General features: G+C 36.2%; 1 protein-coding gene and 1 long non-coding RNA gene across 3 annotated transcripts; both read left to right on the top strand.

Moving 5' to 3' along the window:
- Positions 1-13,769: 13,769 nt before the first annotated feature.
- On the top strand, positions 13,770-112,387 carry VAD1 (GRAM domain family protein). Of its 2 annotated transcripts, none has more exons than XM_089786636.1 (18): positions 13,770-14,316; positions 31,536-31,589; positions 53,235-53,285; positions 53,543-53,608; positions 54,898-54,993; positions 55,089-55,190; positions 55,377-55,462; positions 55,605-55,801; positions 55,983-56,023; positions 56,123-56,210; positions 56,369-56,455; positions 56,547-56,601; positions 58,490-58,556; positions 85,507-85,606; positions 88,213-88,274; positions 88,389-88,506; positions 88,597-88,910; positions 111,660-112,387. In XM_089786636.1, the coding sequence occupies exons 1-18, from the start codon at positions 14,119-14,121 to the stop codon at positions 111,924-111,926; spliced, it is 2,049 nt and encodes a 682-aa protein (XP_089642762.1). In that variant the 5' UTR covers positions 13,770-14,118; the 3' UTR covers positions 111,927-112,387. The 2 variants fall into 2 exon arrangements, with proteins under 2 accessions (XP_089642762.1, XP_089642764.1); XM_089786638.1 differs by having other exon boundaries at positions 88,600-88,910.
- LOC149551066 (uncharacterized) lies at positions 47,640-49,917 on the top strand. The gene is made up of 2 exons (XR_016353280.1): positions 47,640-49,301; positions 49,671-49,917. It is a non-coding gene; the product is annotated as an uncharacterized LOC149551066 (long non-coding RNA).
- Positions 112,388-123,451: the final 11,064 nt, after the last annotated feature.

Raw genomic sequence — 123,451 nt, forward strand, 5'->3', positions numbered from 1 at the left:
ACACCTGAGAATAGTGACTCTCCTAAGAGTCCTTTGGATTTAGATATTGTTCCTACTATGTTGGACATAACTCCTCTTACCAATTATCCACCTTCTCTTATTACTACTAACTGAGAGAAGGGAGGAGAGCAAGATGCTTGAAGTGAGTGCTCTAGCATAGTATTTTTGTATGTGTTTTCTTGTTGTTATGTGCTTCCCCCATATTGTGTTTGCTAAATGTGTCTTTAGATTTATTTAAATGACCATTGTTTTTTGTTAGCACAAGGTGATAAAGAAATCAAAGAGTTGTAACATTCTTCTATTTGTACCTTACTTCTTCTATCCATAGTTCCATGCTATGTTGTACATGTTCTATTATCTGTACTCATATCCTTGTGTTGTTTGCTTAGATTTATGAAATTTAAGCAAATCTTTTTGGTATCTGTGGTAGTGATCCAAAAAGACTCTTCTTCATAACTCCTAAGTATCTTTCTTCCATTGTGTTGTATTTTTACTTTCTATGGGGGAGGATGCCATTTCATACTCGATATAATACTTGTATGTTATCATATGATCATACTGGCTCCATAGTTAGTAGATACCTTTGTGCTCTTGCATATTATGTTTGCATTTCCCTTGATTTGTCTTCTTCTAGGGGAATCTCATAGTGGAAACATCCTTTGATGATTACACATATATTTCATTAAAGCTATTGCTCTTGTTAAAGTGCTAGCAACAACTTTAACATGAGGGCATACACTCTGCTTATTTTTTGCATTATAATCATGGGGTAGTGAGTACGGATTCTGAGTCTAGCTCGGGGTACTTTATCCCTGGTTGCTTATTATGCTTCCTAAATTAGCATCAAATCTATGCATTACTACTTTATCCTGTTGGAAATATTCAAGACTATGCTAGGTTACTAAGAGGGGAGGGGTGAATTAGTAACCTCAAAAACTTTATCAAATTTAGATCTTAATTGCAACAATCCAATAATCATTTAATTCATTAAATCAAAGCTAATTTCATGCATGAGAAACTGAAAACATAAACATTCATTGCACATGAACACAATAATTTGGTGACCTAGAAACCTTCCAAATAGAAAGTAAAACTAGGGTGGAGATGATACCCACAAAACTTCAATATTGCAGCATAAAGTTGGCCTGTTAAGGCTTACAACAATCACTTATGGTGATCTACCTTTTTAGGAGCAATAAGGACTACTAGGTCCACCTTGTTAGAGTATTTACAAACATACAATGAAGTATGCACTCAGTAAAGAGATTTGACAAAAGACTGTTAAGTCTACCTTGTTAGAGGATTTGAACTGGTTCACCTATTAGAATGAAACAATAGATCTCTGACTTACAAGTAATTTGCTGATAGAGATTCTTTGAAGTGTTGATCACCTTTATGTGATAGATATGACTCTGCTACTCCTTTGCTGATATGGCCTTGCAATACACTTTGCTACTGATTCACATTCACATGCTTCTTACATATTCTTCACTTTCACTTTTCATACATGCATACACACATTCATTTATTCATTCCTTCTTATATATTGGATATGATACAATACATTGCATATATATATCAATCCAATTTATAAAACTAAAAAGTTGGCCAATATTCAAGTTAACACCAATATTACAAATTGGCTCAAATGAAGACACTTGGATTCTGAAGACTGACTTGGTGAAGTTCTGATACACAATGTCCAATATCATTACTTGACATCATCATGCATTCAATAGAAGTAGAAGCTTGGTCCATACTAATCATCTTAGAGTAGTCTCGAACTCGGTCTGCACTGGTGGCTCGATAGATACTATGTAACTTGGTAGAAACTGAATTACACGTTTAGCATGACTACACTTAGTAAACACTGATCATCACATAACTCAGTTAACACTGACTTCACTTCACATGAACTGCTAGCTCAATTTTAACTATGAAGTTTCGTAACCATTGAATTGCTCAGGTTGAACTGTTGGACTTCACACTGCTTGATTTCACTTGGTAACCACTGGGATGCTTGGTAGGAACTATAAAGCTTGATGGCTATTGAATTATATGGAAAACACTGTAGACTGTTCAATGAGCTTGGTAGCCATACAAAATCTGAATAAGTGTTGTCACTAATAACAAACTTGACTTAATGTCAACAATCTCCCCCTTTGGCATTAGTGACAAAAACACTTATTAGCCAAAAGTTATATACATCACAGTGTGATATTGGCTAGGCATGGTATACTATTTTTGAGATTTTTCAAAAATTGTCTTTGTAAGTATATACAATATACTTTCCTTTCTTTTTCATGATTCTCCCCCATACAATGTACATATTGTTTCTCATATATACATATTATTTCTCTCCCTTTTTGACAATAATGCCAAAGATTTATTCAAAACTTATTTACATAGAGACACCAATATAAGAAAGAAATTCAGAATGTACCTTAAGTATGAGTGCTAAAGTCTTATCCCAATTTTCTTCCAAAACTTTGCATGTATGTAGAGAAATTTGGACTTCTGTAGAGAGTTCTATCATGTGATCTGCAATTGAGAAATTGTTGTCATGGACCAATATCTTTGAGTAAACAATGTGCTTCTACATTGTGTCCATGATGGGAAGGATCATATTCTAAATATCTATTAGTGAAGACTAGATCCTTACTTCCTCTTTCAACAACTTTGCTTGCATATATGATTTTCATATGATGTGTAGAGCTTGAACTTGGGTCAAGTTGCAACTATTGTGCACTAGCCTTCGGATCTTCATCAATCTTTGTTATTTTGCTATTTAATTCCTTTGTGAACTTGATAACATTAAATAATTTTTCAAAAAGTGATGTTACTTTTGTGCAATATTTTTAAGATTGGTCAAAATTGAGGAAATCTCCACTTGTTGGATGGCAATTTGTTGAGCAATGTGCTCAAGAACTTTGTTATCAAATTTCTTCTTTGCTTTCTCAATCAATTTGTCTTGACCACTGGAGTCCTCATTAAACTTTTGGACTACTTCTTCTAATACTTCAACACCTATCACCTTAGTCAAAATATTCTTAGCACATTCTATGATTTTATATTCTCTATCTCTTTCCTCTCTCAATTTCTTCTGCTTTGCTTTCTTTTGGAGGAGTTGACTAGCTATTTGCATTTGATCTATAGTGGCATTATCAAAATCCCACTTTGGAATTTCAATCTCTTCATCTAGGTCAATATCCTCTTCTATCTCCTTTCCACTCAAAAGTCTTGTACTTGATTGAGCCTTAGGTTCAACTTCCTTTGTACATAATGCCTTAGAATCCAGAATGGAAACAATAGTAGAGATAACAGGACTAGCTATGAAAATTGATATAGTACCAATAGATGGAATATTGACTGGTATGCTTACTGAATCCAAAACTGATATACTTACAGAAGTATCCAAAGTTGTAGAAAACAAAACTATAGAATCCAAAATTGTAGAACTCAAAACTATACTCACTGTTGATGATTTTGACTCAGGAACTAAAGAAGAGGGAGGCTACAGCTTGGTAGATGAAGTGGTAGACACTTCCATTAGTGATGTGCTGAGCTGTGAGGGAGTGAAGAGTGATTGGACATTTGATGTATCTATTGTGGTCATAATCAAACTTGTGTGGTCACAATCAAACTTGTTGAAGCTGTCTCCGAACTTGATGTAGTTGTTGATTTGCTTGAAGAATGAGGAAGTGAGGCAATGACTACTGCTACTATCTTCATAGGATCAATCTCCTCATCATCTTCTTTGTCTTCCTTAGTAGCTTCTTCCTCTTTATCTTCTTTAACTTCTTTATTGTCAAATTGTATTGTCTCAAAGTATGTTCCTTCTTCCTCATCATCACTATCATCATCCTTGAATTCCACTGGGAAGTCACTTTGTTTATGTAAGTGATAAATATTCTTCCACATACTTGTAGCATTCTTGACTAGATGCTCTATATCCTTTAACAAAATTAAACAAGCATTGAATCTAAGAGTCATCTTGTCTTCATTTTTCTTCATAGACTCTTTTACCTCAGCATTGGTAATGCTCAGTAACAACTACCTTAGGGTTTGTTCATAGATATCTTTTCTTGTCTACATAGTTGAGTCCCATCTTGGCTTCAACTTCTCCAATAGCTCATTAAAGATCTTAGAGGCTATATGATCAGGGGAATACTTCCATTTTCCCATCTTGGTTAGCACCAATTCTTCAATCTGTTTCTTCTTAGCCTCTGTCCTGGTCTCATACTTCAATAATTTGAAGTTGGTTATGCCTACACCTTCTTCCAGTTGTTTTAGTTTTTCTTGTAAGGTGGGAGGAGGCTTGCTAAACACAACTCCACTACCTTTCTTCCTAGATCTCCTGGTAAACACTGCAGTGTATGGCTTGGGTGGCTTGGTGATGATCACCTTGCCTTTCTTCTTTATTGGCTCTTCTTCCTTTTCTAACTCTTCTTCATCCTCTACACCATCATCATCTTCTTCCTTACCCTTGATCAACATAAGAGGTGTGTTGGATTTGAGTTTTGCTATTCTCCTCTTGCCTTTGTTAACCGCTTGTGGAAGCTTGATTTCAAGTTCTATTGTTGCCTTGGCCTCATCATATGTTCCAAAGTGTGGTACCTTTGGATCAATAGGTTTGTTTATCAAGGCCTCAATTATGTCTTTTGCTTCATCAATGTTTACCTCATAGGGAAGAGGTTTTACCCACACAACTCTTGGATTTACTGCCTAAATGTAGACTTTGTCACTATCTACCATGAAACAAACATTGTCTTTGTAATTTTCAACCAATTTCCTAGGAATCCTAAATTTGTTATTCATTTTCTCTTTGAAGACATCAAAGTAATTATCCATTATGTTGACAAAATTCTCACCCATTTTTGCAATATACTTGTTAATTTGATACAAAATTGGCACATCCTTTCTCCATACGATTGTACCTTTTGAAGGGAAAAACTTTTGAACATAGAAAAATAGACATGTCAACAATGAAACAAATTTGCAAGGGTTGTTCTTGGATGTCTTATTACTTTCCATGTTCTTGTTAAACTATTTCAACAACAAGTCTGAAAGATCATATCACAAATTGTTCTTCATGACCTTGAATGCCAAGTCTACTACTTCACATGACATACTATTTAGATGACTAGAACTGTAGATCTTGTGCACTATCACATGTATGTCAAATTTCAGTTCTGCATCTGTTACACTAGTATACCTCTGCCATTCCACTCGGCTAGCATTTTCTTTTCTAACTCTACCTGACCTAGGGTTTTAGTAGTTTTAGCTTTGGAGTACCAAAATTTAAAAATACTCGGAAAGGCTTCCCCAGCTTGAGATGCATACAATATACAAATTATGCTACCAATGCAGTATATTTTAAGTTAATAATAGTCTCAATCATCTTCAAGCTTGGTCTTCACGTGATATATCATCTTCTTGGTGATCAAGATTGGTTGCTCAAGCCATAACTGACCATTGTGAACTTGGCTTAGGATGTATCTAATCCATTTGATTTGGAAACTTTGGGGTAGGTGGGGAACGTGGGTTAAAGCCTTATCTTCGAAGTGCTTATGTTCAGGTTTAAGAACACCATTAACAATCAATTCACCTAGGGTATCATCCATCTCTAGGGTTCCAATTTCTTGAATTGCACACTTAAAATGAGTTCGAATATCGTTAATGAGTAGTACCTTAGGAGGAATCTATGATTGCGCTCCATTTATATCTAGGGTTTCTGTAATTGCTGGCACAAGTTTGAAATCTGGTGGTTTCCATTCGACTCCTTTGACCAACATTTCTGACCCTTTCTTTGCCTTGCTACTATTGCTTGATGTTGCCATGGCTACTCAGTAGGTTATAGAAAACTTTAAAAAAATTCACTGCAAATTCGACTCGAAATTGTTTGATTGCTCTGCAATTCGCTTAATTGCAATAACACTTTAAAATTTTCAGTGAAAATAAATTTGATATCCTGCCTTTTGACAAAACTTTGCCATTAATGCTCGGTACAAAAGTAGCTATGATGACATCATTATGCGTGACAGGCTGTAATCCACTATCTATTTGGATCACTCAGTGAATGCTTCATAACTCAACAACCAAACATGTGTGACTAGTTACTCTCAACCTTGCTCGATAGAGTCCATGACCCAACCTTACTCAGTAGACAAAGTAACTCGATTATAATTGATGTTGATCTTTTGTGATCCCTTTGTATCTTGAATACTGATTTGGATCTTTGCTTCCTTTCAATTTTGGAATTGTTTAGATGTGATCATGATAATGCAGTTCCAGTTCTTACTTAAGAACTTAGTTGGAAATGGTGGTCACCCACTTCTTGAGTGACATGACCATCATTGCTTGCACTAGCTTCCTCGGTGGATTTAGGAATCCATTACTGCCTCATTTTCTTTCTGATGTTGTCTACTTTAGCTTTCTTTTCATCCTCAATTCTAATTGTATTCATACAATTCTTGGCTAGATGACCAAGTTTTGTACAAGTGAAACATCTTATGGTGGTATCTCTCTTTCTTGTGTGACGTTTACCACAATTCATGCCAATGTGTCCATATTCTCCATAGTAATGAAATCTACACCAAGTGTTATAGTCCCAACCAAATATTGATTTCACAATTTGTTATGTTGGATTGAAATACCCGATTTTGCAATTTGATGCCTTGTGACCTTGTTTCTTGAATTTGTGACATTTGCCTTCAAATTTTGGTTTCACTTTACATTCATTAGCCTTGTGACCATGCTGATTGAAATTGTAATATTTACCATTGAATTTTGCTTTACCATTACTCCAACATTTTTTTGATGTATGACCTATCTTAACACAATGATTGTAGCTACGTCTTTGATTCCTTTGAGCACCTTGTTTGGAGGATTCACCTTCTTCTTTGTATCCAATTCCTGCTTTACCCTTTTGTCTATAGAGATTTTTCTCATTCAGTTGATTCATGTCTGCTTAGGATTTCATCATTCTGTCATTGACTTGCTTTTCAATGTTTAGGTCATTTTTAAATCTTTCACTGATTTGCTTTTCAGATCTCAGCTCACTTCTTATTCTCATTGATTTGTCTTTCTGAATTTATATCATTCCTTAATCTTTCATTGATTTGTCTTTGACTCATGATTTCTTCATTTGCATTGGAGATTTGATCTATAAGATCTTCATGTTGAATGGATTGGTTCTGGATCTCATTGTTTCTTCCATCCATTTCTTCTTTCATCTTGTTCCTTTGTTCCAAGATTTCACATAGCCTTACAGACTGAATTTCTTGTTCTCTTTTGAGCATTCTTATTTCTTCTTGTAGGGAACCATTATTTTCTAAGAGTTCTTTGATTGTATCATTTTCTTTATCTGAGCTGCTTGAAGGGAAAAGGTCTTCAATCTTCTCTTCAATGTATTGATGATCATTCATTTGATTTGCAAGTTCCTTCCTTCTTTTCAGGGATTGGGAAAGTTGCTCCTTAGCTTTCTCTAGTTGTGAAATGACCATTTCTAGATCTAGCTTTTCATTGTTAATTGCCTTATCAAGTCTAAATATCTCCATTGTCCTTGATCTTTGCTCAAGTTGTCAAGCTTTATCTTGAGAACCACAAATGCTTTAATACAAATTGTTGAAAATATTCAAGACTATGCTAGGTTACTGAGAGGGGAGGGATGAATCAGTAACCTCAAAAACTTTATCAAATTTATATTTTAATTGCAACAATCCAATAATCATTTAATTCATTAAATCAGATCCAACTACATGCATGAGAAACTAAAAATGTAAATATTCATGGCACATGAACACAATAATTTGGTGACCCAGAAACCTTCCAAATAGAAAGTAAAACTGGGGTGGGGATGATACCCACAAAACTTCAATACTGCAACACAAAGTTGGCCTATTAAGGCTTACAATGATCATTACAATGATCATTTATGATGATTTTCCATATTAAGAGCAATTAGGACTACTTGGTCCACCTTGTTAGAGGATTTACAAACATACAATGAAGTATGCACTCAATAAAGAGATTTGACAAAAGACTATTAAGTATACCTTGTTAGAGGATTTGAATTGGTTCACCTATTAGAATGAAATAGTAGATCTCTGACTTAAAAATAATTTGCTGATAGAGATTCTTTGAAGTACTGATCACCTATATGCGATAGATATGACTCTGCTGCTCCTTTGCTGATATGGCCTTACAATACACTTTGCCACTGATTCACATTCGCATGCTTCTTACATATTCTTCACTTTCACTTTTCATACATGCATACATATGTTCATTTATTCATTCCTTCATATATATTGGATATGATACAATACATTACACATATATATCAATCCAATTTACAAAACTACAAAGTTGGCCAATATACAAGTTAACACCAATATTACAAAGTCGGCTCAAATGAAGACACTCAGGTTCTGAAGACTAACTTGGTGAAGTTTTGATACATGATGTCCACTATCACTATTCAACGTCGTCATGCATTTGGTAGAAGTAGAAGCTCGGTCCATACTAATAATCTCAGATTAGTTTCAAACTTGATCTGCACTGGTGACTCAGTAGATACTGTGTAACTTGGTAGAAACTGAATTACACGTTTACCATGACTACACTTGATAAACATTGATCATCACATAGCTTGGTTAACACTGACTTCACTTCACATGAACTGCTAGCTCGGTTTGAATTGCAAAGCTTGGTAACCATTGAACTGCCCGGGTTGAACTGCTGGACTTTACACTGCCTAATTTCACTTAGTAACCACTGGGATGTTTGGTAGGAACTGTAAAGCTTGGTGGCTACTGAATTACATGGCAAACAGTGTAGACTATTCAATGAGCTTAGTAGCCATATAAAATCTGAATAAGTGTTGTCACTAATAAAAAACTTAACTTAATGTCAACATATCCTCCTCTTTCAATGCACATATTTTACAAATCCTTTTATGGATTATGCACAGAGAATAGATTATCTATGCACACATTCAATCCAAGAAGTGAGTATTGTTGACATTGGGTCTCTCTTTCCTTTACATGCACATATGCTAAATCTCATCTATGGGTAACACATAATAATTTGCTAAGTGTTATACATGGGTAACACATCAGGTTACTAAACCTTACCTTTGTGATATAAAGAATGTTGATCTATGGGTAGGTCTTCTAATGGGTTGACTACTAGGTTACCACCCCATTAGACTATTTCAATACCATCTTATGTAACATCTCTTTTAGTGATTCATAGTAAGGTGGGCACTCTACTGGGCAAGATAATCACTTTCTTTTTTCAGTCAACGACCTCTCTCTCATTATGATTTGGGAGTTAGAAAAGTCTTAGTCCCTTGGTGGCTTAATTCTTTCTCTCCTATATTTTAATAAGAGTATCCTATGCCTTGTGCTCTACTTTACCCAAAGTTTGGATCGAGTCCATACTCTCGCTAGAGTGGGGGCTAAATGTACCATCTTAAATTGGAAGCACCCAAATTTAATGAAGGTTTAACACCTATTTAATGAAAGATGATTAATCTCTTTATCTCTTTCATCTCTTCTTCCCTCTTTTGTCCTTCCTCCTAAGTGGAATTGGGGTAAAACCCAATAGATCCTGTTTAAACCTCCTATTTTCATGGTCATAAGGTCAAGGTAAGATCTATTTACCCTAGGTCCTCCCTTCTCTTCATTTAATCCATTTGGAATTTACTCTTCGCACCAAAATGAGATATCCTCTTAATCTAGACCTGATTTTTGGAACTCGAGACCTATTTTGAAGCCTCAAGATAGCCTCAAGGGTTTGTGCACTTGATCATCAAGGGTGCAGTGCATCTCGATCAATCAAGGGTGTAATCTACTTGATGGGCTAATTAGGGGCGTATTATGCCCCTAATGAAGCTTTATTTTGGCTTCCCTCTTCAAGTATCGTGTTTCAGGATATTTGGTTGTTAACTTCTAGGTTAGTTAGCCTACAAGAGTTAGTTAATTCAAGCTCTGTACAAACCCTTCCATTTGCTCCATTTTTCATATCACAACATCTCATTCTCAAGTGCTCAAGCATTCAAATGCTCTAGCTTTCAAGTGTTCAAGTTTCAAGCCCTTAAGTCTTTATAGCCTTCATTCAAGAATTCCTCCATTGAAGATCAAGGATTCAAGGATTCCAATAATTGAAGGATTTATCATCAAGATCTTCTTTGATATATCCAAGATCCTTTGTTGCATCTTCTATATCCAATAATCTTCAACTTCTTGGTCCAAATCCATTGATTGCATTCGATTAAAGAGATCCAACTTTTGTAAGGTGGATTTGTACATCTAATTTACATTCATGCTATTTCAATTTAAGGTTAGTTCCTAAATTGGGGTTTGACCAAGACAAACCCCCCATCAACAACCAAAAAAACATTTTTTTTTGTAGGTTGTAGATATTGAATTGATGAACAAGTTGTAGATCAAAGTACCCTTTTCAACTTCCTTTGAAATTATGAAATTAGAATCAATGTCGCACACCTTTCATCAGGGGCACATTGCACCCTTGACGATCCATTTTGCCCTTGAAATTTCACCAAAAGATTTTTGGGTTTCATTTATTACATAGTTTCAAGCCTGAATTTGACAAACTTCCCCTCATTTTGATTAGGACAACAAGCATAAAATAGACTTCAAAGGTGTGGTCCTTTTCCTCCTTTGTATTTTCAATAGATCTACATATATCTAGCTTTCATTACACACATACTTCAATGGTTTTCAAGGAATAAAATAGCTTTCCCTTATTCTTCCTAAACCTAGTTTAGATTGGTGCTCCTGCCTATTTTATTAGCACTAATTTCTCTAGAACTAGTTATATAGAATTGGGATTAAAAGGATTCTTTTCCTTATATTTTCTCCCTTTAAATGTATATGTTTGTGTAGGCTATGTGACGAACTTAGGGTTTTATCCTTGACTCACATGTTTGCCTATACAAGTGCATCCTTGAAAAACTCATCATGTATCTTGAAGGTATTCCTCAGATGCTTCACTATTATTTGACCTTGAAAGGAAGGTGTTTGACATGTTGTGCACAGAGAGAAGTTTACCTCCATGATTGTAAAGCTGAGTCACTGCTAATCACCCTAATAGCTATGCTCTTATCGATGCAAGGAAAGAGACATAGATAGATTCAAAGCCAATCCACTGAAGCCTCGAGAAGGGTCACTTTCCAATGAGCACTTCGTCATTGCTTGGACTTTCCTAAAAGCTTCACACATGCCAAACACACAACACCACACAAATCCTTTGTCAATTTTGCCTCCACTTGAGTACGGGGTGTGTATTCACAAGCTTTAATGACATAGTAAATTGAGGTTAGATGGGATAATATCCCTGAAATCTTCAAAGACTTCAAAATTGTCCTCAAATGGGGCATTTGTACCCATCTTTGATAATTTATCTGCAACATCATTAGCCTCCCACAACACATGCGAGATTCTAAATTCATTTATGTTTTCCTAAAAGCACTGAATCTGCCTAATATGTTTGTTTAGATACCAAGTCTTCCATCTCTCCTTTAGCAATACCATTCACTACCAATTGTGAATTCCCTTCCAAATGAACCTTATGGCCCCAAGCTTTTGAACGAGCAAAGAAGCTTCAATTGCTGCTAGGCATTCAACATGTTTGTTAGTTCCATCTGCCACTCTTTTTGTAACCATCGCCAAGAAATTGCCATCCTCACTTATAACAACTGTACCAACTCCCAAAGACCCTAGATTTCCTTTTGGTGCACCATCAAAAATGATTTTAATCTACCTTGGATCTAGTGGTTTTCGCTGCATCTTTTCACTGACACTGTAAGAGGATTAACCCTCAAAGGCGATTAATAGGCTACATTAGCTAAATACTATTTAATAAACTAGTAAACTATTTAATTTATTTAGTCATTCATTATTTTAAAAATAATGCCTTAAAAATTTAAAATTTCTATTTTATTAATTTTGTCCTCTCATGTAGATAGTTAAATCATTTTAAAAATTTAAAATGATAATTCAGTCTTCGATTCCGCTTGTTAAGTCCCACTTACTTTAAGCTTAATTGACCAATCAATTATGTCTACCTTTATCGTGTAATCAATTAACTTCATAATTGGCTTAATTGATTATTCTAATGAATTCTCACCCATTCATATTTAGTTTGTCTAATTAGATGGTCACCATTGATTAATATTATCAAATCTATTAAAAACAACCTCTAATAATTGATCATTTCTAACTACAAACTTCAAGCTTTCATGTGACCATTTGGGACAATAGTGCTACGATTACGAGAGTATCATGCTACTTACATGAGAAGACGAAAAGAGTAATGGGGGTAACATTAATGCTTGTTTGAAAGGTGTCATTGTTTACTTCATTTGATTTCATTACATAGGATTTATATATTCCGTTAGTTTTTTTGAGAGTAAGAAGCATGGTGTATTTCTAAGGTTTGTGGTTTCTCGTTCATGTTCACATTGATTTCCCATTTCTTCATCTCTATAGTACACACTCAAGATCAAAGAACTTATATAATAAAAAGACAAGATAAATCAATTATGAGAGATTAATGCTATTCTATTAAAATGTGCAAATTATAGGTTATAATAGATTGAATTGAGATTACAAAGAAAACCCATTGACTATAAATCAAGTGAGGCTTAGGATAACATATATTTTTTATTAAATGTTTTTATTTTATAATTTGAGGCATGAAGTGATAATTGTTCCATATGCACCTTAAATAAACTTATGTAACATGTGTGAATAGGACACAAATATTGAACTAGCTAGGAAAAACTCTCATTTTACACAAAAAAAACATTGTACATGAATAATAAATCTGATCTGTCAACTAAAGGATGCATAATGCTTCAAGTTTCATTAATAGATGTCAAGATCTTACCTTCAAATCTATGTGAATCCATTATAAATTATCAAATCTACAAATATACCTTTCATTTTCTATTGATAAATATATATGTACGAGCACAAAAAAAGTATATAAATCTTAAATAAGACGAAGGAAGAAGTCTCAATAAATGATTACAAATAATTCATATAAATTGAAACAATATTATTCAATATGAAAGGAATTTAAATTAATATTCCAACCTTATTGTGGAATTAACATTAAATTTATTTAAGGTGACTCATGTTACTCATGCGACTGCCACCACTCTCCAACTGTTGGCTAATGCGTTAGAGGAGGAGAGCCTGGGGAATGAGGACTCAAAGCTTCTCTATGGCTTCCTTGTTGAAGACTGGGCCAAGGTGCTCCTGGCTGGGAAAGGAAAGAAAATAGATGCCAATTAGTGGCCTCTTGGTTTCTATTGTGTTTTGGTACTCTGCTAATTTTCACTCTCTATCCTTTGGTGATGGTTTCATTTTTTATGTCGAACTTAGGTATGGCTATGCTTTTTGTTAAATTGTTAAACTCTGCTGGTTTTAAGGAGGATCCCTAGTACTTTCAATTACCGTTATTTTGTTACTTATGTTTTTGATGTAAATCTTTAAGGGTGATGTGTGTGGTTGTCTGTTGGTTGCTGGTTGGATTTTCCACTATTGTAATGGGCCAACCCCTAGTTTTGGCTGCTTTTATATCAAAAACATTAAATTTATCTTCACATACATTTTAATTATAACTATTTTAAATTGTTCACTAATAAAAATTTTGTGTAGAGTTTTAGAGATTGATTATAAAGAATTGTAGATTTTTTTTTTCTATAATTAACAAAGTAACCGTTACCCATTACTACGCCTAATTGAGGATATCCGATTGATTGATGTGCCGCCTCTAATAGATTGAGAAAAAAGAGACGAAACATCTACATACAGAATGGTAGGTTAGAATCGCTTAAATTCCATTTCTAGATTTGAAAAGAAACAAGATCAGATGCTACTGTGGCTCGAACTCGAAATGGAAAGCATTATAAACTAAAGTAAGCTTCACTAATGTTGACACCCTGAGCAACGGCAAAACAATTTAAATGATCGAAAGATCACAATCATTGCCAAATTATGGCCCGAAAGATTTTCTGACAAAAAAACGGCAAACCCATATAGAATTGCTGAGGTGCCATAGCATATAAAGGGTGCAGGCAATATGGAGACCATTGATTCACTGGCCAACCCCAAATCCCCTCTCAACAACAACCCAAATTCCTCTCCAGCTGAAGAACTTCCTTCCATGGAAGTGGTGACTAGAGAGAATGAAGATCCTGTGAGCGAAATTTTGGAGGGGGGCGAGCTCTCCCTGCCATTACAATTACCGCAAACTCCTAAGGCAATCGATTATCCTCAGGTGAATTGAAATTCCTTCTTTTACCCTTAATTTTTATTTTTTTTTGAATTTTTTTCATATTTATTTACAGTTAATGCAAACTGCCAAGGCAATCGATTGTTTTCAGGGGAATTTGAATTCCTTCTTTTACCTTTTCTAATTACAAAAATGGAATTATTTTGCTTTACTTTTCGAATTTATTTTCGGTCTCATTTAAAAGCTTCGTAATTATAAAGGATTGCAGTGCAGATTTTCCCTTGTATTATACTGTACACAATTGCATAGAATTGTACTTCAGATGTAGACTGTAGAAGAACATGAAATTAGCATGCCTACTATAATGGTAAAGTGCTGTAATTTCTTTTGTGGAGAGTTCCCACACCCTCTATTCGATGTGGTAGTTTCCCAACGTAAACTACTCATCTGTTTGTACATACTGGAATGACAATTAGATCTAATAGTTATTCAAGTGCTCAACATTTAGACCCAAGACATGCATTGATTTTCGTTTGTTGGAGCTCAGCATACCCACACTTGGATATGGTACTTTACCCTATTTAAACAGTTAACCTTTTTACATACTAACATGTGACACGACTTGTATTGAACACAAATCTCCACTGTGAAAGTACAAATGCTTTACCATATCAGTTCATACCATTTGATTCACTATGATGGTAAGCTGAAATTTAAAAGATGACTTCATATTGTTTTTTGGTTAGAATAGGGAACGTTCCAAAGTATAGCTCACTAAGGAGTCGATTTCTAGTTGTACAAAATAATAGAATCTACAAAATTGATTGTAAAATCGAGCAGCTTTACTCCTTGGCCGAAGGACGCAGTTGTAAAAATAGATGATTATTATGGTCTCAACGTAGTCACCATACCAGTTTGGTCTATGGGCTTTAAATATGGAGATAAGAGAACTTTTTATTTGTTTGTTTTGCTTTACATCTTCCACAAGGAGCATAAAACCTACTATTATACATCAAATACATATTCGATGGGGTCAGTCAAAATTGATTTCTAGCAAAGTGGATGACTAGTCTAGTCATTTCTTTGTTTAAAAACAAGGACTTAACAATTCTTCAAACTTGTAAACTATCCTCATGTTTCCTCTCTTTTAAAAACTCCTCATGAAGATGGTGGAGCATTGGATTGGCAGTTAGGCCAAGGAAGAAGGAAAGGGAGCTAAGGATCAAGAAGGTTTTAGAACAAAACAGTCAACAATAAGCTACTGTCTCATGGTTGGGCACTTGTTTTTAAATTTTTGGAATAAAAAGAAGCCTATTGTTGTTTCATTTATTTCAAGAAAAAGTATTGCACAAACCAGGGAACACATTACAGTTCCAGGTTTACTTTGAGGCAACAGTTCATAGACTCTGTGAACAAGTCAAGGTCAAAGTGAGCGCCTTTAGAGTTGCACAAATGTCAAACATGGCTGCCTTTGGTAGTCCACATTATTTGAGTTATGAATTGACATGTTGGAAGACTGGATAGACAATGAGAGTGGTCGAGAATCCCTCTTGGCTAGCTGTTTGTTGAATCTCTTCTTGTATGCAAACGGTATCCTTAAATTGCAAAGGCAACAAAAAACTTGAGATTTTGCTTAAAGGCTTTGTAATGGGCACCCTGGAAATGCCCAAGAACTGAACCAACTGCTGAAAGAGATTTTAATGTCTTTGCATAGATTTAAAATCACATAACATGAACGAGAAGGAATTTGTGCAAACCGAAGATTGAACAGCTGCTGAAATAATATTAGTTCTCAAACTAATAAAATCAAATACATAGCAATGAATTCCAAAGGCCAAACCCCAACGGAATGACGTCTAGAATGTCATAAGAGAGGATAGACGTCCTCTAATGCCAAGAACAATTCTATAACTCACACCTCCAAGCTCTTATCAAATGCAATTCACCATAATCAAATGCTAAACAATGAAGCTCCCACCTCTATTTATACTTTTCCTTCACCCTTCTAGAAGGAAATAAAATATTAATTAATTGCATTTACTAGAAGCTTCCCCCTTCCAATAATTAATGCACTCTCTAGAAACCCCTCCCTTGCAACACAATAATTAATTGTGCTCTTAGAAAATTAATGCACTGTATAGAAGCTTCTCCTTGCAATACAATAATTATTTAAATTAATTAAATATAAAGTCACCTTTTAATTTAAATTTATTTAATGACTTTATAAGAAATTAATTTACTCAATTTCTTATTTCTCCACTTAGCCTTTGGAGAATGTAAAGGCTAAGAACTCCACTGAGTTGCTAAAAAGATGGAGACATTACAGTCCGCCCTCCTTGAAATTGCTTGTCCTCAAGCAATCCAGCAACACAGTGAACTCCAACCTCCACTTGGATCCCGATTGAAGTAGTATGTGACATCCCTGTGGACATTAAACCAACTGCAAACTAGCATCATCAGGACCAGCCACATGTCCTGCAACCTAGCGCTCAAAACTTGTGCTGATGATGTATGTTGGAGTTGATGAAAGCCAACTCCGAAGACGCCCAAGATCACCTGCATACGAGAACCTGTCAAAGAGAAGCCAAGGAGAGGAAGAGCATGGAGCAAGAGAAAAACCCTAAATGGATATGAGAGACAATATGTGCAAACACAAGAAGAAAATGTATTTACAATATGCACAATGCCTTATGATATGAAAATACAATGTGAGAGAGGTCGCTTATAAAGACCTCAAGGAAGCTTGTAGAACAAGCTAGAAGGTGGTAGAAGATAAGCTTGACAACTCAGCACACATCCACAAAAGGTGGAACATGCTAGAAGGGAACAAACTCTCGTGTTGTCAACAACTAACCACTACATGCATTAAATACAAAATATTAAATAAATGCATTTACCTAAGTAAGCTTAAGCAATAGAATAAGTAATTAGTAAATTAATTATTTACTCTAACACCCCCTCTTAAGTGCAACTTAGGGAAATGCCTTAAGCTCACAAAACTAAGATCAATGCAGAATGGGTCCCGGCAACGAGGCCATGTTAGGTACCCATGAACAATGCAACAAAAGATGCAACCTCTGTAAACGGGGAAAGAGAGAAAACCACATGGGAAAAACCCTCCCCCAAAAAGAGGTAACCTAGTGAAGAATTGAAGAAGCCTCCAACTAGGGAAATGTCCCCTAAAATAGGAACAAGGAATTATCATGAAGAAGCATCACTGAAGCATGAAGAAGCCGCAAATCTGTCAAACTGCTGATCTGAAGAACCTCCATGGAAGAAGAAGGCACGAACCGAGCATGTCTATATGGTAGATGATCCATCTCACCGAAATGCATAGGTAGCCAGCCACTGCAATCGCCTTGTATATAGGATCAACCACTGAATACATAGTTCACACTAACAAACCATCGAACCACGGATGCATTAGAACAACAGCATAACCCCCCCTTAATGCAGACAGGGTGTGATGACAGACAACTGAGAAGGTGGGCCAAAGTCTCTTGCAGACGAACTAGGAACGACGAGAGAGGAAAAGAGGTACAAAACACCTATAAAGACATGGTCAAACTGACTCTGCATGGGGCTAATGTCGTGGAAGGGACACTCACTTGACAAAGGGAGAATGCCTAAAACAGCAAACAACTATCCCCCCCATGGTGCTTTATGAAAATAGTGCATGTACAACTGACTCAAAACAACGTTCATGACTCCGGAATGCAAAAGTGGCACTTTATCTTAGTGCGATACAAAAAAGTGCTTCAAAATGATAGCTACAATGATCAAAACTGAAAACAAGTTGCAAAAAAAGAAAGTACAACCTAAAACAAAGGAAACCATGCCAAGAAAACGATCCTCGGGCCTAAAACACTCAAAATATCCATCATATAGCAAAAATGCCAAAACTATGATAGAAAGAGCATGGGCCAAAAATTCAAGAAAAAGAACTACATTTTTGAAAAGGTGACAAAACCAGCTTTCCAAAAATATAAAGTTTTCAAAAAACAGGCATGGGACGCAAAATATATGGTTGCCGGAGTAAAAAACATAACTACAGATTTTAACTGAAAAAACGGGCAATGAAAAAGCATCAAAACCTAAAAATACCTGCACCAATGTCTCCGTCTCGGAACCAGCTTTTCGACACTTCTTTCGAATCGGAAAAATACCTCCGTATGCTCAAGTTATGGCAAAAAAATCAACAGTAGGTCCAAAAGTGACCTTGGAGATGTGCAAGGTTGGTTGATGCAGTGACGTCATGCTGACGTCGCCACGTGGCAGCCCTGCCACGTGTCACGCAGCAATTGGCTGCTGATTGGGCAAATAAGTAGACGTGGCGGACCTGTTGACTGTGCATTGCTGTAGCCGGTGACGCAGCAAAAAACGCTGACAGAGCACGTTGATTGGAGATAGTGTAGGAGGCAGAGACTGACGGCGGAACCACCGGCCGGGCGGCGAAAAAGGGCGTTGCCGCCGGGGAGGAGGTGGCGGCAGGGTGGGCCGCTGGCGGCAGCCGGGCCGGGGTTGCCCAACGGCTGCTCAGTCGGCTACGGTGGTCGGTGAGCGGTGCGCAGGTGGTCGCCCGGCGGCGCGGTGCACATAAATTATATATATATTTTTAAAAAATCGCCGAAAATGACCGTACAGTCCATACGGCAGCCTGTAGGGTTAAAAATTTTTGCCTCCTGGAGCTCTGTCTCCAAAATCGAAAAGTTTTATATGAAACCTAACTGCAAACGGCTTTCTGGATCCAATGGTGATGTTCGTTTGGCCCCAATGTGCTCCGAAAATTCGCTGATCCCCTGATTTGAAGAAAAAATGCACAAACAAACTAGGGTTTGTGACTTCAAATCTCGGCTTCAAAATTCTTGAACCAAGCAGCAGCAGGAAGGCTCTGATACCATGTTGGAGTTGATGAAAGCCAACTCCGAAGACGCCCAAGATCACTTACATGCGAGAACCTGTCAAAGAGAAGCCAAGGAGAGGAAGAGCATGGAGCAAGGGAAAAACCCTAAACGGACATGAGAGACAATATGTGCAAACACAAGAAGAAAATGTATTTACAATATGCACAATGCTTTATGATATGAAAATACAATGAGAGAGAGGTCGCTTATAAAGACCTCAAGGAAGCTTGTAGAACAAGTTGGAAGGTGGTAGAAGATAAGCTTGACAACTCAGCACACATCCACAAAAGATGGAACATGCTAGAAGGGAACAAACTCCTGTGTTGTCAACAACTAACCACTACATGCATTAAATATAAAATATTAAATAAATGCATTTACCTAAGTAAGCTTAAGTAATAGAATAAATAATTAGTAAATTAATTATTTACTCTAACAATGTAGAAGTCAAAATGTCACTAGAAGGCAACTCCATAGAAGATCTATGAAACCTCTTCTTCCCTATATCCACCCCCATAATATATATTGGACTGGAATCCTGATCATCACCAACATGCATTGAAAAAGATGTAGCTATAGGCGAACCATATGCACTCATGCCAACTGTTTCAACAATAGGTGTAGCCACATCAAAAGATATGGACATAGGAACAACACTAATTGCCGCAACAAAAAACTGAACCCAATCTGTAGTTGATGAAAATGCATAATCATCAACATGTGCGCCATCATTAGAACACACATCAACAACTGCATGCATACTACTAAACTCCTCGTTGGATGGTTCAACTAACATAGAAGTGGTTGTTGATATGATAGTATCCTCGCATTCTCCTTATCCCACTATTGCTGCATCGCCATCCCCTGACAAAGCCTCATATGTGGACTCCTAACTCTGCACACATGACTCAACACCAGATTGCAAATCAAGAATACTAGAGCGTAAACCCACATTTATTGACTCCGTTGGGTGGCTCTATACGCGTCTCGATCCTACCTGAGGAATCAACTACCTCCTGCACTGGAGCAACATACAAATCGTCAATATTGATGCCTATCTGTCTAGCCATAAGCTGCAACATCATATCCATTCGCCTATTTTGCTCCTGTTGCAAATGCTGCCCCGCCTCCAATGTACCCAATAATTGTCTGAGCATTTTGTCAAACATTTTTCTCTTTATCCGGCTGTTCCAAATTCCCTATAAGACCTCCATGGGATGGCAAGACCTATAGCTCTGATACCACTGTAATGGGCACCCTGGAAATGCCCAAGAACTGAACCAACTGTTAAAAGAGATTTTAATGTCTTTGCATAGATTTAAAACCACATAACATGAACGAGAAGGAATTTATGCAAACTGAAGATTGAACCGCTGCTGAAATAATATTAGTCCTCAAACTAATAAAATCAAATACATAGCAATGAATTCCAAAGGCCAAATCCCAAGGGAATGACGTCTCGAATGTCACAAGAGAGGATAGATGTCCTCTAATGCCAAGAACAAATTTATAACTCACACCTCCAATCTTTTATCAAATGCAATTCACAATAATCCGATGCTAAACAATGAAGCTCCCACCTCTATTTATACTTTTCCTTCACCCTTCTAGAAGGAAATAAAATATTAATTAATTGCATTTACTAGAAGCTTCCCCCTTCCAATAATTAATGCACTCTCTAGAAACTCCTCCCTTGCAATACAATAATTAATTGTGCTCCTAGAAAATTAATGCACTGTCTAGAAGCTTCTTCTTGCAATACAATAATTAATTAAACTAATTAAATATGAAGTCACCTTTTAATTTTAATTTATTTAATAACTTTTTAATAAATTAATTTAATCAATTTCTTATTTCTCCACTTGGCCTTTGGAGAACGTAAAGGCTAAGAACTCCACTGAGTTGCTAAAAAAATGGGGACATTACAGGCTTTAGTACTATTTTGCAAAGATTCAGGCTTGTAGGTAAACATTGACAAAACCAAAGTACTCATTTTCTGCCTTGAAAGAAAAATAACTGTTCAATCTTTAGTTAAAGTGCGAGTCTTTTGAAGCACTATCGGAATATAAATATTTCAGTCTAACCTTCGCAACAAAAATTGTTGGCATACATGTAGGAAAACTATAAACGGCGAGGATAGGTGTTGAAGACTATAGCTGTGATAAAGATATTTACCTTTGATATTGCCATATGATTTCTTGAAATTGAGATAATGCCACTGTATTGTGTCAGCAGAAGAGATTTATGGTGATATTTCTGTCATGTTCGTTTGTATCTTTCTTCTACCAAGTGAGTACGACATGGCATTCAAGGTGTGCTGTCTCACCCTAAATATCTGACCTGTTATTATATGAAGAGACACGTGACATGCACTTGGGAATATGAAGAGAGTCACATTTGAAAGATGATGATACTTTCAGTTATGAAGAGTCTCTCAAATTAAGATATATATGATTACTTTGTGTGATGAGTGTGTGTTTAGTTGAAAGTATGGTACTCGGACCTTTAATATTTAATTTCAAGAGATATTTTTTTGGTGTGGCTGGGTTTTCCCCTCAAGTTGGAGGGTTTTCCTAGGACAAATTATTGCATCTTTATGTGTCTTACTGTTCTTCATTTTGTTTATTGCTGTTCATCTTTATTTCTGAGCATAACTTTAACATGGTATCAGAGCAGGTTAGATTACAACAAATAAGAGAGTTTCTCTTGTTCACTAGTTCGTGTATCTGTTGCAGATTTTATAAGTATTTTGTAGGCAATCCTTATGTGTTGAATTAAGTAGCTGCAATACAGATCTTCATCTAGTATTGTTAGTGTTGTTGGATACATTAAGGCAATTTTCAGATGCGGTCTATTGCTATTATAATCCTTTGTGTTTTGAAGTTGTAGTGTGATATTTCTGATGAGAAGCCTTTCAATTTTATCCTCTTTTGTCTCTTCTGTAATTGAGCTACATTAGTTCACTGTTCTTCATATTTACTTACTTGGTTCCTTGCTCTTTCTTCTCTCCTTTTGTCTTCATGTTCTGGCTTCATTGTGACTTTATGATTTTCACATCACCTATAGCTGCTCATTTTTTACATTTCATCGGTTTTTTATTGTTGTCGACAATGCTTATGGTATGGTCGCTTCCATCTCAACATTCACGTCTCTTTGTAATGGCTGCCGATTGAGCTAGTATCAAGACTCTTCGCCTTAAGCATTATTTTGTTGTCTGGATTAATGATGTTATGTAGTTCCTGAGCATTAATAGCAGTTTGTGTATTATCATGCATAATCTATGTTTGGTGGTGGTATCAGATTTTTGGTAGTAAAATATATCTCTGTTGATGCCATGAGCATTGTGTTGGTTGTAGAGGGAATATTTGAAAGACAAAATCTCTTTTGTGTGTTCCATATGTGTATTTGTTATGTGCACTGAAGTTTTGTGCATGTGTGAGGTATTTTTATAGCATTAGTAATATTGTGTAGAAGTTCTCATTATTGGGATTCATCTATATTCACAGTCTATATGTAGAGACAACAATAATTTTCTTCATTGGCAAATACATATGTGATTAATTGTTTCTAGATAGCAGTTTGTGTTTTTGATCATTAGATGAATGCTGATCTGCGTTTATTTTTCGATATTATTAAAAGAGATTATTGTGTATTGTTCCATATTTGTGTGCGTGCTGAGATCCTTCTCGAGGAAGATTAAACTACAAAGAGATAAGTATTCTATGATTATACTTTTGAATGTGGATCATGAATTTTTGTTATATCACTGGAAATAGTGTACATTGTTGATATTAGGTTTCCACAAGCCATTAAAATTCTTTGCTGTATTTTTTGGGCAGATTGTGTTCCAATTTTTTTGCATCAACGTTTTGGATCACACTCTGTGATCCATTATCAAGATGAGAGAGCTAAAGGAACATAGTGTACATTTTCAGTATTAATCTCAATATTTGTATTCATGATAGGTTAATTTTATGAATTATTATTAGTCTCTCTTGGTTGTTTTGTCCTCAATTTTGGCTTCACAAAATTATTGCAAACCTATGCAATTTTCTTATGCATTTGTAGGTGCATCCTCTTAGTTTTAATGCATCGATAAAGTTGTTGGACTAACTGCCAACGTTCCCCTTTGAGATTCGTGACATGGCTTAACCGCCTCTTGTGTTCTATAAGTCTAGTGGATCTGTCGAGCATTAACTGGTTGATCTTTTGGTGCAACAACAGCCTTAGCTTATAACAAGCGGTATCAGAGTTTGGTCACAGGTTTGAATCTCCTTGGGTAACGCTTAGGGGGGGATTGTTGGACTAACCGCCAATGTTCCCCTTCAAGATTCGTGACATGGCTTAACCGTCTCCTGTGTTCTATAAGTTTGGTGGTTGTATCGAGCATTTACAGGTTGATCTTTTGGTGCAACAACAACCCTAGCTTGTAACAAAATTATCATAGAGACAATTTGTTATCCTTGAATTGTACGATATAAAGCCTTTATGTATGTGTTCTTTTGAAGGTTTCCATCGAGTTGAATCCCAAATTGTTTGCTAGTAAGAGTTTTTCTTCTCTAACTAAAATTCTCAAATTTTGGTAAACTTTCACTTTCTTTCTTTGTTTTTCTTTGTGTTCTAACTAGTTTTTAGTCTTGTTTTGCCTTTGGTGAATAGCCCTTGGAATTTCGCTCGTTTCGAGCTAACTCAAGTCAAAATTGGAGTTGTCTAACTCAAGTCAAGTTATAAAGGAAGAAGTGGGGTTTTTTAGGACAATTGCAAATCTCAATTTGAAAACCTCATAAAAGTGGGCTTTTTATTGGTATTAGCATGAAATAAAATTATATTTAATATTTAAAGTGGATTTTATTTTCCATCTTTGTTTTGGTCTAATTGCATGTATTTTAAAAAACATGTTTTTTAGTCATAAAAGTGCATTTAAGGCATGGTGGCGATTTTCTAAGCCATTACATGTATTTCCAAACATGTAAGTGACTTCCAAAAGAGCATTTTTCACTAAGTTTCTACCAAAGTCTCCTCGGTGGCAATTTTATAAGTGAAAGCATGTTATGTCCATATGCTAATGCCTCTTAAAAATGTGTTATGAATTGCATTTGCTCCAACTAATGCTTGGTGGCGATTTGATGTCACATTGCACGTTTTTAATACACGCGTCTGCTTTTAAAAAATGCGTTTCCTCTATAAAAGCCTTAGTGGTGATTTATTGAAGGGAAGCATATTGATTATTGCATGCATTTTGCTAAAGAAACCACGTTTTTCATTTTCAGCATGGATTTAGAGTCATTGTGCATCATTTTCATATGCAAATGCTATCTAAATGTGTGTCCAAGTATTGGGAACCCTTTGGCACATTTTTTCACTAAAATTTGAACTCAAATTGAAGGCGTTTTTGGGCATTTTATGAGGTGGCATTTTTGGGAATGAAAGCACTTTATTAAGCACATACTTTTGGTCAAAAACAACCCGTCTAGGGCACGTTTTCTGCCAAAAACGGTTCATTTGTAAGCATTTTATGCATTTGAATCCTTCCAAGGAGGAGTTTAGGGTATGTACTTTTATTGCCAGCTTGTTCTTCATCATTTTCAAGCTAAAAATGATCCCCTAGATGCCATTTTAAAATGCATTTGCATATTGCTCTGATTTCATCAAAGGTTTTTCCATTATTTTGTGCATTTTATCTTTCAAACCATCAACACTTGTCTAAATTTGAACCTTGACCATTCATGAGGATTGAATTTTGAAATCTATATAAGTGTTACTTTCTTTAACAAATCTAAATCTGAAATCTCTTGGATTTGTTAAATGTTTTCAAAAATTTCAAAGATTTGGAAAAGACTTATTCCTTTGTTCTTGGTAAGTTTTTCTTAAGGCGAAGTGTATATATTTGTTTTTGTTGAAGTGCTGTTGCAAATCTTTTCATTTGTACTTTTAGATTGACATTGGTTTTGTATATAGTTTGCTACTCCTATTCTTCCGTCTACTTCTCTAAGTTGCATATGCAAGGTTTCATTTACTTGCATATGCGGTTGGGGTAAACTCCTGTTCCAAGGAAAGACAAGTTCTTCTTTTCTCCTCACATGAATGCAAATATAAATCCCACCATCATGCATTTCATAACCTCCATATGGCTACCCTATGGTTCAAACTATTTTCCACATGCTTCCTGGATGAAATATCTTGAACAACATTTCTAAAAATGCACTATGCCTCTCATATATTACCCAATCGCTACACATTTGTCCTTCATTTGCATAACTTAAAGCTTCTGGCTCACACATGCTTTTGACTACCAAAAACTTGATTTTGGGTTTTCCCACCATACAGGCACATATTTTGAGCTTAAACGCATTTACCCATTCATTGTCCCAAAAGATTCCAGACGTACTCCATATGTAATTCTCCCAAAACAACCCCACTTCTAAGTTTTTTCCCCATTTAAAGAGTAGGTTTTATGCATGCAAAGGACATGAAACAAGCATGATCACATGATGGAGCCGACAAGGAGGTGAAAGAATTATTACAAGCATAGTGTGTTTTCAAGAGGTCAATGAATACTCAACAGAAGAATCAAGGATGCAAATTCATATTCCAGTTCGAGATGCCTCTACAAAACCCAAACACAACAATCGTAAAAGATCGAGTGTCTTGTGGCAGCATGGAGACCAATAAAACTTGATGTAATAGAATTTGTGTCTTGTAAGACACAAATATTTTCATTATGTATTTGTAATTTGTAATTGACATATTACATGTGATAGAAAAACATGATGTAATTGCATGTGATAGTATCACGTGCAAAGTTGCAACATGTAAAAATCAAGTTGCAATCGTATTAGGCATGCAACTTTGAATATGTAAAATTAGTTGGTTAGAAGATTGTTAGAGAATAAGTCAAGGTGGTTGAGGATTTCCCCTTTTTCCTCCGCCTTTCTTTTTCCTATATAAAGGAGAGACCTCATTGTAAATAATCATCTCTTGGCAAGGCAAGAAAATTCTGTTAGTTTATATGTGCACTCTAAGACTTTGTGCTTGGATGTAAATCTAAATTGCTATCAATAAAAGAGGCAACTTGCCTTCAAACTTTGTGTTGATTCAAAGTGTTCTGTGACAACATTTTCTGGATATTGATTGTGAGTTTTGGAGCTTTGATCAAGAGGGATTTGAATTTAATCGTGCAGACTTTGAGCTGCTTATTGCATTCAGAACCAATTTGAATTTTTGAAGACTTTGTGCTGCATGAGGACGTATTGTAATAGATAGTAGTGGCTGTAATGACTTAGAGTTGAAGACTTTGGAGTTTAAGTGTTTTTATTGAATTTGAGATTATTTAGTAACAAACTTTGTGCCGTATGGTTATTCTGCTTGAGTCTTCATCCGAGACAAATGTAGGAGACTTTGGGTTCCTTTTTTTGTTTCACAAAATATAAAAAGTAAACTGCTGTCCCTGGTGCTGTGCTTATGTTAATTCCAGGGTTACTAGTACTGTTGTAGCAATAAGGCACTTTTTGTTAAGTTGGAAGTTGTATGCAAATCATTCCTGAAAAAAGAGGAATTGATCAAGAGAACCATCCTTTTTGTAATTTCAATTAAGTTCCTATTGAAGCCACCTATGGTAAGAAGGGAGCCTCCCCCATTGCTGAGAGGAGAGAGAAATCTCATGAAATATTGCCTAAAGTCACAATTTTGTAAGTTGTAGTCAGTGACGTGCAAATTGTTTAGCCAACAGGTTGTAGGATAGATCAAAAATTAATAGGATAATGTGCATGTAGGCTTTAGAAATGAACACGAGGACACTACATGCAGCCATGGGTCTGAATGGGTTACCCAACTTCATTGGTGAGTGCTGAGGGCATTGAATTGTAGCTTTTCTTTATTTGAAAATTTCATTTTTTTGGGGATGCTTATTACAGAGTAGTTTCAATTTGTGAGTACTCACAAGACAAGAAATAATTGCATGGTTTTAAAATTGAAGCACAATAAGTAAGTAAATACAACATGGTAGGACCTCCACATCTCTATTTAGAAATGCTGTATGATTCTGGCATATTTTCATACTGTTCTCCATGCTGCATGCGCTAGGGTCACAACCTTTAAAAGGTGGAAGGATCATACATTGTTTCCATAAGCCTTGTCATTCATTTTGATTATTTTTGAGAATAGGTGGAAAGAAGATTATAACCAATGTGATTACTCTATTTCTGAGTAGTCGTTTGAGGAATTTGAATGGATTGGATGAGGTCCCCATAAACCTCACCATTCCATCTAATTTCCTAAACAACTAGCCCATGAATAAATATCATGATCTAAACACAATTCATACAAAAATAGATTTTTGAACATATATACATAATACAATATAGGTTTCACACATGCATCATGATTGATTCCACAAGCTGAAATTCAGTAATGCCAGAAGGTATAGGACAAACAAAGAGATGAGTAACTTGTCAACTCTAGCTGCAGGAAAATTGTATCATGTATATTTGATATTGAGTCTTTCTAGTCTTGAAAGATTAAAGAAGGTTCTAACTAGTATCGAAACTCTGACCAACAGTCCTACAAGAAATAATTTGGTATTAATCAGCAATGTTCATATTACCATGTAGATCTAATTGACTGTTTGGGTTTTATTTTAGCTTAATCTTCAGCAGGACATCTGTATAAAGGCAGTCCACACTACCCTATATCTAAGTAAGGTTAGTCATGTATCCCCATTTCCTCCTACTACATTTGACACTAGTAACTTGATTTCTGCCCCTTAGCCCATTGGGATTTCAAACAAAGAACCAATAGAGCAAAATATAAACATGTTGATAACTGCTGCTAGGTCCAAGTCTATTGAAAATAAGGATGAGTTAGTCAATCATATGACGACAACTTATGGACCGAGCTAGCTGATAACACCTAAGCCAATCACTATTACAAATCTTACACAAGCAAAATCCATTTATTTCTGCTTAATCTTTAAAACAGACTGGTTTCGTTCAAATGATTACCTATCAGTTGAATAACATGGACCTCAAGGGTTACTTAAAAGGCAAAATTGATTGGCAACACCATTGTATAACTATAATGTCCTTGATCATGATAAACCTATTATAATACTAGCTAGAAATACCACCTTGAACATCAAGCATATCAACAGAAATCACCAAAACAACTTGTCTAACAGTAGAAAAATAAAGCACTGCAGAGACACATGCTGTCCGACATGCAGTGATCAACAAACATTAACTCGCATGGACAATCTTAGGCAAGAATGACACAAAAAATCTATTGCACTTGTTTAGTTTTTGTCCATGTTGCTGCACTGATGTGATAGTGTCTTGGAGACTAACTTGAACTCAAATCTTGTGAATGTGTATAGATGTATTTGTATACACACCCATATATGTTTATATTCAAATGTGTGTGTGTGTGTGTATGTCTGTGTGTGTGTGTGTGTGTGTGTGTGTGTGCATGCATTTTATAGATATATATAAATACACACACATTTCTGTATTTATGTATGTTGCTGTGCCCCTGGCATCTCCGAATAATGACAACTGAATTGCCATCCCCAAAATGTGTTCCCTGCCATCCCTCCAATGCCTTTCTTGAAATGCCACGGAACATAGGTAAACGTTCAATAGACTCACATGTACATACTTCATAACGAAGGTTTTCATACACAAATCAGATTTGAAACATTCTCCTACCATTATCAACACACCCAGCTAAATTGGTTTCTTGTTTTTGACAAATCTTGCAGTGTTATCTTGGAAATTCTCAGATAAAAAGGAAAAGCAAACTGGTGTCAATGGTTTCTTAGAACATATGGGACTCATTGTCTACTTTGCTCTGCTATGTAGAGGAGCACGTTATTTTCAAATGCTGTACATACAATGAGATACCAGGGAGATATCATTACTTGTATAAAGACTTTCATGGCTCACTGTCCCTTCTCTATACTACTTGGATTAGTGGTTATTGGCTCTTTTCCTTGAGGGAGGCTCTGTTAAGGCATTGGGCATTATATTGGACCTTTAGGTCAACTAAATTGATCATCTAATTCCTTCAGCCCATTGTTGATATTGGTAATTTGGAACCTAAATTGGTTAATCATTAATATTAATGTAATTTTTTTCGTTTTCTTTTTTTTGATGTATATATGTCTGTTCACTATTTCAAAATTTGTCCTCCTAGTGTTGTTTTTAATTACAGTTGGTCTAAGTCATTTTTGCATCTTGATAATTGATCTTCTTAATTGGTATAATTACAAAAAGTTGGATTTATAACTTTAAAAGTATAAGAAAGCAAATTGATTCAACTTTAATTAAACATCGTGTAAAAATCTAGAGGGTTGGATATTATCCTCTTGGAGTTTGCCCCATGTGGGAATATCGCTTTGTAGCTAAGTTGCCAGTTCAGATTCGGTTACTGATTCGGGTTCGAAATTTGTTCAAATTTTTTTGGGGTTGGGTTCGGATTTGTTTTGGGTTTGTCCATACTATATATATATATATATATATATAAATAAATTCGTTCAAATTTTTTTGGGGTTGGGTTCGGATTTGTTTTGGGTTTGTCCATACTATATATATATATATATGTGCAACAACAAATAAGTTCATACACCACTATGCTAATATTAAAGTAACATAGCAAAATACACCACTATATCAATGTTTCAGTTCAATAACAATAATGTCAACATTAATAATCCGTCATCATTGATCAAATATCATAAAAAAACCATCAAGTAAATCATCATCATTCTGCTATTTCAAATCAGAAGCACAAAGAGCAATGGTATAGGCCCATTTAAGGTCGAGGTTGTAATTTTTGCCACATTGTAAGCTTCACACATTAACTATCATATTGGATGATTCAAAGAAAGCAGCTTTGGATCAGATTGGATTAAACCAAGAAAGCAGGCTTTGGATCTAGAATTATCCATGGCAAAGATCTCTTTTGATTTTGTTCAATCCATTATTTTCTAGACATGTTAGGCTATATGCACGAGTAATGGTATTACATACATTCAAAATAATAGATACGTGACACTTATATACATCTTGATTCCTCTTCTCAAGTAGCATTGAATTCAAATTAAATATGATTAGTAATTTGAGTCTAATTTGGCAAAAAAAACTTTTTGAAAAGGTAAACAAAAGGGTGTATTTCGACCAATTCTCCTAAATTCTGTCCAGGTTCCTCTGCTAGAAACAAAGTCGCCCAAAAGTCATCTGAATTCTACTAGGGTTCCTCTCAGAGAATTCCCAGCAAAATTTGGTCTCTGCAGCAGACTTTTGAGAGAATTGAACCAGGAATTCCTAGGTCCAGGAGAGACTCTGGTAACTTAGCTTTGTAGTTACAAGGCTCACCTATAAATTTGAAGACCACATTTTCCCAGCTCTCAATTCCTTGTTAGTTTCATACTTGATCATTAAGGTTAGTGTCTTAAGTTTCTTTCTAGTTCTGAACAACTCTTACATATTCTTATGTAGGAATTTTGTATTCTGTTCTCTGAAAGTTACAATTTCTGTGTACACTGATCATGAACATTATAAATCCTTTCTGTATCAGTTACAAATGGCTGATATGAACCAGAATATTAAATAGTATTGGAAATAGATTTTTTACGAAGTTAGATATCACCAACAGCTCCTGATATTATTTATAATTGGGCAACAGAATGATTTTCTAGTTCCCAGACAGAAAATAAATACTCAAGGAAATACCCCTTGGGAGTCAAAAAGTTAATACAATCTGAATTGACGTTTGATTTTTTAAATCAGAGTTTTCTTAAAGCATATCTCTATGTTGTGAACTTTTGTAAATATCATAATCACTAGAAAGGATACATCTAATCATACTCACTGCTTATGCCTTAGCTACAATTTCTGTTGTGTGCTATCCAAACTCAAAAACTTTTTGCCGTTAGATTTTGTTTGTGTTCAAAGGGAGCTGAGTGAAGGAAGGTGCCATATTTATCATATCCTGGCCATTTCCAGCTGGTAAGAGAGCAGGCTGTTTGTTATCTTCATCCTTTTGAGCAGTGTGACATGAAATAGAGAGGGACAAACCAATTGACGATTCAGGTTTGATGCCAGCTTAAAATTTTTGAAATTCTTATCCACTTGTTCTAGTGACTTCAAGGTAATCTGTCCCGCCCCATGCTCAAATGAATTAATTTAAATTAGTATTCTATGCATTGCAAAACTGCTATTGAAGGATAGTCTGCGTCATAGATGTGTTTGAATACTTTTGGAGAACGAATTTATTCAATGTATGTTCAGCTAATTTTTATTTTGTTTCTGTTTCTGTTATATATGTGTACTTTGTAATGTAATTGAAACTTTTGCTTCTTAACAGCCTTCATCTAGAAGTGAAGAGTATCGACAATTATTCCATCTTCCACCAGAGGAGGTATGTGTTTGAAACATTTCTTTTTTGTAGATAAAGAGTTTTAGTACATTAGCTGAGCGAAGCAAGGGAATTGTGTTAGATTGATCTGTCAAACATATGAAATATGTAATATAAGCATTGTGTACAAATTGCTCAATATTAGTGAATCAGGACTCCCCAACATAATGCATTTCATGCTTGAAGGATAATTGATACAAAATTGGAAGGTGGAATAACATTCAGTTGAGCTCAGTTTTTTCTTGAAGTACTTCAGCCACTCTGTCTAGAAACCTTGATTGATTTGAAGGAACTCTATCTGTTTCTTGAGCGAACCTATCCTTTCTAAGCCTTATGTAGATGTTGAATTTTCCTGATTGTAATAACCCGGTTCAACTCCTTTACCAAAATTTTGAACCCTTTTACAATGTTAAACAAGGAAGCATTTTAACAAACATTTTGTGTGCATTCTGATTTGCAAAGATTATGCCGCTTGTTTCGCTGGAATTGTATTGCAGTGATTTTTGTCATTGACATTTATAAACTGTTTTGGCATTCTTTAACGAGAAATATTTGCACCAAATGAAATAGTTTATAATAAGGAAATTTTCATATATAAAACTTCTCTAAGAGCTTATTATAGAGATAGATAATAAATGGATTTCAGTTCTGACCACAATTCCAGCAAGGACATTTCATTTTGAGCATCTAGAATAATACTCATTGCTGCAGATGCCACAGTGGGAACATCCATCAATACAAGACTGCACCTCGATTATGAAACCTCCAATCCACACGGCCAGAGCCCAAAACTTGCCATACACCTCCAGATTTCCTCAAGCAGCAACCATTGAGACCCACACCAATTATCTTTTTTCCCACAGTTGGCAGCTTGATAATTGCCTAAGATTCAATGCTTTTCAGCAGTTGGCAGCTTGATGTATGCCATGGTGTGTACAAGGCCAAATATTGCACATGCAATGGGAGTTGTGAGTCAGTATAAAGAGCATTAGAATGCTCTAAAGTGGACTCCTAGGTATCTGAGAGGTACACCAACTCAGTCCTTATGTTTTGGATGTTCTTTTTCCACTTTACAAAGCTATGTTGATTCAGATTTAGCAGGGGATATTGATGGAGGAGCATTATAGGGTGTGTTTTTATTGTAGGCTGCACAACAGTCAGTTGCATTTCCAGATTGAAAAAGGTTGTAGCACTCTCAATAACATAAGAAAAATATGTTGCTTCTACATAGGCTAATGAGGAGATGATCTGGTTACAAAGGTTTATGGAGGAATTGAGCAAGGCACAAGAGAATAGCAAGTTGTTCTGTGACAATTAGAGTGTGATTCATCATGCAAAGAACTTAGCCCTTCATTGTAAGGCTCACACATCCAGCTTCAGTATCATTTCATACCCTCAATTTTAGAGGACAGATGGTTAAAGTTGAGCAGGTACATGCTAGCAAGATTCTATAGATACATTGAGCAAGGCAATGAGTAACTCGAGAGAAACTAATTTTTTGCTTAGTTTCTATTGGTCTTACATTTGATCATAGTGAAAATGAGAAACAATCAAGTCCAGATGTGTCAATCCAGTGGGAGCTTTTGGGGTAGCGGTGTTGTTACAATATCAATCTTGAAGTGGGAGATTGTTTGTTTGTCAAAAAATATAAAAAGAAAATTTTAGCAAAAATTTCTAGATAAGAAGAGGCTATGATTTTTTAAAAGAAAATTTGCCAAATTCTGGGAATCCCATTGAGTCATTTTGATACCATTTAATCAATGAAGCATAGGGACATGTCCATGTTCCTCCACGATCACCTTTTTGCCACCCACACATCGCTGACGCAGGGGGATGCACAAAAGTTCATGGACAGCAGGGGGACGCCCAAACATCCTCCCCCTTGTGACACTAAACGAGCAAGGTCCCCACCTTGGCCATTCCAAACTACTTTTTTTTCTCCAAGCTTCATTTATTTCTCACATTTGCATTTCTCATTGTTTTCTACAATTGATAGAAAAGAGTTTAAAGGAAAAAAGGAGTGAAAGAAGTGAGTGCAAATGAAAAAGGAGCAAGAAGAAGAGGAGGATTATACACCTTCTTTTATAGAGATTCATCAAGCATAAGGGTAGGCCTCTGTTTTATTTATTTGTTTTTTCTTTCTAAATTTCAAATTGTTTTAAAAATTCAAAATGTTGAGTGGTGATTGTTCATTGTAATTTTGTTTACCATGTTTTTTCATTTTTGTTTTACGTTCTAAAATTTCTTAGTTTTCTTTTTATGTTTTTTTCATTTTTATTGTTTCAGGCTCCAAATAAGAATTTTAATTAATGTATTATCATGAATCTTGAGGGCAAAACGAAGAATATATGATGATTCTTCATTTTACCCTCAACATGCATAAATTTTAAATTTTGTTTTAGACTCTTTTAAAAAAATTTTAATCTTCAAAGCTGGCTGAAACTAGTTACCTACAAAATTTATTTTCATTTTGTGAAATGCAGTTTCACGATGAGATCTCATAGTCATGATATGAGTGGAAATGAGATGGAAATTTAGTCTAAGTGTCGAAGTCAATCAAAATATGAGGTTGAGCCTGAGGAGAGTGAACACAGGGCTGATCCAGGTGCCTAAACTAGTTCCATGGCTAGTGGACCAGCTTATATGGATTGCTCCTCCGAAATTTTTACATAGTTTGCTAGTGATCCTTATGATCCCAAGTCTCCTCTCAAAGAATTGGCACCAAGAACAACAATCCCAAACCCATTAGATGGTGGCACAAGAAAATGGAAATGCAACATTTGTAGTATGAGATGGTTTGGGAGCATCACTAGACTCAATGTGCACTTCCTCTTTTGAAAAGTACATGGTGCGAGTCTATGTAAGTTTTTGCTTGATCCCAAAAATTTAAGTATCAAATTGGGTTCAACAAGCTTTGGGGTGTTCTCGAAGATGACACAATTGCAATGCCTACTACTTTGTTCTACTAGGCAACAAGTTTAGACAATTCAGCAGATGAAAAGGCAACAATATGTTTCTACTCATACATTGCATCAGAGAGTGGGAATGATGTCAGGGTTAGCCTTAGGACCTTCATCCATTTGAGTGCAGTAGGGAAAACGCAAGGCACGAAGTAACCCATAGCTGATTTGTTCAATGTGCAATTGCAGGATCAAATTGATGATTCTATTGGCAAGTTCTTTGCTAATGGCATCCCATTGCATGTAACAAGATCTACTTTTTATAAGGAGATGATATTGATGGTAGCAAATGGGGGACCATCATATGTGCCACCAAGTGAGCACAAATTGACCACAATCTTGGATAACATTTATGCCAACATGAATGTTTTGATGGAGTAGATGAAGGAATGTTGGATAAATTTTGGATGCTACATGGTTATGGATGGGTGGATGGACTTTCAGCATTGTACATTTACCAACATCATGGTTACAGGTTCAAAGGGTCCATACTTTCTTAGGGCAATTGATTATTAAGGGCATTGCAAAGATTTTGATTTTTGGCTTGAGGTCCTTAGGGAGACTATTCAGGCATTTGGCCCACAAAATGTGGTCCAAGTAGTGACAGATGCAACACATGTGTAGAGTTGCAGGGAAGTTTGTTGAGAGAGCCTTCAGATATTTTTGGTGGACTCCATGTTGTGTGCATGCCATGAACGTTGCACTCAAGGACATGGGGAATATTGATTGGATTAGAACTATGATCAACAATGTGAAAGATGTGTGGATGTTTATGTGCAACTACCACACTTCACATGTACTCTTCAAGATTTATGTGAAGGAGTCCTTGAAATCAATTTAGACCATATACGCATCCTATTATATTGTCATGAGAAGAATCCTATTATATTGTCCTGAGAAGAATGCTTGAGGTGCAAGAGGCACTGCAAAACATGGTTATGATGAATGAGTGGAATTGGTGGGATGAGGGAAGACAAAGTAGGGGAAGAGGGTGAAGGAGATAGTGACGTGTGATCAATTGTAGAGTAATATAAATACATTGTCTCTATCATTACTCTAGTTTTCTAGGTGATCAGATATGGTGATGGGGATGCACCTACCCTTGGAGAGGTGCATGAGTGTATCGCTTCTATGCTTGAGTGAATGACAACTGCTATGTGAGAGACTGACCTCTATTTAACATTTCACTATAAGCACATTCAACCAATCACTCAATGCAGATGAGACAAGATGAACACTCCCTTGTACATGGCTGTTGAATCTAAAGTGTTACACATTGAGGCTTGGTACAATTGCATCAATTGTGGGTGATAAGGTGAATGCAAGGTTCTTTATGTGCATTGATAAGATGTTTGATGATCATACGATTGGCTAGATTTGCATTAAGTGGATGAAATTTGCCACTCTTAAGAGTTATTCAAATGCGACAAAGATGGATATGAAAATTATGGCATAGGAGAACCCGACTTTGTGGTGGAAATGTATGGAGTACAAAGAGCAATAATTACCACACTAGTCATTTGTCTGCTATCTCAAATTTCTAGTTCTTTAGTTGCAAAGAGGAACTAGTCTACTTATAGCTTAATCCACTCTCTAAAGTGGAATATACTTACCTCTAGGAGAGTGGAGAAGCTAGTGGTTGTACATAGTTCCTTTTGTATCATTGACCCCAAGACATGTGTATGCAAGGAGAACCCAACAAATGATGAGATGTAGAGATAAAGGAGCCAGTATAGATTGACAAGGATGCAACAACTTTAGATGTAGGGTTGGTTAGTGTTCATTTGGTAGATCTTGATCTCGAGTCCAACAATTCCGACGTGAGGAGTTTTCCTTGAGGGATGACTAGAGGCCTCCCTTTATTACATTTTGACATTTTGTACTTGTTTTGATATCATACTACTCATGTAATTATCTTTACGATATTTTTGATATAATAGAAATCTTCCATTCTTCATTTTGACATTTTTATTTAGTATTCTAATTTCTAATTTGATATGCAATGATCCGTTGTTCAATGTTAAAATATTTAGTATTTTCCATTTGCAAGTCTGCTATTCTACTTCTTATTCTATTATACATCTTTTGATAACCAACATTTTAAGTACTTGTTAGTGAACAAATTGTCCTCCTAGAAAGTGCGTGCAAATACAACCCTGAATGCCCAAGTGGGAGGATTAATCGGCACCAACAGTTGGACAGGTTATCATTGGATTGATAACCTTCCTCTGAATTTTTATTGGGTACAGCTCCCCGTGCAAGATATACAATGAATTGATTGCGGATGCTTTTAACCAGAAAGCACAAAAGGATTTCAAACATCTACTTGTAAACACAAAGTAGATGGGGGAAAACCAAACAACTACAAGAAAATAAATGGTAAATGACACAAAGTTCATTCACCCCGACATGCTACAAAGGATGAAATCAAGAAATATGTTTTTCATCTTCTTGAGAAAGTGCAGAAACAAAGAATGTATACAAGAAACAATGATGGTAAAAGCAAGTTTAGAGAAAACTAAAGTGACACAAAGTTCACAATTAGTGGAAAGAGGATCGCTCAAACTCAAAGTTTTGACATACAATCAACTTTCAAGTCTCCCTTCCCTAAAGCATAAAAGATGCAAAGACCTTATTATGCATTTGCAATTACAATCACCATTAAAGAAAGCTGTAACAAATCAAAATTCTCCTATTGCTAACACATAGTCCAGAACAGGAAAATGGAAACTTGCTTTGCCCCCTATAACCTTCACAAGAAAATGGCATAACTCTGAAAACTTCTCCCTTTGCTGTAGCCCCCAGTCTGCAGCCTCCGAGAGAAAAAAAGATCGAACCCTTTTCCACATTTGCTGAGATATATTTATCTTTCCCTGTTGTCGGTGGCTGTTCAGTTTAGGTAACTGATTCTTGGAATTATCTCCACCCATCCTTTTATCTTCCCGAGGCATTAGAATAATTTGATGATATTATGTCTTTACATCTCCTTTATTGGCTGGACTCTAAATATATGTGAATTAAACTTGACTGACAGATGTCCACTACTTAGGATCTTGCAAAAATGTTTAGTCGGGCATGAAATAAGCCTAATGTTTTCTTGAGGCTTAAGTTGCATTTGGGATGCCCCTTGGCCAATGCATAACTCACAAAGATCATCAATTGTCCCATAATCTGTTACTACTGAATCCTGCCTTCAATCAATCTGATCATTGTGTGACTTTACCGCTGTAGTGTTTATTATTTAAAACCCGATGGCTCTTTTTCAAAACCATAAACCATTCTGAATAATACCACTGAGTTTGAATTAATCTTTCTTTGAAACATTGGTCATTTCTTTTACTGAAGTTGCTTCCTCGGTGTAGTGTCTATCTTTACTATTTATTATCGCTGCTTCATTCATTCAACGTTGTTCATATATGCACTCTCACTGCTGGCAGGAAACCCATCATATATTGCTTCATACTCGATGATGTCATTGTTCAATCTCTACGCTACAACATAACATGTCACATGGTGTTTTACATCATATACTGGCCACAGTTAGTTTCAGAGTCTGTCTCCCCGAACATTTGTAAAACCAGGCATGCGTCTTCAATGTTTTCTGTTGAACGAGGCACTCATTATTCTAAACAAAAGAATCTGTACTCCGTTTCAGGGAACACGCTTTATTTTTTTTAATACATTTCTTAATCATTTTCCATGGCAGTACGCTGAAGCAAACGATTAAACTTTGAATTCTACTTAGAGTTTTATGATTCAATAATGCCTCGAGTGCCCTTGTCAAATGCCTCGAGTGCCATTGTCAAATGGTTTTCTAGTCGCAAATTATTGTCCACATTAGCTGCAGAATTTTCAATTCGAAACCGCAGGTTTGAAATTTGTTGACTTATATCAATTTGGTTCTTCCTTACAAGGTAGCTTCTCCAACATGCTTGAATCAATAGAGCGCACAACTTATAATTCAAAAAGGCTTTCCTGCAGTGCAAGCCATGAAAATGAGACTGAATTACAATAGCTGAGCGTGATCTATGTGCTAGAACTCCCCTCCGCCAACTTTGCAATCTCTGTGCAGTATTCTCTAATTCAAGGATCTTGGCCACATCTGATTGATGAGAATTAGAAATATATTCAACATGGGTAATGTAATGAGTGCCATTCTGTGCACAAGTCAATTCCTGTGGAACATTGGCATTGTTAATATATATTTTCTCTTCTATTAGTGTATGCTAAAGGGGTTGCATGACCACGATAGTATCTGAATAGTTCTTGCAGCTTCAATACTCATATTTATCTTTGTGAGTTTGGGGAACAGTCGAGCATACTTAGATTCATAATCCATTTCACCAAGCCCCAGTCCTTTGTTTGAAATATCATGTGATAGCATTTTTTTGAACTTGACCTCCTCGAAAAATGACCTGGATGGTCCTTGCCACTCTAAGCTTCATCTTATATATTTGCCTTTCCCGCCAACCTCTAAAAGCTGCCTGTATTACTATAGCAAACTCATTGAATTTATGCTTCTCTCCAACAGATCAATAACCATGTTTCTGAACAGCTTTTCTTGAAAGCCAAACTCGGACAGCATGTTACAGTACACATGCAGCATTTCTATATTTTGAATAAGCTTGTAACACTAATCTTCCTCTGATAACACTCTGAATATTGATCAAGGCCTCTATACATAACATGTACTGCTTCCAACATTGATGTCCCTGAAACCAACTTTGAATCACAACAGCAGCTGCCTTCTGTTTTTTAAAATACTCTCCAGCCAGCCAACCCTGCCAATAGCTCTGAATCTTGATTTCAGCATATCTTATTTGAGAAAATTCTGACTGAGCCAAGGCCCTTTTCCATGCAGATTGGATCTTTATTTCTTATCTTCCTTTTCTGTTAGACCTCCTTCTAGTTGTATTAAGGAAGGATATACGACAGTGTAGGATTCCCGAATGCTAGTTTTCCCTTCATGAATTGATATTGTTGTTTTGCCATCTCATTTGAAGACCTGCACCATCATGTTCCCTTGGAAATGTCGATGCCTTTATTGTATGTACTGCTCAATCTTCATTTTCAGATTCCCAGTAAGCTATTTAACTTGATCAAAGTAATATAACCCCAAATGGAAAATTGAGTTCTCATTTTATCCATCAAGATTCCATGACAGGACTATAAAGTTTCATTCCACTTCAACAATCTTCTAACTGGGATCAAGAAGTCGGCCTTACTTGGGTCTTCCAGATTACTTGTAAGATGACGAACTCCAAACCTTATAAATCATCATAATCTGAAACTTTGAATCTACAAACTTTCAAAGAATAATCTGCACTCTGGGCACAATCCTCTGAATACATTTGTATCAAAACACTGATTTTATTGAACCTTCTAAACTGCTGATCTGAACATGCTTTATGAACCGGGTTTGAACCTGGGTATTTGACTGAACATAGATTCTGGACTTTGCTTCAGCATTTCCATCCCTGAACCTTTTGAACCAGGGTTTTTTTTGAAGTTTGTGAACTAGCAAACTGCAATTCTGAACTGGGAAATGAATCACTGAGACCAAGCTACTGAATCATACATGCTAACCTTTCAGAATAGATCATTAAATCCACATGAACAAATTGAACTGTTTTGAACCACTTTGAACCTATGCTCCACGGGGACGCGTCCCCTGCTTCTGTACCTTAGTACCCGTACCGGGTACGAAACGGGGACGCGGGTACGAATTTTGGCCGTACCCTGCGACGTCCCTTTTTTGAAAAATTCAGAAACGTCCCCGAAACGGCCAATTTTTTTGGGCAGAAAACTTGGGGACGGCCAGCAGTATCGGGGACAGTTTTGCCGTCCCCTATCCGTCCCCGAAACTGCTGGCCGTCCCCTTTTTTCCAGTCAATCTGGTAAAGGCAAACCATCCCCAAAAAAACATTTTTTCCTAATTTTTGTTGTTCGTGTGGCCCCTAGTCATCTTAAAGACATAATAACAATATGCAACCCATATTTGGTCCATTAAAACACTAACTCTTCTACTCATTTTTCGATTTAACATACTTGCTAAGAGGAAGGAAAAAAACATAAGAGCAGTAGCAGCAATGAGCAAAGATTGTGTTTAGTGAGGCAAGACTGCGTTCGGTATTTACTATTTACTAACTATTTTAGTTGGACTTCTCTTTATTTCATTCTGATTTCAGCATGATACTTGAAGCCTTTAGGCATTTTAATTTTTGCTATATATGTATGTGATATTGTTATAATGGAAGCACTTAGTATTTGCCATTTGATAATATTCCATGTATTTATCTTCTAAAATGTCTATGGTGAATGGTTTATCAATGTTATGATATACATATTTGAATTTTGTCTCTATATTAAAAAAAATCCCCTATGTTTTTAATCGCCGTCCCCTAATGTCCCATCCCCTAAATTTTGGCTTCGACCCGTACCCGTACCGGAAACACGTCCCCATCCCCTAAAATGTCCCCGTCCCAGAAACTCCGTGGAACATAGCTTTGAACTACTTTGAACTTCAGTTCGAGGTGGTTCAAGAACTCTGCACTTGAAGTTTTAAAATCGTGTCCATATCAGGTACTAACAGTACTATATGTATAGTATATAGTATATACATCACCCCTCTCTGCTGCCACCTTGCAGCTTTCCCCCCGCCATCCCCAAATTGGACCCCCTTGTGCCCCCGTCCTGGAAACTTGTCCAGGCATCCCCTGGTCCCCTAGGGCCTGTGTTACACTACATCGATCGGTGATTGGATATTTAATATTGAAAATTGAGTTTACAATTTAAGGGCAATAACATTGTGATGTTTCTAAAAGAAATAAACATAAACAAAGGTTGGAAATAGAAATTACCTAGATAAACTAAGATGACCATTAAAGAAACTTTGACTACACTAGCTGCTCCATGCCCCAAGACAATGAAACTCTTAACCAGGCCTTGCAACAAATGAAGAAGGAAAAAGTTAGGTGGACTCCCGCTAGTAAAGTAGCATATAGAAACAAACTAATTGAAAACTGGAACGCTCATCAGGGCAACTCTTTTGCATTTCCACAGATCCTAGATGGTGCAAAATATGTACAAATCTGAATTAGAACTGAATGCTGAGAAACAAAATTTAGATTCCATGATGTAAACATCCTCAATAGAGGAAATTTTTGTAAATAGGCTGCCATGAATTTAGCAGCAAAAGTATTAAAGTTAATTAAATAATTTGGTTTATTCGTGTGTTATATTCACTCGTAAACTCTTTTAATTTGTTGTAGGCACACTTAAAAATATGTATACTATAAATTGACACAAAATTTTGTAAATTTTCAGGTTAAACTAGTTAAAAAACAAAATGAGCAACGATGAGAACGTTGCAGGTCATGACATGGTCCATGAAAACACACAATCATCCATTGATTTATTACTTCAGATTTTGCAAGAAATGCAATAGAAGTTGGATAATATGGAAAAAAGAATGAATGAGATGGCAGCTTAGATGGGGCAGAACCAAGAGGAAATGCAATCCTCACCTCCTCTCTGAACAGAGACAAAAGTCTCTGACACAATGAGAGAACCTCACAAGCTTCACCCACTCAAACTGAAAAACAAAAGAAACAAGAAATAGTGAGTGATCTGTCCGCAGATATTAAGAAGATCAAACCACCCAAATTTGCTGGTCCTGAATTCACAGAGGATTTAGAGGTTTGTTTAACTGAAATGGAACAATACTTTGAAATTAGAAACTTTTCAGAAACCTCAAAAGCGGTTTGGGGAATATACCACTTTATTGCAGAAGCTGCTACATGGTAGGGAAACACCAAGGTTGAGCAAAACATTAAAACCATTGAAATCACCTGGGAAATTTTTTTAACCATTTTTAGGAATCGTTGGTTACCCCAAACCTTTTATGACAAAAAATTGCTGTATTTCCAACACCTGAAGCAAGGAGATATGACTGTACACAAGTACTGAGAGAAATTTACCCGATTACTAAAGTATGTACCACCATATCAACAAGACAGGAATCTAAAAGTGAGGAAATTAATTATGGGTCTAAATAATAGAATAGGAGCAATTGATGTTCTCATTCCTTGAACCATGGAAGAAGCTTTAGAGAAGGCTGCCCGACAAGAATATAAAATCAAGAGAGATGACTCCATTTGGGATAATAAAAGGAAAACAAACTGGAATACAGAAAGTACAGTAACTGGATCTCAGAAGAAACAATTTAAGGATTATAAGTTTAGCAAGCTAGAATCAAAAGGGAATTGAATCAAGGATTTTAAAAGTAATTTTAGTACAAGTAAGAATAATAAGAGCAATGAAAAGAAAGGGGCACCTTTAGAATGTTACAATTGTGGGAGAGATCATTATGCTAATAAATGCCCCGTCAAACCCAACACCAATGAGTCGCACCGACCACCTCTTCCACAACAACAACATGTTTATCAACAAAGGATCCACACAACCCTTGATAATATACAAGCAGAACAACAGATAGGCCTGATTGAAACTCCCAGTAAGATCTACGGGAACCCTTATCTCTATTTTAACTGATATTGGAGCTTCTAAATGTTTTATATTGCCTAAACTATTAAGTAGATTCCCAATGAGATCTAGTTTTATGGCAAAACCATAGACAGTCGAGTATGCAAAACAGTCAAGGGCTAAGGTAGAGCAATGTCTGTTTGAGGCTCGGGTTGATTTTCCAAATTTCTCTACTTAATTGAATCTGTATGTGGCACCTCTTGGGTCTTACGACATTATTATAGGCATTAATTGGCTCAGTGAGCATAAGGCCAAGGTGGATTGTCTTCCTAAAACTGTAGATTGTTTGGATGACCAAGGCAAACCTACAAACAATATAGGGATTAAACATGAAATTAAATGAAAACAAATATCTGCCATGCAACTTAAGAAATGTGGAAGAAAAGGTTGCGAGATTTTTGCAGTAAGAGTTGAAGATATGAGAAATCCTATAAATACCACATATGGAGATGACTACATTTTTGAAGATGGGGAAATTAGAGAAAAATTAAAGGAATCTTTTCAAGAAAAATATCCCTACCTAAAGAATTATCAGGATGTGTTTCCCAAAGAACTCCTCGATCTACCTCCATCCCGAGTCTTTGATTTTACCATAGATTTGTTACCAAGAGCAGAACCCATTTCTCAGGAACCATATTGAATGACCACCACAAAATTAATGGAGTTGCAAATACAATTAAACAAGAAACTGATTTGGTCCAGTGTATCACCATGGGAGCCCCAATATTGTTTGTTAGGAAGAAGGATGGAACTATGAGATTATGCATAGATTATAGAATGCTCAATAAGGTTACTTTCAAGAACCAACACCCACTTCCTAGAATTGACGACCTCTTTGATCAAATGAAAGGTGCTACAATATTTTTAAAGATTGATTTGAGGTCAGGATATCACCAGCTTCGTATTAAAGATGAAGATATTCACAAAACTGCATTCAGAACCAGGTATGGGCATTATAAATCCATAGTGTTACCTTTCGGGTTAACCAATGCTCCAACAACTTTTATGAACTTAATGAATAGCATATTCCAAGATTGCCTAGATAAGTTTGTACTGGTCTTTATAGATGATATTCTAATCTATTCAAAGAATGAGGAAAAACATCAAGAACATTTGGAAAAAGTCTTACAAAGGTTAAGAGAACATAAATTATATGGAAAATTGTTTAAGTGCGCTTTCTATCAAAAGGAAATTCAGTATCTAAGACACATTATATCAGCTTAGGGAATAGTTGTAGATCCGTCAAAAATCAAAGCAATTAAGGAATAGCCTATACCTAAAAATGTGACAAAAGTCAAAAGTTTTATGGTATTGGCAAGGTTTTATAGGAAATTTGTCAGAAATTTCTCCAAGATAGCCTACTTCAGAGAAAGAGAAGGAAGTTTGTATGGACGGAAAAATGTCAATCAGCTTTTCAATGCTTTTCAATGCTTTAAGGAAAAGTTAACCACAACACCCATATCAAGAGTACTTGGCCCACAAAAGAGATTCGTTGTTATAACTGAACTTTGGAGAATGATTTTGGAAGAATCTCATTCAACTCCATATTTAGGACACCCTAGAGTAACTAAAATGTTGTCAGATATAAAACCTCTATATTTTTGGAGAGGAATGAAAAGGGAGATAACAAAATTTGTGGTAGGATGCCTAGAATGCCAAAAGAGTAAAAGCAGAACATCGATACCCAGCTGGTCTTTTGGACCCAAATGAGGTACCAGAATGGAAATGACAAATAATCTCCATGGACTTTGTACAAGGATTACTTATGACACGGAATAGACACAACACCATTTTGGTAGTAATAGATAGATTGACAAAAGTTGCTCACTTTATACCAGGAAAAGTAACCGATGGAGCACCAGAAATTGCTCATAAATTCATAAAGGAAATTTTCAGATTGCACGGAGTTCTAGAGAAAATTATCTTAGATGGGGATGCTAGGATAACTTCTAGATTTTGACAAACATTATTTTCAGCATTAGGGACTAAATTAAACATCAATTCAGCTTATCATCCCGAAATAGATGGTCAAACAGAAAGAGTAAATCAGGTATTAGAAGATCTTTTAAGAGTTTACTATATGGATTGGCAATACTAGTGGGAAACATTTTTACCCTTGGTAGAATTTTTTGATAACAATTCCTATCAATCCACCATTAAAATGTGTAATAACCCCAATAGGTTATAACTTCTTCAAACACCAAAAAACTTTATACTTCAGTGGTTTGACATTTCGTCAAACACTTTGCAAGCAAGCTCTGATACCACTGTAATAACCCTTCTCAAATCTGCTCTCAAAAATGCTGATTGAAGGCTCAAAGAATTTTGTCAAACAATTCACATGCAAGGGACATATGACTGATATAATATTTCAGCTTGCTTTAAATGACTTTTTTCCAATTTGCATCAATGAGAATCTAGTGATAGAAGATTACAATGAACTACACAATGACCTAACATGAGTGTGCTCCTAATTTTGACAATATTTAGTGCATATATTATGATCTAAGCATGAGAAAAGAACACCTACAGCCAACTGACATTTTTGCAAACAGTTGGTATGCAAACTATCTAGCTGATAAATAATGAGATAGAATTGCTTAAATGACACCAGCAACTATTATCTTTTTGATTGCAATCAAATTTCTAATACAATGCTCATGAAATATGGCCAAGATTTTGGCATTTACATGGATTACCAAAATGACAATGCTGGTATGATGCACACTTACAGCTGAAACTTATAATACCCTAAAAAAAACAATACTAACAAGGGAACCTGGTTGTAGATGGCTGTAATAATTTTCCTTCAATGCTGCCCCTTCTGCTTTACTTTTTCGAACTGCTTTTTCGGCCTGCTTTTCCGGTTCCGCTTTTTCCGCTTGCTTTTTCGATTCCGTTTTTTTCGCCTGCTTTTTCAGTTCCACTTTTTTCGCTTGCTTTTTCGATTCCGCTTTTTCCGCCTGCTTTTTCGGTTCCGCTTTTTCGGACTGCTTTTTCGTTTCTGCTTTTTCGGATTGCTACCCTGTTGAATCTCAAGACCATATCTTTCAATGGCGTCAAGATTTTCAGCTTGAAGGGATTTCGTCCTTCAAACTATTGAGACATAACCTCCAGAAAATTCTCCAATTTCTTTGATATTTCCAACCATGCTTAAAAGAAGCTCTTCCATTTCTTTTATAGTGTTCTCACAAGAGCTCCATTCTTCGTTTTATCAATGTGGGATAAAACATAACTCCCTTTATGTAACTTATGTCTCCAATGTGTTATAAAATAAAGGGGACTCTTTTAATTTAAATATTTTCCACAAACTATAGTCTATGCATTAATAAAGTTAAATATTTAAATTTAACTTTATAAAATAGCTTTATCAATGTAAAACAAATCTTATCAATGATAAACAAGTCTTCTTGCCGATTCTAAACAATTACCATCGACATACCGCTGCCACTGGATGTCCACCCATGCCCAAGATGACTTACTATAAATAGTAAGTATGCCCAAAGTTGCTTCAAAACCCCTCAGAAAGACTTGCAACTGAAACTATCTAGGCCAAATGGCTTCTAAGCCCCTTTAATGTCCTGGTTAGCCTACAGGACCGTGGGGAAATAGGCTAACGACAACATCATGCTATGAATGCTAAAAATGGGACATTACAAAATGACCCCCTTTGAAGCTCTATATGGCCGCAAATGTAAAACTCCTGTGAGCTGGAATCGATTGGAAGATAGAATTATTGTTAGGCCTGAAATGCTTAATGAAATGGAAGATTAGATAATCCAAATTTGTTAGAGATTGAAGGAAGCCAATGACAGATAGAAAAGTTATGCAGATGCAAAAAGAACACCTAGGGAATTTTTAGTGGGAGAAAAGGTACTATTAAGAGTAAAACCTCAGAAGAGTACTATCAAGTTTGGTAAGAATGCTAAGTTAGCCCCAAGGTATGTGGGACCCTTCGAAATATTGAAAGTTATGAACCCAATAGCTTACAGAATTGCCTTACCACCAGCCCTTGCAAGGATGCATGAAGTCTTCCATGTGTCATACCTTAAGAAATACATTACTCATAATAATCATATAAATGATTGGAACGTATTATAGGTGCGAGAACTAGGGGTGGTGGAAATAGAACCACTCAAAATACTTGAGGTGCGTAAGCTACACTTACAAAATCGAGAGGTGACTCAATGCAAGGTCCAGTGGGATCAATATGCAGAAGATAATGCCACCTGGGAAGATTATCACGAAATCTTTCAATAATACCCTCATCTTTTCTCTAGGGCTAGAGCTTGAACCTTTGCTTTCTTGAAATGATCTGAATAGATATTGTTTAAGTTTTTGTTGTGATCTTCATTAGGGACGATGAACAATTTAAGGGGGAGGGTATGTTACATCCCAAATTTTGACCTAATTTTAAATTTGTTCATAGCCGTTAGGGTGAACGGATTTTTCTTTCATAATCATGTGAAGTAGGTAGTTATTTATACTTGTTGTATTAACTGTTTAATAAAGATGGTTATTATCCATTATTTGTTGTGATGTTTAACAGTTGCTTGATTTTGGAATTATGGTTAGTAATTAAATTCTTTTAAATGTTAATATGAAAATTATTATGGAATTTATTATTATCATGGAAATGTTGCACAGGTGATTGTAGGAGAAGATGAAGGGGGGAAGCATTGCTAAACGGGATCAACAGAATGAGATATTAGCTTAGTCCAATCATTAGGATGACAAGTATGACCTTAGATTGCCTTGGTAAGGACCTAGTGACTTGAACTTCAGGATGCAATTGAAGGACCCACATGAGCTATTATTTGATTGACCTTTCCATCACATAATTATAATAAATACCTATGTACATACACAGATATAAGAATAAAATGACACTATAATATTATTATTTTTTTAATAATAGTATGATGTCACCCCATAATTATATCCATGTGTATGTAGATAGATATAAACCTTAATTATTTTTTATTTATAACCTTCAAATCTTTTTCCATCTTTTTTATTTCATTTTTCTTACGTGAAACCGATTGTAACACTAGGCATATTTATTGGGTGTTCAAGAGCCAAGACATTTCTTTTATGTTACGGTTTCTTGGAAGCCAAAGAAACACATTATCTTTTTATTTAAGAAGTCGAGAGAGAGGCGGAAGACTTTTTTTCAAGCACCCAACTCACATATTTCCAAGCACCCGACTTCTATATTTTCCAAGCATCCGACTTCCATCTACCACCCAATACCTCTGCAAATACCATTTGATATATTTCAACGTCTATTGCCAATCTCTTTTTTGCCTTGTATTGATCTTCTTGCTGAAATTGTGATATATTTTGTATTGGTTTTTGTGTCTGAAGATCATTTTGAGGAACAGTTGAATCACAGCGTCCAACTAGACTCCTATCTTCCAGATTATATCAGGTTATGTGGTCAATCATGTTCCAAGCATTGCTGAATATTTTTCTTTATCAAATGTTACTGAAATCTGATTACCATAACAATATACTATAGTTATACTCATCATAAGTATTATTGGTTAGTTCCTCTTAAGAAAGAGTAATTTATGATGTAATGAAATCATGATTTAAATATACCATTTGGAAGTCAGAATCAATGATATTTCTGCAAGTCTTTAAGCCAAAAACATATAATATTCATGAATTAGTTGAGAATCAATGGATACAGCTGATTGCTTTGAATTTCCAAGCACCTAGGACTCACTGGCTGTATAGCCATGGAAAGGTGAATAGGTGAGATGAAATCTGCAAAGACATGGAAATAAAGTCAGACATGATACAATAATCCTAAATTAATTTCATTTAATAGCTCATGCTTGTCTATAATATTGTTTCCCTATTGTCAAGTCGAGCGGTGGTAATCAGGTCATCAAACCCATCAGGAAACCTTGGCCAAGGTCGTTTAAAGGCATGTTTGCTATCTTTGATCACTTGATGTTAGTGGTGCCAGTTATTTAGACATGTCCATCCATAACTGTGTACATTCTAAACACCAAAATGCTCAGGTGGCTGGACTAAAAGTATCCCAAGGCCGGTCTCGGGGTGGTGAGGGCCTTTCTAATTTAATAGATTGTGTAGGGATAAGTATAGTCCAAGGTTGGGAGGTTAAGCCTAAGTCAATGCTTCTCCTCTTACTGAAAGCCGAGGCTTGCACAACCAACTAAAGACTCACCAGATATTACTTGTATGTTCTTCTTCTTTTCATGTTAAGCATTTACTTTACTTGTATGTAGAAAAAGATAGTTAATTGTTATTCTAGTTATTATAGTTGATCATTGATATAGTTATTTTGGTTAATCGTTGTTTTAGTTATTACAGTTGATCATTGATATAGTTATTTCAGTTGATCTTTGATATAGTTATTTTCAGTTAATCGTTATTATAGTTATTACATGGTTATTTTAGTTAATCGTTGGTAGTTAAATGCAGTTAATGTCCCATGAAAAGGAATTCAGTTATTTGTTCAACAATTTGTTGGGAAACAACTCTTTATAGATCGTCTTTGTTTTGTTATGAAAAACCATTTCTTACACCAACAAATGATGAGATGTAGAGATAAAGGAGCCAATACAGATTGACGAGGATGCAACAACTTTAGATGCAGGGTTGGTTAGTGTTCGTTTGGTAGATCTTGATCTCGAGTCCAACAATTCCAGCGTGAGGAGTTTTCCTTGAGGGATGACTAGAGGCCTCCCTTCATTACATTTTGACATTTTGTACTTGTTTTGATATCATGCTACTCATGTAATTATCTTTATGATATTTTTGATATAATAGAAATCTTCCATTCTTCGTTTCAACATTTTTTATTTAGTATTCTAATTTCTAATTTCTAATTTGATATGCAACGATCCATTGTTCAATGTTAAAATATTTAGTATTTTCCATTTGCAAGTTTGCTGTTCTTCTTCTTATTCTATTGTACATCTTTTGTAAGTAGCATTTCAAGTACTATATGTATAGTATATAGTATATACATCACCCCTCCCCGCTGCCACCTTGCAGCTTTCCCCCTGCCATCCCCAAATTGGACCCCCTTGTGCCCCCGTCCTGGAAACTCATCCCGCCATCCCTTGGTCCCCTAGTCCCCTAGGGCCTGTGTTACACTGCATCTAATGGTGATTGGATATTTAATAATGAAAATCGAGTTTACAATTTAAGGGCAATTACATTGTGATGTTTCTAAAAGAAATAAACATAAACAAATGTTGGAAATAGAAACTACCTAAATAAACTAAGATGACCATTAAAGAAACATACTATATCTAAATAGATTGATCTGAATTTGCATCCAAGGGTGCTGTTTTGACATCTTCATTGAACATATGTAGATGTGTGTACTTCAGTGGAGTCATTTTTGAGCTGTGTCATGCATTCCTCTTGACATATGATATTTTTTCCATAAAAAATTCTGCTAAGAACTACTCTTCCTCATTCTCCTCATTTGTCAGATAATGCTTCAGCGTAGTCATTTTGGAGCTGGGTCATTCATAGCTCTTGAGATTATGCATTTTCTTTATAAAAAAAATTCTGCTATGAAATCCTCTTCTTCCTCTTGCTCCTCATTTGCTAGATAAGGTTTGAATTTCTTCTCACAATGTCCAATCACCATTTCAGCTAAGAACTATTCAACAGATAAGAAGTCTTGATCAAGAAAGATAAAGGTGACTGGTACATCATCACTTTTGTTAACAATCAAAATCCTAATAGATTGCGTTTCTGTTGAACATTGTGGGCAATGGGCATGATATTTTCTGATGGTGCTAAAGGAATGCTGAAACATTTTGAGAATAAAATTTTTCAAACCCATGTCTAACCACACAGATTCCTGGATTTTGAATTTTAGAAGAGTTGTGTAGAATATAAATTTTAAATGACTTCGGATGTTTTGAGAAACAGGCATCTTCTTTGGCTTCTTTCCTTGACTTTGTAAGCATAACTTGTTCACATTTAAATACAGTATGTTCAATATTTCTGCTATAAACCTAGACTTTCTCTTTTACCAAATATTTTTAAATCAAACCTTGGCTATGATAATCAAATGATCTTTTATGGATATACATGTCACCAGTATAGAAGTCATACACATTTTACTAATATCGAAATCATAAATTCAGGGCAATGTAAATGCATCATGGACGCTAGTAGTTTTCCTCTTTTGTAACAGAAATTTACTGTTAGCTTTATGTATTCATACAAATCATTGTTAAAAACAAAGTTCAAAGGTATTTTTTTATGAAGCAGGTGAAAATTTCAACATCAATTTGTAATGTCAATATTTGTGATGTCCACGACTCTGTATGATATGACAAAATGGATTTCAAATTCCAATTTTGAGCAAATCTTTGTGAAAGTGCAGCAATATAAACAAAATTATCATGTATCTAAAATGAAATCTATCATGCTGAGACCTCTGATATTCCATGGAATTGCAAGCATTTGCTCTTCATTTTTTCCAGAGCCTTTACTATACCAAATCTGTGATGACAGTCCTTGGAATCCAGTTAGTTATTTAACAGATCTATACTGTTTTGTGTTGGCAATTTCTCTTTTTGGTCATTCTGGAAATTCGCTAAATGATAACTTTTGGTTTGTTTTTGATGGTTTTGGATCTAGTCATTGGATGGAATTGTTGTCTGCTGCAGAAGGCATGCATTATTCCTTAACAGTCTCTGCTATTTTGCTTCTATGGTGTAAATTGTTTCATTTTTTCCTAGGGCGGTAGAGGTAGGTTAGGGACTTATTGAACATACTATTTGAGAATTGGTTTTAAAGGGTAGAAAGATCCATCTTTATGTCATTTGAAGGGTAGCTTTATTTTCCATGTATTTGCATGTTGGAATTTTATATCTTCTATGGCTTGTTTACTGATACTTTATATCTGAGCTGAATTTTGTAGTGGAGAGGTCTTTGGAGAAATTTTATGTTGGGTTCCAATAAATTCTTATCTTTGGGTTTCTTCTCCTTCACTTACTCTTCCTCATATTGTTCATGTGATGAAAGGCTAGGGCACATTCTATTGAGATGTCCACAGTCATGGTAGACCTGTCATTATAAGTAATGCTTATGTAGTCAATGAATGTTGAACATATCCCAGTCTAATTCAGCACTTCAGATTTTGCAGTGAACTCAAAAGTAAGATTATGTTCACATATTGGTCTTTTAATATTATGCAGTGTAAATTCTTATCAGTATCCAGTAGAGAGAATCAGAAGCCTTATCCAAATAAGATCAATGTTTGGAAGATCCCTCACATGATAGAATTGTAAAGTCCATGGCTTCATGAATGTGGCAACATTTCAGAAATCAGGGGTCCCTCCTTTTCTTGCTTCTGCGTGACAAAACAAAGGATATATGCCTTACTCATCATTGATATATGTATGGATCCAGAAGTTTTCTAGCATGTATCCAGTTTTTTATGGTTTGTGGGGCAATATATGCAGCTGATTTCTGCAAATTGAAGCATTGTTTTTGAGAAACCTTGACCTCTGGTCCTAATATATTTACCTGAAAATCTTTAAAGCATTATCTTCAATAGTTCACAATTTCTGGTCCATTTTATGCATAGAAAGTTGGATCTTCAGAGGGGTCTACTTGCTCATCTAGCAGCCATGTCGTTTTTGGAGGAAAAAATGTCTTTTCAATCAATTTTTGGGAGTGGTACATAAAATGGAGAAGAACTTCTTTAGAAAGGGTACGTCTATATTTATTTATCTGAGATTTGAAAGTGGGAGAAGGCTTGCTTTCCTTTCCTTGTGAGGGGCTTTGGCTGTTGGGCTTTGGAGTATTGGAGGTGTTAGTAGGTGCATGATTTAGATTTTTGAGTATGTTGGCTTCTTTCAATCAGCTTTCCACATTCATCCATAATTAACTGGCAGTTCACTAAGGGCCCTAAAAGTTATAAGAACATTACATGAGAACTCTCTCTATATGACAGTTTTCGCTTCTAAGAAAAGTGGAATGTTTTATACTGATGGAAATCTAATTATTCTGTGATGACTGTTTGTGGAACATAAAGGATTCCAAAATTGTATTTCTACTTTCTTAGCTTATTGACTAAATTATTTGAATAAGTCTAGCGTTCACTAATAGGTGAACTTTGGCCATGAATTTACAGGTTTTGGTGAGGGATTTCAACTGCGCAGTTCAAAAAAATATACTTCTTCAGGTGCATTTGCTTTTAGTTATTTTGCCTCCATAAGTTATTATAAAATCTGTTTTGGTTCAGAAATGAGTTTGGTACCTTTATTTGAAGCTAAACATTTTCCATTGTTTTACCTTGGTTAGATCTCATATTAATGTCTTTTATTCATGAAATATGAGTTGTTTCAAACCAAATTATTGAGATAATGTAGTTTAGTGAGAGTAAAACACCATAGTGAATTTTAAAACATACAGATTTATTCTTTATTTGTACTTTTGCAGGGTCACATGTATTTATTTTTGCGATATGTTTGTTTCTATTCCAATATATTTGGATATGAGAAAAAGGTACACTCTTCAAACATAATGCTATATATCCTTTTTGGACAGTGAATACAGACATGACTTAAAGGACTAGAATGAAAGGAATTTATATATTTAGATTTTGAGAGTTAGCTTATGCCTGTATTGAATTATCACATAACTATAATTAAATAATTAACAAATATCTTCAGAGTTTTGTCATTTTTTATCCTGATTACTCGTCAATATATTAGAAGTATAAGATAATGTCTATTTCAACATTTCTTTTTTCATGTATATTCCCTAGATATACCTTTTATCATTACATTTCAGCTTCCAACTGAAATTAATATCTATATTATTTGTTTTCCAAAGATTCTCATTAGTGTATGTGATCTTTGCTATATGATTTATTGTCTGGTAAACATGCTTCTTTTGAGATATCCACGAGTAACCCTAATTACCGGAAAACCCCATTATAAGAATGTGCACTGTGTCTCTGTCTCTGTAGCCACAATTCCAGTGATTGCATTTTTATATAATATAGCCGTCTGCTTATTCATTCAGTCCCATACCCCAATCTGATTAGCATACCAATCTCATAGGGATACCTGAATTCCTGTGTCTATTGGTACCTATGTGAGCGACAGAATACTATTGGTATTAGATTGCTGTTGCTATTGAATTGTCTCCACACTCTTTTGGCCTAGGGAAACCAAATGATTGGCCAACCTCTGGTCATCTGCTTGTCACCAAGGAAGGGCCAAATATTGGGGACATTACATTCACCTAGGTACTGCGCGAGCACTCAAGTGTCCTTGGGTCTTTCTTTGAGCCCAAGTGTCCAAGCCGTACCCAAGGATGAATTGGTACCATAACTGAACTGGTATGCAGATACGGGACTAAATAAAGGATCTTGGTAGCATAAGAAAAATACATTTGACTTGGACATGCAATTTGTTGTTCCTTTGATTATTTGCATCTATTTAGAATTTATGTAAATTGTTTATTTTGGTTGGATATACTTTATTATATGCTCAGCAAATTCTTTTAGGGTAACAGTATAATATTGTGCAACTTATTTCTTGAATTCTAAATGGATGCATGAATTTGAGTTTCTAACTTCAGTAGGCTAGTGCTCCATCAATAAATTAGTTATTGAAGCTTCTTTAAGTGGAAATGATCTTATCAAACAACAACAATATTAATTAAAATTACTTTTTTGTTGTTGTGAGATCATGGTCCTTTATAACAGTCTGTGTTCTATAATCCAAATTATATCTATAAATGATGAGCTAAATATTCTATTGTTCCGAGATGATATTGTGCTGCAGAAAATAATCCCACTTCGAGATATTACTTCTGTAGAGAAGGCAAGAACAGCAGGAATCTTTCCTAATGCCATAGAGATTGTAGCATGGGGGAAAAAGGTAAATCTTTGTAACAACTGCTGCAGATTTAGTGATTTAATTATGTTTCTAATGGCTCACTTTATTGTGTTCATTATTTTCCCTCTATTTCGCAGCATTTTTTTGGTTCATTTTTATCTCGAGATGAGGCTTATCGGTTGATTGTGGATGGCTGGATGCAACATAGTGAACATGCAAAGACATTTTTGAACTCTCAGGTTGTCGTCATGTCCATTCAGCTAGCATGTTACTTTTCTTTCCTGTAGGTGATTTATGAAGATGGGCTTTGAACTGTTGTTGGGAGGGTTAAAGACTGGAATAATAAATTATTGATATGTAATAATGTCCCTTTTCTTTGCTGTTTGTATTCAATTAAATTCAACAAGATTTTCAACTTTTTGCAGGATACTTCTATAATACCTAACGGTCAACTGGAGGAAAGTGACACCCCGCTTTTGATAACTTTTCCTGACGTGAACCTTGCAGGAAGGTAGAGATCAGGCTTGATTGAGTTTTGTTACAGTCAGGAGAACTATCTAGTTGAGGCCGAAGGTCTATCTGCAGTTTGTCTGCTCCTCTCCTTGTTTTTTTGTTATGCTAGTTTTAAGTTCTTTGACGAATCTGATTTGCAGAGATATTGAGGAGTCACCCCTAGAAATAGAGGAGTCCATTAATGAAATTGTTGCTGAAGATGAAGTCTGCAATTCAATCAATGAAAATATTTCAGAAAATCCAGTGACAAATAAATTAGAAGATTCCATTGTTCACAATGTATCCTCAGATGCATGCACTTCTTCATGGAAAGTAGAAGACGTGGATGCTCCAAAGGGTCTGTTTGCATTGCATCTTCATTATTCATAAAATTTTATATATTAATTGAACACTTCTAAATACTCAATATGAAAGAATTTAATGTTTGTGAAGTACTACCAGATCAACTTTCTTTCGAAGATCATTCAGTCACTTTAATTAATCTGCATAATCTCATTTTCAATATTAATGTGTTACAGTACCTGAACAATTCAAGATAGTTGGTGAATCGAAATTTTCGGTATTCTATTCTGACTTGCATTTCTGAGCATTGAAATTTAATTGAAGTGTCATATTAAGTCAATCTTGATAGACATAAGAATCTCATGGTAATTCACAGATTGATGTGGAGGAGTTTTTCCAGCTGTTCTTTTCAAATGATGCTACTGGTTTTGCTCAAAATTTTCATAGAAAGTGTGGAGATGAAGGTGAACAAATTTTTTGTTATTTCCTTAATAATCAAGTATGGTGATATATAGGAGGCAAAGAGATTTATAACTGACTGAGAAATACGATATATTAATATATGATTTGAAGTCATTATGCTAGCTGTGTTTTAAACTCTTTAGTTTTTTTGTGGTCCCAGACTTTCAATGTACTCCATGGAATGAGGATAGACATTTTGGACATGTTCGTGATGCCTCGTTTCGACACCCTGTTAAATTTTACTTTGGTAAGGACATATTAGCTAATGTATACTGGTGGCTTTAGGTATAACTAAATTAGTTTCAATATTTTATCAATTCTATTCTTTATTTTTTAAGGTTCAAGGTTCACACATTGTCAAGAAGTGCAACGGTTCCGGGTGTACAAAAACAGGTAACTGGTAGCTTCTACTTATTATACAAGAAGTAATCACTGTTCAAATTTGTGTGAGTTATCATATGAAGTGGGCTCTAAAAAAGTATTCTTAATTTCTTATCACCTTTCTAATTTTTATTAGCTGATAGGATTGTTTACAGATTTCTTATTGAAGAGTGTGAGGATTCTTTCTCACTTTTATTAGACTTTTCGTTCAGATTTTTAAATTAAGATTTCCATAAATTTTTGTCTTTTAAATGGAAATTACATTCAAGATTTCTATTGCGGTTCTAATGCCCAAGCCTTAATTCAGTTGGGAGTCAGATTTGCAAGAAGTAGAGCTCTTTGCTAGGTATCAGATATGTTTAGTGATCTGTTTGAACCTATGAATATACCAAAGATTTAGGCTAAGAGAGACTGTTGCAAACTAAGGAAGGATTTGCAAGATTTGTTGGAAGTTGAGGGACTTTGCTTGAGAAGAAGCTGGGTTGATTGATGTCTTGTAGAGAAAAATACAATTGTGAATTTGTGGTAGCTAAGACCACTTGAGAAACCTTTGTATGTATATTGGCCTACTGAAGGGTGGTCTGTAACCAGAAAGGTCCTTAGAGATTGAAAGTGAAGCTAGAGAGACATTTGAATTATGAAAATTGCAGTGCGTAATTACAGCACATGATCACGAGTGTATAGTTCCTTGGAGAAGGCCATAAAGCTATTAATAGATTGAAGAAGCCTTAAAGGGAAAAATAAATATTGCTTGTGGGAAGCATATGTTAATAAAATATAATTGTGTTTAAGTGGGACATATCAATTACTTGAATCAGCTTTCAGTTGGAAGTGGCAGAAGAGACACTTGGGGTGCCAGAAATATGGAAACACCAGTTTGGTAGGTCTTTAAAAATAAGATTTCACAATTGCCCCTATGTAGCGCAGACAGTTGTACCACTCCTTTATATACTTAGAATATAAGATGCAGTCAGAACATTGCAAGTATTTTATTTTCAATAGCACAAAAAGTCTGTAAACAGGCCTTGATTTTAAATTGTTTTTGATTCTTACTTGTTGCATAGGTCCAATTAATCACTATCCTTGCACATGATATAATATTTCTATGGTGAAATACATATATAGCCATACGATTCCATTTAACAAAGGAGAGAGGATTCTTGATACTTTGAGCAAAGGGTGTTATGGTGAAGTGCATACAGTTGTACATGTATATCTATGGTATGAGTGTATTGATGATGATTGAAAAAAATTTCCTTGCTGTGGACTTGTTTGGCCATCATTACAAAATTCAGTCAGTGCATTAGTCATTACTCAAATGGGGGTATATCCATGTTATCAAATTGATCTATCAAATATAGCATGTGGTTTTTTCTTTTGATAAGAAGCCAGTAACAGTTATATTAAAGAATGTTAAGTATAGAGATATTATGATTTTATATTAGTCAATTATTATCCCTAATTCTGCTGATTTCATTTAAACCAAGTTATTCAACAGTTTACAGGTAAAAAAGAAGATAATGATTAATTATTGAACTTTATAGGCCACAGTATCTGCAGTTATTTCAAATGCTTCTACTAGTTCCAGAAGGATTTGTAGGAGTCCTTAGGTGCTGATTTTGGTCAAATCTATTTACTTTATATTACTTTTATCAACTGCTGTGTTCTCATGCAAGTGTCAACATGCACTAGATGGTCTGATGGCCCATAATGGGGTCCTTAATGGTCTTTGTGGTATGTAACTTCTGTAATTTTAATTCTGGAAAATGCTTGGTGATTGCTTTTCTTTGGAGTTTACCATGCAAACTAAATAAATAATTTATCGATGTCTAAATATATGACTACTGTTTTAGTGTATTACAAATCTTATGTAAGTACTAACAATACCTGTTTGAATCAGTCATTTGGTGGTCGAAACATCACAGCAGATGAATGACATACCTTATGGAGATTATTTTCGTGTTGAGGTATGGACAATGGAAGACATTAAGCCAGAACATAAATTATTTCTCTCTCTGCATTCTTAGAGCATATCCTTTTTGTTATATCTGATATAATTTAATTGTTTTGCATTTCTTGTTGCCATTTTAGAAGCTATGGAATTTAGTGTCGAATCCTAGAGGTGATAACTTTTGAAATTATTCATACCATAAATTTCCTAGCACAATAAAATGCAAAACAATGGTGCTCTTGTTGGTTAACATTTATTGTTGTGATTGGTTACTGTTCTTATGGTAGTTTTAATCTGAATTGGGTACGTGGATATGGCAAGTATTTTTTGAGAGTTGGGCACATCTGTACAAAAAAGCATAAAAGTCATAAACATATATTAATTATAATCATATCTGTTAAAATTAAAATATATTACTTATTTAATAAAAAATAAATATATCAGTTGTAAATTAAAAAAATAGTATTAATTTTTATTTATACATATAAACAATGAGAGGAAGAGAATGAATGCATTATAAATTAAAATATTACTAAATTTTTTTATTTTTTAGCAAATACACGATAAGAATTATATTTTTTTTGCTCGGTAAACGGCCTAAGCCTTGATACATTTTATTAATAACTAAGTAAATATACAAGTATATCCCCGTTCTGACGGGCACAGGTAGGAAAGAACAGGGAAAGAAAACCTCCTGTCTTGCCCAGGACCTTAGTCCTATATTATACAATAGTTAAAGGGGCATACCCCAGTGCTTACATCAAAATTTCCAGATTTTTACAAATGTCTTCCAAAGAGGAATCAGATTGGAGGGAGGATTATCACCATCTGTCTACATTCACCAACATCAACAAATGTTAAGGGTTAAATGTATCTTAAAGCAAAACCAATTATAATAAGTAGCCACTTGGTCCTCTTATTTAGGATAAATTACATGCTAAGATTGGAAAGTTATTAATAAACCCAGTTTGTTATACTGTTAATTAGATTTTTATCATAATTGAGAGGTCTATCTTAAATAATTTTTTATAATTGTTTAGTTAATGTTATAGTGTTAGAGATTTTGAAATAAAGATAAAATTACATATGTGAACCAAGTTCTTTAATTTTTTAAAGATTAATTTCCTTACATAGTTAGATGAAGGTTGTATCACCAATTGAATTAAACAAGAATCGAGGGAAAGGCAAACTGAAAATCCATCTATAATATCTGAGAATTTTAAAGATTTCGAAAAATTCTATAGCGAGGATTACAATCTAAATTAACAAATCATAAGCTTAGTACTTAAATCCATTAAAATTTGTCCTATTATTGAAACAAAGACATGCAAAGCAAAAGCCATCTCCACATACAAAAGGCTGTGTAGTAGCTAAATATATATTCTATTAATATATGCTTGTCTGTACAGTAACCCCTATAGCCCGTTTAAATGAAAGATACATATGATAAAAGAGTATAAGGCATATTCGCTTGATGATCTAGCAGTAACGGCTTATCTATAGAGGCACCCTGTTTTAAAATCGGGTGATACAAGCCAAAATTTGATATATGATAGTATTCATATTGACCCACGAGATTACTTACTTTTTGAGTACCATTATAATTTCTGACGCTTCATGCAGAGAGCTAGCTGTTGAACCAGGGGGAAATTCAAATGTTGATCTGCTCCTACTGGTTTTGTCATAGTTTGGAAGACAGAATTCCACTTCCTCCATGTTGTTGAAATCCACATTTGGTTGGATATAGGCATTGTATGCCCTCCGATAGCCAGTTAACCAGTCCCTTCCTTGGTCTTCGATGATTCCCCTCCATCTCATCAGAAAATTTATGCTTGTTTCCATACGCGGCCATTCATTGTAAAACTTGATATTATCCCTAATAACCATGCAAGGACGTCTTGGGCTTCTTTCCAATTCTTGACTATTGACCTCAAATTCCATGTATGCTTCTGGGAGAGGAATGCGGAGCCAAGCGTCAATGTTTGCAACAGCAATTTCCAAGCCCACTAGCCAGCAAGGATCGAAAATATTGTGGGTGATCCTGATGATATCCCATTTTTCAATTCCTGCCCGAGCCAAACAACCTACCGATAGCCCAACTATGTCACTGTTAGTCCTCCAAGAGTAGTCATAATTGAATACTCCTTCCCCTAAAGCTCGACTAACTGCTATACGGCTCATGTCATCTATGGGCCTCAAAATCCTGTTCCATCGCTCTTGTGTTATTGGCCTACAGAAAGCCATTGTGTGGTTTTCATAAGCATGAAACACGCTGATGTTCGAATCCATTTCTTCTAGCCTATTTCGTCGCCAAGTTTATAGCTAAACTCAAATGCTGAGAGAATGTATTGACAAAAACCCCTAAAATAGCTAATGCGGATGAGTCAAAATTTCTAGATGCCTAATAATGGGAAGGCATGCGAATGATTAATACAACTCCTCTCAAGATCATTATATCGAAAAGATACTGGCAGTAGTGAGGGATTTCCCGTAAATAGGTACTCTGTTTGATGCGTGTGAAATCTTACTAAATATTGAAGTTGGAAAGAGTATGATTAGTTCCTTCCTGTTGTGCGGATTTTAATGATTGAAAGTTAGGGAATTAATACCATCAGCTCCTAGATTTGCTAATTTATCGTCCTCTCTATTGCCTTCTCTAAATATGTGAGCAAATCTTATATCTTCAAATGCCGAAAGAGACTTTATAATTGCTTCTAGTTTAGAGTTTAGCACCCAGTTTGGTGTGCTTCCTTTTCGAAGCGCATTAATAATGATTTGGGAGTCCCCTTCTATTATAAGTTTTTTAATGTCTGATTTAATACATAGATTAATTCCTTCTTCTACTGCTACTAGTTCAGCCATATTATTGGAAACTATTTCTAAAGATTTTGATCTTTTAGTAATCAAATTCCCTGATTCGTCTCTAATGATACATCCTATTCCCGCTTTCTCAGGATTTCCTCTTGATGCCCCGTCAAATTTAGTTTCTTCCACCCAGATGGGGGAGGCTCCCATTTGCAGGAAAGTCTAGCAAGGTCATCTTTCTTTTTATAAGTTAATGGGGGATTTATTAATAGTGGCCATAGCTTTTTAATTTCTGCATCCTAGTCAGAGAAGGATCCCTCGTCTCTAGCTCTCTTTCTAAGATCACTATTCATGACTTCCGAAATTCTACTTCTATTTTTGAAAATAGAGCTGTTTCTGAGAGATATTGTTCTGAGAAAATTGGGCGATTATGTTCTTTCCAAATTTCCCACATGACTATTGCCGGTGATATATTCCAGAGTTTTCCATATATTTTCTTAGGATCCTCTTTTGGCCATCCCATCAAATGACCTTCCCAGTGTCCTGTTATTGGGGAAGACCAATTGAGTTTCCTTTGTATCCATCTCCAACATTCCTGAGAGAATTTGCATGAGAATAAGAGGTGATCTACATTTTCTTCTTCTTCTTTACAGAGAGGACATCTAGGTGGTCCTTCAAAACCCATTTTCCTAATCCTATCTTCTGTAAGTATTTTCTTTTGCATAGCTGCCCAGAGAAACTTTCCTACTTTAGGAAGATTTGCTGGGTCCCAACATAGGTTCAAAGGTAGGGTGTTGACATCCCATTTCTGTGAGTTGGTTTTTATCCTATATCCATCTCTAACTTTATAGTTTCCATCCTTTGAAACTGCCCATATGAGTTTATCCTCCTTGTCTTTACAAGCTATGGTCCAGTTTTTTAGTAATAGTTCCAATTTTTTCTTGTCTTCTGGATTGATGTCGGTTTCTAAAACTGATTTCCATTTCCATACCTTCCCCCAATTTGATTCAAATTCCTCTAGGTAGTCTTTGACTTTGGTGCCCCATAGGGTTTTCAGTTGTAATAAAGTTTCAGGGGAGAAGTTTGAATTAATCAAAGGAGGACGATAAGAATTATTGAAAGCATGGTAATACATATTATTTTTGCCCAATTCATTACTTCATTCTTTGTTTTACACAATGCTGAAGACACAGTGAGCCAAAGAGAATCCCCCAGGAAACTTGATAGTTAGAGAGGAAAATCTAATTTATGCAAGAAGTTGTAAACGTAAGCAAGTGTTCATTGGAAGTTGGTGGTACCTTTAAACTAAGCCCCAACAAATTGTTTTAAAAATTTTCAGTATTGACTTGTAGAAAGAAATGGTACAAGGTGGCATACATGTAGATTTTAAACATTGAATCTAGTTACTACAAGCATACCTTCCCTTTTAACCATTTTGGAGAAGTGTTTGGCTATAAAATCCTTACTTCATGTTGACCCTTTCTTGAACATTGGATAGACTAACTAGGAAACGGATCCCTTTGCCTAGTGCAACATAAATCTTTTGAAGGCCCCAAGTCAAGATTAGTAAATTTAAATATTCTATCTTCTAATTGCAACAAAGGTTTCCATATGTTCAAAGTTTGTCATTGGACTTCTATGGTTTAGGATGATAATCATAATCTAGACTGTGCTATCCTTTTCACAAGTAGATTGTTGTGTAAAGTGAAGTTAAGATACAATGCCTCTGATTCAAGTGTTGAGCACAATCAGAGCAAAAGCTGAGGTAATGAGGCATGATTTACTAGAAAATCATTGTGGTTTATGTTGGCCATTAGGGCTTCATCTATATGGTTGAATGAACTATATAGGATGAAGACAATTGATGGTTGATATTCTTGGTGAAACACACGTGCATTTAAAATTTGTCTAACTAGCTTTTGAATGATCCTCTCATGTAAAATGTGTTTGATTTTAAAATAATTGTATGTGCACAGTTTGTTCCAGCACTGACAAAAAATAGCTAATTAAGAACACATGGTTGATCAGATAAAAAAACATAAGCATCTGATCAAGGAGTCCCAATCTCTTTTAAATTTTTTACGACAAATAAGAAAGGGCGCTAAATTTATTTTGAAAAGCTTGAGATGTCATAATACTTTTGTATGCATCATGAAGTGAAATGAGTCAGGGTAATCAGTGTAAGGTTATTGGCATTCAATGCATGTCTATGTGACTCGCACAAGACATCATTGGAGCATGTATTATGCATAGTTACACCACCTTGGGGGGACAAGGAGACGTCGGTATGGGGGACAAGTTTTCGAGTAGGGGGGACAAAGGGGCCTCAATTTGGGAAGGTGGTGATGGACAAATGGGGGGGGAGGGGGGGTGTTGTTGTATCTACCATATGCTAGTTATGAAAATATGTATGACATTGACAATATAAGAAATAAAGATGTAAAATTGAAAATTCTAATTTTCTAAAATTTAAATACTTGAGAATTGCATTGTGATTGAACATTGAACTATAAATATTAGAATTAATATACTTGAATCAGCAAAGCCAAATAATAATAGTCATAGCTATCAAATTCTCAAAAGTATTAGTATCTCATCAATCATTTTAAAGATGATTACCTTGAGCAAATGCAACATAATGTCAACTCAATATGATATTCAATGTTAAATGTTCATATATCAAAATTAAAATACCAAGGGAAAGGCCTAATTTGTGGTGAAGGAGGCCTCTAATTATCCCTTGGAAGGGCAACAAGCTCGTCATCATCAAAATTATCAGACTCTCCAAGGTTAAGAACTGCGAAAGGATCACCAACCAGCCGTGCATCTGTAGTATCCTCATCATCATCATTTTGTGATGGCTACTCTGGCTCTACATCCCATCAAGTTGTGTGGCTCTCCTTGTACACGTGTGCCCTGTGATCATTCATACACAAGACACTATGTACAACCATGACAAGTCCACTGTAAAATTGGATCCTTTTGTGCCATAGTTTTTAGGCCTGCCTTTGTGGCAACCCTATAACCCCGAAGAGTAACAAATTTGATCCACTCAAGGCAAACCTTACCAACAGTCTCAAAGTTAAAAATCTTACCAATGCACTTAAAGAACCCTTCCTTCACCTAGAAAATAAAAAATTCAAATTATTGGCAAATAAAAGATTCAAGTATTAACATGTAGAACAATATTCAACATGAAGGTGATTAAAATTAGTAGCATGATATGAATCACCTCATCATCTTGGATCAGTGTGATTGTGCTAGGCCTAGGCATGTACCACTTCGGATTTAATGCATAAGTAGCCATATGTAGGGGAGTGTTTAGGTTGTCCCATCTGCAATGAATGATAGGCCGGATGTAGGGGAGTGTTTAGGGTGTGCCATTTGTGATGAGTGGTAGAATGCTAAATTGGGATCTATCTCTCACATAGCCGTCCTCATCTAGCCAACTATAGAATCAATGCACTCATACACTTCTCTAAGGCTAGGCACATCCCCATCCCCATATCTGATGACCTGGAAAACTGGAGTGATGATAGAGACTATGTATCTTGCATCATTCCAAAACATAATTCAAAATCTCGTTCTCTGCCACTTCTTGGCGAGGCAAAAAAATTCTCGGCAAATATTGGAGAGAAATTGACAACTTCTCAAGAAAATATTGGGAATTTAAAAAATGACTTAAATTTAATTAAAATTCATTTTTTTACAAAAAATCAAAAAGTAGATGTATGTAATGAGTCAATAAATGAGTAAACAAACCAAACAAGCTGATCTAGATATATATAAATGCAGTAAGTAACAAAATCACACCCTCATGTGGAATGCCGATGTAGTCAGAGACTTTGAACTTTGAAGCAAACTACAAATACCGAAATGTATTTGTAAAAACATAAGCAAATACAAATGTCAAGTTCAATATGAAACTAGTCTACATCTTCATCTTCCCCTTCCACGTTGTTAGCCGACTGGATGGTTCCAGCAGTATTTTGCATTCTGTAGCCGACGGTCCGGCGGTGTTTCTGTAGCCGACGGTCCGGCGGTAAATAGTTTGTAACGGATAAAATAATTGTGGCCGACGGACTCCTTCGGGAAGGTTCGGCAGTAGTATTTATATCCCGTCCGGGATCATTGTAATTCATGATTCACTTACTATTGCGAATATTATTCTGCTATTCTGCTATTATTGTCTGTATGTGTTGACTTCTTTACCTGTACGGTAAACATTTGGCGCCATTGCCTTATGAATCTGGAAGGTGGGAGGAATGAAGATTAATGCCAAATCAGCTTAACAAGGATCAAAATAAGGCGAAGGGAAAAGATGGAATCCGTATTGTGCAAGAGAATTTAATTCTAGCACAGCAAGCCGAACGCCGACGAAGATTTCAAAGGATTGCCGACGGCAACCGAAGTGCGGAGGAATTGTTGGAGGAGACTCCGCAGCGGGTGGAATTGGTGGAAGAAGCACGGGAGGAGTTCTTGAATTTGTGTTCGCCGAGGGAAGAAAATTCAGACGGGAGAGCATCAACTCGCACGGCTCGTGGTGCCGACGGAGCACGAGCGTGGAGTGACCTCTTCGTCCAGGATAGACTTTCGCGGGAAACAATTTCGGAGGATCCTCCGTCTTCACCAAGGGTTGCAGTTGTCGACACCTCCGGTGTGGGAGTGCAGACTGCCGGTGTGGGAGTACAGACTGCCGGTGTGGGAGTGCCGACCACTCTAGGAGTGTAGACCTCTAGAGTTATGGCGGGACCCAAAGAAAAATTACCGAAATTTGAAGGCGATGGTACAGCCGACCCTCTCCGACATTGTAAGACATGTGAGACGATCTGGCGGGCAAATGGAATCACAGATGCTGACGAATGGGCCAGGCAATTTCCGGCAACCCTACGAGGTGTTGCGATTGATTGGTTTTCGGATATGGATCCGCAGAAGCTGGATACATGGGATAACATTAAAAAGGAGTTTTTGGTGGAATTTAAACTCTTGCGGGATGATAATGAAATCGTAGCGGAAATTTTCAATACCAAGCAAGGGAAGCACGAAACGGTCCACGTCTATGCCAGGAGATTAAAAGACTTAGTAAACAAAATGGAAAGCAAGCCAGCAGACGGATTGCAGAAAAGGTGGTTTGTGGACGGCCTACGCTTGAAACTACGGAGGAAAATGAAAATTGTGCCACCGTCATCATATGCCGATGCTTACAACAGAGCCCTCGACCTTGACAGTGCACAGAAGACAAAGAAGAAGAAAACCAGCTCCTCTGACTCTGATGATGATGAATCCACTCAGGATGATAGCAGTGACGACGAAGGTAATAACAAAAAGGTTCGTGCCTTACAAAAGGATATGGTTCGAATGATGGAGTTTAAAAATATGCAGAAGGAGCCAAAAAGTAGTGAACTGTGGTGCACGGAATGTAAGACCGACAGTCATACTAAGGGATCATGTCCGACGAACCAATTCTGTGACATCTGTCAGATCATGGGCCATTCGACAAAGGACTGTCCCTTTAACATGAAAACAAGAGGATCTTCACAGGTGCTTCTCACACAGGAGGCTTCCCCGTCAGGAGGTAACGGAAACACCAACGCAGGCGCTACATCTGGAGGATACAGAAATAATCGCCGTGGACAGAATAATAACAACAATAACAACACCAATACGAGCAGAAGCCGAATTCAGTATGATGCAAACGGACGACCAATTATTCAGTGCCGAGCATGTAACTTATGGGGGCATTTTGCGCGAGAATGTCCAATAGCAAATACACCTCACCTATTGTGCCGATGGTGCGGACCCGGCGACCATGATGACTCAAAATGCCCAAAATCCGGAGTGAACTTAATCACGGTTGGAACCAATGAAGAAGAAGTTCTGGCCATTACGCGGCAACAAGCAAAAGGATATCCGGACCCCGCCGAAGAAAAAAAGAAGTTTGCGGCAACACGGGCAGAGGTTGGTAAAGTATCTCAAGAAGTAACACCTTCGACCACTGCCGCCACCTCAGCAAGGAATTTCGCCGAACAAAACATAATACGCCAAATTTTGCAAACAGAGGTGCAAGTAAAGGTAAGTGATTTGCTTCTTACCATGCCCCAACTTCGATCTGCTTTTTCAAATATGACAGGGGAAGCAAGCCTTGAGAAGGAGAAGCCACCAGGAGAACCAAGTCGACGGAAAGAAAAGGAAATTGTTACGGGAGGAGAAGACCAGATGTTGTTGGCACTGACATCAGGATGGCACCCTGCAGTTGTCGAAATGGGGATACTTGGACATGTTCTCACGGACACCATAGTGGACGGAGGGTCCGGCGTGAATGTATTGCCAGAGGAAACTTGGAGGAAACTTGGACAGCCAACATTATGGCCTCCAAGTTTTCAGCTCCTAACCGCTGATCAACATGGTATTAAACCACTGGGTATTCTCATGGCACAGCCGGTAACCATTGGCACTCAGCCGTTTCTAATGGATTTCGTAGTAATTCCATTGAAAAAGAAAGGTTATGATGCCATCCTAGGCCGCGGTTGGCTTATAGAAGCAAGAGCCCGACACGACTGGAAGAAGAACACTATATCCCTTGAAAGTAAAGGCCGTCGATTCGTCATCGATTTGCATACCCAAATGGTAGGGGAAGAGGCCTTGTCATCCGATTCTGAGGGCGAGGAGGATGGAGGGAGACGACGGATGGAACCAGATCAAGAAGGCGTTCTCCGATTGGACGGGGGAATAACGGATGACAACTTGGATTCCGTCAACGGTTTATACCACTGGCAACTGGAGGACTATGAGTTATTTTCGAGTTGTAATGTTCTGTCAATTGAGAACGAATATCCGAAGGAGTTTACTGAAGTTAGGGAGGGGGAATCACCATTGCATATTACACCCGCTCATGCATTCGATGAAGGAGAGCCGATCAAGTATAATGAAGCTACACTGCAAACGATGAATCTAGGGGATGGGGCAGAACCAAAGAACATCCTAGTGGGAGATAATTGGGATCCAGTACTCAAAGCCGCGGCATTTAAGATATTTCTGGACTACAAGGATGTGTTTGCATGGACATACAAGGACCTCAAAGGAGTACCGCCGGAATTATGTGTGCACCGCATTCCGCTGATGGATGGAGCTGTCCCTGTACGGAAGCGACCCTACAGGATGAATAAGAACTATGCTGCACGCGTTACGGAGGAAATCAACCAGATGCTGGACGCTGGCATTATCTTCAAAGTACAGACCAGCGAATGGGTGTCACCAATAGTCATTTCCTTAAAAAAGGATACTATTCAGATTCGGATATGCGTTGATTTCAGATGCCTGAATGCAGTAACAATCAAAGATCCTTTTCCAATTCCATTCACAGATAGCATTCTGGAGGAGGTCGCGGGACATGAAATATACTCGTTCATGGACGGGTTTTCCGGATATAATTAGATTTCTATAGCGGAGGAAGATAAGTTGAAGACGACATTTGTTGTTGAAGATGGAGTCTATGCGTACAATCGGATGCCTTTTGGGTTGTGTAATGCACCGGCCACATTCCAACGGATTGTGCTGCATATCTTCGACAAGATGTCTGTGGGAAATTTCAAGGCCTTCTTGGATGATTGGACAATATTCAGCGCAGAAGATGGACACCTGGCAGCACTTGGTGAATGTATGGAGAGATGTCGCAGAGCCCGGCTAGCATTGAACCCCAAGAAGTGCCGATTCATGGTTCCACATGGCAGACTGCTCGGACACATTGTCTGTAAGGAAGGATTAAAGACGGATCCCGACAAAGTGAGAGTCATTCTAGAAATGCAGCCATCCACTAATGTCACGGAGGTAAAATCTTTTCTCGGACACATTGGGTATTACCGGAGATTTATTAAAAACTTTGTCAAGGTATCCCAACCGTTAGATAAGCTCACATGCAAGAAAGAAGCATTTAGATGGGAGAAAGAGTAGGATGAGGCATTTGAAGGGCTAAAGGTACGACTGGCTACGGCACCCATCCTGGCATATCCGGATTGGAATAAAGAATTTCATGTTCATGTGGATGCCTCTAATTATGCAATCGGCGCAACCCTGGCACAGACTGGTAATCACGGATTGGATCATCCAATATACTTTTCCAGCTGGTTGTTATCAAAGGCCGAGCAAAACTACAGCACGACTGAAAGAGAAGCTTTGGGAATGGTTTATGCCGTACAAAAATTCCGCCATTATTTGCTTGCTACACCGTTTGTGTTTTATGTTGATCACCAGGCCCTGTTGTACCTGATTAACAAACCCGTCATCCAAGGGAGGATCAGCCGATGGTTGCTACTGTTGCGATTCGAGACTTGCTTTATAGATAGGGGCTGGCCGGCAACAGAGACAGAGGAGATGCTGACAGATTGGGCCATGGAGCCGGAATTGGGACCCGTTGACACTCCTATGATGAAACTAGCGCATGAGATTGTGGGACTGTACAAAGATGTTTACTACGGTTGTCAGCGTGCGGAGGCGAACAGAGTCGCAGCAGAGCAGTCATTGGCAGCTGAAACTGAGGCTAGACAGAAACTAGCCACCGACTTGACCGCCCAGCAGGCAGCATGGGCCACAGAGCGGACAGCACTACTGGCAGATTTGGCAGCCGCGGTGTAGGAGAAGGACTTGGCTAAGCAAAGTATGGAGGCAGTGGTTCGAGATAAGGATGCGGCTGAGTATGAGATGCAGTTAGCCAGGACGCAGGCCATGGACGCGACACTTCTTCTAAAGGAGGCCGTCGAAGTGAACTCTCAGATCCAGACAGATCTCCGTATCAGGACAGAGCAGGTGTATGAGTTACGTTGCCAGCAACCCACTTCTGGGACGCCCCCTTCTCTCTAGTTCTTTCTGTAGTATGTAAGTTGTCTCCTAATTTTGTCAGTCGTCAGGAGACGACTTTTCTTTTTGGGGGGGATGGTGTTAGCCGACTGGATGGTTCCAACGGTATCTTGTATTCTGTAGCCGACGGTCCGGCGATGTTTCTGTAGCCGACGGTCCGGCGGTGTTTCTGTAGCCGACGGTCCGGCGGTAAGTAATTTGTAACGGATAAAATAATTGTGGCCGACGGACTCCTTCGGGAAGGTTCGGTAGTAGTATTTATATCCCGTCCGGGATCATTGTAATTCATGATTCACTTACTATTGCGAATATTATTCTGCTATTCTGCTATTATTGTCTGTATGTGTTGACTTCTTTACCTGTACGGTAAACACACGTAGTTCTAGTAACTACTATAGGAGAGGGAGGTGGTCTAGCGGCTCTAGCCGTAGTAGTTTTCTGTGGTAGTGGTGGCCCTGGCAATGACTCCTCTTCATCACTATCATTGTGCTCACTGTAAGTGTCCCCACTCTCACTCCCATCCACATGAATGTCGTCCAGTCCCGCTACAAAACCCTCCTTCTCCATAGCCTGCCTCTCCAACTCATATATGTCGTCCTTGCTAAACAATGAAGGCTGCTCCTGTGCTGTCCAATTACCAAAAGGATCTATGTCATCCAGATCAAGTGGTTGAGTTGCTGATGACATTACCTCTCTTATGCGCAACTTGAGGTTATAATGCACAAAGACAAGGCCATTTAGGTGTTTTTGTGCCAACTTGTTCCTCTTCTTTGTGTGAATGGATTTGAACAAGCTCCAATTACACTTTGTTGTCGGTAAAGTTATAAAATAGCCAATGGGTAGATTAGCATTCGAAAGGACGCGTGACAGTTGAATCACCCCTTCGGAATGGTATATGTACACCATTTGGAATGGACTTTGGATCATGGTTGTAATCATCATTGGAAACACTATGTAATCTCTTCAACATATATGCAAATAATAAAAGGAGTACTGCTCTGTTACATGTTCTTGTCTATTGTCTGTATGCATTAAACTATTTACCCTAAATGATAAACATTTGGTGTCATTGCCTAATGGACTTGGAACAAAGGAAGAGGAATGAAGACTAATGCCAAATCAGCTTAATAAGGATAGGAATAAGATAAAGGAAAAAGATGAAATATGCACTGCACAAGGGAATTTAATTTTGGCACAACAGGCTGAACATGGACGGAGGTTTCAGCAGATTGCTGACGGACACGGAAGCACAGAGGAGTTGTTGGAAGAGACTTGATAGTGGTTGGATTTGGTGGAAGAAACAAGGGAGGAATTTCTTAGCCTGTATATGCCGAGGGAAGAGAATCTAGATGGAAGAGATTAACTTGTACGGCTCAGAGTGCCAAGGGAGCACAAGTGTGGAGTAAACTCTTCGTCTGTGATACACTTCCGAAACAGACAACTTCGCTTAACAAGACCCTTCTTCACCAAATAACATGGCTGTGGGAAATAGGACGACTGTCCAAAATAGTGCGGGTGTGCAAAACAACGCAGGTACACAACAAGTACCCCAAACTTGAATAGTAATGGCTGGACCAAAAGAAAAATTGCCAAAGTTTGATGGTGATGGAACCATCGATCCAATTAGATACTGTAAGACATGCGAAACAATTTGGATGACGAATGGTGTAACCGACACAGATGAGTGGGTTCGACAATTTCTAGCAACCCTGAGGGGTGTAGCAATTGATTGGTTTGTTGACGCCGATCCCCAAAAATTAACTTCCTATGCAACAATTAAAAAGGAGTTTATCACCGAGTTTCAATTGCTGCGAGACAATAATGAGAGTGTAGTAGAAATATACACCACAAAGCAAGGGAAAAATGAAACAGTCCGTGTATATGCTGAAAAACTAAAAGAATTAATAAATAAAATGGAAAGTAAGTTGGCAGATGGGCTGAAAAAGAGATGGTTCATTGAAGGACTATGCCCAGAGTCAAGGAAGAAAATGAAGATTGTACCACCATCATCATATACCGAAGCATACAATTGGGCAATGGATTTAGAGAATGAACGGAAAATGAAAAAGAAGAAGAAAAGTAGCTCATTCGACTCAGATGACTCGTCTTTGGAAGAAGATAGCAGTGGTGACGAAAATGACAGTAAGAAGGTCCGAGCTCTCCAAAAAGATATGATCAGAATGATGAAGAGATATAAGAATGTGCAGAAAGAGATGAAGGGAAACGAACTATGGTGCACAGAATGCAAGACAGAAGGTTACACGAAGGGATCTTGCTCGAAAAACCAATTCTGTGATATCTGTCAAATTATGGGATATTCCACAAAAGAATGCCCCTTCAATATGAAAACAAGAGGGCATCAACAAGTGCTCCTCACACAGTGTCAGGAGGGAGTGGAAACACAAGCCATGATGGTGCTACTTCAGGTGGGTACAAAAATAATAGAAAAGGGCAAAACAACAATACCAACAATAATAATGGGAGCTGCAGCTGAATTCAATATGATGCAAACGCTCGTTCGATGGTTCAATGCCGAGCATGCAATTTGTGGGGCCACTTTGCACGGAACTGTACATCAACAAACACACTAAAGTTGTTATGCAGATGGTGCGGTCCTGGAGATCATGAAGATGCCAAGTGCCCAAAATTAGAAGTGGATTTGATCAACATCGGCACGGACGAAGAAGTTTTGGCAATCACCCATAAACAAGCAAAACTGTACCCCAACTCGACGGAAGAAAAAAAGAGATTGGAAGAAGTGTGGGCAAAAATTGAGAAAGCAACGCAAGCAAAGAAATCACAATTGAAGGACACTACCAGTACCTCAACGAGGAACTACACAGAACAAAACATCATAAGGCAGATATTGCAAACTGAAATACCAGTCAAGTTAAATGATCTGATCCTCACAATGCCTCAACTATGGACAACACTCACAAACATAGCCTCAACTACTAAACTACCAAGAGAACAAGGAAGGGAAAAGGAAAGCGGAGCAAGTGTAGCAGACCCAATGTTGCTAGCCCTCACATCCGGACGGCATCCAGCGGTCGTAGAGATGGGTATTTTAGGAACGGTCCTTTCAAACACAATTGTGGATGAAGGTTCTTGGGTAAACGTCCTACCAGAAGATACTTGGAAGAAGTTGAGACAGCCGACGTTGTGGCCACCTATGTTCCAATTACTAACAACGAACCGACACTATATTAAACCTCTCGGGATCGTGATGACACAACCAGTGACTATTGGAACACAGTCGTTCCTACTCGACTTCATCATCATCCCGCTGAAGAGGAGAGGATGTGAAGCCATTCTGGGCCGAGGATGGCTTGTACAAGCAAGGGTTAAGCATGACTGAAAGAAGAATATCCTATCAATGGAGCGCGGAGGCAGAAGATTCATAATTGACCTGCACACACAAATGGTAGGTGAGGAGGCAGTGTCGTTGGATTCTGAAGGCGAAGGTGGAGGGGATGACGAGGGGAAGAAGAGAATGAAACTTGATGAAGAGGGAGTATTGAGATTGGTAGAAGGGTCGAATGAGGACGATCTAGATTCGATGAACAAACTATTTCATTGGTAGATAGAGGATTGCGAACTCTTCTCGAACTACAACATGTTGGGCGTCGAAGAAGAAAAAGGAAGAAACGAGTTTCGGAGGAATATAGTGAACTAAAGGAAGGAGAAGCGTAGGTGGATGAAACACCAGCCCATACGTTCAGTGAAGATAAGCCGATAAAATATAAAGAGGCCACAGTACAAACCATGAACCTCAGAGATATTGAACTAGAAAACATACTGGTGGGAGAAGAGAGAGCTTTGACCCATGTGGAGAAGAGAAGAATACACCATATAGCTGGAAATTTGTAGGAAGAGACCTGGAGGTGCACCATACGACAAGGGAAAAATATTGTATAGATTGGAGGCTCCGTACGGACAAGGAGCTACCACTGTACGACCTTCTGGAAGTAGGCAAGGAAGTATTGTACGACCTAGACAAAGCAACCGCATAGATTCAGGAAAGGACTATACGAACCAGCTAGGGTACCATATGGTACCGGACAAATAGGAGTACACCATCACTGTACGATATATGAACAAAATTGTACGGCCACAGAGGGGGATACACATTGCCAAACAACACTGTATGATCAAACAAGGTAACCGTACGGACAACCAGAAGAGGCTGCCGTATAGACACATGCATTGTCTATGAAGGAGATAGCACCGTACGGCCTATTGTGTGGCAGAAGATAAACATAGGGCCTTACGGATAGATAAGAGCATTATTGGGAGGAAGAAAGTACTGTACGTCGTATGAAGGAGCAATTAAAACAATAGAAAGAGATGGAAGCGGCCGTATGAAGATATTCCGTACGACCGTATGGCTCAAGGAAAGAAAACATCAAGCACCGTACATCATCAACATACATAAAAGTGAAAAGTGCAAAAGTCGTACGGCCAAGAAAGAGAAGTTTTGATCGTATGCCCAGGAGCTGAAAGAACTGGCTGTACAGCCCTTGCAGGATTGGTGGATGAAGGAGGCATTGCCATACAATCAGTCAAAGGGTTGCAAAAGATAGAACGACCATTATTAAAATGGGGGTAGAGGTGATTGAAAGAAGGGGACAGGAAGTGTTCCAAAAAAAAAATGACGACAAATAAAAAATGTTCAGAATGAATAATGTATGATACCGAAGGGAAGGGAAAGACATAAACAGGTAGTAAAACATAAGCAGTTGCTAGAAAGAGTGTGGAATCGGAAGAAAATCACAAAAATAGTGTATTCCATGGAATTTGTGTGACTTTGAGAGTGCTAATTTGGTCTTGGCGGCGGGGGCGTTGCCCCTCAACCCTATTGGACCCCAGTCAATTCAGTTATTAGTTGTGGGAAGTGTGACCAGTTGATGAGACCTGGAGCTACTGCAAGTGTGGAGTGTCTATGTACTAGAGGTGGAGAGAACAACAAAGCAAGCCTTTCGAGAGGGGTGATATGCTTTGAGGCACTTGGAGTAGGTGTTGGACATGAAGCTATCTTGGTGGATGCATAGAGAGCTTGGGAGGAGTTGATCATCCAGTTGAAGGCAGTACAGCGACACTTGGTTCAGTGCACCCAGGAGTTGGAAGTAGAGAAAACGACACGGGTGGATATTTTGTAATTGTCTTCCAGAGACGACTTTTTTTTTTGGGGGGGATGATGTCGACAAAGTTATAAAATAGCCAACAGGTAGATTAGCATCCGAAAGGACGCGTGACGGTTGAGTCACCCCTTCGAAATGGTATATGTACACCATCCGGAATGGACTTTGGATCATGGTTGTAATCATCATTGGAAGCACTATGTAATCTCTTCGGCATATATGCGAATAATAAAAGGAGTACTATTGTGTTACATGTTCTTGTCTATTGTTTGTATGCATTAAACTATTTACCAAATACTGTAAATGTTTACCGCATAGATTAATTGATTAACGCACACAAACAATGAACAAGAACAGCAACAACAGTACTCCTTTATTCGCATATCCAAGAGATTACATACAAAGCATAAGATGATTTACAATGTTCCCAGACAGGGTATAAATACTTCTCGCCGAACCTTCCTGAAGGAGTCCATCGGCTACATAACAATACTAATCTACCTGTTGGCTACAAAATCTTTACCGACGACATGAGCCCGTTGGCTACACAGTTTCTATTGATGACATCATCCCCCCAAAAGAAAATTTGTCTTCGGATGACAATTACAAAATATCTGAGACAAATTAACAAACAAAATACATTAATTGACTAACTACAACAAGATAGATTTGTTTTTGTCACATCACTTTCACATTCATCCCGTGCATGCACCAAACTGGTCTCCAACTCACGATGCATCTGTAGCCTTTGCCAACACAGTATTGTCTCCTTAGTCAAGCTGACCTTGATAGCCACCTGTTGCTGCTTTCTCTGCTTCCAACTTCTGGGTACCCTGAGCCAAGTGTCATCGTACTATCTTCAACTGGATGATCAGCTCCTCTCGAGCTCTCTATGCATCCACCAAAACAGCTTCACATCCAACACTTACTCCAAATGCCTCAAAGTGTAACATCCCTCTCAAAAGGCTTGCTCCAGTGCTCTCTCCACCTCTTGCACACTATGCCTGCAGTAGCTCCAGGTCTCATCAACCGGTCACACTTCCCATGATTGATAACCGCACCAGGGTCTAGGGGGCATTGCGATAATTTGTCTTTCTCCTTTTCTTTGTTGTCTTTTGTGGCAAAGGTTTTGAAAATTTCCGCTTTGCTAATTCCCACTTAGCTATCCAGAACTTCCTGGAAATATCCCTTTCTTACCTTAAGAATTCTATTTCTCCCACGGCGTGGGAAACTTCTCCCACAGCTTCTTTTTCTCCCACGGTGTCTTTTTCTTCCACGGCATGGGAAACTTCTCCCACGGCTTCTTTTTTTCCCGCGGTGTGGGAAACTTCTCCCACGGCTTCATTTTCTCCCACGACATGGAAAACTTCTCCCACGACTTCTTTTTCTCCCGTGACATCTTTTTCTCCCACGGCGTGGGAAACTTCTCCCACGGCTTCTTTTTCTCCAACTTATTCCGCAGCATGGGAAACTTCTCCCATGGCTTCTTTTTCTCCTACGGCTTGGGAAACTTCTCCCACAGCTTCTTTTTTTCTCCCACGGCTTCGTTTTCTCCCACGAGACAGTTGTCCACGGGACAACTCTTTATTTTTTTATTTTTTTTAAAGAAAACCTCTTGTCACCCTTCTTGGTCTCTCTCTGCTGCAAGTGCCGCAATCACCTGTTGCTTTAAAGTATAACCCTATGGGAGTAAGAGACGCCGCCGGAACAAAAGACAAGTTGCGGCTAAAAGACAACGCCTACGGAAAGAAGGGTTAAGTCGTGGAGAATAGAATGCTGGTGCTCGGCGAGAATGTCCTCCAAAGCCCGCGGGACTGAAAGGGAATAGTCGACCTACGGAAGATAAAACAACCAGCGGGAATGAAATCTTAAGCGGTCTGCGAGCTGAGCCTTATGGCGTTGAGAATCTTCAAAATAACCCGCGGGAAAAGTGGAGTCTACGGCGGAGCATACGTCGTGGGGAAGGAGGATGCACACAGACACCCCACGGGGGTCTTATTTTCCGTGGCCACCTATGGTTCCCGCAGCGATTCTGTATTTCCGTGGAGGTCTTCATCTCCCGCGGCATGGGAAACTTCTCCCACGGCTTTTTTTTTCTTGTGGCATGGGAAACTTCTCCCACGGTGTGTGAAACTTCTTCGGTGGCTTCTTTTTCTCCCACGGCATGGGAAACTTCTCCCATGGCTTCTTTTTCTCCCACAGTGTGGGAAACTGTAAACACTCTCACAATTGGATGAGCTACATAGCTGACATAAGATGCGAAGAGCAAGTTTTTGCAGATTTGGCACATTTCTACCCCAATTTCACCACCAAGCATGTTCAAGCTAAATATTTAAGAGTTAGAAAGAAAGCTGAGTTCAAGTTTTTGTAGCTTAGTATTTATCTACTTATCATGCATGTGAAAGACTCCAAATATTGTACCTGGGGTTTGAGTTTGTCTGCCTCTTTGCCAAGGCCGAGGAGAATAGTTTGCCCGTTGCATTTTGATACACTTCCATCTTGGCCACAATGAGGTCTCTCACGACAATGTCAGGTACCATCCTCTGCATGCATTCAATGAAGCCCTCCATGACCTCTCTATTGGGATTTGCATATGATGGAGAGAATTGGTAGCAAGGGTTGAGGAAATACCTCGTTGCATGAATGAGTTGGTGGAGTAGATTGCTTCCCCTATTAATAATATCCCATATGGTTTGAAATTTTATGCTACCCCCTCTTTACTTATTTCTTACAGCCTCTTTGGTCCTATCCATGGGCTCATAAAGGGACCCCATTGGGGTTTGTTTCCCATCTACCAAGCGAAGAACTCTACCCAAGGGCTTCACCATCTACAATTGAAACATAGAAAACGATTATTAATCAGAGAGTAGTGTTATAAATTAATAATGAAAGACTTGATTAATAAGTACAAAAAAATAGATATTCAACTTTTGAAGTTTCCAAGTTACCTTCACAATTTTTGTAGCTCGATCAAAAAATTAAATGTCAAAGACAATGTGTGCAACACTCTGTCCATCGACCTTCTTTTAATAATTTGACTGTAGCCATTTTGGACACACAAACATTTGCCTCAAAGGATTCATATGAAGAACACTTTGCAATGTTAAAAAAATTGTTGCAAATCTTGTGACCAAGGGTCTAACCAACTCCTTGTCTTTGGTAAAGTCTCTCATCAAGCGAAGGACCCAAGGTTGATTGTAGATATATTTTTTTATCTTCCTTGTCCTCTACAACCGGTTTCACCCAATCCAATTTCCCTATATCCTCCAAAAGAAGGTCAATAACATGCATTGCACAAGGAGACCAAAAGAGTGTGATGCTTTTCTTGTAAGATCCTACCCATTGCCACATATGCTGCTGCATTGTTGGTTATGATTTGCACTACATTTTCAGCCCCAACCTCCATCGCAACATTCTCTAGCATTACAGCCAAAGTCTCAGCCGTCTTTATCTTGTTCGAGGCATCCAAGGATTTAACAAAGACTACTTGATCCTTGCAAAAAACCAAAAAGTTGATGGTATGGTTTCGTCCATCCGTCCATCCATCTCAAAGTATGGTGCAGCCATGCTGTTTCCGTTGTAACTTTTTCTCTTCAACAACATCTTTACCCTTAGAAATAACATCTTTCAGCAATCTACAAGCACAAAATAAAAAATGAGATTAAGTACACAACTTTGATTAAAAAAAAATTACTTTCAACAAAAAAAAGTAAATTGTAAAATTATAAAAGTATTAAAGTTTAAAACAAGTAAGCTAACATCCCACTCAAGGTTACAGGGGTAGGTGGCTTGTAGCCCTCTCCCGTTACCGTACAAATGGTCACAAATTTTAGAAGATATGGACTTGCTGCAACATTGAATGAGAGGTTGTTAATAAACCAAAAATGAGCACATTGAATGTCAAGTTGCTCATGCACATCACGGTTCCATCCAGTACCCTCCAATGATGGTTGTGCTCAAGGTGTGTTTCTATGCACAAAATAACCATCAATAAAAGAGTTTTGTGGTCTACTAGAACTAGTAGATGTAGAAGCTGAGCTTGAGGGCCTGCCACAAGTAGGTTCGACCCTTGTGCAGATGTGTGGGCCACAAAAAGAGCCCACTATCCCCTTAAGTGCATCTTCTTCTTCATCAAAGGTGGCTGGGATACATGGACACAATCCACATCATTTCATTATGAATCATGATAATTGTTTTAATACATTCATTACTCATGATTAGAAAATAGTAAACGATTCTTAAAAGGAAACATACCTTGTGATTTGTAAATGGATGCCATCATGGCCAATTTCGCCATTTACCTTTTCAATTTCTTCTCTTCTTGGGCACTGAGCAAAGCAATCATTTCTCTTTTTATTTCCTTTGTTGTTGCATTACAAATCCATGTGTCATGCATTTCTACACCAGCAAGGTCGTACTTCAAATGAGATATGCCTCCATGAAATTTTTTTTACATTTCATGCATATGACACTATTATACTCCATTCCTTCAAAGGTATATTTCCATGCAAAGTCTCTAGCCCCTTTAGAGCGCATGCCTATGAATTCAGATGGACATGCTATGAGGCCATTGGGAGATGTTGCAGTTGACCTAGTTGTAGACGAAGCCATATTTGCCATTTAATGTAAAATTAACCTACACATACAAAATAAGCCACAAATTTAGAAATTTAATAAACATATTTAGGAACAAACTATATTAGATTAAAACTTCAAATAAGCTTAAACACATGCTGGAAAATCATAGAATAAAACAAAAATTGTATTAGGCTATGAAATTATTGAGATTTTTTTTTTTGGAAAATTGCAAAAACATGGTGTTAGATCTTTGTCAGTACACTCCAAAACGTATTAGAGAACATTACAATGGTATTCCTAGAGTCTTAATTAAGTTAGATGAAAGGTATGCAAGTATGGGAAGACAAAACGAATTTTAACTCGAAAGAACAAAAAATTAAGAAACTTACTTGTGAATCTGGATTTGCTTGGAAAGAGCTTCGAATCTGCTTTAGATCCACTCCTAATCCACTGGAAATCGTTTTAAATCAATGCCAAACACTTAGGAGCTTCTCCAAAATCCTTCTCCACCCAAGAAGTTGAACACAACAAAATAAACAATGAAACGTTGGGCCTATGCGTGGATTTTTACTGGCACGGTGAGTGCGAGAATTGCCTTAGTTATTGCCAAGAAATGGCAATGTAGCACCGAGAAATTGCTAACTTCTCACGGCGATAAAACCCAAATCTCGTTCGATCAGAATGGTGATAAAAACTCAAGTTTTCTTGCCGCTACGAATTTCTCCAAAGAAAATGATATAGTGGTGAGAATTTGAACTATGCTCCAAAATATTTCACTCTTGACTATCTCCTTCACCCTCCTTCCTTGCTCTATCTTGGACCCATTCCACCTCTTACATTCATTAGTCATAACCATGAGTTGTAATGGTTCCTGCAACTCAAGTATTCTCTCTAAAAGAATGAAGTAGGATGCATATCTGGTCTCACTAGATTAAGGAATTCCTTTGCGAAGCTCTTAAAGAGTGCATGTGAAGTGTGGTGGTTGGAGATATACATCTGCACATCTCTAGCATTGTTGACTACTCCCTTAATCCAGCCAATCTAGCCCATGTCCTTGAGGGCATTGTTCATGGCATGCAAACGACATGGAGTCCACCAAATATGTCTATATGCTCTGCCCTAATAAGCCTCTCTGCCACTCTACACACTGGTGCTGCATCAGGCACCACTTGGACCACATTTTGTGGCCCAATGTCCTCTATAGCTATCTAGTGGACGTCAAGCTGAAAATCAACATCCATTCGATGCCCTACACAATGAACAGCCCTGAGGAAGAATGGGCCATTTGAGCATGTAACTATGATATTGATGAGTGGACGGTTCCTAATGTCTGTCCACCCATCCATGATAATGCTACATTGTGAGTCCTCCCAAACTACCCTCATGGTCTCCATCATTTGATCGATCTTGGCATACCCATTATCCAAGATTGTGGTCCTCAATTTGTGCTCACCCAGTGGCACTAATGATGGTCCTTTGCCCTTTGCAACCTTTTGCAACATCTCCTTATAATAAGTAGATCGAGTCATATGAAGTGGTACGACATTGGAAAAAAAGAATCGAGCAATGGATTCCTCTGTCTCCTTTGTCATTCGGACAATGAATAAATCTGCTATGGGGTTACTTTTAGTTGTCACCTTCCGTTCCCCTTGCGCGTCCTACTTCAGCTATAGCACTCAAAGTGGAAGAAGGTTTAGAGGCTGCTTGTATAAATGATGATGCTCTTAGTTGCAATCTAGGAGAAAAAACACATTGCTTCCCTTGTAATTGCTGCTCATGTGATTGCTGAATAGACAAAATTTGTCGCCTACCAGATAAGGTAGTAGGCATTTCAATCCTTAAGTAATCTGGAATGCCCCAAAGCTTGCTGAATTCAATTCTATAATGCAAATTTTTACTGTGGCTCAAAAACTCACATGCTCCCACACCTTTTCCTGTCCAAAAGGAAGTGTGCATTCACTCTAGTGATGCTACCAAACCATTATGTACCAAATATGTTGCATTTCCACTTCGTTGTGCCAGCACCTGCTTGTGTTGGAGTATCTATGCTCGTTGCAAACTGCCTAAGAGTTGATTTTGGGTCATATTTACTGCTAACCCACTTTGTCAAAAGTGTAGAGGGGTAATTAATAGATGGTGGACTAGGTGGCCAATTATGTGTGGATTGAGATTCAGTTTGCTCATCCTCCCCATTGCTCTTATCATTACGCTCAGCCTTAGGTACATATTCTTGGCTATTATCACTATGAGAATGAGTTTTCAATTTCATCTCATCATCACTACCACTTGTTTCATGACTACATTGGTAAAAAAGAATCGACCAATGGATTCCTCTATCTCCTCTTTCATGCGTACATTAAATGAGTCTGCTATGGGGTTACTTTTAGTTGTCACCTTCTGTTTCCCCTTGCGTGTCCTACTTAAGCTATAGCACTCAAAGTGGAAAAAGGTTCTGAGGCTGCCTCTGTAAATGATGATGCTCTTGGCTGCAATCTAGGAGAAAAGACACATTGCTTCCCTTGTAATTGCTGCTCATGTGATTGCTGAATCGTTAGAATTTGTAGTAGGCATCTCAATCCACATGTAATTTGGAATGCCCCAAAGCTTGCTGAATTCAGTTCTATAATGCAAATTTTTATTGCGGCTCAAAAACTCACATGCTCCCAAACCTTTTCTTGTCCAAAAAAGAGGAAGTGTACATTCACTCTACTGATGCTACCAAACCATTCTGTACCAAATATGTTGCATTTCCACTTCCTTGTGCCACATCACCTGCTTGTGTTGGAGCATCTATCCTTGTTGCAAACTGCTTAAGAGGTGATTTAGAGTCATATTTACCCCTAACCCACTTTGTCAAAAGTGTAGAGGGGTAATTAGTAGATGGTGGACTAGGTGGCCAATTATGTGTGGATTGAGATTAAGTTTGCTAATCCTCCTCATTGCTCTTATCATTATGCTCAGCCTCAGGAACATATTCTTGGCTATTAACACTATGAGAATGAGTTTTCAATTCCATCTCATCATCACTGCCACTTGTTTCATGACTATGGGAGCTCATTTTGACATTGCATTTCACCAAATGAAAAAAACAATAAATACATGGTTTCAGCCTATGCCTTTCTCTAAAATAACAAGATTTTAAGTCAAAATTTAAGCAATAACAATTTATGATTGAAACAACAAGAATCTACTTCAATCTACAAATGAAATTCAAATAACTATAACAAAAAGAAATAACTAGAAATATAAAACTAAGAACAATGAAAAATTAGTGAGAAACCCTACCTTTTTGCTTGAAAATCTCTACAATAAGGTGAAGAATCTTCTACCTCCTCTTCTTCTTGTTCCTTGTCTCTCCTTTTTGCCTTGTAATCATAGTTTCAAAACTCAGCGAAGTATCGCCAGAATCGCGAAATATTGTGGATCAATCCCGACAATGATTATATTGCTGCATATACCGGCAACGGTATGTTAAATAAATCACAACGATTTTTAAAGTTAATATCGCACAAAAAAACAAAAAAAAATGGTCAAATACCATTGACAACCTTTCCCTCTGTAGTTTTAATGTTTAAAAATGTGGATGTGCCCACGGTAGAAATTGTCATTTGCAGTTTTAGAGTAACGTTTTTTGTTTTGCATGAGATGGGGATAGTAGAAGTTTTAGACTACAGGCAATGACGACCAGATGACATTCCTCAGCTGCCCAGCATATCGATTTGATATATGATTTATTGATAAATATTAAAAAGTTAAAAAACTATTTAAAACTTACTTATTTTGTAAAAACTAAATGCTAAAATAATTTTTAAAAAATAATTTATAATAAAATACAGTAAAATTAATTGACTGTAATACTGTATTACTGTTTTTTTCTCAATTTATATTTTATAATTTACGTTACTGTTATCCATCAGTATTTAACAAATTAAATATAATTTAACTGTTAAATATGAACTTACTGTAGTCTGGATTCTATAATTAAATTTACTGTTTTATTGGAATTTATGTAACAGTATTTACTTTTAGTAAATTTAGTATTTACAATAATGCTATTTTATAATTTATATATAACAGTATTATGTTCAAGTGTACTTTTAAAAGATTTATAGTTTAGTAGTTGAATTTTAAATTGATAATGTATGCTTTCTAACTATACATCTTCTATTTTATATTAGGTTCTCTAAGTCTACAAGATGACTGGTTGTGGTAGAGTTAAAGGACCCTTTATTGAAATTTGAACTTAAGATGTATTCAGAAGTAGTAGTTTCAAGAATATTTTAAGAAATTTTATATTTTCAAATGTTTGATAAAAGTGTCGATTTATTGCCGAATTTTTCACTGAGCTTTTGCCGATTCCAAGTTTTCTAAAAATTTTGGGCCGGCCGAGATATTGCCAATACCGAGTTTTTAAACTATGCTTGTAATCATTCTTTTCACCCTCACAAGCACCCTTTTTCTCAACTCTTCACTCTTCTTCTTGCTGCTGTTGCAAACAATAACAAACCTAAAATGAATGCAAATGAAGCCATATAGTAAATGCAAGCAATATAAAACATTTTATTAGCCCATGTCTTAAGGTCAAAAAATGACCCCTAAGAATCAATAGAAAAGGTTTTTATTTTAATATTATGTTTTTCTTTTTGGCTGAGATGGAGGGAGTCCGGCCATTCCTTGGAGGGGTTGAGGGATGCGCCCCCATCCCCTAGCCCCTCAGGAGATGCCAAGATGTCTCCCTGTCTCCTTGGGGTTGAGGACCACTTGGTAATGCCGCTGGAGACACCGGAACAGCGTCCCCCCGCCCCCGGTGCATCCCCCTCTCTAAGATTTGGGGGGTTTTCAGGGTGAGACGTGTCCCCGGGTTACTTTGGTATTATGTAAGTTTAGCTTTGATTATGGTTGCCAATTAATGTGCCCATCTTTCACATTATTATACAGAAATTTTAATCTAATCTCCAATGCGAATAATTAACACTTTCAACGCCTTACATGAAGCACCTATTAAAAGAATTTTGATGTGGTTTTACATCATTTAAGTCTCTAGACTTCTCATTGCAACTGTTCATCAATGTACATGTTTTACAGAATAGAAATCACTTTACCTGCAAGTATCCAGTTGTAAGTAGGATTACTGTAACCACAGTTCACAGTTTCGGACTTGGGGAGTACTTAACAAGCTTTTGGCTAAACTCTTCAATCAGCTTTTGGATTCCATAATGTACAAGTAAATTCCTATACTACATTATTGCATTCTGATACTGTAACTTGAGACTCTTCAATAATTTAGACAAAACACCTTAATACGTAATATAGTTCCTAACAAATTGATAATTGACATACATATTCTAACACTGATTCATCATCACTTGTGACTTGGGAGATAATTTATATCATGTTAATGTTCTTCAATGCTTAGATATCATGTTTGGAAATGTAAATACAAGTCTTATTTCAGATTTTATACCATGATCATGTGATTGATTGATTCACACAGTATGATATGTGTTTCCAATCTTTCTTGCAAAGTTTTTGGTAATATTTATTATTATATTTATGACTTTATATGTTTGATGTGATGCCAACATTCAGGGCCTATGGGATGTGGAAAGAACATCTGATGAAAACAATGTTCAGTGCGTACTCAGGATCTTTGTTAATGTTGCATTTTCAAAGAAAACGTTATGGAAAGGTAATTTTTTTCTCGTTAATATGTCAGAGCACAACGGCCAAAAATGGTGAGAAGGGAATTGTTCAATTGAGTGGCGTGAAATATGTTTTTTTAGCACATCATATATAGGCAAAGGAAGTTGTAGATCATTTTGTTCAAGTGCAAACAGACCATAATGATAATTATACACATGAAGTAATACATTGATGAACACAAGATTTTTTATCAATAAATTTATTTGACACAGCTTTTAGATGTAAGTAATTAAGTGCACACATTTTAGTATCAATGTTTGGGATCATACTTACATGATCCATAATTAAATTGAGAAAATGATAAAAGAATTACTGGAAACCAATAACAAGTTAAACTATTTTAAAATGTGAAGAACGATACTTAGTAAACATTAGGAGAGAAAGGTCAAATGATTGGGGGGGTCTGTAACACTGATGAGATAAAAGGTCGATTAGGGGAAGTGAGGACCAGTGATGACACAAAAAGAGAAAAAATATCAACGGCAGATCCCAAGATTAAGGGTCATGCCTGAAGATGAATGATATAGCTACAAAATTTGGAAGAACGGACGTATGAGAAATGGGGAGGAAAAGAGACTGAATAACAAAGGGGCCATTATTTCAGCAAGGATGAAAAGGAGAAGGAAACAAATGGAGTGACAAATCTATCAATAACCAATGGTAGGAATCATAATTATAAAAATTGTATTCAGCAATTACTTGGCAAGCCCTATAATTTTTAAAAACCTAGGAGTTGGCAAAAAATTGAGGAAAAACTTTGTAATTTAAAAAAAAAATTCATAAAACACTCATTACTTAATTTGTAGAACATGTTATCGGTTTCCATCTTATAAATAGAAATTAGAGTTTAATATATATCATAGATCAAGAAGCAAGTTCAACCTTTAAAAAAATATGAGCTTCAAGTTTCAATATTAATAAAAATTATGAATCATAAATTTTTATATGAAAAGAGCCTTTAAAAATTTTTACCACTTAAATGGTATGTTGAAAGTGGATGTTGTAGCTGTAACATCCTCAATAGGAGCTTTATATATAATGATAGGATCAAGCTATGTATGCAAGGAAACCATTGATGTGTGTTTTATGACACTCCCAAACACAATAAAATACTATGTATTCTATTCTCTCCTGAACAAAGAAACCTCAAATGCTAAACAAAGTGATCGATTAAGGCAACCTGAACTTTTGTAATGCGAACATGTAACTTTTAGATAGAGAGAGAAAGTGAAATGATGTGATATTGTTGGTAATCACAAGGGAACTTATGTATTTTCTCTTGGATTTTATCAATTTTTTTTGCTTAAACCAATCGAGACACTAGAGTGCTAAACTGATTTTAACTTAAATGAAACGATAAAAAGGATAAAGGCTTAGAGAAATCTAATCTACATCTAATACCTAAGTGCAATGATAACAATGGATAATGCTTAGACAGACAAATTCCTCATGGGATTACTTTCTATTTAACCAAGGCCACAAAATGCCATAGAGTGCAATTCTCTAAGGTAGTGAAAGATTTTCATATTGTATATAATCCATCTGCTAGCAGGATCCAAATGAATGTCCATAATCGACCAATGCCCAGAATGAGGTTCAAAATATCCATGATTCCATACATTGCACTTTGCAATTAACAGACTACACATGGCATGTGCCACAAAATAATATTATGCTATTTTTATTTTTTCTTATTTAATGGTTAGTATTGTAGATTCTAGAAATATTAGATAGTTTCTAATTTTATGATTGTTTCATAATAGTAATATAGTCTTTGTACAACTATAAATGATCATTTGATCATCTAATTAATTGATTCATTATTTTGGGGTTCACCACTTAGTGTGTTGGTTAAATGGTGGTGTTTTTGTTGTCCCCACCCTGGTTCAAACCTTCACTAGGCTAGTGTGATTGTGGGTTTATGCCTTTGTTGATCCAATGTGCTTTTGGGTTCGGGCCTTAACTTTGTAACAAGGTTCCCATTTGTGGCCTCACTGGCTCATAGATCTAGGTCAAAAGCATTTCACGTGCAGCCAAGGGCATGTCGTGTGAGCATCACCTGTCACGTTGAAAAGTTTACAAGGCTTTTTAATTATTTTTAAACCATTCATTATTTGACCAACATCGTATAAGAGCAATATTAATTTTTTTTTTCAAAAATTTATAATTTCTTTTCGAAATATGCTTCAACTTTTTTAAGCAAAAGAAAAATGCAACTTTTATGAGTTTTTAAGCAATTCTTATATTATTCATTCTCATTGTAATGGTTGATCACAAAGGGTGATACAAAATGTTGATATAAAATTTGCAGTTTTGTTTTTTGAAACTTCTTAAATAAAAGTAATGTATTTTTCAATTTATCATAGTTACATAAAAATAAGATTTTAAAAATTGAAGTTCTATAATGCATCAATTTGCAATAGCAAGTTTAAACCTGGATCAAGCACTTGTCGGATTTATCCGTCTTTCATCACGCTTTTCATCAATCTTTATAATTTAAAAGATGAACTGTATTGCATTTGATTCATTGTTAAATATCATGTAAAGTTGCTTCTGTAGCTAATCATTGTGTGGTATTTTGGTACCACGCAGGAAAAATTGAGCAAGGTACATGTGAAGAATGCAAGGAAGCTTATGCCTCTTGGATACATGAGGTATGATTACCAACGTCTATAAGTCTTGCAGTACCTCCATATTCAATTCAATTAATTTTATTATCGTGAAAAACCACTGTAATTCTGTACTCAGTATGGTCTGTTTTATTGTAGGCTCATTCTCTCCTGCAACAAGTTAAAGAGCAGAGTGTCAAAACAATGAATTGTGAGCTTCCTGTTACATCCATACCAAATAGTCCAGACTCCCCAAGAGTTGTGCTCAGTGCAGATGGTATAGAATCCAATTATTTATCACATTTGCATTGAAATAAAAGTGGTACAAGTTTAATGTTATTCTTACTGATCACTATTGTTTTTAAAGAAGGAAATGGACTATCAGCGATTCCAGAGCACAGACAAAGAGATGATACGATTTCAAAAGCTTGTAATATAGCAGAAGATGCTACAACTAGACAGCATTTTGGCAAGCCTGAAGCAGAGTCATCAGAAGACTCAAATTTCAAATTGAGTAATGCACAAAGGACCATGGAAACTTTGCTGACCAAAACTTTTAGCTACAGATCGTCACCACTGCTATCAAATGTGTATACTACTCTGACATTGCACTGGAAACCTGGAGGACAGTTCAGTTTAGTTTTGGCTCTGATTTTAATAGCTATATTTGCTGTTACACAGGTATTTAATACCCAGAATTTGTCTTCCATCCTATGAATTTCAATTTTGTTGTTCATTTCCTTTCAATGCTTTAGAAGTGATTTTGTTTTGAAATTGAGATATGAGACATTTTTGATATCTTAGTATCACTGTTTTCATTAATATGTATTTGAACACTATTTTCACTAGTGTGTATTTTTCCAATCTTGAAAGTGGAAATATCTCTCCCTCTCTCTCTCTCTCGTTTCTTTTATAAACAACTCAAATTGAAGCAAACAGTGGGATAAGCATCTCTTCAAATTACAATGAGAAGCACACTGAAATTAATACGAACCCTACACTAAGCTATAGAAAAGATTTACAATTTTTTATACTTTGTGCAATTTTTCTTAGGGTTTTTGAAATAGCGAGATAAAGAAAAATATATTTCCACCCTACCTTATTACCTTGGATATTAGCATAAACTTGTAAAAGTTATTTATCACAAACAAGTTTTTTCATTTTTAGATTGTACAAGTTGAATCAAGACAATTTAATCCAACACCACAACATTTCCCTACTAGCTGAAAATACAAACCAATTAGTTGATGCAATAATAACCCCCAAGTCTGTTGGCTTAAAAGTTACATCCAAGTTTTGAATTTTCTTTGCATTTGTGCAGATTATCTCTTTCCAACAACCAAGTTCCTGAGGTGTGCAAGGTGAGAGCATACGTAGATTAGAATGAGGACAATGAATTACTTGAAAAATATTTGGGAGTAGCCACCCAGTTTACAATTAAACTGAATCATAGAATCAATCAAGCCAACTGGTTGAATGCAAGTGGAACTCTATATACATGTCATTTAAGGTGGAAAACGTACTGAAAATGAGAGAAGAATCCATTGGATACACTAAGAAGGATGTTTATAAGAAAGAGAAGAGATTCGGAAGTGAACCATCCAAGATCTTTGAAAATTCTAACATTGACAGTAAATAGTCCAATTTAAAATCATGGATTTCTTTGATAGAATAATTGAACTTTGAATGGTTGTACAATTAATTCAAGCACAGCCAGAAACAATAGAATGAAATTGTGTCTCCTTAATGAACAACATTAGAGTAAGGTGTCCTCTAAGTGAAAAACATAAAGTAATCGTATACCATGAAAGGTTAGCATAATCTTGTTAATTTCTAGGATCATTTCTGCAAATGTAGAATTGTAGCCACTGTTATTGATGATTTTCCAAAAGCAGATTTGAGGACTCATAAATATGAGAGGAGGAGACATGTCTCATGAAGAGACATGTCTCTACGGTTAAACATCACTAGTTCTGAGTGAAACTCCTTGTTATGCATTCTTCTTTGTGAGAGAAAATTAAGGTGAAAGCCTTTGTACCACCCTCTGATTGGGTTCATGGTGGTTACTATTTCACATATGATATGTAATGAAAGTTGACGATCTTTCATTGACATATATAATCAAAAGCTAATCATTGTAAGATGACAATCTTATAAATGGTAGACCTGTTATCATGACAAACTTCATTAAAGTGTTGTTCCAGAGTGTTGGAAGTCATGATAACGAATAGAAAAAAGGTAACCATTGTAAGGTGGCAATCTTATAAATGGTAGACCTGTTATCATGGTTCTTTGGGCCGGATTTTTCCGAACACCATGATAACCAACTCATGGTTCTTTGGGCCAGATTTAGCTGGACACCATGATAACCAACTTGTTATGGTTCTTTGGGCCGGATCTTGTGGACTCCATGACATAGTTACTATTATAGGCCACACTTAAGGTGTTCTTTAAGCTTATATTAAAGTTATGAAATTTTTTATAGGTGAGATGATATCTTTTCATATACTTGAGAGCATAATTTGTTCTATATCAATCCTCCCTAACTAAGAGGGAGTGTTAAAGTTGTAGCTTCAATTGGATTGATTCGATCTGATATACATTATTGTTATTGGTAATCATAATTTCCTATATATACTTATCCATGTTAATGATACATATTATTATTATTCATGTTAATATAATATTTTTTAAAAATGATATTTACACCATAAAGACATGTCTCCTCTCATATTTATATGAGATCCAAATCTGCATTTGGAGATCATCAATAACAATGGCTATGATTCTACATTTGCAGAAACGATCCTAGAATTTAACACATATATGTAACTCATCTTTAAGCATATATGTAATATTAATATGTTAATCATATGTGTAATATGTTATTATATTATTTATAACAATATAATATATTTTTATATAATATATAATAATATATAATGTATAATATATATAATATATATTATATATATAAGATATTTATCTTAAAGATGATTTACCATCAACAAGGTATCTCATGATAAAATCAATCCGACAGAAGCTACAACCTTAACAAATCTGAAGCTAATTATGAACTAAAACTTAAGGAGAAATTGTTGGAACAAAAAGGAAGTGTTATAGCTGTTGTTCTGCACCCAAACAAATGAATTTGTTTAACCTAGGTCTGTTTAAGGTGCCACAGGTTACTTCTAAATTAATGTTGTTCCAAAACCAACACCAAAAATGACTCTTTTAATCAACCGTAATGGACTAGATGGAAGAGTAATGGGTTGCAATTGTGTCAGTCTGGTTCAGCAATTTTGGAGGTCTCAGTGATGTTTTTGAATGATTGCAAGGGTTTGTTGCAATTTTATGCTTAAAGTTTAAAATCAGTTTAGATTTTTGGATATCCATAACTTAATTCACCATACAATTTGATTGAAATCACAAATATTACATAACAATGATCTGACAGAGATGATAATCTTCAAAGTTTTCTGTTCAGCCACAACGGTAAGACTACACTTTGCTTCAAGTATTGCAGGTTTTAAGGCTTTTATCCGTGGTCAATAATCAGCAATCAGCATGCATCATTTACAGTCCTTAAATCTGTCTGACAACCTTTGTTATCTATTAGCAGGTCGACACACCTGATTCACTAGCTGCAACTACCTGAGATTGAGATAGTTGGGTATACGGATAAGTTTTATACCCTGGATACAAACTCTATCAAGCTATTGGATGCATGTTTGCCTTCGTCTTCAATACCCATGGCTAATGCTTTTACTCAATTAAACATGACTGCACTCAGGAATATATATACTCTCCCAGTTTATATTGCCTATTCCATATAAATTGGGTGGTCTGAAATCTTTAAACTATGTGCACCATCTTGTCTACGATCTCCAATGTGAGAGGGCCTTTCAGATATTTGCTTCCATAGGAGTAGTTAAGGGTTTGCAGTCCATCATCCCAAACTTAGTTAGAATGTCAACAATCTATTTTCCTTGATTTAGAAAGATGTAGTTCTTCTTTTTCCATACTTCTAGGCCTAGAAAGTAATGAAGAAGTCCTACATCTTTCATGTCAAATTCTGCTGTCAGATCCTATTTGCCTTTTGCCTTAAGATGTTCTTCACCTATTATTTGTAAATCATCAACATACAATACAAGAATAATAATATCACCATCAACTATTTTGAAATATATAGTAGGATCAGCTTCATTTTTGGAATAATATAATTTTGAAAGGTAGCTGTCTATCCTTTCGTACCATGCCCTGGGAGCTTGTGTAAGACCATATAGTGCTTTCTTCAGTTTACATACATAAGAATTTTTGTCATGGCTGATAAATCTTTCTAGTTGTTCTATGTATACTTCTTCAATTACGCTGTTTAGGAATGCAGTTCTAACATCCATTTGATGTATCTTCCACCCTTTGGATGTGCAATGGTTAAGATGGTTCTGACAGAAGTGTAACGAGCATCCAGAGCAAAATTCTCTTCATAATCTATTCCTTCTTTTTGTGAAAATCCGTGAGCTACAAATCTGGCTTTGTATTTTTCAATATTACCATCTGGTGCATGCTTAATTTTGAATAACCATTTAGAGGAGAAAACTGATTTATCTTTAGGTTTGGATACAAGATCCCATATATCATTTTTTAAAATGGATTGATATTCTTTAATCATCGCATCTTTCCAAGGTTGACATGATAATGCTTCCTCAACACTTGTAGGTTCTGTTTTGATGAGTTCGGATATTTGTGCATCATAACACGAAAGGCTCTTTGTTCTCTTGTTTTCTCTTAATACTTCATCAAGTTCTACTTGATTTTCCTCTTATCATTTTTCTTGCCCAAAGTGCCCTCTTTTTAATGTTATGGTTTTAAGTACTTTCTATATTAGAACTTGGAAGTTCAAGACTTCCAAAATCGCTCTCCCTCTGATTCTCTAATGTGGGATTTTCATCTAATTTGGTAGTTGGTTCTGTGTATGATTCATCAATGTTTCTTGAGACATTAAAAGCAATGTCTTCTTCAAATTTTACATCTCTGCTGATTTCAATGGTTCTTTGTCAAGGGACATAAATCCTGTATCCTAGAAATATGCCTTTCTTCTCTGACGATTCTAGTTTAGTTCTCTTTTCCTTGGGAATATGAATGTATATAGGACATCCAAAGATTCTTAGATGACTTAAGTCTAGCTTTTTTCTTGTGAATACTTCTTCAAAAGTAATGTTTTCTAATATTGAATGAGGGCATCTATTTTGGATCATGCATGAGACGTGGAGGTTTTGATCATGCATAATGACTTCGGCAGATTCTATAATAGATCTGTTTTTCTTTTCTGCGACTCCATTCTGTTGAAGATTATATGGTACAAAAAGCTCCCTCTTAATTCCAATAGAGATGCATAAATCATTAAAGTTTTCCGAAATGTATTCACCCCCATTGTCAAATCTTAAAATTTTGATTTTCTTTCTAGTTTGGTTTTCAACTAGGGCTTTAAACTCTTTGAATTTGGATATACACTTCAGTTGATTCTTTAAGCTTAAGAAAGTAAATTCAAGTTTTCCTAGGGAAGTCATCTTCAAAAATTACATAGTATAGACATCCACTTAGGGAAGGTACAAACATTGGAACACACAAGTCAGTGTGAATGAGTTCGAGTACGGATTTGGATTTGTGTTTACTTTTAGGAAATGAACCTTCTTTGTTTTTAACTAAAGCACATCCTTTGCAAGTTCCAGAATGATCAGGTTTTAAACTAGGTAAGGCACGGAAATGGAGATGTCCCAGTCTTCTATGCCAGATTTCATTAGTATTTGATATTTCATGATTTAGAGCTAGATTTTGATGGTTACAGAGTTTGTACAAACTTCCATCTCCGAACCTAATGGTGATTACATTCTTAATGTTGGAGTTCTTGGGTCATGATAGTACTTTATCCTCTTGGAATGTTATTTGATACCCTTGGTCTGTAATGCCAGAGATTGAGACCAAGTTTCTTTTTATGCCAGGTACAAACAAAACATTCTTTAGTTGAAGTGTTACCATGTTTTCAATTGTATTGAACATGATCCAATTCCTTTTACCGGATATGTATAATTATCCCCAATAGTCAATTCTTCAGAGGAGTATCCTTCAAAAATTTTGAATTTGTCTTTAAAACCTGTTATATGACGAGATGCTCCACTGTCTATTATCCATGTATTTTTGTTGGAGTTGAGTTCAATTGAGAGGGCTAAATAAAATGCAAGGTTTTCATCCTTTTCATCTTTGACTTCTGCTAGAGTGGCTTGAATTTTCTTCCATTTTGGAAAAACGTTATGAGTATGATCAAATTTGTCACATTTGAAGCATTGTACTTTTGACCAATCTCTTTTTTGCATGTTTCGTTAAATTCCTTTCTTTTTCATTTAAATTTACCTTTCTTTGCCTTATTGTTGGTATTGGCTTGAAGGGCTTGATTTGGACTGATTCCTCTTGAAATTAATCTTTACTCTTCTTGAGTACATTTGTTTTTGAGTTGCTCAAGTTTTGGAAGTTCAGGTCGAGAGCTTAGTTCACGAATAAAAGTTTCCCAAGATAAGGGTAATCCTTTTAGTGCTATGATACAAAGTTCTTTGTCATCCACTTGATTTCCGATAGTTGCAAGTTGATTTTTTAACTCTGAGATTCTTAAAAAATAAGATGTAATAGACTCTTCATTGTTCATTTTGATGTATAGTAGTTGTTGCATCAATGTCAATAGTCTACTGGTATTATTAATTTCAAATGTATTCTTAATAGTGGTGAACATGTCATAGGCTGTTTTTAGGCTTGATAGTGATCGGAGAATGTGATCTCTGACGGAATCTATAATGAACTTCATAGCTTTATTATTATGTCTTTTCCAGAGTGTTTTGTCTAGACCATTCTCGGACATAGACTTATCTTCCTCCATGTATTCTTCTAATTCCATTTCTCGAAGAATGATCATTACTTGTATTTTCCATGATGCAAAGTTCAAGGCCCCTTCAAGTGTGTCTTCTAATCTTACATGATTTACCATAGTTTCAGATTGAAGATAATTTACTAGATTTAAATCTGTATAAGGCTGACTGTGATTCTCTATCAGTTTGGCTCTGATACCATATAAATGTAGTTGGATCCCTGATAGAGAACAGTAGTGTATTCCCAATCACTAATAATTCAGATCTGATATATATAATTCAGTTGTGATTTAGCAGACTGAATATATATATATATATACACTTTCTCCCAAGATGGATTCAAAAAAGTATTAATATAGATAATACTGCAACTATGTATAGACCGCTGCTGGAGAACAGTACATTGCCAAGTTGATTGATGACCTTCTCAGTGGTGATCTTGTTTATACATAGAAGAAAGAGTTCATGCCCCCGTAGGAACATGACTCTACGTGGCCAATGGCCACGTAGGGTCATGTCCCTACATGGACCATAATACTAGTCAAACCTTAACTAGCCGTCAGTTTGCATTTCAAGCCCAATATACATGGAGAAATTCGAGAGTCTTTAAAGGGTCATATATATATATTAAAACTTCTGAGATATACAAATATTTTTAAGTATAGGAATAACATCAGAAATACATAAGAATGATTAAGTGTATATATATGAGAGAATCACAAATTCATATACTTAATGTAATTTATACTTCACTTCTACCGAAGCAACACTTTAACAATTTTATCTCTTGTGCACACTTGTTTAAACTGTTCTCCCAATTCAACAATGAGTTGCGAGTCATATGCATGATGTTTGAAAATATGGAAAAGTTCCCAAAGTCATCGTTCGTGAAAAATTTAATTGAATGAACCCCTCCAATTTACTACAGAGGTTGTCTATAGTTAGATCCTTCTCGGTCTGTCTCAGCAGTAACAAGGCTGCAATTGTGTTGGAGGTTCCTTGCTAATTCATTTCTGACAACCTTTCTCAACCGAGTGGATTCCTCATTGAAATGCTCAAACATCTCCTTTTCCATGATTGTGACATTGTACCAACGAGCTATGTCATATGCTTCTCCTTCCCTTATTACTCCACCATCAACCAACATTTTCCTAGGAGTTTCCATTTAAGCTTTGCATGTGTGAGATGTTCATCTTGATAAACATGCTTATCATCTCGTGACTTCATCTATGCATTGTATTTTGGAGAGGATGGTTAATGCCCTTTTGTATATCTGCAGCAAGTCTTCTGGAAATTAGTATACTTCTCTTTAGATGCCTTCTCACAGCTTTTGCACTTTGAGAAAGCTATATTATTCTCTCAATACCTCCTTTGGCTCAACTAGAAGAACTATAAGAGGAACAAATGTTGGTGTAACTATAATTTGTATCATATTACATTGTTTCTTTGTTATAACCACCATTCGATCACTACTTCCACAAATGGACTATAGATACATTGTATAAAGACTCGATGTTATTGAATGTTCATCTGCTTTATTATCTTTGACATTTGGTATCATAGCAGTTTTAAAGTCCCTTGTCTAGTAGATCCGTATCACCAAATTCTCCTGAGCATTATTGACAGTATTGGCCAGCGCTAGTGTGAGGAGTGAACGATGATGAGAGGTGTAGAGGCACTATGAGAATTGATTTCTAGATTATTCTCATTCTTGAGGTGTAGAGGTTTGTAAAGAATTTGTTTGAAGCAAGGTACTAAACTTGAGAAAACGAGATGACTCACAAAAATTTGGTGCCATTTGGTAGAGAGAATCGGCTAACTCAGTTATCTAACAATAAATGGGCTCATCCTGACAATAGTAGGAGCCTCCTACACTAGACGAGGTTCTCAACAATCACTATAAAAAGAGCAATATATTCCTCAAACTATCACTGGTGCAATAAGGAGTGCTTTTGTTTATACTGTGATCCAAATTAGGACATGCTATATAGGTCCATTCAAGCCTTTGATGCATAATTCTATGTATTCAATTTAGAGAAAACACAAAGGCAGTAACCACCATCGAAGGCACGCAATTTTGCAACCATAGAAAGATTGAAGGGAAGTGAAAGATCAGAAAATTGGATGCTTCAATATAGTCTTGGGTTCTTTGGCATTGTAAGATAAGATTCTGCAGTTTAATGGTGTGGACTTGAGTCGTAATTCTAAATGGGCTCTTCTGACACACACACACAAAAGAAAAAAACCATAAAAAGAGAAAAAATTGGAAATGCATAGAAAAGAAGAATGGATAAAGATTTGTGGTTGAACTATGATTGACTTGTCATATAAAAACAAAAAGGATATGTTTTTAGTTATAAGAAAATGGGTCACACAACATGGGTTTTTAGAACTAGAGCTAGTGATATTCCTAAGGGAAAATTGAAAGAACAATCTGATAAAGACAATCTTACTTGCATTGAAGATGAGGATATTTCAAATGATGGAGAGTTCAATAATGATTTGCATTCTCCTATTAATGACAATTTTGTACTTTGAACCTTCACATCTAGAGGTTGTCAGCATTAGAGGATGGAGGAACTTCCATCATCTCAAGTCATCTTCTCTCTTTGAGACAGTGTTTGGCATGAGAAGCATTTTTTGGGTTTTCTATTTTAGGTTGCTTTCTAATGCTAGCAAATTTGAAGAATGCATGGCTTGTAAAGACTCATTTTGGAGATAGGTTTGGATTTGGTATTGCGCTTAATATGGATTATTGTCAAGCGAGCTTAAGAATATATGATCGAGAATTATACCCTTTTGCGGTCAATAGATAATGATAGAGTTTTGTTGCATCTCTTAGGGATAATTGTTGAACAATTCAAGATTGTGATTTTATAGTTCAGGGTTGAGAGACTAAGAACACAACACGAAGCCACACCTTTTTGAGGGTCAAGAAACAACTTGATGGAGCCTTTCTTGATTCAAGGTTTTGTTACTTTAGAAGAAAACTTTCTCAAAAATGTATTTATATTATGTAATCAACATGTTTCCTTATGTAACCCTCGAGGGGGAGTCCTTAGGGCAAGGTGAGTTTTATTTTTTAAAGATAAATATAATAAGGTGGGGGATGTTAGTGTGACAATATTTTGTATTGTATTACATTGTCTGTTTGGTAGATGTACTATTTGGTAAGTACATTTGATTATCCTCAAATGAATTGCAAACAACTTTGTATAAAGACTCCTTGATGTTATCAAATAAGGATATTGAATGCTCGTCTACTTTATCATCTTGGACAAAAAAAGGCTTGGCTTTCTTCCCTCACTACATGAGATTAGTTGTTTGGATATTACCATAAAGCCCTGTTCTCACTTTTTAGTTTTTGGTATTTTCCTTCTAGCTTCCTTATCGTCTCCTTCATTGCTTGCACAAAACCCTCATATTCTTCAATGTCTCAGTTTGAGATTTCTTGTAATTCCAAGGCTAGGTCAATTTCTTTCTTATGACTCCTCTGTGTCAGATGTATTATATTATATAAGTAATACCCAAGGTATTTATGTATATTTGTACGTATTAAAATATATAAATATATATGTGGGTATACTTATATTGTTATTTTAACGTGTATATAAATACAATGCATACAAGTACACGTAAATAGTATGTCTATAATAAATATTGTAAGAATTTGCTTTAGGGCAAAATTCACCCAAGACCAAGGAACTCAAGCACAAGCACAACAGTAGACCAAAGAGAGTATAATCAAAATGATGATATATTCATCTAATAGATGATTGATATGAATTGATATGAAAGTACACTAGGAGTGCCTGTATATAAAGGTCTCTAAGATGCATCTAGAATGTCTCTAGAAGGTGCTAGGAGATAAGATAAGCATGACAACTAAGCACAGGTCTTATCCTTCATTATAGATGAGAGGATAAGAATGACAAGGTGTATCTCAAGTGGAGATGTTGTAGCCACCATGTGTTCAAATAAAGTGCTTACTCCTACCATGTGCATAAATTAGGTGCGAACTCCTGTATTGTCAACATGACAATTCACAAGAGTGCACATACTCCTAGGTGACTAAATAAATTAATATTAAAATAATGCAATATAATAAAATAATGCATTAACCTAAGTAAACTTAAGTAAGTGTAAATAGTAAATATGTATTTACACCAACACCCCCCCTTAAGTGCAACTTAGGGGAATGCCCTTAAGCTTACGAAAAACTAGGATGAAATGCATAATGGGTCCCGACTACTAGGCCATGTTAGCTACCCATGTACATAATGAAAATGCAATCTCTCATAAAGTGGAGAAAGAGGGAAAACCTCATGGGAAAAACCCTCCTCCAAAAAGAGAGATGAAAAGACTAGATGCATGTATGGATGGAGTAATCAAAACCCCCCCATTACGACATACATCAAGTATATACAATAGTGAAGAATGAGAAGAACAAGACCTCGTAAGAGGAAAAAGTCCCCCTCATAAGAAAGAAGAGGAAGAAAAACAAGGTAGACCCCCACCCCCAATGAAGAATGCCGACTAGTGATTGTTGCTCCAAGGAAGAAGCTGGTCCAAGAATGTTGAATGATGTTCCTCCCCTTTGGAAGAAACAAAGGCAAAGGTACAATCCTGAAGATGTATGGTGGCCCTAAAACCTACTCGAATGTCCCTATATCAATATTGATGGTCGCCCTTTCTAGTTGTGCTGAAAAGAATGAATGCAGATCTGGCAAGGATGTCTGTATAACCTATCCCAATGAGCCATCTATCTCCTCAACTGGTAAAGAGACCTCCTCCAATTGCTGTTCATAAGAATCCACAATCACGCCAACCTGTGAAGATCGATCATGTAGAGAATGGACATGAGGGTCAAAGTGAGCCCTCGCAACAACTATAGAAGGATCATCTTCATCAAAGAGAAGATGTAAATCATCAAGGCTGTCTCCCAAGTCTTCGGTGTGTGACTCCACGAACAAACCTGAAATGTGTGCCATGTAGTCATCCCTTGTTGTTGGAGCTGAAAGACAAGATGTACCTTGTTGTGCTAGACCTATCACTGTGGCAATATATGCGTGTGGACTATACTAATGCCGTGACCTCTTGCTGCAACTATTGATAGAACCCCATGTATCTAAATCTGTTGAAGCACTATCGCTGGTGTCACTATCAGTTTCCACAGTGTATGAGGTGTGGAGAGGAGTAGAGGATAAGCTGGGTGAACTTTCCTCAAAGTGTACATCCTTCTCCACAAAAAGCTCATGAGTCTCTGGATCCATAAGTTTGTATACCTTAGCACCATCTTCATATCCTATGAAAGTACAAGGCCTAGGGTAGCCAAATTTATAGCCGATTTGCACCGAATCAACGTTCCGGATGCAATGGCAAGGTCTGTTCTAGCTCTAGAAACTCTCAATGACTACGATACTTCGGATCTGGGTCGAGGTGCTGAAGCAAGAATGGTCTCAAACGGCTATGTGAAGAGAATCTCCCCAAGCTCTGATACCATGTAAGAATTTTCCTTAGGGAAAAATTCACCCAAGACCAAGGAACTCAAGTACAAGCACAACAATAGACAAAAGAGAGTATGATCAGAATGACGATATATTCATTCAATATATGATTGATATGAAAGTACACTAGGAGTGCCTATATATAAAGGCCTCTAAGATACATCTAGAATGTCTCTAGAAGGTTCTAGGAGATAAGCATGACAACTAAGCATAGGTCTTATCCTTCATTATAGATGAGAGGATAAGAATGACAAGGTGTATCTCAAGTGGAGATGTTGTAGACACCATGTGCTCAAATAAAGTGCTCACTCCTATGTTGTAGACACCATGCGCATAAATGAGGTGCGAACTCCTGTGTTGTCAACATGACAACTCACAAGAGTGCACATACTCCTAGGTGACTAAATAAATTAATATTAAAATAATGCATTAACCTAAGTAAACTTAAGTAAGTGTAAATAGTAAATACGTATTTACACCAACAAATATAATAGTATGGGTAAAGATTTAATCCCCCTATCAAATTTAATTTAACTCATGAAAAGCCCATCAACCTCTTATAATTCTTTTTGTTATTTCGACCTTTTATATTTTTCCCTATATTGTTGTTCCATCAGCCAAGATAGTAACATATAGACACGTCTCCGCCATCTTGTTCTTCATGCAAACACAACATCTTTTTGCTCATTCTTTCTTGTGTTGGCCGATCATTCTTCTTTATATTTACCATCAGAGTTGATCATGGGCTTCTTGCAGCCCATTCATTATTTTTGCCGAATCTGCAATTCTATGATTCATTCAAAATATATTATCATATTCAATTAGCAAATGTAGAACTATGATACCAGCTAAGCATTTTGTTGGAGTTCATTGATCAATGATTAAAGCAAGTTATCTACAATTCGAAGCAAGTGATCTACACAAGATGGTCCCCTCAGACCTTGAGTTGCAATATGAAAAGTCTGTATGAACTAGAATGGGACTATATCACCAGTCATGCCCAGAGCACCATAGGCTGATAAAGACCTCTGCTATATTATGTATTATTTCTGAAAACTTATTTATTTGTATCAAGAATAATTGGTTGATCATGCCATCTATACTTCCAAAGGTATAGTGATGTTATCCCTAAGATTTATGGAAGCTTATCTGTGGTGGAAAGTAAATTTGGCCACACAAAAAACATAGTCTTTCTTTTTTCTTTTATGAATTATGGATACAGTAAGAAATTCCTTTACATAATTGAATATTAAGATAGAAAGATGTATCAGAACTATGAAGAATTTATGAATAATTCAAATCAGTAAATTTAGTTAGCTCATAGTGGGAACTAAGTATTAGTTAGGGTTGTCAATTCAAGCGGTGGGTGATCAGGCACATAGTGTTCTTTTGAAGTCCTTAGCTAGGGTAGGTTTAGTGGCGAATGATGCTACTATGAGCACCAATGGTCAGGATAACTCATAGTCGGATGGATAGACAATTGGAAGTTAGAAGCAATCTAGCCGGTTGTGTAGTTGACAACTCTAGGACCAAGTTGCTCAAGTGGCAGGATGAGATGGTGTACATGTGCCTTATCCCGTGTAGGGTAGGGCCATTCTTAGTAGAGAACGAGTGGTGATTACACTAGGTTTGTGGTTGGGAGGTTAAGCCTATGTCTATGCTTTACCTCTCCTCCAAATGGCTAGACTTGCATAATGCAAATCGGTTTCTACTTCTCTTGATGTGGTGTGATCTAAACTTTGTTACTAATCCATTATTTTCTTTAAGTTGCATCTTTATCTTAGTTTCAACATTATATTTTATGCAACTACATTCCTATTCATATGAAATGGTAGTTAGGGTTGCAATTAATTTTTAGTATTTTACATATCATAAATAGCATAGTTAGTTAATCTATTTTGACCGATCTTATTAGTTCATAAAAAGGTCGTCTAATTGTTTCAATTGATAGTTAGGATCTCTTCATGAGAATGCAATTACAATTTAGCATTTAATTATTTTCCATTAATTCCTTTTCATGTGAATGGGTAGCTATTTTTACTTTTGTTTGATAAAATAAAGAGTATCTCACTGGTTTTTAGTCTTCAGAAATTCAGTTGTTACATATGGTATCAAAGCTCTAGGTTTGACAGTAAACCTTGGGTTCACCATTGACTTAAAACTAAAACAAAAGTGTTTAAATGAGAGCAGGATCAGAACTCGAATGATGCCTCGAAGGAAACCCCATCACCCGGTTCATGTCTTTATACTCAAGAACGTGTCTAAATATGATTATGCATTCTTTTCCATGACTAGAGATGATGAAACATTAGCCCATGCCTTAATCAGGATTTTAAAAAATAGAGTCAAAAGGACTATTGCTAGGAAGGCAATCATGAGAAACAAAATTATCCAAGTTTGCAATTCGAAGGAAATTGATCCACTTACGATGTATTATGTACCTTGTATTGGGCAGAATGAGCCCAAGGAAGGGAACAAATAGAAGAGCCAGGGATAGGATGTCTGATTGCCTTGAAGAACAATGTTTGAAAATTTTGTACTCACAGTAGTGGGTAAATCTTGTAATGAATATAGTTGTAGTCACAACATAAATCCATTGTTTTTTAAAAATGGAAATCAATAAAGTGTTGAGAGCAAATGATATTGTTTATTCACCTCTTCATTTTACTTCTTTAGCAACCAATTTAAAAAGAAAACTGATGGATGAAACCAACTTTATTTCTAGAAAACTTTTTCAAAAGCAATGGAAAACAATAAAAACAATAATTGAGCGCCGAATGAGATATCCAAGGAAAGGTTCTATGGACCAACTTGCTCAAGTACTACTTGATACCCAAACTTGAATGGAGCAAATGGAACAAAGAATGAATGATTTAGTAAATCAACTTGGGCAAGGACACGAAGACACCCAATCCTCTGCCCTTCCCAAAACTGAAGTAGAACCATCTGCTCATAGCAAGCAAAGGAATAGGCCAATACCAACTCAGTTGGAGATTCAAAAGAAGAAACAGATAGCCAGTTAATTATCCACTGACATAAAGAAAATGAAACCTCCGTATTTTTCAAGATTAGAGTCTAGGGATTATGCTGAGACATGGTTAACCGAGATGGAATTTTTTTTTGAAATTAAGAGCTTTTCTAAAACCTCAAAATTTGTTTGGGGAATCTATCAACTTATTGGAGAAGCTGCTTACTTGGTGGGAAAAAGGTAAAATGGAGTTGAATCTTAAGACCACCGATATTACTCGGGACAAATTTGTCGTGATCTTTAAAAACAAGTGGTTACCCCAATCCTTCTACAATCAAAAAGTGTTAGATTTTCAAAACGTTAAACAAGGGGACTAGTTGGTGAACGAATATTGGGAAAGGTTCACTTGACCTCTGAAGTATGTCCTTGCTTGCCAACAAGATGGAAACTTCAAGGTTAGGAAGTTCGTCGTGGGGCTGAATAACAAAACTAGGGGAGCCCTGGATGTACTAAAACCCGAACCGTGGAGGAGGCTCATAAGAGTTATCAAGTAAGAACAAAATTTGGAAAAGGATGATTCTATCTGAGACAACAAAAGGAAGGAAAATTGGAGTTCTTATAAGCAAGGAACTCACAAAAAGAATTTTAAGAATTTCAAGGTCAACAAACTCGAGTTCAAGGAGAACAATAGTAAGGATTTTAAGGACAATTTCAACAATAATAATAACAGGAAGGGAAATGAAAAGAAAGGGCCAGCAAGAGTTTTCTTTATTTGTGACAGAGATCATTATGCCAATCAGTGTCCTACTAAGGGTGCATCTAATCAGCAAGCACGTCCTCCATTACCACCTCAGGAAACCATTTTTCCATAGAGGATCCATGCAAGAGTGGATAATTGTCAAGCGGAGCATCAGATGGGTCCTCTAGAAACTCTGGGTAAGATATATGGGAACCCTATTTCTATATTAATTGATACTAGAGCCACTGAGTGTTTTATATCTCCAAAGTTGTTAAGTAGGTTTCCAAAAAGAATTGGATACATGGAAAACCCTTGGATTGTTGAGTATGCAAACGTGTCAAAGGCTCGAGTAGATCAATGTTTATTTGAGGCTCAAGTAGGCTTTCCAACCTTTTCAACTGAGGTTAACTTGTATGTAGCACCTATGCGTTCTTATGATATTATTATGGGAATCAATTGGACTAGCGAAAATAGGGCAAAAGTGGACTGTCTTGCAAAAACAGTGGAATGCTTAGGTGACAGTGGAAAACTTGTGGTTATTCAAGGAATACCACATGAAGTTAAAATTCATCAAATATCAACCATGCAACTTAAGAGATGTAGAAGAAAACGGTGTGAGATTTATGTAGAAGAAGAGAAGATAGAAATTAGATCCAAGAAAAGGTTTATCAAGAGGATTGCATTTTAGAGGATGGGGAAACTAGAGAGGAAAAGAAGGAATCTTTTGCAGATTGGTATCCTTACCTTAAGAATTATCAAGATGTGTTCTCGGGGGAGTCACCTAGACTACCTCCTTCTAGGGTATTCGATTTTACCATAGATTTGTGCTTGGAGTAGAACCCATATTCATAGCGCCTTATATAATGACTACCACAAAATTGATGGAATTACAAGCTCAGTGTAAATATTATTGGATAAGAAACTTATCTACCCTAGTGTCTCACCTTGGGGACCACCAGCATTGTTTGTTAGAAAGGATGGAACCATGGGTTATGTATAGATTATAAAATGCTTAACAAGGTCAGCATAAAAAATAGATATCCACTTCCCTGAATTGATGCTCTGTTTGATCAAATGAGAGGAGCAACGGTATTTTTCTAAGATTGACCTTAGATCAAGTTATCACCAACTCAGGATTAAAGACGAAGATACTCATCAACATTTAGAACCCATTATGGGAATTATGAATTCATAGTCTTACCCTTCGGAGAACCAGTGCCCGTACAACATTTATGAATCTTATGAATAGTGTGTTCAGGGATTGTTTAGATAAAATTGTCGTGGTCTTAATTGATGATATCCTTATTCTTGGAATGAGGAAGAGCACCAAGAGCATTTGGAAATAGTTCTTCAAAGGTTGCGTGAGCATAAGTTGTTTGGGAAATTGTCTAAATGCTCCTATTAAAAGGAAATTCAGTACTTAGGGTGCATTCTCTCTGTAGTAGAGTTTTCTTATAATAACTCATATTAGTCTGCTATAAAGATGGCACCATTTGAGGCCTTGTATAGACGAAAATGTAGAACCCCTGTAAGTTGGAACAGGATTGAGGATCATATAATTGTTGGTCTTGAAATGCTCTTAGAAATGGAAGAGCAGGTAGTTGAAATCCGTCAAAGATTGAAGGAGGCCAATGATTTCCAGAAGAGCTATACAGATGCTAAAAGAACTCCTAGAGAATTCGAGGTGGGGAAAAATTTCTCCTAAAGGTTAAACCACAAAAAATTGCTATCAAATTTGGTAGAAATGCCAAGCTAGCCCCAAGATATGTGGGAGCCTTTGAGGTGTTGGAAGTTGTAAACACTGTAGTCTACAAAATCGCTATACCTCTAGCCCCTGCCCGGATGCATAATGTGCTTCATGTGTCTTGCCTTAAGAAATATATAGCCAATGTTGAGCATATCATTGAAAGGAATTTCTTGCAGGTTCAAGATCTAGGGATGGTGGTAATAGAACCCCTCAAAATACTTGAGATGCGTAAGTTGTGGTTACGAAATTGGCTTATAACCCAATGCAATGGGACCAATATGCTGAAGAAAATGCTACTTGGAAAGATTACGATGAAATCTTCCAGAAATTTCCCCATCTTTTTTGAAATTATGAACTTTGTTACGATATTATTATTTTGAGTTCTAAATTGAGGATTCAGAGACATTATGACAACTCTTATGTAAATTTTTATTTATTTTTATATACTTATTTGTAAATGTTCATTGAGGGCAATGAAACACAAGTGGAGGATATTTTGCATCTCATATTTTATGTTAATTTAAAAACATTTGAAAATAACTTATAGCCGTTGAGATTTCATGTGAATTGGAAATGTTTGGTTAAATTTGGTTATTCATTATGATTTCATGCAAATTGGAAATGGTTGGTTAAGTTGGTTATTTGTTATGGTTAAATCATTTGCAGTAGAATTCATTGGAGATGTACTTTTACTACGTTATTTTCTTCACAAAGGTGCAATGAAGGGGGGAAGGCATTGACAGAGAAGGATTAGGGCACAAACACCAACCTGCCACCGAGCTTCTCAAGTATTTGTCTAAACCACCTTGGCTAGGGAAAAGCAAACTAGGACAGACTAAGTAATACCAAGTTTCCACAGTGAGCTAACTAGGTCATCTAATTTAAAAGGATATGTATATATATTTCTATAAATAATAAATGCAATAAAATTGCTACCTTTTAAATTGGAATATGTACACCCTGCATTATTTGATGTCGGATGTATTATATTATATAAGTAATATGCATGGTATTTATGTATATTTGTACCTATTAAGATATATAAATATATATGTGTGTATAATTATATTTTTATTATAATGTGTGTATATATACATATATCTATATATGCGTAGAAGTACACATAAATGGCATGACTATTATTTATGTAATAGGATGGGTAAAGATTTAATTCCCATATCAAATTTAATTTATCTCATGTAAAGCCTATCGACCTCTTATAACTCTTTTTGTTGTTTCAACCTTTTATATTTCTTCCTATATTGTCATTCCACTGGCCAAGACAGTTAACATATAGACACGTCTCCGCCACCTTGTTCTTCATGCAAACACAACTCCATCTTTTTGCTCATTTTTTCCTATGTTGGCCGATCATTCTTCTTTATATTTACTAGTTGCTGATCATTCAAAATCTACCATCATACTTGGCAAACATAGAATTGTGATACCAGCTAAGAATTTCATTGGAGTTCATTGATCAACGATTAAAGCAAGCGATCTACAATCCAAAGCCCCTTTTATCAGGTCATTTTTCCTTGAGTTTGTTTATTTTATTTACACAATAATGGACAATAGATTATTATTCATAGCTTACACAAGATGGTCTTATTGGGCCTGGATTTGCAATATGAAAAGTTTATTTGAATTGGAATGGGACTATTATACCAGTCGTGCCAAGAGCTCCATATGTTGATAAAGGCCTTTGGTATATAATATTTTATTTCTGAAAACTTATTTATCTGTGTCAAGAAGAATCTGTCGATATTACCTCCAAAATATAGTGATGTCCATAAGTAAATCTGGCCACATAGAAATCATAGTCTTTTCTTTTTTTCTGAATTATGGATGCAATAAGAAATTCGTTTACATAACTGAATATTTTATAATGCAAGCTGGAAAAACACCATAGATCATCAAGAATAGCCAAGAATGGCTGAGATGAGTGGTGTAGTCCATATGAAATGAACAGTTTGATAAAACTGGACAGATAGAAAGATGTCTCAGAACTATGTAGAATTAAAGAAAAATTGAAATCAGTAATAAAGTCAGCTCATACTGGGAACTGGGTATTAGTTAGGATTGTCAAGGTGAGCGGTCAGTGATCGGGCACATAGTGTCCTTTGGAAAACCTCTAGCCAGGGTAGGTTTATTGGTGAATGATGCTGCTATGATCACCAAATGTCAGGATAACTCATAGTCGGATGGATAGACTGTTGGGAGGTACTTGCAATCTAGCTAGCTATATAGTTGACAATAACACCATGTTCTCAAGTGGCAGGATGAGATGGTGTACACATGCCTTATCTCGTGCGGGGGAGGGCCATTCTTGCACTAGGTCCGTGGTTGGGAGGTTAAGCCTCTGTCAATGCTTTTCCTCTCCTCCAAATGCCTAGACTTGCACAGTGCAGACCAGTTTCTACTTCTCTTGATTTGGTGTGATCTAAACCTCGTTAGTAGTCTTTTATTTCTTTCGGTTGCTTCTTTATCTCAGTTTCAACATTATATTTTATGCAATTGCACTCCTATTCATATGTAATGTTAGGTAGGAGTGCAGTTAGAAATTAGTATTTTACATATGCTGTGTAGTATATTTAGTTAATCTATTCTGATCAATCGTATTAGTTCATCAAAAAGGTAGTTTAATTTTTTCAATTGATAGTTAAGATCTTTTCATGTCAATGCAATTACTAATTAGTAGTTAGTTATTTATTGTCAATTCCTTTTCATGTGAATGAGTAGCTAGTGGTAATTTTAGGTCTTGGACCCTTCATTGTAGGTTGTAATTTCGGGTTTTGGACCCATCATTGCAAGGTGTAATATAAGTTAGTTGTAATGTTGAGTTTTGTAAGCAAACTTACAAATTATAAATCTGACATAACATTTACTTGCATTGACCATAAAAAGATCTGATTTCATTTAAAAGGATCAACTTAACATTAAATACTAAGTCAAAATACATTAAAACAAAACATAAACATAATGATAAAATACCAAGTCAAAATCGGGTTTTAAGAAGGCTATTTCAAGTGCAAGTAATTCAAGCTTGTAACTTGTAATAACAATTACTTGCAATTACAGGCCAGAGATCCGACATAGATAACAAACTTGCAATACAATCTGTGAACCCCGAAATTGAAGAAAAAACCAACTTTAGACAACAAAACTTGAGATAAAGAGAGGCGAGGGACTTGGATTTGCAATGGATTCCTAGGAGATGGAGAGATGCCTCGCAAAATGTGTTTAGAGACTTGCATTAAAATTTTGATAGGTTATCTTTTTTCAAATCTAAAATTAGGGACAACATCCCTGATAAATACCTGAGATTTATCATCTTCCTCGTCACCCGTGGCAGCATCCTTGTTCACACTGTTGGTAATGGTAGGCCCTATCAATCATTAGTCACCCTCAGGTTGGCAGGATGCTAAATTCTGATAGCACTGAAATATACCAGGCAGGGAATAATGGAAAATCTGACAGTGATAAAATTGCAACCTCTAAAGCTAATTTCAAGATTAAGATATCAACTTAGTAAACCAAAAATTTCAGAATGTTTACCCACAGGAAAGTAATTAGATTCCTTTACACATGAGGCCATCTTGATGCAGATGAGAATCTTGCAATAGAATATATCTGGTTGTTTTCAAACAATGCATCCATCATACAGAATCACAACTCAAAAACTCAACATGATACATGCAATTTGAATTCATACTGTTTCCTCGCATCATGCTTTCTTGTCACTGTCAGGATGGATCTGTATTGAAAGCTTGTGTTTTAAGGTGCAAGCATGAACAGGTATGTGAAATACACTGTGCTTTTGGAAGAATCAACGCTATTGTGAGTTTTTCCCAAACCCAAGGTCTGTGCCTGGATAGAATCCACACAAGATATCAATGTGCTTATAGATCTTACCTTGCGATGATACCCCCTGATAAACATGCCCCGTATATATAATTTGATAAAGCTGTTGCACCCAAATGAGTTTCAATACATTTATACCTGCTGCCACCTGGGATGCACAGAGAGGATAAGCTGTCTACAGCCTTCTAAAGGTCTTGGACTGAACTGACCTGTAGACTCGAGATTTTGATCTAGCCACCTACAGCACACACATAATTACTTGTTCTGACTAAGTTGGCCACAAAAGGGGAACCACCCAGAATCAAACTAGTTGGCCTCTTGCCATTTTCAGCGAAGTTATTACTAGCTTATATATATATAAGCCGAGAGATATCCTTCTCAGGTGTTGTTGTACTGAGATAATTTATGACAATAGGTGCCTCGACAAGGATATCTTTGCCCAAAATATGCAATGAAATCTGTTGCAGAGCTGAATAATACTCTCCAGTCGTCTTTTTCAGAGGGACTGGTTATGAATAAACTTAATCTACTACTCCATCCACTCTCCTCCATTCTCATTAAATATTAATAAAAATTCTTAAAGCGCGGGGGTTATTGTTTGCAGCAGGTGACTCTTTAATCCTTGCTATTACATTTTGATTGCATGCATTATTATCAGTTACACTTGCAATGAACAGATGTAAAAATAATTATAAAATATATGACACAAATGAATGTCAATTTTTTTTTAAAGTAGAAAAGTTTACATTGATGAATGCTTCCGCTATAGAAAGCCTCTCGGCTTAAAAAATATCATTTATTTATAATAATGAATTATTATTTTTTTAATATAAAACTTAGCAAAATACACCAGTTGTTATCAAACACTTACATGTTAGGCTTGCCGACCAGCCTCTAAATCAGGCTTATTACAGATTAATTATGTAAAATGCTGAACAATAATTTTTTTTCTGCTTTAGATGTTCTTAGTTATTAAAATCACGAAACACAAGATTCTATCACAAGTGATAATATCGTAGTAGACATGTTTTAAATTTGTTTGATATATGCTTTACATTCTCAAATAAATACTGCTGTGTCTTATCCAGCAAATATACAATACTAACTCCAAACTTTAAAAATTAGAGCTTGCAAGGTGCAAGTTCAATCCATGTCAACCAGAAAACTTGTTGGGCTGTGTAAAGTTAAAGACCATTGCCAACCGGTATCCTAATCGCCTCTATCTAACAAAATGTAATTCTCATTTATATTTGTCATTTTAAGAATTGTTGTCAAGATTTTGGAGCTGTCTTAGGCAGTGTTCCTTATAAAATGTGTCCTTCAAATCTGATAATTGTTGTTCTTGGTATTAAATAACGTTGACTGTGCCTTAAAAGTTCGAAGTTTTTTTTGTTTTAAACTATTGTTTTAATTCACTCTTGTAAAATTTTGAAAAATGTTGTTTGATTTGCCTCTCAATGCATAAATGCATATTTGCTTCAATACTTTTTAGTTTCAGAATTTTAAGCTTGTAAAAGATGTTTAGTGCCACTTGAAGTTGAGTTTTAGATAGTTTAAACTTTTGGGGATATTAAATGGATTTCTGAGGAATAGTCTATGTAACGTAGTAAAGTTTATTATAAACTAGGAGGGGCATCATCCCTTCTCTTCTCTCCTGCGTTCACTAATGTGACCTTTTTTTATGGGAACAGATTGCAATCATAATAATGCTGTCTAGATATCCAACTGCTCAATATGTTACTTCAATTAGCCAAAAACCTTCTGAATACACAGGGCAAAGTCTGCAAAAGTCTAATATTATGGAAGTGGCAACTTGGTTAGAACGACGTATTTACTATCTAGAGGAAGAAGTGTCAATGATGGAAGCTCGTTTCAAAAGCATCCACCATGAGTTAGCATTGTTGAAGAGGCACCTGCAGACAATAAATCGTTTTAATTCAAAAGCTCAACCAGATTAACACAGGCACTAAGTTTCAGAGTAATCTGTTAAGATGGACGTGTTTTCCTGTCATAAATGCTAGAAAGTAACTTCCATATTCAGGCAGTTTACTTACTGTAGTAATTTATCAAGAGTAATATGCAGAATGAGAGGCCTCTTATCTTTTTGGAGCTAACTATCATTTCATGAGATCGGAAGTTAATTTGGATAAGAACAAAGAAGTGGAAGTTTTTGGGATTTCATGTGTGATCCCTTTATTGCCCTGCATTTGTCTCATCAATTCATTTCATATATTAGCTATGGATTTTGACTTTTAGCAAGTGCGAAAATTGGGAATCGGAACTGTAAAAAATATTAAATTGGTTGAGTGGTTATCATTTGTATAACAAATTGAACTGAATCAAAGTCATGGAAGGCATACTTAATTGGCTTCTTGAAATGTATTTGGGTTTGAATTTTATATAGTCAAATCAGTTGCAATATAGTTTTCAGTCGAGTAGACATTTAAGAACTAGCAGAATATCTTAAGTAGTCCTACAAAAGTTTTGTTTTTTTTGGCTAGTATAAATGTTTGTAATCTATAACAGGATAGCTGTATAGGCTAAAAAACAGATTACCTTTACAAATTCTTGTTCGATTGTGTAAGAGTTCTTTTATCGTCAATGTTTTAGATCACACCCGAAATATTGATGATAAAAAATTCTTACACTATTGTATGAAAAACTATCTTGCATTCATATGGATTGTGGAAATCTTTGAAATTCTTGTTCTTCAGTAGGGGCCTAAAACGGATGGTTGTCTGGACACCTTCAAGAAATTTTGCCATAAAATCATCGTTACACCACCGTCGAGGACAAGGGAACACCAGATCAAGTGTGGGACAGGTTTCCAGGACGAGGGATAAAGGGAAACAGACCTCAATTTGGGGATGGCAGGGTGCTGCTGCAGCCGGGAGGGTGTAAATGTATACACTATATACTATACAAATGGTATTTAAATTATTAGTTATGAAAAGATGTATAAGATTGCAAATACCAATTACTAAATATTAAATACTTGAACATTAAACATTGAAGTTTTCAATATTGAATTCTTAATTAAAAATTAGAATACTCAATAGTAATAGTACATAAGATTTTAAATTGTTGAATTGGCAAATGGAAGATTTCTATAATATGAAATGAATCAAAAGTATTTGATCGTAAAGATGATTACAAGAAGTAGCATGATGCCGAATAGAACCAAAGAAATAATTTTAAAAATATTATTTTAAACACGAGTTGAAAGTTGCTGCCATGGGGGACGTCCAGGCATAGGTGCCCCCAGCTTCCTAGGAATGGCAAGATATTCTCACGTTCTCAATGGCTAGTGGCAAAATTGATGGGCACCACTGGGGACTTGGGAACATCATCCCTCCATTCTGGAGACATCTCTGTTTCAAGAACGCTCAGAATGGGGGGGACGTGTCCCCAGAGTACATTGCATAAAATACAATTAAATTTTAGAAAGACCATCAGATAGAAGAAATTTTGGATAAACCATCTAAAATATATATAACATAATTTTAATATACAGACATATTTAGAAAAGATATGTCTTAGTGTTTAAATTGCAACTTTAGATGAATAACCATCGAGACGAATTTTCATGATAGATAGGATTGACGATCAAATTGAGGACCTGAAGGCCTCAGCATTGTTTGTGCTTGTTATTCAAATGACCATGCATTTATTATGCCTGGAGCTTTATCAACTTAAACTATTATTGGCAGTTATGTAAGAGCTACATAACTACTCAACAAAAGTAGACAATTTCAAGAAATTATATGCAACTTGCTGACCACATTTTTGGCTATTGTGATTAAATTTGAAAGCATCAGAACCCTTCAAATCATTGTGGATACTAAATACATATCCAAGTAATGGAATTGCACTGGATATTTTGGATTATGGGAGGGAATGGACCAGGAAATGAAGCGATTATTATACATTAAATAAACTCCATGTTTATAATCGAGTAAAGTTAAATCAAGATGATAATGCAATTGGAAATGAATGAACTATCTTCGGGCGATAAAGATGTGTTGCTTGTATTTTGATAGAGTAGAGGCTAAAGTCTTTCAGAAAAGTATACATACTCTAAAATAAAAAGATCATTGTTTGAAAATGTCAAAGATTTGGATATTAAAGACCAAGTATCAAATAGACTTATTTTTAAGATAAAAATTAAAATCATGGTCAATGGTTTAGTTAGTACATATTATATATTATTTTTGTTTAGATAATTTGTATAGACAAAGTCTACAAGCACAATGGCTTAACGAAGATTTGAACCTTGGTGGCAATCTCACCAGCAAAATGTTTCAGTCATTGCTTTAAATAGGTCGCCCCAAAAATTATATTTAAATTTATTAAATATTTATAACAATAATTAAGAGTTTTTTATTTAATTTGTTTTCCATGGCCAAGCAAGGCATTAAACAAGATGAAAGGTTTGATGCTCTAAATAGGTCGCCCCAAAAATTATATTTAAATTTAGTAAATGCTTATAACAATAATTAAAAGTTTTTAATTCAATTTGTTCTCCATAGTCAAGCAAGGCATTAAACAAGATGAAAGGTATGATGTGTGAATTGACACACTTAAGATATATGGTAAGCAATGCCAAATAATAAATTATATAAATATTTAGGGATAGAAGTTGTGATTGAAGTGGCATGCCATTTCAATTTTAAGATAAGAAAAGAAGAAGAAGATTTTTTATTAATTTGAGGGTAATTCAACAAAGAAACATGTTAATTAAGAAATCCTTGCCGATGTAGCTTCCAAAGCCAAGAAGAGGGATATGGAAAAAAGAGGGGTAAAAATTTATTAAGACAGAAAGGATTACAACAAGGAGAGCTCAACAAGGAAATTATTCAATTTCTAATATGGAAGGAGACTTTATTGATCTTCCATTTCGTAAACAATGATGTACAATAAAATAAAGTAGTTGAAAATATTGTGTAAGGTGCAATTTTATAAGTCATAATGTAACATGAAATGCACCTCAGAACTAAATGTTACTTTCCACTTTTAAAACAACCTCAAATGCACTTAAAAATTAGGTGTTTATAAGCATTGCCAAATCTCAACTTCATTGTTTGAAAAAAGCACACAGCCAGGCTAGGCTAAAAAATTTCCAATAAGAGCCAGGATTTCCATAAACATATAAGATTGTAAAAAACATATATTACTTGTAGTTTCCTATTAGATGTTAGGTTGCCTCCTTGATTTATCTACTAACTTTTATCTAATCACTACATAACATGATTCTCCTATCTAAACTTTAAAGAGTTGTACCACGACCTACACGATTCTCATAATCTCTTCGTAAAAATAACAAATTTGAAAGACTATACATCTACTTACCAACATCAATGTACATTTTCATTATGTAGTGTGTTCATGTCTCCATATACTTCTCTTCAATAGTAAGCCAAAATGAATATATATGTGATCTAGCCACTTACAACACACACATAAATGCTTGTTCCAACTAAGTCAGGTACAATAGGGAACAACTAGACACAAACTAGTTTTTTTATTAGATATAAAGTGCTCAATAATACGTAATCATCTATTTATCATCTCGTCATAGGACAATACAAAAAACCTGACCGTGATCAATATATGTAGAAATCTATATATATAATAAAAAAAGATATCTAAAAGTGCACTTGTTGCCTTCAACGTTGTTGTACATATATAAGGATATCAAAAAGATATCAAAGAACATGATAAGTTGTTATTCATTGTCTTTCCTATCCACCCAAATCACCAATCCAAGGTGATCATCCATCTAATGATCTTATCTTCCTACACCATCTTAGCATATGGGTTCACTATCCTTTTAGCTACCGGTACCTAGGTAGAGATTGGTAGGACAACAGTAAAGGGGATGGCCTCCATAGGCTCCTTGACTTCCTTATTTTGTCTTTCTCAGAGATTGTTCAATTCTTCCATGAAGTTCTCTAATGTTATTTTGATCTAAGATCTCTCCTCTAAGTGTCAGACCCTAGTATGCCCATTGAATATCTCCAATCTTCCCAATCTAATCATACCATATTATAGAAGTCTTCAACTTTCTTCTTGTTTGACCTGATTGTGACAGATACCCACATTTCAATGTTATACATAACTGGTATCCTTCGAGACCCAGTGAGAGCCCTAAAGCTACCATTAAATAAGTTGTCATTCTTATATTTCCAAAATTCAAAAGTATTTTCATGGAAAGATGAGATAAAAATATATTACATGATTTCCTAATGCTTGGGACGTGACCAACAAACAATTCAAAAATATTGATATTACCATTGAAATAGAAAGTCTGCAAACGTTCCATTATTCTTTAGCAAATATTCATTCAAAAAATAGATGCTTCAAAATTTTAGGAACTTTACATAGAGATATTGAAATCTCCATTTGGTTGTTTTATAGTAACCTTCACAAGAAGCATTTTTCTTCAGTTCCACCAATCTATACCAAATGGACTCTAATTGTCTTCTCCACCATTCAAGGTCTTGATCGTCCTCCCAACAAGAGCTACAATAAATGAAAATGTCATTATTGTATGGTAAAAGGGAGTAGATATATTTAGTTTTAACCTTGGAAAGGGTTGTGTCATTAGGCCACTTGAATGATAAATAACAAATATCATGAAACATATATTGCCTAGGAAGGTAAAGTGCATTATAGGCTTCCTTGAGGACAAAGTAAGTTCTCCACTAGGATTGGGGGATATGGGTCTGATGTTCTAGTTCTTCCCACCCAATCAAGTATCCATCTTGGATGACATTGTACAAACATCTAATGTAACTATTACCTTTTTTTTGCCTAGCTTTTAGGCAAACATCCTTGAATTTGTGCAAGGGATTTTTCATGTGAAAGAGGCTCTACCAAATAGACATTTCCCTAAGAAAATATTGTTTACTAAAGTCACCTAATTATGAGAGAAGTAGATTATTACCTGGCCCAATCCTTTTCAAATAGTTGTAGATACATTAGACTCACATACTTTAATAGGGAAGGCTCCAATAGTTAGATCTAGTAAATACAAATTTCCCAAGAAGCTTATTTATACGGAGAGGTTCTTGAGATGTTATGTCTAATTGGACTCTCCAAGGTCCATGTCTATGAAGAGCCTTGAAAACCCATTTAGATGCTAAAGAGATGCCTTAGTTTTCTAAGGTCTTTAAGACCTAGTCTCCTGTATGTTTATTCAAAGAGCACAACTGTCATTTCACTTGATATCTTTTGTTTTTACCTTCACCATCTAACCATAGATAATCTAATCATTTTCTAAATGTGATTAAATTAATATTGAGAGAACTATTAGGTTGAGGCATATTATATATTATTTGCAGGGATAATTTTGTGACAAACCTAAACTCTCCCAACTAAAGAGAGGTGGTGGTTATCCCATTTAGTTAGGTTTTTGTCATTCTTACATCTAATACATTCCTACATATTATTTAAGTATAGAGAAACTGCAAATGGTATGCCTAGATATCAAACCTAGTGATTGGGATCCCCCATTCCTTCCCTAGGCAATATGGTTGTTATTGAACCAGTCAGGTGGGGAGTCACCAACATTATGGACTTAGGTGGTGAGATTTTGCTACCAGTGGCTTTATAATAAACTCTAATTTTCTAATAAGATTCTCTATATTTTCTTCACTACATTCAACCATAATTGTTGTATCATCGGCAAATTGAACATTGTCGAGCTCACCCTCATAGGAAGGGTTATGCCTTTACACTTGGAGAGAGCATTATCCCTTAGTACATTAAAAAGGATAATTGCAATACAAACAAATAGGGTGGTGTTAAAGGACAACCCTCTCTTCTAGATAAGATAATGCCTTCTCACTTACAAACATTAACTTCCACTCGAGCATTAGCATCTACAATTAATACCTTGATCATCTTCTAAAATTGATCGAGAAATCCTAGACATTCCATCATTAACTAGATACAACCTCATTCAATTCTATCACAAGCCTTCTCAAAGTCTATCAATATCATACTTACATGTTTCCCTGAGACTTTAGCTCAACCTAGAGACTCCCAACATGTGAGAAAAATTTCAAGTAAACACCTTGTTTTGGGCAAGAGTAATGATCTTAGGAAGTAAGTCTTCAAGCCATTCAGGAAAAATCTTCACTAATATCTTATGGAAAAGATTAAGGAGAGTAATGGACCTCCATTTTTTAATAAGTTTTATCTCCATCTTTGGGGATAATTTTAATAACTTTAATAGTGATGTCTTTTCCACGAGTTCTTTTGAGATTGCCTAAGTATACAGCTAGCATAGTTTCTTCTCAATCTATCCAATGTTACACTTACAAAATTCAACAAGAAGCTCGTCTAGCCCAATGGCCTTGTCACTTCTTAACGCTCTAATGGCCAAAATGATGTCTTCACAGGTAATATCCTTGGATAGGATAATAACATTCCCCTCTCCTACCTTTTTAGGAATGATCTTTTTAATTTTTCTCTAAAAATATCCATATTCATATCCCCCTCTTCTACAAGAGAATGAATGAGAGTAAAATTGGGAGAAGACATGGAGAATATCTTCTTGATTTGTGAGATTAGATCCCCCTTCTTAGATATTGTATGTCCTCTCCTTTTCATGTTTACTTCTTAGGAGTGGAAACAAAAGCTTTGAACCTTGGTCTCCATGAAACATCCAATTGGCTCGAGCTCTAACCTTAGCCCCCTAAATCTTGATATTTTGGATCCTTCTTAGAGACCCTTTGGAAAATGCAAATGCTTCTATTGCATGTTGGTTATGGGGATTATTTTGAACACAATCTTTTGTCACCATCATTTTGTTATGCAGTTCTAGCTCTTTAGCTTTTGCATCTTGGCTAATTTCTTACCCACAGTCTTGAAAAAGTGACCTCCAACTTACATTTATTTGGACCCACTTATCAAAAAAGCTAAAATATTGTGATATTCCTATCATTATTCAACTGTATGGTTTTTTATTCAAACTCATTGACCCATGTTTCATGAGTAGTGGTTTGCATGAACCCATCTTTGATGAGAATGAATGGAATACTTAGTACTCATTGGATTTAGGTGCTTCTCATAAAGGTGAAGCATTGGGACTTCCTGGGAGGTCACCCATCCCAATACTACTCCAGCTTGAGCATGCTTAACCAAAAAGTTTCCTCCAAGGTAAGCCCACTCTGCTTGAAAAACTATTTGTAAAACCTTCACCAAGTGTTGTGCCTTATGAACCATTCATTAGAGAGCCCCTTAATAGCATCAATTGATAAGTAGAAGATATTTTCCACAACAAGTCAAATTGTGATATTGCTACTAGGATTCAACTGTGTAGTTTTTGAGTCAAACTCATTGAACCATGTTAGTACTAGGATGGGTGACTTCCCAGGAAGTCTTAGTGCTTCACCTCTATGAGCATCACCTAGATCCAATGAGTGCTACGCGTTCCATTCACTCACATGAGAGATGAGTTTGTGAAAACCACTCCTCATGAAGCATGGGTCAATGAGTTTGACTAAAAAAATATACAGTTGAATCTTGATAGCAATATGATAATTTAACTTTATATGGAAAATATCTCCTACTTATCAAAGTTAACATGGGTACATGACCAAGTATTAAATTGATTAATGATGTGGGCAACTTCTCTAATGACATCAACTTCCAAAAGCTTGATATTGAGGACAAAAGATTCCTTTTGTGACACAACCTCACTTGTGGATGACTCAATGAAGATATTAATGATAAAGGGGTGATAATCTAAGAGGGAGTAGGGGATTGATCCTAACTACCCCCCCCCCCTCCCCCAATCTATTATAAATATTAATACTAATTTATTGGCATAAAATCCATCCATCTTACCACCATTTTGGAAGTTACACCAAGTAAACCAAATGCCTTGATTATCCTCCTACTCCTAAAAGGGTTTGCATTATTCAGTTTGTTGATCATCTCATGCCAAAAGAAATGCTTATCACCCTTCCATTGAAACCTATTGCCCCCTTTATTTTTCTTGAGATATTTCAACCATATTAAAATCTCCACCCAAAATCCAGGTGTGAATGAGTAAAACAGAGTAATCGAGATGTGAATCTCTATAGAACTGCATCCCTAATGTTGTCAAGGGCATCAATTTCATCTGCATCAACATCTATAGAGTTAGGTAGAGGGGCATGAGCATCCTCCCAAAATTTAGTTCTAAACTTACCATTACAGTTGTTAGTGGGAGTATTTTTCTTATTGAAGAAAACTCCAAGGTAGGGAGGGGTGGCCTTATGATTCTCCATTCCATGTTTAGGTCTAGCCTTAGAATTTACGTTATTTCCAATAGCAAGGAAAAAGGAGGAGATATGATCATTCTTGGGAGTAGAGATCTTGTTGATCCTATTAATAGAAATTTTTAATACAATCAAGAATTTGTGAGAGGGTTGGGCATCAAGAATAACATAATGGGGGGATTCATGGGTGTTATTTTCTATAAGAAAATGTTTTTAGGGGGAAGAGCCTCTCGAGTCCTCATTTACATAAAGTTTTTTTTTCTTAGGTTAGATTATGAACAACTTTCACTAGGGGAGATATATCTATAGCCGTATTTTCAAAGGATTTATTTGCCTTTAATTTAGACCTCAAAATAGAGCCTCCATTTTGAGGACTATCCTTAGGGTTTGTAATTTTGGAACCCTCTTTAGTATGTTTAGGAGGAGTTTTGTGCTTAATCAAAATCGAACAATTTCTTATGTGATTCCCTTCCTTGTGACACAAGAAGAAAGCATTAATCGATTTAAGGAATTTGATAGGGGAAAAAATATATTTTTGATTCTAAATCAACCTACAAATAGTCAAGGATATCAATCCCTGGGTTAACTACCAATTGAATCTTTATATCCATGTTTAGGAAAGGGGTATTCAAATCTTCCATAATAATAACCCTCCCAATAGTTTGACAAGCTCTAGGAAGAAATTTTCATAGAAATCGGGGGATATCCTTCATAATCCCCCATCTAGGGCTTGAAAGAGTGAGAATATCATCTTTATTAGCATTAATTGACCATGAAATGGCATAAAGATGCAAGAACCAATGTTTCAAAATTATTTTTTGACAACTTCCTTTTGGTTATTAGGTTTATTGAAAAAGATAAGGAATACTTCCCTTTGAATCATTTTACATACAAGTATAATGAAACCATAGCCTCTTGGACCATACATTGACCGACCAATTATTCACGTACTTGCAATTTGAAACCTTAGCTATTTCTTGAGCCGCTAGAAAAAAAATGATATCATTTAACCTAGATTTCTCAGAATTGATAGCTTTAGTTATCTATAAATTGGGCTTAACAACCAATTTAATGATAGAAGGTCCGTTACCTTGTCTTCCACCATTGTTGTCTACCAAAAAGACCTCTCGAAAAGTGCTTACCATGAAGTTAGCACCTTTTAGAAGGGCCCAAAAAGAAAGAAATGCATCCTTGAATGTTTTCTTCTCCCCTCCTCCATCGACAACAATCCCACTACCGCCTATCTTCATGGTGTATTCTTGAATTTTTGGCTCCTTTTCTAGGTCTTTATCAAGGGAGAAACCCTAGAAATTCTATTATGTGTTGAAACATATGATTGGATAGTCAAATAGAGTAGTTGATGCATGAAGTAGAAGAAGGAATTTGCTAATAGAAATGAAAATAAAAGTGCTTTGATTTGATGAATGAAAACATTATATGAGACTTGTCCTAATTTCGCAGAAGTATTGAAGGCTTGTAAGGAACTAGTTATAGTGGAATGAAGCATCTGGTTGATTATTTCATTCAAGATGGTATGTTGTTTAAAAGAGTTTACTTATGCATAGCTAGATGATCAATGGGGGATAGTTTGATTAAGGTGAAACATAGTGGAGGAGTTGCAAGATACTTTGGTATTGATAAGATAATAGGTTTGGTAAATGAGAGGTATTATTGGCCACAAATTTATAAGGATGTAAAGAAGTTTGTTCAAAATTACAAAATCTATCAAGTTGTTAAGGATAGTAGTCAAAATGTGGGTCTTGATACACCATTGATTGTACCTAATTAGTGGTAAAATAGAAGCACTTTAATAAGATGTAGACTTTCACTTTATGGGGTCACTAAGCCATTCAAATATGTGGGTGAGGGAAAGAGGGGAATTTTCAAATATGATTCCATGTATGATCCAAATTATATTAGCTAGAACCCAGAGGAAGAAGGGAGCTAATACTAAATCAAATTATGAAGATGAATGCAATACAAGGAAATGTACTCTCTTTGGCCCTTAATAGGATAATATGAATGTGAAATTGAACTAATTGTTTAAACAATGTAAATCTAGATGATATGTAAAGACAATTAGCCCAATTAAGATGCAAATCTAGGTTAAAGATATGAAAGGAAATATAATATAAATGAATCACCTTGAAATGTGTAGAGGAAGATGTATTTTTTCTCCAAAACTCAGAGATGTTAATAGTATCTAAATATCCATCCACAGATTTTGGAATGAAATGATGAAAGGAACAAAACCCAAAAATCTCCTCGAAATTTGAGATTGGAGGACTAGGTGGACTTGGGAAGATATTTTACGACCAAGTTGACATAGTCCAACAATTTTTAATCGATGACTCTAGAAAGCTTGTGAACAATAGGTTCTAGATTTGTAATCATTTTCATTCCCAACTTGCAAATCAACATAAAAAAGAAAGGTTTGGGGGTTGGGGTTTGATGAGGGCTTGCCTTGGTCAAGCACTAGGTTAAGGAATTAACCATAATCGAGTAATGTAAATGTAAATGACTAAAAGACAAGATAAATTTGAGGATTCATCTTGCTTGTATGTATGTAAATAAAAATGTTGATCTTGAATTAGGAATTTTGGGTATCTCCACTCTTTGCAACAAATCTACCACAATTCCATAATGGTGTCATGGATATAAAAGTGCATCAATGAAGAAGATGAATGCTTTAGTGTAGATATTCTCCCTTGATAGCCAATAATAAGCTAGATCTTGAAGAGGAAATGCTCACAAAGGATCCTTCAATGCTAGATAGAAATCTCCTTGCTTGAATGCTTGAAAAACTTAAATACCTAAATTCCTTGAATGCAAAAGGAAAAAATCTTAACTTGAGAGAAAGAGAATGAGTTCGTGAATGAACAAGATCAAATTGATTAGATGAGATGTGAAATGAAGCCTCTTAGTCTCCTTATATATGAGTTTTCAGGCGAGAAAACAATATGGACTAACTAGATAATGGTTAAAAAATAATTAAACCCCCAAGGCCTTTCCAACCCCGAGCTCCAGAACTGTCAGGAACTACGTCGACCTGGGAGGACTAGGTTAACTTGGGTCGACCTAAGTCGACCTAGTCCTGGAGGTCAAGTCCCAAGTGCCACAGGAAGAAGGGGTGGGTACCAGAAAGATAAGGGTGGAAAGGGGAAGAAGATTGGAGAAAATGGAGATTGAGCACATGCATATCCATTGTCCGA

This window comes from Cupressus sempervirens, chromosome 6 (genome assembly GCF_028749045.1).
Source record: "Cupressus sempervirens isolate cs-2001-9-10 chromosome 6, ASM2874904v1, whole genome shotgun sequence".
In the NCBI taxonomy this organism is placed as follows: Eukaryota; Viridiplantae; Streptophyta; class Pinopsida; order Cupressales; family Cupressaceae; genus Cupressus; species Cupressus sempervirens.

What these genes read in the sequence shown, in the direction of transcription:
- VAD1 (XM_089786636.1), top strand. Translation starts at nt 14,119, where the DNA reads ATGGAGACCATTGATTCACTGGCCAACCCCAAATCCCCTCTCAACAAC. An exon ending in TCCATCTTCCACCAGAGGAG is followed by an intron (nt 31,590 to 53,234) that starts GTATGTGTTTGA and finishes ATGAATTTACAG; the next exon opens with GTTTTGGTGAGGGATTTCAA. An exon ending in CCCTGTTAAATTTTACTTTG is followed by an intron (nt 56,456 to 56,546) that starts GTAAGGACATAT and finishes TTATTTTTTAAG; the next exon opens with GTTCAAGGTTCACACATTGT.